The sequence below is a fragment of the Papilio polytes genome, unplaced genomic scaffold (genome assembly GCF_000836215.1).
Source record: "Papilio polytes unplaced genomic scaffold, Ppol_1.0 DF822622.1, whole genome shotgun sequence".
Lineage (NCBI taxonomy): Eukaryota > Metazoa > Arthropoda > Insecta > Lepidoptera > Papilionidae > Papilio > Papilio polytes.
Window position 1 is genome coordinate 328,951 of NW_013526582.1, and position 111,922 is coordinate 440,872.

The 111,922-nt window shown below is 33.3% G+C and overlaps 9 protein-coding genes and 1 long non-coding RNA gene across 23 annotated transcripts in view; 7 read left to right on the plus strand and 3 right to left on the minus strand.

Moving 5' to 3' along the window:
* Positions 1–9,574, plus strand: part of LOC106105967 (fibrillin-1-like) — an 11,689-nt gene extending 2,115 nt beyond the window's left edge. Inside the window, exons 3-14 of the mRNA XM_013286481.1 lie at positions 92–184; positions 773–976; positions 1,691–1,780; positions 2,005–2,211; positions 3,464–3,583; positions 4,138–4,305; positions 4,933–5,079; positions 5,727–5,846; positions 6,478–6,606; positions 7,693–7,833; positions 8,506–8,634; positions 9,301–9,574. Coding sequence (XP_013141935.1) covers positions 92–184; positions 773–976; positions 1,691–1,780; positions 2,005–2,211; positions 3,464–3,583; positions 4,138–4,305; positions 4,933–5,079; positions 5,727–5,846; positions 6,478–6,606; positions 7,693–7,833; positions 8,506–8,634; positions 9,301–9,374 — 1,622 coding nt within the window. The 3' untranslated portion in view covers positions 9,375–9,574. The remainder of the gene's footprint in view (positions 1–91; positions 185–772; positions 977–1,690; positions 1,781–2,004; positions 2,212–3,463; positions 3,584–4,137; positions 4,306–4,932; positions 5,080–5,726; positions 5,847–6,477; positions 6,607–7,692; positions 7,834–8,505; positions 8,635–9,300) is intronic.
* Positions 2,218–27,274, minus strand: LOC106105969. Of its 3 annotated transcripts, none has more exons than XR_001225768.1 (4): positions 26,849–27,274; positions 16,790–16,812; positions 2,487–2,689; positions 2,218–2,374 (listed from the first exon to the last, which is right to left on the minus strand). It is a non-coding gene; the product is annotated as an uncharacterized LOC106105969 (long non-coding RNA). The 3 variants fall into 3 exon arrangements; XR_001225767.1 differs by lacking the exon at positions 26,849–27,274 and adding an exon at positions 17,491–17,628; XR_001225769.1 differs by lacking the exon at positions 16,790–16,812.
* On the plus strand, positions 14,673–31,283 carry LOC106105968. Of its 2 annotated transcripts, XM_013286483.1 has the most exons (5): positions 14,673–14,747; positions 20,057–20,207; positions 28,762–28,902; positions 30,394–30,564; positions 30,903–31,283. In XM_013286483.1, exons 2-5 carry the CDS (start codon positions 20,063–20,065, stop codon positions 30,971–30,973), a joined length of 528 nt encoding a protein of 175 aa, XP_013141937.1. In that variant the 5' UTR covers positions 14,673–14,747; positions 20,057–20,062; the 3' UTR covers positions 30,974–31,283. The 2 variants fall into 2 exon arrangements, with proteins under 2 accessions (XP_013141937.1, XP_013141936.1); XM_013286482.1 differs by lacking the exon at positions 14,673–14,747 and having other exon boundaries at positions 17,641–20,207.
* Positions 31,284–32,669: 1,386 nt separating this feature from the next.
* On the plus strand, positions 32,670–33,975 carry LOC106105890 (protein HGH1 homolog). The gene has a single exon (XM_013286347.1). The coding sequence runs from the start codon at positions 32,724–32,726 to the stop codon at positions 33,798–33,800; it is 1,077 nt and encodes a 358-aa protein (XP_013141801.1). The 5' UTR covers positions 32,670–32,723; the 3' UTR covers positions 33,801–33,975.
* A 954-nt stretch (positions 33,976–34,929) lies between these two features.
* LOC106105934 (gametocyte-specific factor 1-like) lies at positions 34,930–47,680 on the minus strand. 4 transcript variants are annotated; one of them, XM_013286423.1, is made up of 4 exons: positions 47,505–47,680; positions 39,685–39,860; positions 38,587–38,718; positions 34,930–38,089 (listed from the first exon to the last, which is right to left on the minus strand). In XM_013286423.1, exons 2-4 carry the CDS (start codon positions 39,856–39,858, stop codon positions 37,952–37,954), a joined length of 444 nt encoding a protein of 147 aa, XP_013141877.1. In that variant the 5' UTR covers positions 39,859–39,860; positions 47,505–47,680; the 3' UTR covers positions 34,930–37,951. The 4 variants fall into 4 exon arrangements, with proteins under 4 accessions (XP_013141877.1, XP_013141876.1, XP_013141874.1 ...); XM_013286422.1 differs by lacking the exon at positions 47,505–47,680 and adding an exon at positions 41,353–41,647; XM_013286420.1 differs by lacking the exon at positions 47,505–47,680 and adding an exon at positions 40,948–41,647.
* Positions 42,688–47,026, plus strand: LOC106105932 (gastrula zinc finger protein XlCGF57.1-like). 4 transcript variants are annotated; one of them, XM_013286417.1, is made up of 3 exons: positions 42,688–42,975; positions 44,179–44,319; positions 45,046–47,026. In XM_013286417.1, the coding sequence occupies exons 2-3, from the start codon at positions 44,226–44,228 to the stop codon at positions 46,350–46,352; spliced, it is 1,401 nt and encodes a 466-aa protein (XP_013141871.1). In that variant the 5' UTR covers positions 42,688–42,975; positions 44,179–44,225; the 3' UTR covers positions 46,353–47,026. The 4 variants fall into 4 exon arrangements, with proteins under 4 accessions (XP_013141871.1, XP_013141870.1, XP_013141873.1 ...); XM_013286416.1 differs by lacking the exon at positions 42,688–42,975 and adding an exon at positions 42,982–43,177; XM_013286419.1 differs by lacking the exon at positions 42,688–42,975 and adding an exon at positions 42,982–43,177 and having other exon boundaries at positions 45,085–47,026.
* A 229-nt stretch (positions 47,681–47,909) lies between the features above and the next one.
* On the plus strand, positions 47,910–52,091 carry LOC106105931 (gastrula zinc finger protein XlCGF57.1-like). Of its 2 annotated transcripts, none has more exons than XM_013286414.1 (3): positions 47,910–48,218; positions 48,649–48,789; positions 49,901–52,091. In XM_013286414.1, the coding sequence occupies exons 2-3, from the start codon at positions 48,696–48,698 to the stop codon at positions 51,205–51,207; spliced, it is 1,401 nt and encodes a 466-aa protein (XP_013141868.1). In that variant the 5' UTR covers positions 47,910–48,218; positions 48,649–48,695; the 3' UTR covers positions 51,208–52,091. The 2 variants fall into 2 exon arrangements, with proteins under 2 accessions (XP_013141868.1, XP_013141869.1); XM_013286415.1 differs by having other exon boundaries at positions 49,940–52,091.
* Positions 52,092–52,999: 908 nt separating this feature from the next.
* Positions 53,000–70,002, plus strand: LOC106105946 (inactive peptidyl-prolyl cis-trans isomerase shutdown). Of its 4 annotated transcripts, none has more exons than XM_013286443.1 (7): positions 53,000–53,153; positions 53,334–53,453; positions 55,373–55,521; positions 59,546–59,661; positions 60,925–61,127; positions 61,621–62,399; positions 63,816–63,905. In XM_013286443.1, exons 1-6 carry the CDS (start codon positions 53,101–53,103, stop codon positions 62,363–62,365), a joined length of 1,386 nt encoding a protein of 461 aa, XP_013141897.1. In that variant the 5' UTR covers positions 53,000–53,100; the 3' UTR covers positions 62,366–62,399; positions 63,816–63,905. The 4 variants fall into 4 exon arrangements, with proteins under 4 accessions (XP_013141897.1, XP_013141900.1, XP_013141898.1 ...); XM_013286446.1 differs by lacking the exons at positions 53,000–53,153; positions 53,334–53,453; positions 55,373–55,521; positions 59,546–59,661; positions 60,925–61,127 and adding exons at positions 65,343–65,378; positions 66,121–66,262; positions 66,890–66,932; positions 67,615–67,763; positions 69,738–70,002 and having other exon boundaries at positions 62,325–62,399; positions 63,816–63,919; XM_013286444.1 differs by lacking the exons at positions 53,000–53,153; positions 53,334–53,453; positions 55,373–55,521; ... (1 more) ...; positions 60,925–61,127; positions 61,621–62,399 and adding exons at positions 63,357–63,509; positions 65,343–65,378; positions 66,121–66,262; ... (1 more) ...; positions 67,615–67,763; positions 69,738–70,002 and having other exon boundaries at positions 63,816–63,919.
* On the plus strand, positions 56,405–59,522 carry LOC106105945. Its single transcript, XM_013286442.1, has 2 exons — positions 56,405–58,382; positions 58,791–59,522. The coding sequence occupies exons 1-2, from the start codon at positions 56,978–56,980 to the stop codon at positions 59,243–59,245; spliced, it is 1,860 nt and encodes a 619-aa protein (XP_013141896.1). The 5' UTR covers positions 56,405–56,977; the 3' UTR covers positions 59,246–59,522.
* A 10,675-nt stretch (positions 70,003–80,677) lies between the features above and the next one.
* LOC106105902 (3-ketosteroid-9-alpha-monooxygenase oxygenase subunit) lies at positions 80,678–85,640 on the minus strand. Its single transcript, XM_013286359.1, has 8 exons — positions 85,305–85,640; positions 84,780–84,963; positions 84,123–84,308; positions 83,351–83,523; positions 82,898–83,003; positions 82,220–82,344; positions 81,584–81,754; positions 80,678–81,296 (listed from the first exon to the last, which is right to left on the minus strand). Exons 1-8 carry the CDS (start codon positions 85,566–85,568, stop codon positions 81,132–81,134), a joined length of 1,374 nt encoding a protein of 457 aa, XP_013141813.1. The 5' UTR covers positions 85,569–85,640; the 3' UTR covers positions 80,678–81,131.
* Between the last annotated feature and the right edge of the window lie 26,282 nt (positions 85,641–111,922).

Here is a 111,922-nt window from a genome sequence, read left to right on the forward strand (position 1 = left end):
TTTTAGAGAAAGTACCGGTGATATTTTTGTTCGTTGTCACCTGTATACATTTTAAAGTCTTTGATGTTAATATTGCATTTATTCTTAACAGTATCGCCATACTTTTTCTCAACCTGCGTAGAAGATCATCAGTGTTTCAGATTATTCAACAACTACGAATGTAGACGAAACGAAAATGCCACAGGTAATAAGATATACAAGATATTTCTCGCGACTTCATGCTTATGAAATTAAAAAACCTATGTTACTCACAGATAAATTACCTTTCTAACTGTGAACGAATTTTTAAAATTGGCCCAGTTTTTGAGTTATTTCAATACATACAAAAATACAAATCTATCCTCATCTACACTATTATAATAAAGCGTAAACACACTTCTTTGTTGCCTAAGATGTCAGCAATTACAACTTATTTTTTAATAATTCTTTTTTTAATAAAAAGCCCAAACTTACGTCACGCTTTAGGCTATATATTTTGACGCCATTAAACTTAGGGGGTAATTTTTTTGGATAAAATTCTAATGTGGGAAAGAGACTAAGTTGCTGCCAACATCAAGGAAGCAAAATTGAAAGGGTTTGTCGTGTCATGTCATTTTGACATTTGCTATTGATAATTTGACAAATGTAAATAATAAATAACATTTTCATAATTACATGCGGATGAAGCCGGAACAGCTGATTTTTAATAAAAATACAATAACTTATAATGTTTGAAATCCTACATCACAGTGTGTATATTAGTATAATTTTTTTTCCTTCTTTATATTTCTAGAAGGTGTATGCGACTGCAGAGAAGGTCATCATTATTTATACGGGAGATGTTGGAGGTCATCCGACTTCGGAGAACCTTGTACGAGGAACGAAGAATGTCTAAGCACGATAAGGAATCCTTTCAGTATGATTTGCAACACTACATGTGTTTGTGCTGAAGGTTATTATTTGAGACAGAGAGGAGAATGCAGGAAACGAGGACTTGGTAAGTTTGTTATCGACAGATGCAATTTTTCCCATATTACGGAATGAAATTGGTATTTGGCTATTGGTTTGGCAGTTTTGTTTCTAACTGGTGGAGATAGATGGCGCTGATACCAATCTTAATAAAACTCTTTTTAAAAATGATTTATTTTGTGTTATTATAGTGTGTCTAAATAATTTAGATTAGTTTGATTGTGTTTGAAATAATTCACTTCAAATTTTGTAGGGATGATTATGTAAAATCAGTCATGAATTTTATCGATTTTCGATTTTTATTCTTATAGAAGTTGGAATCGATAGATTTATAGTTATAACTTATGAATTAAAAAACCACTGTTTTCTGAAATTAATAATGACCATTACAAACAATGAGAGTAAATAACTAAATGTTTATTACTACTACAGCCGTACGTAATCGAATTGGATTTCGCTATTATTTCTGTCATCGCTAAATTCTCTACACTATAATCAATAATAAAATTGTCCTCTAAATTTGTTAATAAGAAAATAATAATTTTAGTTGAGTTCGATAATTATTTAAACCGAATATCGATAGTTCATAATTGTTCGCTGCGTGTTTGTTTTGTCATTACGATACCTGTCTATTAAGTACGGCATTTGCCTTGATACAAATTGAATTCGATACTTCATATGCGTCATTTATCAAAGTAATCTAATTTATTTAGACAAACTATAACATAGCTTTTTTTTTCAGCTGTTGGAGATGGTTGTGTTGTAAATGAAGATTGCCAGTTTTCTAACGGAGCCTGTGATGTGACCTCTTTTAGATGTTATGATGTCAATGGTAAGTGTATCAAATAGTTATTTTCTATCGACACTTCATTAAAAAACTAGCTTTAAAATAAAGAACAAAAATGAGTAGCCAATGTGCTCCAGACTACCCTCTACATCTACACCAAATTTCATGGAAATCTGTTGAGCAGTTTAGGCTATAAACTATAACAAACATCCATCTAAACTTTCGCATTTATAATATTAGAATGTAAGGTAAAAAATCATATGTTACAGATGTAAATGCTACCAATCCAGAAGCACTAGGATTAGAATTAGAAAATGACAATTCTAACAAGATGGCGGACGTAATAGAACAAGATGGCGGAATACTTACATGTGACGCTGTCAACAAATGTCCCCAACCTTACGAATGTTCGCCATTCGGAGTGTGTATCTGTCCTTTAGGATATTATGTTGAAGGGAATTCGACTTGTTTAGCTGGTAAGTAACTGTTCGCTAAACAGCGCTTTTTGCTGGGCTGCGAAACCGATCCGCGTTTCTCCCACTCAACGTACAAGACCGCCCCTAAAATCAGTCAGCGCAACGTCTTATGCGCCCTCGCATCGACCAGTGTGTGAAATCATGCAACAGCAACAGTAACAATCTACAAAAAAAAAAACCGTGAAATAGTATACGTGCGTTTATTTAAATTAAATTTATAAAATTATAACCTACAGTAACCATGAAATTCGATGTTAAGAGCGCCTTTGACTTACCTTTTTTTTGATTGTCGGGGAGGAAATCTTCAAAAGATACCTTGCCTTCTGGAAAGGCAGGGTTATGTAGGATTTAACCCACCAAAACTCCCTCGGTAGCCATCCTCTAGTGACATAGACGAAGGTTCCGGGACCTCCAAGCAACACACTGGAACTTTCCGCACTCACTCTCCCTGTGGTCCCACTATGTAGCTTTGACTAGCCTATAAATAAAATAAAAAAATAAAAACACTATTTATTGGCCAAGAAAGATACAAAAACAAAACAAAAAAACAACAAAACAAAATTTACAGAATTTGTTAATGAATTAGAAAAAAATTTTTAAAAAAACTGTTTTCAATAAAAAACAACAATCGATTATTTCGCAGCCTTCAACTGTTTACCACTAAAGTGGTAGTGCCCGCTTTAACATCTTAGCACGAATGGGTCGGCACGCCCGGTGTAATACCACGACCACACAGAAGACAGCCGTGAAATGGACGCAATTCCGTGTTTCGTCTGATGAGTGTGGTGCCGGAGGCCTAATTTAAGTCACTTTCTCTTTACCACCCTTTTCTTATAAGGAGAGGTTGGGTAGAGGAAGTGGATTTGACGGTGGAGGAGATGCATAGGAAGGGGAAATATCCTCTTTATGTGTGTCTCCTCCGTCGTATAAGGGTAGGCAACGCATCTGCAATTGCGGATGTCTATGGGCAGTCGCTTCACCATTTTGGCGGTTTTAGGTGGCCGCTTGCTCGTTTGCCACCTTATGTAATAAAAAAAAAGTTTAGTTGCACAACTAAATATCGAGTTATGCATGGGAATGCATAACTCGATATTTAGTTGTTAGTTTTAGTTTAGTTATATTTAGTTCATGCAATGGGAGACTGGACAGTTTTGCGCTAGTTAAGTCAAAGATGTTTTTTTGCAAGTCTTTACTTCTGTAGCTGTTCTAAGCTCCTTCCATATTTGTATAACATAACGTTTTGTCTGTTTAGAGCTCGCGTCGCCATCGACTGAAGAGCAATGCGCGGGTCTGCTAGCGGTAGTCGTGGACGGCGTCTGTACTTGCCCACCCAATTTCTTCTTTGATAGAAACATGAGAGATTGTGTAAGAGGTAAGTACGATAAATTTCTTGAATTATTTTGCAATTACGTAAATTTTCGTTGACTAAATACATTTATAACAAAACGAGCTGTTTCCGTGCGGCTTCTATATTTCCAATTGTGTCAAAATTCAAATGCATAGACAACGAAGACCTCTTACATTGGATAACAAATACCGTTACAAGCAAATTATTTACTCCCTAAGTTTAATAGCGTGAAAATGTATAGCCTAAAGCGTGTCGTAAGTTTAGGGCTTATTATTAAATAAAGAACCCTACGCCACGATGTACGTGTGTGTGTCTGTTTACGCTTTATTATATCACTAGCTTTCGCCCGCGACTCCGTCCGCGTGGGATTCCAAAAAACAAATATAAGTAGCCTATGTCTTCTTCCAGACTATCCTCTACATCTATGCCAAATTTAATCGAGATCCGTTCAGCAGTTTAGGCTACAAACTCTAACAAACATCTATCTAAACTTTCGCTTTTATAATATCAGTAAGATTCTTATTAATGAAGATTAAAAATTATTATTCTTTTAATCATGTATATCTTTGTACTTCCAGTAACACGTCGTTTCAACGAGTCATGTGTGACTGATGATAATTGCCATACTTTCGGTGCGGCGTCCCGTTGTGGACCTCCTCAAGCTCCCTGGGGATTCAGGACCTGTGAATGCATCCCGGAATACGCAGTTTGGGACGCAAGAAGAGATATGTGCAGGTTGTTCGCTGGTAAGTACTGGTCACTGAAGATAGGCATAGCTCCAATGACCCTTTTTTTCCAAAGGGGAATACGTTACGCATATTCCATGCCTCGGGGCAGGCTCGAGAGTTATGTGGGACTCTCCCCCCATAGTATGGGGCATACCTCACTAAACCCCTCCGTTCCCTCCTGGCCATTGTGTGGGGCGCGACGGGATCGCTATCACTTGCCACCGCGATGCCCCACTGAAGCTCCAAAGACCCTAACTTAACAATGGTACAGTACACTTTAACATCCTTGTATGAAAGGAGCTCGCATAGTGTCATATCACGAAGACACAGAAGACAGGCGTAAAGTGGAAGCGATTCCGCGTTTCGTCTGATGAGTGTGGTGCTGGAGGCCCAACTTTAGTCTCTTTTCCGCCTAGCCTTTTTCTTATAAGAAAACGATGGGAAGCGAACGTGGATTTAATGCTAGAGGAGTCGCCTAGGAAAGGAAAATGTCCTCTTTGTGTGCGTTTCCTTCTCCTTAGATTAAGGATAGGCAACAAATCGCTATTGCGAATGTCTATGGGCAGTCGCTTCGACAGTTTCAGGCCGCTTGCTTGTTTGCCACCATATGATATAAAAAAATAATTCCGTCTCTTTCATCCTCAGGTCTTGGAGAAACGTGCGAAGTGGACAGCGATTGTTTGGCTGGTGAATTAGAGATTCAGTGTGTACAGAATGAAGTTGGCCAGGGATACTGCACGTGTCCTGATGACTTACAAGAAGTCGATGGTTTATGTCTTACTACAGGACTGGGTAAAGTATTTGTGTACAATAGAATTCATACGGAGAGATACCAATCAAATATTATTTAATTTCAACGCCATCTAGCGAAATAGCAATGATAAATAAAAAAACTTTTACAACGCCATCTATTGACGTATTCTATAATTCAACTATTGCATAACAACTTCAGAGCAAGCTTTTAAGACATCTGAATCCGATTTCTGTACGTCGATATGTTCCATAAATTCCAAATTATCAGCACACGATTATAGACTTTATCCTTTCAGTGTTAAGCTTTAAAGTCTCACACGTGTGACTGAGTTAACGAATTCTAATTCATTAGCATTTTTCGTCTGAATTTTTAAAATGTTGTCCAATTAGGCTTAGTATGTTTTTAGGTTATATCTCTGATTTTCGCATAGATTGTCCTTAAATTCAAATCTTACTAATATTATAGATGGATAGATAGATGTTTGTTAAAGTTTGTAGCCTAAGCGGCTGAAGGGAATTCGATGTTTGGAATAGATGTAGAGTCTGGAAGAACACATAAGCTACTCGCTTTTGTTTTTTGTTAATTCTACTCAGACGGATTCTCGGGCGAAAGCTAGTAGCATGTTATTGTACAACATTATTTTAATTCAAAAAAAGTAATAAAGGCTTATTTTATTTAATTCCAGAGCTAGGAGATGCCTGTCAAGTAACAGCTGAATGTACGGGCGCAGAGCACGCGGTCTGCGAGAATGGCCGCTGTGTTTGCGGCGACGGATATCAAGAAGACGGAAACTTATGTGCTCCTGGTAAGTTTAACTGTCTTTCTCATTAAATTAATATGAATTGTTAGTTTACCCTGTCTAAATCTATATCTATACTAATATAATAAAGCGTAAACTTAATACTTTGTTGCCTAAGATGTCAGTAATTACAGCATATTTTTTAATAATTCTTTTGTTAATAAAAAGCCCAACACTTATGACACGCTTTAGGCTGTATATTTTCATACCATTAAACTTAGGGGGTAAATAATTTGGATAAAAACCCTAATGTGTAAAAGAGACCATAAGTTGCTGCCAACATCAAGGAAGCAATGTTGTCATCAAGTCATATCATTTTGACGTTTGCAATTGATAATTTGACACATGCGAATAATAAAATAAAATTTTTTGAATGGAAATGAATAATAAAACAAAAGCGGCCTGAATCCACCGAAATGGAAAGCGGCCGCTGCCCTAAACATCAGCAATTACAGATGCGTTGCCTACCCTTCATTGACGGAGGAGACGCACATAAAGAGCACATCTCCCCTTCCTACGCGTCTCCTCCACCGTCAAATCCACTTTCCTTCCCATCCTTTCCTCTTCAGAAAAGGGTGGAAAGGGATAGGGACTAAAGTTAGGCCTCCGGCATAAATTCTTGATTTTCTGTTTTCAGTGATTGGTGGTATTTGCTTATTGGATACTGACTGCGTGATTCCTGAAACCATCTGTCAAAACAACAACGGTACTCAAACATGTCAATGCCGCGATAGCTTCGTTGAATACGATGATCAATGCTGGCCAGGTGTTGTGTTATTATTTATTTAGTGTAAGATAACAAGCAATGTATGTTATATGTTTGTAGCTTTCGCTCGCGACACCGTCTTCGTGGCAGTTAAAAAAACAAAACTGAATAGTCTATGTGTTCTTCCAGACTATTTTCTACATCTGTACCAAATTTTATCGAAATCCGTTCAGCAGTTTAGGCTACAAACTCTAACAAACATCCATCTAAACTTTCGCATTTACAATCATCATCATCATCTTTCTCCTTATCCTACTCTCGTAGGTCGCAACAGGTTTTTGTCCTCCAAACTCTATCATACGTCATCTGTCATCACTCCTTGATCATGTCACCTTTCACGCAATACATCTCTTTCAGTCTACCTCTACCGATGTACCTCCACACTCATAACGTTCGCCTTGTATCATGCGATTCATCCCTCCTCATAACATGCCCTCATGCTAACCTTTTACTCCTTACCTTCTCTACCACTATTTATAGTATTAGTACGATTATTCTACTTCACGATTATAGAAATACAGTCCGTTGTGAATTTTTAAATTTTAACGTCACCACTATGTACTTTAGTTTTTTGTTTCCAACTACTAGCAATAGATGGCGTTGTAATCTATACATTACAATCATATAGCCAGTCTAATAGCCAGTTGTATTCATTGTTTACTAGTTGTTAGTTGTTGCCCGCGACTTCGTCCGCGTGGTAGAAAACATACGAACTGTATAAAAACAAAAAGTACCCCTCGGGAACCGGACATTTCTCGAAGATGAACCTTATCTCATGTGTACTCCAGACTTTGTTTTTTATCTGTGCCAAATTTCAATAAGATATGTTGAACCGTTGCAGAATGATCGAGTAAACATTAAAAAACTAAATAAATAAATCCCACAAGGATTGTAACTATTCCCGGGTTAAAAAGTAGCCTATGTGTTCTTCCGGACTAATGATCTAACCTTGTGCCAAATTTCATGGAGATTCGTTCAGCCGTTTAGGCTACAAACGCTAACAAACATTCATCCATCGTAACTTTCGCATTTATAATATTTATATTTATTTTAAGCCAATTATCATTTGTTTTGTTTGTTCTACAGAATCTCTAGGACATGGTACCGTTTGTAATGTGACAGCACAATGCACGTCAGTATTGGGAGAGTTCAGCTCATGTTTGGATGGACGTTGCGAATGTATGAATACATTCCATTACAAAGATGGCGGTTGCTGGCCTATGACAGGTGATTACATAAGAAATCTTATAATTTACGTGTAATACAAAAGACACATTTTATTTGACAGTTGTGGGATAGTTCATAGTTTCATAGTTTGTAGATATTACGAATTAGATGTACTCTTACAGCTTCATCTACATGAAATTATAAAAAAAACTTTACTTTCTTGTTTACATTTGTCAAATTCTCAATTGTTAATGTCAAAATTACCGTTACCATAATAACCTTGCTTCCTTGGTAGTTGGCAGTTTATGATCCCTTTCTCACGTGATGGTTTTTGATAGGAATTTGGTTTAGCCAGCACACAAAACGATTAAATAAATAAAGTTTGTTATTTATTCTCATATAAATTAATAGTAATACAACTGTGTATAAAAACAAGATATTATTTTTATACTATTCTAGAGATGTTCTTTTTCTCTACATTCTCGAAAAACTCAAATTAAATTAACATATGTCATTATTTAAATACAGCCACTCTTACACTGCAAAACATCAAATAGGTTTCATTTACAACAGTTTTTTCCAATTTATTTACCCCCTAAGGTTAATACTGTGAAAATATATAGCCTAAAGAGTGTAAGTGTAGGACTTTTTATTAAAGAAAGAATTATTCAAAATGATGCTGTGATGGACATCTGGATGGACATCAGGATAGATTCTTTTGATATTTTTCAGGTCTTTTCGAAGCTTGCAGTCGCAGCAGTGAATGTTACTTAGCGGATATAACAGACAGAGTGGTATGCAGGAATGGACTATGTCAATGTGGATTTGATTTCCCATACTCTGAACAACTGCATACCTGTAGTGAGTATTTTTACTCGTATAAGTTCAAAATTTATGTAACTAAAGCATAGTTGACACTTCACTTAAGACATTTTTCAAAAGAATTTCTAACGCCATCTCTTGATAGATCCTCAAAACTTGTCGGTATAATTTAAATTATTCGACAATAGATGTCGCTAAATTATGTTTATTTTTTTATTACTTTATAACAAAAAATGGAGCTTTAATTTTATAAATTGTTTTAAAGTATGTCAATACTACACGAGACGGCACTAGACTTGACAACTATCGTAGTACCTTTCAAAGAAGTTACCGGTGAAAAATATTGTTCACTGTTTATTCTATGTATTTCTTAAATGTCTTTGATTCTGTCTTCTAGTGATAATGTCGCTTTCTAAATGTGATAGAATTTTTGAAATCGCTTCAGTTTTTGAGTTAATTCGTTACTAAAATATTTCCGCTTTGTATTAGTATAGAACAGTAATAATGTATTAGCACATTATAGTGATCAGTGTTTTCTAAGACATTTTAAAATAAGAAAGTATTTTATAGAATAACAGTTTGGTTTAAAATTAAAACATTTGTTTTAAAATGCAAACAATAGATGGCGCTATTTCACTATTAAAGTATAATGTGGATTTTATTTAACAAAATGTAATTTTGATATATTTCATTGTTTATTTTCAGCCTCTTCTGGTACAAGATTTGCAGTCAGTTTCGCCACATTCGCTATTTCTTTAATTTACACTATTTGTAATTAAATTTAAGAATCTTTTTGTTATTGTATTTAAAAAAGGATAGAGTAAACATTTCTTTGGTAAATACATAATTTACGTAATAACAGTAATTAACTGATGACAGCTTCAAATTTCTAAACCCGGTAGCTGATTTTTCGGTTACTAAGTTTGTGTTCGCGATATCTTCTAAGCTATTAGTCCAATTTAAATACTGTAAAGGACAATTTTATTCTACATTAAATTCTCCTGATAACAAACGCATTTATTTAGGTAAGGATATAACAATTAAACAACGAAGAAAATAGCGTGCTGGTTATAATTCATTTTGTAAAAACGTAGTTTTTGTAAGAAAAAAAAGTAAAATAAATAAGCGGGAATTGACTTTGTTTCTACACAGCTGTTAAATTGTAAAATGTAAATAATAAAATTTTGTATATAGTTAATTTGTTTTTTATTTTATCGTTTATAGCATAATAAAGCTATAGTAGGACAGTGATAGACCCGGCTTTAACATCTTCGCAGTGTAGGGCCGGATCGTCCCAGCAATACCAAGACCCCATAGAAACAGGCGTGAAGTGAAAGCGGTTCCGCGTTTCGTCTGATGAGTGTGGTGCCGGAGCCCAAATTATATACCCTTGCCGTTTCCACCCTTTTCTTCATAGGAGGGATGGGAAGGAAAAGTAGATTTGACGGTGGAGACGCATAGGAAGGGAAAATGTCCTCTTTATGTGCGTCTCAGTCAATGAAGGGTAGGCAACGCTGCAATTGCGAATGTTTATGCAGCGGTCGCTTTCCATGTCGGTGGATCTTAAGTCACTGCGTTCTCTAACATATCTTCAGCAAAGCAATAGTTTTGTTCTAAACTTTGGTAGCTAATGTTAATTAAATGTATTTTTATTTCCTTTGTTCTGACATTTTTAATTATTAACAACACAAAATTATTGTGTTCTGTTGGGGCATTTTGTACATTTGACCTTTGGCATAACACGACATCCTCGCGTGAACTTTAAAAAAACTTGCAATTTATGTTTACACAATTGTCAACCTTATTCACTTAAAATAGAGCTTATAATCCGTTAATAGATTTTCTTATTAGAATTATTTGTTACGTCAGTTATTGCTTTTAAATGAATTTCAACGTTATGTCTTAATTTTAAGGTTGATTTTTCATTTATTTAGTTTTGTACTTGAGTAGTTTTGAAATGCCATTGATTAATATTTAAATTGCAGCAGTATTTATGTGTTTTTAAACTGTATTGGTTAGGAAATAGAGTTGAATTTCGTTTGCTATATTTAAAGTTCGATTATTTTTTTAATCGTTTCTCGTTCCATGCAAGCCGTGCGTGCCTGCCCTTTGTATGTTAATTTAGGAATTTTCGGTTATAATGCCGGTGGTTGTTGGACGAAAATTAAAAAAAAAAGTGTAATAAACGAGTTTTAATTTAACTATTTAATCTGTGTACAAATGAGCATTTATTTGACAGGCTGAATGTTTTTCTTGCGGTTTTTAATTGTTTTTTTTTTCGTTTTGTGGCATAATTTAAGGAATGTTCTAGAATTTATTGGACTTTTTGTAGAACAAAAACATGTCTATTTCATACGCGTTTTTCTTAGAAATCTCATACTTCTACCGAATTTAACAAAATAAAATTCCCAATACTAATACTAACATTATAAATGCGAAAGTTTACATGGATGGATGTTTGTTAAAGTTTGTAGTCTAAACGGCTGAACGACATGCGATGAAATTTGGCATATATGTCTGGAAGAACACAGGCTACTCACTTTTGTTTTTTTTTTAATTCCACGCGGACAGAGTCGCGGGGGAAAGCTAGTTTAACTATAATCACAACAGAAACGTTTTAAATAGATTCTTAATTTAGTTCAAAAAACAACTATAATTTCTTCGTAAATCTAACTTCAATTACGATAATGGCGCGCAATTTGACATTGACAGGTGACAAGTGATGGGCGCCATTTTGTTTAACGAATAAACATTTCACGAAGCTTGTAGGAATTAAGTCTTTTTCCACTAAATACTAATCGCACGATATTGAATATGTTGTTAATTTTATTCTATAACTAGCTATTCCCCTGCGACTTAAAAAATATGAAAAGTTTATTTTATTGTTTACATGTGTCAAAAAATAAATTGCAAATGTCAAAATACCAATTACCTTACTATGGCAATCTTACTTCCTTGATGTTGGCAGCAACTTATGGTCTCTTTCCCACATTAGGGTTTTTATCCAAAATATTAACCCCTAGGTTTAACGGCGTGAAAATATATAGCCTAAAGCGTGACGTCAGTGTAGGGCTTTTTATTACAAGTATAATCATTCAAAAATATGCTGTAATTGCTGACATCTTATGCAACAAAAAAGTGTGTGTTTACGCTTTATTATAATAGTATAATAGATTCGTAAATTCTGCTGTCGATGCGTTGCCGGCCTGCGTTTTTTAGGCATTCTTTTGTTTTTTTTCTTTATACTTGTAACATTTTTTACTTCGTAGTCTTGAAGGTTTTTGTATTAAATAAAAATCAAGGTATAGCGTATCAGGCTGTAAATGGGCTCACTTTAACAACTACTAGGGCTGTGAGTTCGAATTTGTTTATTTAAAATTATTTGATTTGTTATGTCATAGTAAGCATTAAATCTATAAATCCAATATTTTTCTGGTAAAACACTTTTTCTCATATTACTATTTAATATTAATAACTCTTATTTTACAACATAACCTCACTTTATTTTATACGAGCTGTTGCCCGCGACTTCGTCAGCGTGGTATTAGAAAACACACGAACTATATAAATTACAATAAGTTACGTATCCCTCGGGAACCGGACATTTCTCGGGGATGAAGCTTATTCCTTGTGTACTCCACACTTTGTTTTATATCTGTGCCAAATTTCAATAAGATATGTTGAACCGTTGCAGAATTATCGAGTAAACATTAAAAAACTTAATTAATGAATCTCACGGGAACCGTAACTATTCCCGGGATAAAAAGTAGCCTATGTGTTCTTCCAGACTATGCTCTAAACCTGTGCCAAATTTCAAAGAGATCCGTTCAGCCGTTTAGGCTACAAACGCTAACAAACATCCATCCATCCATCCATCTATCCATTTATCCATCTAAACTTTCGCATTTATAATATTAGTAAGATTTTTTGCAAAATAATCGAATAATTAAATATTTTCATATCCGCCATGTTTGACGTTTTTTGTTTCTATGGATGTGTGACGTCATTGGATATTGTTTTATTTTAATGTAGAACTTTTGTTATAAGTTGACACCCCTAGTTACGTACAACTAACAGCCTAACACGCATACTATACGACCAGTGTAAATTGAACTGCCATAAAAAAATCAACGTAATTTTATATCTACAGCAAATATCCATATGCATTCTAGAGTTAAGAAACATCCATCCATTCATTTCGCATTTAATAAGCAAGAATTTGAAAAAAAAAAATACTTTAAGTATAAACTTTGTACCCTCTGTGAATGAAATTGCTCATAACGATGATCGGAATTGAAGTATTTTCAAAAGATATTGTCTATGTTGTTGTATTTTTTATAACAAGAGATGGCGCTTATTCTAATTTTTATAAAAATGTATTATTGTAATAAAACGGCACTAAACTTGACTACTGATTGAGTACCTTTTAGAGAAAGTGCCAGTAAAAATATATTGGTCACTGTCTATATATTTTACGTCTTTTTTATATACTATAAGGTGGCAAACGAGCAAGCGGTCACCTAAATTCGCCAAAATGGTGAAGCGACCGCTGCCCATAGACATCCGCAATAGCGGATGCGTTGCGTTACCCTAAAACAACGGAGGAGGAGACACACATAAAAAGGATATATGTATACCCTTCCTATGCGTCTCCTGCACCGTCAAATTTATTTTCTCATCCAATCCTTTTCTTATGAGAAAAGAGTGGAAGGGAAAGGGACTAAAATTGGGCCTCCAGCACCACACTCATCAGACGAAACGCGGAATTACTTTCACTTCACGCCTGTCTTCTATTTGGTCGTGGTATTGCTGGGACGAGCCGACCCATTCGTGCGAGGATGTAAAAGCGGACTCTACCACTGTATAATCATGCCTTTGATTATGATAGTTGGACTTTTACATGTAGTTTTGTTACGTCAAAAATAATTATACACTAGCAAGTGAAATGGCAACTTTCTTTAACGCGTGTCGTCGTTGCTACGTCAGTGGGGGTTGGTGGTGTTCCCCCAATTTTATATTAATATACAGGATGTTGTCTCTTTATTATAATTTTCGATTATCATTTGACCTTTGTGGTGGCCATTAAAAATTATACTTGCACTTTAAATAAGCTTCAAATTAAATATATAGGTCAAAAATAAATTACTAGCTGTTCCCGTGCGGCTTCATCCTCATTGACAAAGCTTGGCAACCGTCCTTGATGTTGACAGCAACTTATGGTCCCTTTCCCACATTAGGGTTTTTATCCTAAATATTTACCCCTTAAAAACTTGGGCATTAAACAATGGCCTGAAAATATATAGCCTAAAGCGTGACGTAAGTGTGGGGCTTTTTATTAAAAAAATAATTTTTCAAAAATAAGCTGTAATTACTCACATCTTAGGCAACAAAGAAGTGTGTTTACGCTTTATAATAAAAGTATAGATAACATGGCTCAACTCACGTGACAACCTTGGTGTAGGCACCGACCAATTCTAGATCCGTCGAGGGTCCTTCTTCTGAAGGAGCTTATATGAATCCTTCTCAAGCTGAAGAAGGACCACCAACGGGTCTGAAACTGTTCGATGCCTACACCAAAGGTCATGTGAGTTGAGCCGTGCTATAATTTATATAGTTTGTCGAACGAAAGTTTTGTAAGTACCTATTGACTTGTTTATCTCTAACTAACCGCGATAACAGCAACTCTCCCATTACGTATGACCAAATAAGATTAAACTCTTTAATTTTTTTAAAAAAAACGCTTCGCTTTAGAGTAAATCAATTAACAGGTAGGATTACGTTAAATTCTATATCATGCTTTAAAGACTTTTCCCGAGATTTGTTCACGCAGAATAATAACAAGTTCTTCCAGAGTTTCGTCTACATCTGTATCTATTTCATAGAAATCCTTTCAGCCCTGCAGGCTACAAACTTCCATCCATCTATCTAAACTTTCGCATTTATAATATTTGTATGTACTGATGTTACTCAGTTGTAATTTAGTTTTTAAGGACAAAAAAAAACGGGTGTAGTAGTTTGTGAGTTTATACATAAAATTATTTCCTCTTTAAAACAACACCCTGTATTCGAAGAAGTAACCTTGCTTGAAGAAACACCACGTACTTTAGTCCCGCGGTTAACTTCGCAAGTGTAGCACGCAGCCCAGCCCAACTGTAACTACCTTTTGACTAACCAGTGTTAACTAACAAAAAAATTTAAACGAAAAAAAAATCTAAAAAAATGTCCAATGCAATAAAATAAACATATAAAAAACATATAAACGCGACTAATACGCTTCCGCACTAGCTTTGTCTGACACTTTAATTTAAGGGTTATTTGCACTACGATTTTTTTTGTTTTTTTTACGCCTCTTTTTTACATTTTTTGTTTATTTTATATGTAGAATATTAATTTGAATTATTTAAATTATAACACTATCATTGATGTTTGCGTAATAGTTATTTATCTGTGGTTTTTTTGTCTTTTTAATATTATCTGGACAGGACGTATGATAACAAATGCGTATTTTTGTAATACTTCGTATTTTAGTAGTATATTTATTCTAGAGTGTGTCTAAACGTTACAGTTTTTATTCATTGAATTTAAGTAATGTAAAATTTTAATTTTAATATTCTATTTGTCGTTAATTGAACAATAATTTGATATAACTCAAAGAAATTCGATGTAAAAAATATTATTTAGTTTATTTAAGATAAAAAAAATATATCTTTGTCGTGTAAAAACGACTCCTATATCCCTTGGTAACATTTTTGTTCATCAATGGAAGTATAAATTAGAAAAAAATAGGATGTCAAATTTGACACAGACATAGAACAAAGTGGATGGTTATTGGTAATTTTTTTCTTAATTCTGCTCGGACGAAGTCGCGGGCAAAAACTATGAATCCTTCTTAATTTAAAGGTATAGTTAGTTATTTAAATATTTTCACTTTCCCTTTATGTGTTGCATTTATAAAAAGGAAGTGCAAAGGTAAGAAAGTTTCTGATATCAAAATGTTTTTTTTTTAAGATTTTTTTCATGATAGTTACTGGCTAACAGGAATTGGATTACTACGTACTTGTAATTGTATATATTGTACAATAAAACAATATCCGTATTGTCATCGAAAAATATTTTTATTAGCGTTCAAAATTAATTTCCAACGGATCGTTTCTTTATAAGTTTACGAGCCGAAGCTCGCGATTTCGTGTGCAGAATTAAAAAAAATAAAAAAATACTCGGCCTATGTTACTCAGTGATAACCTAGATTTTTAATGGTGAGAGAATTTTTGAAAACCGGCCTAGATTTTTGAGATATTAAAAAATACATTCTTCTCCTCTTTATAATAATAGGATAGATAGGCCAAAATAATATTATAATGGCAAATCGTCAAAAAAGTTTAGGCAATTGTTTGTCCCCTTTCAATGTATTTTTTTATTATATTATATGGGGGGAGGAGAGCTTAAAAAGATATCCTGCTTTTAGAAAAGACAGGGTACGTCCGTGCTTACACAGTTTTGCCAATTGTAATTTTCGTCTTTTCTATTTGTTACTTTTAATTAAGTTTTTTTCTATTATTTGTATATTTATAAGCACAGCGTTTACTATCTACAAATGTTTTAATTTTAACTTTTAGACTCTGCAAGGTAAAAAAGAACAAGAGTATTTTGTCAACTTTGTAAAAACTAGGCAATTTAGCAAAATTTTTTATGCCTGAAAAAAACTTAAAAACATCTTTGATATTTTTACAGTTATTTCTACATAGGTAATCTATGGTAAATTGTATTATTTTTAAACTAGTTGTTTCCGTGCGTTTTCATCCGCATGAAATTATAAAAAATTTAATGTTTAAAATTGTTAAAATTCTCAATTGCAAATGTCAAAATACAAATTACCGTACCATGCCAATTTCGCTTCCTTGATGTTGGCAGATTGTACTGTATGGTCACTTTCCCACATTAAGGTTTTTATCCAAAATATTAACCCCTTAAGTTTAATAGTGTTAAAATAAGCGTGTCGTAAGTGTAGGGCTTTCTATTAAAGAAAGAATTATTAAAAAATATGGTGTAATTGCTGACATCTTAGGCAACAATGAAGTGTGTGTTTACGCTTTATTATAATAGTATAGAAGTATAGATAAACAGGATTCATGTTTCTGAAATAGCGATCGAAAAATTTAAATACAAATTTAATTACTTGGCTCTGTTCCATTACCTTTTGCTAGAGATTTCGTCCGCCTGGAATTAAAAAAAAACAATTGTTCAGTGAAAATACAACTTTTTAATGACAAAAGAATTTTTAGTCGTTTCAATTGTTTTTAAAATTAATCGTTAGATATAAAAATACAAATCTTTCCCATTTTATAAGACACTGTTGCTCGCGACTTCGCCCGCTTGAAATTAAAAAATGTAGCCTATGTTACTCACGGATAAATTACCTTCCTAATGGTGAAAGAATTTTTGAAATCGGTCCAGTAGTTTTTGAGTTATTTCAATACATACAACAATAAAAATCTTTCCCCTTTATAGTATAGATGTGATTTAGAATATGTAATTGTTATACGTAACTTCTCAGTTTAGTTTTTAAATATTTTGTTGCCTCATCTTTGACCAAGTTGTAAAAAAATCAATATAATTCATTTATGTCTTGCAAAGTCTATTCAGTAGATTTCAATAGAAATGAAAATTATATTTACCATTTATTGTCTATGGTTATATTCACAAGTTTGCTTTTAAATTGATTATACAAAATGTCCGTAAAAGTATGTTCACTTATAAAAATAAATTTCCAAAGGTTTCCTATTATTTTTTCATTTCTATCGATTCCGCAATTTAAAATATCGCTTAACAAAACTTTTTTTCATAATATTCGCTTTAGTGAAAAAGTCGTTGCAAATTCAAACAGAGGAAACGGACCTTAAAGCGCTCGAGATGTGGTGTAAATTGACGGTTATTTTGACGCTAACGTGTTTGAATTTCGAAAGTAACGGTTTGAGTACATTTGGTGTGTCGAATACAAAACCTCCTGCGCCAGCAACACCCAGACCGCCGCCTGGTAAAGATTTTTTTTAATCCATAATGGGACGCACTATTTCTTGTTACACAGAAAAAAATCACAATGTAAATCACATTTCTTAAACCACATATTTAAATTTAATCGCACAATTTCTTTATTAAAAACTGTCCCATTCGATAGAAAGAAATCTTTACCTATTTAAAAATTAAACATAAATACACTAGTAATTGTAATCTTGTAAAATTAAAATAACCTAAAAATAATAGCAAAGTTCCATGACTATTTGGCAGGTTAACTTTTTAAAAATGAGGCAAAGTTTAAATGTCATTCTGCCACTATTGATTGTTAGTTATAGTGATGGGTCGTATAGAATTATACCAAATCTTGGTTTATATGGACTAGAAACTTCGGTTCATTCTCCAACAAGAATTCCTTTGGGTAAGATTTTTTTCCGTAAATGGGGCATTGCACAAATTTGAATTATTCTAAATTGAATTTTCTTAAATTGGCTTGTAAATAATGCGGTCTATTTCGAAATTGGTTTTTTTATTTACCCGAATGACTCGGGAGGGTTCCGTTTGACATTTCAATTATATGTCAGTTTTGTATACAAAGAGTATGGAAATACAGAAAGCAAACACTATAATAAGCCAACAAAACCACAACCGATATGAACACGCACAGAAATGTAGACAATTAAAAATCAATCAAACACGACAACTTCTTTGAAATAAACACAAAACTCAACCTAAATAAAACGCGGTAAAATTCCAATTACGTTATAATCGATTTAGGTAAAAAAACTTGACAATTAATCTTTGTCATCTGTCAAACATATTTCAGCACACTTTAATAATTAAAAATACAAAATCCAAAAGTACCAACATACGAAAAGAAACAAAAAATACAACGTACACAAACAAGTGACAAAATGAATACTAAATTAACAGTAATGTTACTCGGCTGGCTCTTCGTACAGTCAGCCGAAAGCTTTGGCATCTCGTCATTCGGCAAAGCGAACACTGAAACACCGAAACCTGTGACGCCCACGCCATCACCCGGTAAGATATTACTATATAATGTCAAAATCACTTTGAATTTTCACTGTCAACACCTGTAAACATTGGTTATTAACACAAACTCGACTGACGGTAGTGTCGGAAATACGCGCTGTTCCACTTCAGGATTGCTTTGTTAATTGCAACGAACAAACTCCACCTCTTCCTACATATTAGATAGCAGACAACAATCGAAGGTATAATAAAAAGATATCCGTGTATCAGTAACCAACCTATTTTATACAGATACATTTACAAGCAGCGTATTGGTATTTGTTCCGCGTTCGTTTCAAAATGTTCAAACGATTGTAGCTTTTAAGTATGAAATGTAGATGAATACGAATCTAATACTACATTAGTAAAGCCCGTAATAACACCAATTGTTGGAATGGGATATTCGCTTTAAAACATCACTACCGCACAAAAGACAGGCGTCAAGTTGAAGAAACTCCAATGATATGAGTATGTGTGCCGTAATCCTGATTTTATTCCACTTTCCTTCCCTTTTCTTATAAGCAAATAAGGGCAAAGTGGATTTGACTGATAAGATGCGTGGAAAAGGGATATGTGTTCTTCTTATGCGTTTCCTAGTTTTGCAGATTAAAGGCAAGGCAGCAATTCTGTTTCATTTATGGACCCACCGCTTTGTTATTTCGGTGAATTGAAGTGGCCTTTAAATCTTTTGCCACCTTATAAATATCGAAAAACCTAAGTTGTCAATATCGGTTCAGTCCTTTAACCTACAAGTCGCAATGGAATTTGAGTACATACAAAAAATAGACACCAAAATGTCTTCCTGAGTCAGTCGGGTAAAATATGTTTTGTACAGGTGTTTAGACAGTAGAAACTCACGATTAATACGAAACATACAAACAAGCACACATCATGCATGTGCATCATTAAGTACAGCTTACAAGTTACACGATCATAAATACATTAAGTTATAAAGACTCTGTCATTTTGACAGTTGTCGCTTTTTAGTTGACACTTGAAAAACGATTCAAAACTTCAACCGATTCCCAACACTATCATTCACTTGACACGTGACATTACGACGCTAAAATATACTGAACACCACATCTTGATCCCGTTGTCCTAAGAAATACTTACAAAATTAAAAAAAAATACTTTACGCTTGAATTTGGAACGAAGCAAACGGATGTTTCAATTTATATCTTTGTCTAATCAATTATTGATCTTCTTTAGCTCAGTTTTTTGTATAAAAACAATTTCGTATAAAAACATCAAGATTATTCAATAAATAGAAGTATATTGAAATAAAATCAAATGCCATTCTCTCTCTCTAATCACTCGTAATAAAGTGTTCCAATCACATCCGAGTGAGAGAGACGAAAAATTTGACCATAAATTATAAATCTTGTCACACACAATGCGTGTATTGTGGAAGATCGAGATGTGGTGCAGAAAACAAGCAGCGGCCGCCATTCTGCCACTGCTGCTGGTCGGTTGGCTGACAGGGGAATCATCAGAGGCACTTACAACCTTCGGAAAGAGTAACACCCAGCCTCCAAAGGAAGTAGCACCTACAGCTCCGCCAGGTAACATGCAAAACTAACGTAACACTTGGTAAAGAACTTTAATTAAAAATAAAATAAAAAAGCCATATCACACTCAGTAGAAGAATACGAAACAAAAGATATCTATTCCTAAGCCAATTGGGTTTTTTGTTTCTGTTTTAACAAAGAGTAAAAAAGAGATGGAATAGACAAGTGTTACGAGAGTTGTCACTCAAATGCTTTCACACTTTCATTGTTATCAAATGCAAAATGTGCACTAATAGCGTGCACACTTTGACTAAACTATCGCAAAACCGTTTAGTCTCCCTAAACAGTTGCTGCTACAAAACAATCGACAATCGCATAACAGTTATAAGATAGTTTAGTCAAAGGTGTGAGCTGTAATAATATAGGTTACGAGTTAATTTGAGATCTCCCATCCCATTACCTTTCTGATTGGTGCTGCATCCTGCTCGACTTGCGCTCAGTTAAGATATACAGTAGAACCTCGATAACTCAAACCTTGATAACTTAAAAAAATAATATGATCCCTTCCCATCAGAGCACAAAACCTCTATAACATAGACCCTTGATAACTTAAAATATTCTGTGTTTCCCTTGGACTTTAACTTATCGAGGTTCTACTTTATTTATTTTAAAAGCACTAACACTAACTATTCTATATTCTTAAGAAAAATCACTCCGTAAATCTCAAGATAACTCGAACCGGTCTTAAATTTTTATTATATTAAAATTGATAATTTGAATTTATGTCTATTCTAACATGTATGTACATACTTCCTTGACCATTTCGTTAGTTCTAAATGTATTATAGTTAGTTATCTAAAACTAGCTTTGCCCGCGACTCCGTTCGCGTGAAATTTTAAAATAATGTTAAAGAAATGAGAAAATATAGCCTATGTTACTTTCTAACGATGAAAGAAATTTTGAAATCGGCTCAATAGTTTTAACTTCAATCGAATACATACAAAAATCCAAAAATACAAATCTTTCCTCTTTATAATATTAATATAGATATATATATTTAGATATAGATATACTAGCTAATTAACTAAATAGTTCAATTAATAATCGGTGTTTTTTTGGTACGAAATCGGTTTCTCACATTTATGGTTTCCGATCTGATTCACATCCCTAATGACCTTACAATGTCAGCTGTCAAAGTGAATAGTAAAGTATTCTATAAAATGTTTTATAGTTTGTGTAAATAAGATAGATTAGTTTGATGAATGACGCATATGAAGTATTGAATTCTATTTGTATGAAGTCTAACGTAAATAGACAGGTACCGTAGTGACGAAACACGCAGCGAACAATTTTGAATTATCCATATTCGGTTTAAATAATTATCGAACTGAACCAAAATTATTATTGTCTTATTAACTAATGTAGAGGACATTTCTAGTATTGATTATAGTGTAGAGAATTCAGCGATGGCAGAAATAATAGCGAAATCCAATTCGATTACGTACGGCTGTAGTAGTAATAAACATTTATTTACTCTCATTATGTTACGGTCATTATTAATTTGAGAAAACAATGTTTTTTTCATAAGTTATAACTATAAATCTATCGATTCCAACTTCTAAAAGAATAAAAATCGAATATCGATAAGATTCATGACTGATTACACAACCCATCCCTACTGAATTTGAAATGAATTGTCAAACTAATCTAAATTATTTAGACACACTACAGTTATACATAGTTATACTTCGTATAAAGTTAATTACTAACATTTAGTACGCGTTATTTTTAGTGTAATCAATCAACTTCGTAACGGTCCGACATTTTGAATAATGATCGAAATATGAAAAGTATTTGATGGTTAACGTAACCATTGGATACGTATAACAAACTTCAAATTAAACAAGCTTTCGTCCGCAACTCCGCGTAGCAAAAAAGTGAGTAGTCTATGTGTTCTTCTAGACTATTCTCTACGTCTATGCCAAATTTATCTGAGATCCGTTCAGCTGTTTAAACTACAAACTGTAACAAACATCTATCCGTTTTTTTTTTTGTGAATGGCCATTTGCCTTGAAGAGCCATTTACAGATTCACCGGGCTTGAGGTGGCCGAGCGCATGGCGCTTAGCCTAAACCTTGTTTATGAGTAACTAAGCTCGAGGGCTCTTTTAGGAGTCTCGGCACGAGCCGTTACTTCGTTATTATTACCGGATTGGGAGGCCACCGAGCTCTTAGATCGCTTCGGTGGACGCTCCATTGAGTGACTAGGCGCAAGGGGCCCCGAGAGGGGACCTCGGCTTGGGTTGCAATACGCGTTTAACATTCCGATTCAAGGGCGCCCGAGAGGGCCGAACCTCGACTTGATCGGTTGCTGCTATCTGATTACTGTCATCCATTCGTCTAAACATCTGTAGTTCCTCTGGTGTTGCGGATGTCCATGGGCGTCGTTGACCACCTAGGTGTACACGCCGCTCGTTTGCCCCATTTAATATAAAAAAAAAACATTCGCATTTGTACTATTATAATAAAGCGAAAAACACACACTTCTTTGTTGCCTAAAATGTCAGCAATTATAGCATATTTTTGAATAATTATTTCTTTTATAAAAATCCCTACACCTACGTCACGCTTTAGGCTATATATTTACACGCCATTAAACTTAAGGGGGTAAATATTTAGATAAGAACCCTAATGTGGGGTAGACCATAAGTTGCTGCCAACATCAAGAAAGAAAGATTGCTAAGGTTTGTCATGTCATGTCATTTTGACATTTGCAATTGATAATTCGACACATGTAAACAATAAAATAAAATTTTTATATATTTTATTATTATTTTATATTATTCCATGCGGCTGAAGCCGCACGGGAACAGCTAGTGATTGATAAAATCAACAACAATATTACGAACATTCCCGCCTTTTTCATTAGTCAGTACCATGCTGTACCAATGACAAGATGGCGGACAATAAAACGTTATGTTAAACGAATCCTTTTTATGTTCAAAACATCTACATAATGTATTACTTAATGAAATCGTGAATAATAAAATACAGATTAGATTTTTATCGTGAGTTTTGTTCATGAAATATATTGACAACTTCTAAATTAAGAGGCAAAAGGTTAGTGTGGTATGGACACGTTATGCGACGAAACGATGGGGACATAAACCAGAAAGTGTTAAGATTGAATGATGGCTACAAAGGTAGAGGAAGACCGACGAAGGTATGGATTGTGTGAAAGAGGATATGCTTTAGAAAGGAGTGGATTCAGATATGGCTGATGGAGATGTATGGAGCACATACTGTGCCGACCCTCCGTAAGGGATAAAGGCAAGTGGATGATGATTGACAACTTCTAAATGTATTTATAAATGTTTTTAAAGGAATTTATATCACAGAAAAATCCTATTATTTTTTTATGCTTTTTAAATTTTATTATTGGCAACAATTTGTTATAGTATTCGTTTTTTTATAATCTCAAATATGTCTAAAAAAGTAGCTATTAAAATTCAAATAACAAGATAAGACGCGAAAATCAGCAGAAACATGACTAAAATACAAAATACTTAATTTAAAATAATTCGGTTAATCTTACTTAAGATTATAAATGCGATAATTTAGATGGACGTTTGTTACAGTTTTCAGCCTAAACGGCTGAACGGATCTCGATGAAATTTAGCATAGATGTAGAGGATAGTCTGGAAGAAGACATAAGCTACTCACTTTTGTTTTTTTGTTCCACGCGGACGCAGTCTTAGAAAGCTATATAAACATTTTTGTTTTGATGTATGACGTCACAATATGGCGCGGATTTTACATTTTTATTCGAAACGTATATACAGAAAGAAAATAAAGGGCTAGAAGACTGCTTCCGAGGAAGGCAAACTGCGCACATGCATGCGAAATTAGCATACTTCCCTTGGAAATATTCAAATGGCCAGAGCAATAACTATGCGCTCTATACGCGTTTGACATGACGCAAAAAATGGCGCGAAAACGTATGACGTACACGCTAACTTTTTAAAAGGCAAAAGTTTTATCCGTGGAGCCACTTCACATTAAAGAATTTTGTTTTTTTTATTTTTGAATACATTGTTTCTTTGTACTGCCAGTCTTAAATGTTTTCTACTAACTGTTGCCCGCGACTTCATCCGCGTGGTAAAATCATACGAATTTTATAAATAACAAAAAGCTACGTATCCCTCGGGAACCGGACAATTCTCGGGGAGGAACCTTATCTCATGTGTACTCCAGACTTTATATCTGTGCCACATTTCTATAAGATATGTTGAACCGTTGCAGAATGATCGAGTAAACATAAAAAACTAAATTAATTAATCCCAAGGGAATCGTAACTATTCCCGGGATAAAGCTTATGTGTTCTTCCAGAGTATGCTCTAAACCTGTGCCAAATTTCATGGAGATATGTTCAGCTGTTTAGGCTACAAACGCTAACAAACATCCATCCATCGTAACTTTCGCATTTATAATATTAATACTAGCTTTCGTCCGCGTGGTATTAAAAAAAACAAAACGAAGGAGCCTATATGATTTTCCAGACTATTCTCTACGTGTATGCCAAATTTCATGAAGATCCGTTCAGCCGTTTAGGCTACAAACGCTAACAAACATCCATCCATCGTAACTTTCGCATTTATTATATTCCCTAGCTTTTGCCCGCGACTCTGTCCGCGTGGTATTTAAAAAACATAACCAAGTAGCCCATTTTCCAGACTATCCTCTACATGTATGCCAAAATTCATGAAGATCCGTTCAGCCGTTTAGGCTACAAACTCTAACAAACATCCATCCATTCATCTAAACTTTCGCATTTATAATGTTAGTTAGTTTCAAAAACTAAATAACTGTCACAATGAAATTGTTACACGTTATATCGAGAACTCGCGTTTTAAATATCTAACACGGTTTCATGCAATATAAAATAATTTCAGTAATTGAGCAATCTCTGCATTTATGTTACGATTTCAAGCAATTTAGTTGTTAGGCTAGTTTACACTTGTACGAATACAATATTTTATGGTTTTCTAGCTTATCAGTTAACTAGCTTTCGCCCGCGAATCCGTCCGCGTGGAATTAAAAAAAACAAAAGTAAGTAATAATAATAATAATAATACACATTTAATCAGTTCCAAAACACACTGCAACGCAATACAACATAATACACTTGAACAAAAAAAAAATACAAACGAGAACAACGAAAACCAATCATTAACAATCAAAACTAATGACAAGAAAATTGAAGTAGCCTATGTGTTCTTCCAGACAACGTTCTCCATCTATGTCAAATTTGATCCTAATCCGTTCAGCCGTTTAGGCTACAAACTGTAACAAACATCCATCCATCTAAACTTTCGCATTTATAATATTTATATGAATAATACGTGTGCGTTTTTGTTCACATATTCTGTAGCGCAAATTTTTTTATAATCTTTTTATGTCATGATGCATTTTTTATACAAAATGGCGAACCGACTGCCATAGACATTCGCAATAGTGGATGTTGGCTACCATTAATCGACGGAGGAGACACAAAGAGTATAGTTATATCTCCTTCTTATGCGTCACTTCTACTATCAAATCTACGTTCCCTTCCCATCCTATTCTTATGAGAAAAACAAAACCGACTTCCAAACAAAATACACGAAAAACAAAACAAAATGCACTAAAAACAAAACAAAATACACCAAAAACAAAATATTCTCAAAAAAAACAGTACACTAAAAAGTAACGAAATAATTCCTTGAAAATAGTAAACCTACCTTATTGTAAGTGTTATGTCTATATTGTACAATTATTTTTACTTTAATGTCGGTGTCAGCCAAGGTATGCAGTGATATTTCTACGTAAGGGTTTCCATATTTTTACCATAACAATTGACAATTGAAAGTATAGTAACAATTAAGTAATGAATCTACATTGAATTAAAATCTTTATTTTACTGGCTGAAAGCCAAATTAAAAATGTTTTAGTTTAGATGGCTAAACGTAATGCTTTTATTTTCACTTTTTTAAAAGTAAATTTCGTGTAAAATTTTATGACGAGTGTTGTTTAAACTTGATTTTAACGATAATTTTTTTTTCTGTAATTACGACGAGAAACTAAAATATTACTAGCTGTTCCCATGCGACTTCATTCGCGTAAAATTATTAAAATTTGATTTTATTGTTTGCATGTGTCAAATTATCAATTGCAAATGTCAAAATGATATGACGATGGCAACTTTGCTTTCTTGATGTTGGCAGCAATTTATGGTGTCTTTCTCAGGGTTTTTATCCAAAAAATTTACCCGCTAAGTTTAATGGCATGACAATATAAAGCCTAAAGCGTGACGTAAGTGTATCGCTTTTTATTAAAAAAAAGAATTATTGAAAAATATGCTGTAATTGCTGACATCTTAGGCAACAATGAAGTGTGTGTTTACGTTTTATTATAATAGTATAGATATAATCACACAAAATTATTGTTTTGTTTTGTAAATTAATATGAAGAGTATAAAAATTAAAAAAAATATCAATAAACTTTGCGTAAAATCACGGAAAATCATGATGGTTTTGGAGGGAAAAATATTTAGCCTTAAATTACAGTTAATACAAGATAAAGAAACGTATAAAAGATGTAATATTTATAAATAATTATTATGTTTTATCTGATTTTTAATCTACGTATTTTACTTACCACTAAACAATCTGTGGTCCGTTTCCAGTCGCCTTAACCCAGATCCATGCTAATAGATGGCGCTTTACGATATTTTCACTACGGAAGCGTGTTAGATTTATGCATCCAACTAACATAGACCTTTAGAACAGTTGTGTTAACTACAGTATAGAGGTCTTCGTTATTCGGATGGTTTTCTACCCTTTCGTGTTGGTAGCCACCGTTTTATCTGTAAAGGAATTTCAAATTAGCTACAATGTTGTTTTAATTTGCACTTAAAACCAATGTAGGAAAGTGTATTTTGGTTTATCAGTTGTTAAAACACTAATGCAACGATAGTGAGAATTAATTTTGGACTAAGTTTTTCTTTGGTGTTTCAGACTAGAAAATTACATTTAGGTTAATGATAAAAGAAATTTTAAAACGGTGTTATTACTTAAACATACCGATTTGATAAAATTTCAAAAACAAAATACGACGTCAAAATTAACAATGTTCGGATTTTAAATTTTCAAATTCGAATCTTTTTTCGTGGCATGCGCGGGAAATGACGTCATTTACATAGACTAAACACAGTTATAAAAATAAGTATATTTACGTTAGCTAGTGCCTATTTCTTTCCTCTATAAAAAAGGTAAAAAGCCCCATTTCAAGCTAACCTTTGTACGGGCTATCATTTATTATGCCTGCTGCTATATTTGCATATTCGGGCACGCGAGTTTGCTGGCATTTTGTGACGTTGAAATGATTTTTATTTTGTGGCCAGCAAGGGGCCAGTTTTAAAAAAAATTCTCATGCCAAAAAATAAAAATAAATAATTGCATTTGAAGTAACATGTTCACTGTGTAACAGTGTAACAGGCCGATATCGGCCTGACGCGGTACTAAAGCTGGTGTGGACGAAGAAAACTATCCCTCTCGCCAGTGTGAAACGATTATCTCAGGTGTATATATTACATAGAATGTATACATTATGTTTCCACTAAGTTGTACCACTATAATATATTCCAGTGTTGGTGGGTCTAGAAAGACCTGATACTGGCGGAAATATCATTGGGGGGCATTTTGGCACGCCGCCGCAGCAGATGATGCCGCAGTAAATTGCATTTTTAAGAACTATAAAACTAGACCAAGGGTCTGTCCCATAACTGGCTGATAGAGACTTTGATAACTTAACAATGACGTTACTGTCAGATAAGGGAACAAAATTCGATATTTACACGTTGCATTGACACTTTACAATTTGGTGGGACAGTTCCTAAATCTGAATTCCACGTACTTTTACTGCAAAATAAAACATTTTAGTGTAAAGGTAAAATTTGATGAAATCTTAGAAAGTTCAAATTTTGTATTGCGTTTAGAAACTTTGTTGTTATCATCTTGATTTCTTTTTAACGAGGAAAAGTTATACTTCGGAAAATTGCGGATAACTTTTCCGAATTTCGTTCTATTTTTAACATACTGACCTTTTAGAGCTGAAATGTATAAAGATAAGAAAAGTTGGAAAGCTAAAAGAAATAATAAAGATAATTGTTATGCAAATGATTTGCGAACAGTATCTTGGCAGAAAGTTCACGGCATCTGACATTTAAAAAAATGACAGTTAAAAAGCGCGGCAAATTTATGCGTCGTAATCTGTGTTGTAAATGTGATATTCGAAATTATTTTCAGGTCTTTTTTACCGCGATGACCTTTTCAGTTTTGTTAATATCGCGTAATTTTCTTTCCATAAAAAACATTTAGGTTATGTTGTCATGGTAACCGAAAGTCTAAATAACTTTTATCAAAACTTTTAAAAAACGAACTGACATATTGACAATTTGTTACATAGAGTAGTTGAGAATAGAGTGTATTTCATAGAGTAACAAAGAAATATTTATGTGTCAAAGTGTAGTTAGCCTAATAAATATGTAAGATAATTCTTTCATGTTCCAGCACGTCCGTGTTCCCGTCAAGCGGAATGCGCTGGTATCAGCAGCTCTTCGTGCGTTCGGACTCACTACGACTCTGTGACAAGATGCCTTTGCGGCGACAATTCTCCGCCATTGAACGGACAATGCGAAGCTCAATCTAAGCGTAAGTAACAATCATATAAGATATATTCTCATATCTTCTTTATAATGGCTTTGCTTAGTTAAAAAGAGCTCTATTTTTTCATTTTATCCATTTATAGTTCCACTTTGTTTTTTTATTATTATAAGGTGACAAATGAGCCACCATAATTTGTTGAAATACCGAAGGGATCTTTGCCCACAGACATTCGCAATTGCAGATGCGTTGCGTACCTTTAAAAGGCAGAGGAGGTGATGCACAAAAATTATTCCCCTATCTATGCGTCCCATCCTCCGCCAAATTGTCTTCCCCTTTCATGTGTGGTGGAAAGATTGAAAAATACTATCCTAAAAGATCATAAAATTAGTTTTGATTTTGTTTAAAACTATTAAAAATGTTGCAATTTTCTCAAGTTCTTTACAAGAAGTTGTAACAAAAATATTCACAATAACCAGTGACCTTTCCAACATGGCGTCAGGTTTATGACCAGTCTAGGTTATTAATTACAATAACTGCGCGCATTTACTTTAATTGTACTCCAACTCGCGATATTTTAAAATGAAAAATATGTTAAATCATACTAATGTTTGACTAAGTTTAATAAAATAGTTGATTTCTTTTGGCACAATTGTAAGGTTACTTTGCCTTTTTTCATTTCATTTTCTGCCTAAACTACTCCAAATGAAAGACACTATTACTTCCTGATCCTTCTCCCAAAACTTTCTATTCAATATTTCTGTAGTTCTTATGCGATTTGGTTTCCAAGTTTTTAAACTTGTCAGTGCTACACTTGAGTGTGAAAGCTAAGAAAAAAAAGCAACATTAACATGCATTTCCCCAATTTATGTATATAGTTTTTAGAGCAGATAAAAGCAAATTAAAACAAAAATTACATCCATATAAAACAATTAAGGGCATTCGTGACTTAGTTACATTTAAAACCAACCAATAGCATCAGACAGAGATTAAAAACACGTAAAACAGTAACATTTTTCTCTCCATTTATAAATTTAATAACAAACTAATTACGAACAAGGGCTAACTTTCATGTTTAGATGAAATAAACGATTACGATTTGACGTTTATAACTCAAATTGGCCGAAAGTCAAAGTCGTTTGCGCGGGAAAAAAACCATAGATCAAGATTGTGATCGAAGGATTTATTACAAGGTCATTGCGAGGAAATCGAGTTAAAATAAAAATGGTCGCAAAGCTACACAATGGATTTGTTCTGGTAGAAATATTAAATGAGTCAAATGACGTATTAGCGTGGACACGCAAATACAATGATTAGTAGTAAAACTAGTAATAGTATTTATTTTATTCTACTTCGATACTGAAACGGTTTTATTTAATTCAATTCATACAATCTTGTCTTTTATTCCATTGTCTTGTCTTCCATTTCAAACTGTTCAAACGAATGAAGCTTAAAGACACCGTCAATTTCACAAACTGTATTTCTAAATTCAAATACAGGTAATCGTATAATTAACAGATAAAATTTATTATCTTTCAGTTCTCTACCACGTTTGCGCTAACAGCGACGAATGTAATGACGGATTGGTGTGCGGTACGCCCAACATCACCGGCAACGCTCAGCCACATCTCCGAGTCCTGACACCACAGGACAAGATCTGTCTCTGTGATGCTGAGAGTGGTTACAGGGAACGTGAATATACTTGCAGTGGTGAGTTACAGTTGGAATATACCAGTGATAGACAGATTTCTTGTAACTGTTTAAACCGAGCTCTAGGTTTAATGTTCATAGAAGTCGAAGGAAACTTGTACTTGTGTTGTTGTGTTTGTACCGGTGTAGGCGCTACAGTGCTTAAACATTCGCCTGCTTTCCAAAAGATGTTTCTATAAATTATTAAGGTTATTTTTCGTAAAGTTTTTACATTGAATACTTCACAAACGCCTACCTTGTAATTAGAGGTTATATTTTATATCTCGTACTAGTCGATATCGTAACATTTTTTCTTCATTTGTAGAGTTAAAAATAAATGTTATGTGAAATGTTTTTAGATGCTGAAATACTGAAGACGTCCATCTTTGCCGTCATCTTCGTTGCTAGCTTAAGGAAAATTGTACTTTAAACTATTTGACTTTACTGTTTTTCTAATTTTTTTCTTGTTAATCCAAATAAGTGTATCGATTTTTAAAAACGACTTGTAATATCGTAGGTATTAAATGATGTGTCACTCACTTTCATACTTAATCTATGACAAACATCGTTAAATAATAATTGCTTTTTTAATAATGCACAGCAAAAGTCAAAAGCGATGTCTATTTCAAATATTTTTTTTATGTTTTAGATAAATACACAAGTAGATAGCAATTTGTTTTATAATTGTTAGCATTTCTATTAGAATAAGAAGTCATATTTAGTCTATGATAAACGTCATTGAACAGATAAAAATTAATGCTTTTTTTATTATCAAAACACAGCAATCCCTTAAATTAAATTATATCACTGCTTAGTTGCATAATTATTTCTTAGTTTTATGTACACTTTAAGTGAGTAGTATTAGACAACTTATTTAATTGATACTGTCGCTTTTAACTCAGAGCAATACTTCTCGTCCAGACTCAAGTTACGCGCCAATCTATCCATACTTCTAGTGACATTGACGGCTGTCAGCTAGGGACGTGACGTTTATGCCGATAATCTAGAGTTGCGCCAATTCTATAGCACAGTACTAATTTTATTCCTAACAGAAGATATCTGCAAATTCACGCGACAAGGGAAATCAACAAGCGTTGTTAACTGTGGCCTAGTTTTAGCTATGACTGGATTACATTATGCCAGTAAAATAGGCCAGTAGAGCTCAAAATCAGCGCTTGTAACTGACATAATATAACTGGCACGCCAGTAAATGTTACTTGATATCTTTTTAATCACAATAATGTTTTGTATAGTTAAAAAAAGTTTATAGAAAGTTAGAAATTAGAAACACTATGATTTGTTAAGTTTTAACATAATTATAAAATATGTTTTAAATTCTATTATATTAATAAAATTCCCTCTCTATTCGAATTCATTCTTATATCTAAGTGCCATATTACGATTTTAATATTATCCTTTCTAAATCTTGTCACATAAGGGTCAAAATTTTCAATTTGTTCATCTCTATTCTATACAAAGGTCTTTGTAGGCACTGTGTGTTAAATAAGCTGTGTTGTCTAAATTCATTATTCAAGCCATTTCACTAGATTTTATTAGTAATAGTACCGGTTTTAGCGATACTAGCGCCTGGGCAAGATTTCTACGGCTTTCCCTTTTTTACCAGCTTAAGGGGAGTTTATGTGAGATGGGTAATTTGTCGAGCTACAGCGCCCTTTTCTATCCAACACCGTTGATGTCGCCGTATCCTAAAACCATTGGTTAGTAAATAGTAAAATTTCAAATATGCACGTAAGATTTCAATTCAAACGTCTTAGATGTAAGCTTCCTATCCGTATTGATGTTTCAAATTAGATGTATGTTTACAATATTGTGGTTTGTTTTTGTGTTTTTAATAAATATGTTTCTCACTCCATGAATGTTTTATTTTACCCAATCCAAACATACGTTTTAACCACGTAAAATATGGCAACACATTTTTAATCTTTGTCAGAAAAAAGACAATTAAGTTTTGCAATTTAAATTAAATGGTAAATTATTAGAAAGAAGATAAAATAAATTAAAAACTCAGAAACCTAATTTATTTACATCAGGAGCCATGTATCCAGTGCATCGAAAAAGATGTTAAACTCAAAATGAATCTGTCAAATTGACATTGACATTAAATAGTAAACACAAACCACATGTTTACTTAAAAATATTCAGAAAAACGAAGCATTAATATGGAAAAAGATACTTTAAACGAATTACAACAATTCCTTAAACCAGAAGCGAGAATAGATCTAAAATTGATATCTCTAGATCATTTGATAGGAGTATCCGGTACAGAAGATGGTGTTAAAGTTTTATTGGGAAATGAAAATATATTGAAAAACATAATCGATTGCACCAATGATAAAATCGATAATGTTATCAAAAAGGCTTTACTCCTACTTATAAATATAACAGCGCATTCAGAAGGGTCTATAGAATTATTAAAACTAAAGCCGAATAACGCTAGTGTTTTAGACATTTTCGTTGGTTATATTTTAGATTCGCAAAAAACACACGCTGATGCTGTATGTATGGTGCTTTCTAATATTACTAGAGTGGAAGAAAACGTTGAACAATGCGTTGATATACTATTTAAACATTTAAACGATCTTTTGAACGTTTTCGTCAATACTGAATTCAACAAAAAAGGTTGTGATTTAGAATACCTCGCGCCCATGTTTAGTAATTTAAGTCGAAGTGGTCGCGTACGAGATTGGTTAGTAAAAGAAAATCCACACATACCATTGATAAAACTATTACCTTTTTGTCAATACGAAAAATCGATAATACGAAGAGGTGGAGCTATTGGAACGTTACGAAATCTAACATTTGATGTACAATATCACAAATTTCTTCTCAGCCCCGATTTAGACTTACTAACATATTTATTAGGTCCATTAATGGGTGGTGAGGATTATTGTGACGAAGAAATGGACAAATTACCCATAGCATTACAATATCTACCAAAAGAGAAACAAAGAGAACTAGATATAGATATACGCAAAATGATATTAGAGACATTAAATAAATTATGTTCTAAACATGAATTTAGAGAGATTTTACGAGGTAATGGTGTTTATTATGTATTAAGAGAGTTACACAAATGGGAGAAGGAACCAACCGTATGTTTAGCGTGCGAGAATGTCGTCGACATCTTAATACAGAAGGAAGAAGAAGTAGGAGCTGAAGATCTTTCAAAGATAGATGTTCCTGAAGATATGATTGATAAATTTGAGAAAATGGACGCTGAATATTTAAATAATTGATTTTATTTAAGATTGGCTGTTGCCCGCGACTTATGCCCATCTGTTAGCTACCCTTCAGTGAAAATTGGTCCAGCCGTTTTGGAGGTTATGCTGAATAAATATGGCTTGCAGACAGACAGACAGACAAATTTAAATGAGATTTTCGTTATCAGCTATGCAAATACATCTTCCCGAAATCTGGATTTTTTATTTTCATATTACAGACACTCCAATCTTACATGTATATATGAATAAATAATTATTTGTTAAGATATATGTGTTTTGTTTTTATTTATTTTGTGTTACATTCCATTAAAACCTGTTTATAGTTGAATTCGAAACAAATTCGAAATACACAAGTTTCTAATAATTAATTTCTCTGCCCATTTAGTTTCAGTGTTACACAAAGGCGGATCCAGCTTTGGTGCCAGGGGGGGGGTCATGTAGTCGTGGTCAAGTCAAGAGCTTGACAAAATACATAAATATATTTTGTCAAGCTCTCGACCAACCAGATCAGGGGGGGTCATAAACCCCGCTGGATCCGCCGTTGGTGTAACATATCTGTAACTAGCTGTTGCTCGTAAATTCGTTCGCGTGAAATTTCAAAATATAGCCTATGTTACTCACAGATAAATTACCTTTCTAACGGTGAAAGAATTTTTGAAATCGTCCCAATAGTTTTTGAGTTATGTCAATACATACAAAAATACAAATCTCTTCTTTTTACATTAGTATAGACAACTCTGTTTACTTAAGATAATCTTAAGATGTTTGTTTTAATTTTTAACTAATCTGTTTTTGTTTTTGTATTTCATAGGTAAATAGTATCTAAATATGAAATTACTAAGATTTAAAAAATAAAGCAATCATCATAAAGTAAGCAATTTAAAAAAATTAATAAGTTTTTTTTTTGCCTTTGGATCATTTTTTTCCGACTTCCCAAAAGGATGTACTAAATTCGTCTGTATGTTTTTTTTAAGTGTGCTATGCGATACCCCCGGCACTAGTAGACTGATTTTGAAAATTTTTACCCCAAAGATAGTGCGTGCAGGTGGGTGCCAATTTTTATTAACATATCTTGTATTTCCTTGATATTTCAGTGCATATATTTACAATAAGGGTAAATAAAGTTTTAAAAAAAACAACAAAATTAAATTTCTTATACATTTACTTTTCACAACATTTCAGACATCAATACATTAAATGGTTAACTAAACAAACATTCATCAATAATTAATTGCCCACTATTGTAATTTTTTATTATAAAAAAACTACATAGGGACAATAACAGTCATTTAACCATTACCCTAAAATAAGATATTGCAAAGGTTCTGTACAAGTAAATTATAAAAATACTGTCACTGGATAAGGGTTTTTCTCACCAAATTTTAAGTCTGGTAACAATCCATAGAAAAACATATGATGGCATTTTTTGTTACCTTATCTGACAGTGACAATTAGCTATCTGAGCTATCAACAAGTGGTGGGACAGGCCCTTATATGGCAAAAATTGTTGCTAAACGAAAAATTAAAAAAATGTTCCTCGAGCCTCAATGGTTTGGGGGTTTAAGCACTTGACATCCACAGATCTAGGGTTCGAAACCTGACGTTTAGGTGAAGGGAAACATCAATAGAATATAGGTAAAGAAATTCAAAGATATGTGTAAAGTGCAGTTACTAATTTCTGGTTACCTTAGTGTAGGCTCCGAGCCTGAGTGGGTGAGCTGGTGATGATTTTTTTCTTAGACTTCCTAATCATTATTTTTTTCTACAGAGTCGTATTGAGAAAACTTTAACCAATTATCTAAGAAGATAAAAAAATATATTTTTTTGGTTATACATGTCAGAAAAAATATTTTTTGTTAATGAATACAGACTTGTAAATACTTATTTTAATATTTTTTTAAATAATACAATTAAACGGGACCTTAATTCGTTTTTAACCTTGTTAAGTACATTAAACAATATAGAGTTTTTTAACATTTTTACATATTAAAAAATAATTTTTTACATATATTTTCGGAAAAAAAATCGTAAAATCTTAAGATTTTTTACATTTTCCCAAAGTTATAGATAGTTGAGCGGTTGCCATCACATGGCACATAACTTATTACAATCTTAAGACTAAAATAGGTAACTTAGAAAGTAACAAAATGAACTTAAACATTTATACAATAATGGCCGAATTTTTAAACGAAATTAAAATCTTCTTAACAAATATGACAAATCACAATTCTAATTAACTTTAGAATTCAAGTGTAGATTTTTTCAACCTTAATTCGACGAAAATTTTGTAACAAAAAAATTTTTCAAACACTAAAAACAAAATCTCGCGTTAGAGAACTTAAGTAGATTTTTTAAAAAATAATTCGTTTTTCAAGCGCTATATATAATTGTTTCAATATTCGGCTGTAACTTACTAACTTAGTGCGATAAAAGTATAGTTAAGTCTTTAATAAGCACCATAATGCAAGCGAACTTAGCAACTTTAAAAATCAAGTGTAGATTTTTTCAACCTTATATCGACAAAACTTTTATAGCAAAAAAAAAATTTTTTAACACTAAAATAAAAAATCTCTACTTCAGTAGATTTTTTAAAAATAATTCGTTCTTTAAGCGCTACATATATAATTATAAGTTATTTAATGAGATAGAAGTATAGCTAAGTCTTCAATAAGCACCGTAATGCAAGCGAACTTAGCAATTTGAAGGAATAATTTGACCGTATTTAACCCTTAAAAGCCTGATTTTTTCAAATTAAATTACAAAACATATAAATGTACCTTTTACTGTGTTTTTTACTTAAGGGGAAAAATAGTAAAAAAAATCAATACATTTTTTTTTATATTTTCGTAATATGCGCCTTTTTGTTTTTTAATTTGAACATCAGTCAAAGGTAACAAACAGGCTGATTTTAAAATAAAATCGATTGTAGCCAAATGCGATTTATAACTCTCCGCTATTTAAGGGTTGAATTTTAGCCCTTATTATTGAATAGTTATACCCCAGTTCAAGTCTGGATTCCATTGAGTATTTTTTTACGAAACTGAACCACATTTTAAGATGATCTCTTGTGTTTAAGCAATTTACAAACAAACATAAAACTTATATCCAAATAGAAAAATTAAAGTCGATTAAATACGTACAAAAAATTTTTCAAAAAATTAAAAACATTTTTTGTTTTTACGAAATTTTGTCAATTTAGGCATTTTTCTTGCTAGATCCGTTAATATTTGAACTTATATTTTCAAAGTTAAACATATAAATGGTTCCTACGTAAAAATACGTATCTCAAAAAATATGAAAGTTGAAGATTTTTTTCTTTAAAAAGAAATAAAGTTACGGAACATTTTTACGTGTTACCTCAAGATGACTGTTAAACGCTATTTCGCAACTGGCTAGCAATTTTTCCAGTAGGAGTCTTTACCTCATATAGCCCTGTCTTCTAAAAAACAGTATTATTCAAAGATTCCTGATACCAAAAAAAATCAACATTGTTTTTTGTTGTTTGGACATTTTTTTTAGTTTTTTTATAGAAAAATGGCCGAATATTAAATGATACATTGCTCATTACCACAATACAAAGAGAACTGTTCCGTTAAAGGTCTCTAAGGGAAAAAATTACAAATTAAATTGCTATTCGAGGAACCTTTGATTGCATTTTTTTTTTCAAATACAAATTGAAACAGGTAACAATTGAACATAGAATAATGGAAAAAAAAAGATTTTTTCAAAATTTTTTACACATATATAGATACATTCATTTAAGGCAGATTTTCAAAGTGGTCTATATCGGACCCTAGGGTCTAACAACCTGCAAGAAGTCTACATCAGCGAAAAAAATATTGGGGGCCATGAAATGAAAATAGGGGTCCACGATAGTAACTCTACAGATACACTGATAGTACCTATTTACTTACATCATACTATCTTATCAAAACATATACATTATTTTGAGTAGTTTTAATTGAAATTTATTTAATATATGTATAAATTAACATGTGTTTCTTTAAGTTTGTAACATTAACTTCACTCCAGTTAGAAATATACAGGAAATCAGTATCAGGTAAGTAGGGGGTCTACACAACACGGAAAAACATGGCAAGGGGTCTACGACAAGTTTGGGGAACTCTAATTTAGGGGTTAAATTTATATGATTTTTTTTTAAAGAATTAGGGTTGTGGTGGTTTATAATTCTTGACACCTTCCATACGTTTTTTCCTTCGCTCAGAAGGTGTTGCGCCTTTTAATTTTGTAATAACATGAGGCGGGTTCTTCTTTAGTTCTGGGTTGTAAGAAACACAACATGCCTAAAAGAGAACAAATCTTACTATAGTGTGTCTAAATAATTTAGATTAGTTTGATAAATGACGCATGAAGTAACGAATTCAATTTGTATGAAGGCAAATGCCATACTTAATAGACAGGTATCGTAGTGACGAAACACGCAGCGAACAATTATGAACTATCGATATTCGGTAACTCAACTAAAATTATTATTTTCTTATTAACTAATTTAGAGGAAAATTCTAGTATTGATTATAGTGTAGAGAATTTAGCGATGACAGAAATATTAGTGAAATCCAATTCGATTACGTACAGCTGTAGTAGTAATAAACATTTATTTACTCTCATTATTTGTTATGGTCATTGTTAATTTGAGAAAACAGTGTTCTTTTTATTTAAAATCGGCATGGAATTAAAAAACAAAAGTCAGTATCCTCTACATGTATGACAATCATCGAGATCCGTTCAGCTGTTTAGGCTACAAACACACAAAAACATTAGTATTTATGTTAGCACTTACTTCATCCCAGTTTTCTTCTGAAGGTACTGCGGGAGCTGGTGCAGCAAGACCGACTGTCGGTGTGTAGTCATCATCTGTTATATACAACTGGGTGTCCAGCATAGACCGCTTTGGACACACCGTAATGTGGAACTAAAACATAAGGGAACCATAGACACAAGTTTGCCTTATCTATACTAATAATAAAGCGTAAACACACTTCTTTGTTGCTTAAGATGTCAGCAATTACAACATATTTTTGAATATTTTTTTTAATAGAAAGCCCTACACTTACGTCACACTTTAGGGTATATATTTTCACGCTAAATTTAGGGGGTACACATTTTGGATAAAAACTCTAACTTGGAAAAGAGACCATAAGTTGCTGCTAACATCAAAAAGCAAGATTGCCAAGGTTTGTAATGTCATGACATTTTTACATTTGCTATTGATAATTTGACAAATGTAAACAATAAAATGAAATTTTCATAATTTCATGCGGATGAAGCCGCACGGGAACAGCTAGTACTTAATATAATAAAGCGTTGAATAATTATTAGAATAAAAGTTTTGAATAATTATTTCTTTAATAAAAAACCCTACAAGTGTAGGGTGGTAGTGGTAGGTACCCTAAAACGTGACGTAAGTATGTCACGTTTTAGGCTATGTATTTTCACGCCTTTTTGTAATATAAGGTGGCTACCGAGCAAGCGGCCTGAATCCACCGAAATGGAAAGCGACCGCTGCACATAAACATCCGCAATTGCAGCGCTGCCTACCCTTCATTGACGGAGATGCACATAAAGAGGACATTTCTCCTTTCTATGCGTCTCCACCGTCAAATCCACTTTTAAGAGGAAAGGATGGAAAGGAAAAGGGACTAAAATTAACCCTCCAGCACCACTCATCAGACAAAAGGGGAATCCTCTTTATGTGCGTCTCCGTCAATGAAGGGTAGGCAGCGCTGCAATTGCGGATGTTTTTGCAGCGGTCACTCCATTTCGGTGGATTCAGGCCACTTGCTCATTTGCTATCTTACATTGTAAAAAGTGTGTACTAGTGTTCATGCTTAGGGCAGAACCGAGTCTTAGGACATTTTGACATTTGTATTTCACTTACGTCTAGCTCTGGGTCATTCACCACATGTGTAGAATCAAACGGGCAAATTGCTTTTGTCCCTTTACTATATTGTTTCGCACACTTCCCTATGTGCACTTGTAGTCTATATTTCTCAACTTGATGCGTCGGATTGTAAGGGCATGTCATCATTGCGTGTGGGTTGGGATCCGCCATTACTGAAAATGAAAACGGTAATATGTAAACCCATCCACTATACATCCCTAGAGGGGCGGAGCCTACCCTAAGTTAGGGGCTATAGTGAATTTCTCCGAGCCCGCATTGTACGGTGCCGTCTTCCGAGGAGCGCCTTAGGGTGCAGCGTCTCAACTCGTTGGGACGCACCGAGTGCCCCTTCCCGGGGCGGTCAGTGGGGCGTCGCGGTGGCAAGCGGAAGCGATCCCGTGGCGCCCCACACAATGGCCAGGAGGGAGGGGTTTAGTGCGGTATGCCACTAGGGGGGGAGAGTCCCACATAACTCACGTGTCTGCCCCGAGGCATGGAGTATGCAGAAAGCATTCCCCTTCGGAAAAAAAAAAGGGGGCTATAGTGAACTATCTTTGAACTAGCTGTTCCCATGCGACTTCATCCACATAAAATTATAAAAAAATTATTTAATTGTTTACATGTGTCCATTTGGTCTGATGGGAAGGGAACATATTATTTTTTAAAGTTAGAGAGGTTTTTAAGTTACCAAAGTTTAAGTTATCAAGGTTCTACTGTATAAAGAAATAAAGAGTTCCACCGGCACCCAACATCCCTTTCCCAAACATATGTCAGGTGGAACGAGAGGTAGGCAAAACCCCACCCATAAAAAACCAAGACCGGTAGATTACAACTCAAGTGCTTAAACCACTGACCACCAACATTTATCTTTAACTGGTAGAGATGTACAAGGAGAATGTTAGTTATGAGTGTGGAAGGGTACATTGGTAGAGGCAGACATAGAAAGATGGATGGATTGTGTAAAGGGTGACATGATCAAAAAGGGAGTGATGACTAAGATGACGGATGACAGAGTTATAAGGACAATAAACCTGTTGCCCCGACCCTAAGAGAGTAGGATAAGGAGCAAGATGTTGAGGTAGTTGTAGGAGATGGATTGAGTGAAAGATGACATGACCAAGAAGGGAGTGACTGAGAGGACGTAACATAGAGTTATTTGGAGGACAAAAACCTGTTGCACTGCTATTTGAGTAGGAGAAGGAGGAAGATAGTAAGAAAAGTAACAAGAATATTGTTTGTTAAACTATATAATTGTATTACCTTAATCTTTATTATTTCGTATTACTGTAGAATCGCTTCTTAAAGATCAATTTGGTGTCAACTCTGACGATCGAGTGTATCACAAAATTTACTTCGTCAAAAACGTTATGACCTACATTTACAGCGCATCAGTTATGCGTTTTAATCGATAGTGATTGATTTTAAATCAACACATGCGCATCAATGTTTGGATACACAGATGCAACAAGTATAACTACGTAGTTAAAACTTCTAGAACCATCAGCAAAATAACATTTTAATAGCGATAACGACTATAAGACACTTAAACAAGTAATTGTAACCATACCCATTCGAGGTATAAAGTATTCAACACTTCATTGTTAATGAATACCGCGAGTTTGAAAATCATTTGTTCGAAACATGTTCCAATTATTTCATGCTTACCTTATGGGATACTTAATTATTCGATCAGAAGAAATGAATTCCTTATTCCGCTTATAATAATGTTTTACTTATAAGCTTTAAGTTGCTTACTTAGCTAAACGAATTGAAATTAATTGTAAGTGCATCGCACGCCTTTGAAAAATTTTACAACCGAAAAATAATTGTGTTGTGACAACTGACAATGACAATGGCAGAAAAAGGCAGAGTAAAATTAAATCTAAGTTATGTTCTGGTATGCTCAAATAAAATTATTTATGACAAAGTAATTCAAAATCATCTCAAAATTACCAAAACCACCTACCTAAATCTATCAATACTACGTTTTAGGAGAAGGATGTGCTATACAAATTGCGTAAACAGGAACAAAAAATTCTACCATGTGAAGTTGGAGTCACGTGTTTTAAAACTAGTGATTTTTGTAACTAGCTAATTCTATTCGCTACTGTGTATAAACACATACACCAAGTATAGTTGCACACGAAACGAAAAAAACAAACTTTACTGTTTTGTTTTTCTTATAATATTTCCCGGGGCCGCAAAAAATTATTTACCATTGGTCCCTCTAATTTGTTATCTAAATTTACAAAACAACGTATGAAAATTAAACGTATACTACGTATGCTACGTAGGCGGTCGAGGCGCGATACGAAAGAAATGAAACATTTATTGCAAATGCGCATTACCGAAAGACCGAGCTAGCCCGAATAACTATCTTACCTAAATCACTACTTTAAAATCGAGACGGAGCCAGCCATAGTAAAACATTTACAAAAATCACAACTTCGAAGCCGAACTCGCCCGAGTAACGCATTTACATTAATCACTACTTTTAATTAGACTCGTAACAAGTGAATTAGTTACATATCGCGCTACAGGTTATTTTAACTAGTGACGTGTATTAACGCTACGTCTAAACAAACAAACTAAAAAGTATAGGCATCGATATCGATGTTAGGTTGGTTTGATTTCAAATTAGTGATGGCTCGAGTGATTTTTTTCCCTCGAGTCACTCGGTACTGGTAACTTTCTTACTCGAATGCCACTCGAGTGGAGATTTTAAAACCAATAAAACAATGTTAACTTAACATAAATAAATCGTTTTCGCATTAACGTAAAAGTTAATTAAAAAAATCTGTATAAAATGTGTAAAAATAGAATTTTTCTTTGAACTAAACCCTATCAAGAAACCTCTTTTATCAACTATTAGTTGAAATTTAATATTGTACTACGTAGTACTACTACTAATACGTTCTAATCCATTTTAATTAATTCTAACAAGTAATTTTCATGAGATCCAAAAATGAACATTTTTATAATGTTCCTACACAATTTAAATAATTAACATGCTTTAAAATCAACTTAAATGAAGCTTAAATAAACCCAACAAAAGAACAGAAATAGTGTATTTTTAAAAAGATAACAAATTTAACTAAAATTGTTGTAAGAATTTCTTATTCCGCTTGGTATATACCAAAAAGTGGTTACGAGTCACTCGTAATTCGAGTCAACTCGAGTTGTCAAAAATTTCACTCGAGTCCGAGTAACATAAAAACGACTCGAGTCACTCGAGTAAAAAGCAACTCGTGTCCATCACTATTTCAAATTGTCAGCCTCAAGAAACGGGTGAATTTTTATGTTTTAATTCTTTTTACATTTCTATAAGCCATGATGTACGTTCCACCATTTTGATATTCGCAATTTTGGTGCTGATAGTTTGTTATCCATTATTTATTCAAATGCATAATAGCTGTTTTCCGCGACTTCGATCGCTAATTACTAAAAAACAAACGAACTACGAAGAAAACTCTCCCTGTCATTTCTCCTGGTATGTATTATATCACTTATATTACTACAGACTTTGTTTAATATATGTGCCATATTTCAATCAAATATCGTGAACGGTTACAGTATTATTGAGTTAACACGAACAATCGAATTACTGTATCCCACGGGAACCGTAACTATTACCAAAATCAAAAGTAACTGCTAAATTTCATGGAGATCTGTTCAGCAGTTTAGGCTAAAATATACATTCGTCCATCTAAACATTAAAATTTATAAAAAAAAGTAAACTAACTTAATCTTTGGAACGTCACGAGGGCGACTAAAAAAATTACGTAGTCTGTCGCAACGATCGTGAGTGACGAGGCGAGATGCGCCTGACTTTGTATTTTATATGAATTTTGCCTTACAATAAATTCATACCAGAGACTCGTAGAGAGATTGTTATTTCTACAGAATTGTTTTAAAAATGTAATTAAACCCAGTAGTAATTTAAAAAATGTGTTAAGTTAAGAGAAACTTAGTTTTGGACTAGTAAAGACAAAGTTACAGTACAAACAAAGTTGCAACAGGAAATAAATGTGCCCCAAAAAAATTTAAAACCATGTTGAGTTTATCTCCTTATTTTTTTAAAGATTTTCATGATTTGCTATTGTATTGTATTATCAAAAAAATAAATGATAATAAATTTGACAGGGGTCATGAATGTAAAATAAGAATTAATGGGAAGCTGGGGAAATACCAAAAAAAAGATAATGAATATTGTGGTGAATATTAAAAAAAATAGTCATCAAGAGTATAAAAATTTGTTAAATGTATATATACAAATGTAATGAATTATACCTTTAACCCCTAAATGCATGATTTTTTATTTAATTATAAAATCAATATTTCAGTATAGGCTTTGAGTCACAGATTAAGGTAAAAATAATAAAAAAAAGTCATGGTTCAATAAAAACTATAATTTTGTTTGTAGACTTTTGGCGACAATATGCATTTAAGAGTTAAAACCTCTTCAAATAACATGATCCAATTGTGTTTCAGAACCAACGTCTGTTACTTCAGATAAAGTAAAGAAATAGTCTACAACTATGGATAATCTAGATATTTGTATATCTAAATTAGCAATTAAAGTTGATGATATAACCAAAAGAATGTTATTGAGGAAACAAACTAAGTTTTCAGGTAATTAATGGCAATGAGTGATAATTAGAGTGTCGGTGGTTCAGTGGTTTAAGCACTTGACTTGTAATCTACAGGTGTTGGGTTCAAATCCCGCTGTTCCTGTGATTTTCGAAATTTCATATGTAGTTAATTTATTATTTGTGTATGAATGTGTGAATTTATTATTATATATTAGATATGTGTGAAGTAAACCAACCCGCACTTGGCCAGCGTGGTTGACTATGGCCTAGTCACCCTAACTTTAGGGTAGGCTCCGAGCCCCTCGGTGGGGACGTATGGTGAGTGGTGATGGTGATGAGTGATAATTGGAAAAATGTTTTAAAGTATGTAACAATAACAATGTCTGATGTAAATATTCATGCAAAGGATAATCAACTTACTTCATAGCAATGTGATGTTTCTAATGATTTTAATAGGTAATATAATTTAAGTACATATTTCCAAAACCAATTCCAAATACTATAGAAAATGCAAGAGTCTTTGAACTCTTATTTGTGTAAAAATAATGAAGATCATAATTATAAAACTGAAATACTTTTCAATATTTGATTCATGCAAAAACTACTTAGAATGTTAGTTAGCTTAATAAGTTAATCATTAATTACTAGCTGTTGCCCGTGACTTCGTCCACGTGACATTAAGAAATTATAAGAAACAACCTATGTTACTCATTTATAACTTAGAAAAAATTTCTAAGATCGGCTTACTAGTTTTGTTCGAATTCAGGTGGCCGCTTAAATAGACATCAAAAATATACATTTCCAGAATCAATGCCGAGTAGTGTAGAAAATGTAAAAGAGACCACCGACACTGATAACAGAAAAATGCGAAATGGAATTAAAAGAAAAATTAATGACGAACTGAAAATGCCCAATAACTTCACATGCGATCATTGTGGTAAATGTTTTCTAACGAAAAGTTTACTGAAGAAACATATAATAGAAGAAAATAAACTTGACCAGACAAAGAATACAGATATTCAAGAAAGACCTTTCTTTAACGATTTCTTTTACTGTGACGTTTGTGAATTTAAAACTAAAGTGAAGCTTTGTATCGAGACGCATTTAAAAGTACATGCAGCTAAGACAGTAAACACTCATGTCTATGGACACAAATGTACACTTAAAGAACACTTAAACAAAGATTACCTAACACATACAGATGAGAAACCATTCTCAGGTAATTTCTGTAAATATACATGTTCAGAAAAAGGTCGTTTAGAAATACATTTAATAACACACACAGGTGAGAAACCTTTATCATGTCACCTTTGTAAATATACATGTACCCATAATGCCACTTTAACAAATCATTTAAGAACACACACAGGTAAGAAACCATTCTCATGTCACTTATGTAAATATAAATGTGCACGAAAAGACCAATTAAATTTGCATTTAAGGACACACACAGGTGAGAAACCTTTCTCATGTCACTTATGTAAATATACATGTACTCAAAATAGCAGTTTAATAAAACATTTCCGAACACATACAGATGAGAAGCCATTCTCATGTAATTTCTGTAAATATACATGTGCAAATAAAGATCGTTTGAAAATACATTTAAGAACACACACGGGTGAGAAACCTTTTTCATGTCACTTATGTAATTATACATGTGCCCAAAATGGCAGTTTAATAAATTATTTAAGAACACACACGGGTGAGAAACCATTCTCATGTAATTTATGTAAATATAAATGTGCAAGAAAAGACAGTTTAACATTACATTTAAGAAAACATACAGGTAAGAACCCATTCTTATGTCACTTATGTAAATATACATGTGCACATAAAGGTCGTATAAAAACACATTTAAGAACACATACGGGTGAGAAACCATTCTCATGTCACTTATGTAAATATACATGTGCCCAACATGGCAGTTTAGTAAATCATTTAAGAACACACACAGGTGAGAAACCATTCTCATGTAATTTATGCAATTATAAATGTGTACGAAAAGACAGTTTAATAATACATCTAAAAAGAAAACACACAAGTGAGAAACCATTCTCATGTAATTTCTGAAAATATACAACTGCACAAAAAGGCCATCTAAATATACATTTAAAGACACACAGATGAGAAACCATTCTCATGTCACTTATGTAAATGTAAATGTGCACGAAAAGGCCATTTGAATTTGCATTTATGGACACACACAGGTAAAAAATAATTCTCATAAAAAGAGATTCAAGAATACACACAGGTAACTAGTCATTCGTGTTTTGTTTATAATAGGCCAATTCAAATCAAACTAATCTTTGTTTGGGTAAGAATACAAATATAGCCCCGCAAAAAACATATGATTGGTTTGTCAGCGGGTGCGGTGTTAAAATATGTGGCGTGTAGTAGTGTCGTTGTGGAGTGTATTTTAGTTGTATAATGACATTTTTTTTATGTGATATATTATATCAAATATGTACATAATATATTGTATAAATGAAATACTCTCTTCATGGGTTATTTTCAAAGAGATGGCTTTCCAAACTCTTAATAAATAATTTGAATTTTGAATTTAGATTTGCTATTTCAGGTATTGAGCATGTATGGTAAACGTTTTCCGTAATAATTATAATATTAATTCAGGGTACTATGTATTGTGTACGAGAGGGTGCACTAGTGCTGTGTTTTTTTTTATATAATATAAGGTGGCAAACGAGCAAACGGCATGAATCCACTGAAATGGAGTGATCGCTGCACATAAACATCCGGATTTGCAGATGCGTTGCCTACCTTTCATTGACGGAGGAGGAGACGCACATAAAGAGGACATTTCCCCATCCTATACGTCTCCTCCGCCGTCAAATCCACTTTTCCTTCCACTCCTTTCCTTTCGTGTTGGTGTTGTTATTGAGTAGTAGGTTAATTATTCAAGGGTTTGTGATTTACTGATAGGAAGATAAGTTTATGCTTTAGACTAGTCGGTATTATCTCTTCGGTTGGTAACTTTAGCTCATTGCCAATCTTTACTAATGCATAGGTTTCTTCATTCGGTAGTCGTTCAAAATCCGCAATTTCTATATTTTGTCTACGTGAATTTCTTTAAAATCCCGATTCTTATTAATATGACTGAATAAAGGAATAAAAAAAAGTGTTATTATTTTGATCCATTAGATGTAATTTAGAATCAATCGATTATAATGTCTACTAAACATCGATAATCGAAAAGATACATACCTGACTTTACTTAACATAACTCCTAAATTGTCAAACTATAGTTTGAATAAGATTGACATAGTTTAATAAATGATGTTGTGAAGTATTGAATTACTTTGTTGAAAAAGTAAAGTAAATGGTGTACTTGATAGACGGGTATCATAGTGACGAACAAACACGTATAACCAACAACTATGAAATATCGATACTCGGTTGAAATAAAATTTATTGAACTAAACTAAAACTGTTATTTATTTATTAACTTATCAAAGAGAGTATTCTAGTTTTTAAGATAGTGCAGAGAATATAGCGATGATAATAATCATAGCAAAGTCCAATTTGATTACATACAACTGTAATAGTAATATAACACTCATTCTTTATATTGGTTCTGTTGGTCATTATTGATTTGAAAAAACCAAAAAAAAACATCCTTTTCAATTTAAGCCATAAGTTATGTCTGGAATCTATCGATCCCGACTTCTATGAGGTTCAAAATCGATACTTGATAAGTCATACCTGATTTGACTCGCGTCCCTACTACATTGTCAAATGGTTTGTCAAACAAAATTGTCATTATTATTAAGACAAACTATGTACTCTCGAAGTAAATGTTATATATAATTACAACCAGGCAGTACACCGAAGAGTAAATGTTTTCTGTGAAAAACAGTGAAACGGATTACGGTTTAGGCATCGATGTAAGACTTCATAATTGTCAGCCTCAAGAAACGGGTGAGTTTATGTTTCACTTCTTTACATTTCTATAAGCCATGTATACGTTCTGCCTTTGTGATTTTCAGCATATTGATGCTATTAGTTTGTTATCCGTTATTTATCCATATGCATACTAGTGCTTCCCCGCGACTTCGATCGCTCATTACTAAAAAACAAACGAACTACGAAAATCTCTCCCTCGGGTATATGTAATTTTTCTGGTTACCGTATCCAATATATTACTACAGACTTTGTTTAATATCTGTGCTAAATTTCAATGAGATATGGTAACAGTGTTATTGAGTAAACATGAATAATAAAAATTACTGTATCCCACGGGAGCCATAACATAAAAAGAATATAAAAAATGTTTTAAATGTATATACACAAATGTAATGAATTATACCTTTAAAACCTCTTCAAATTACATGATCCAATTGTGTTTCAGAACCAACGTCTGTTACTTCAGATAAAGTAAAGAAATAGTCTACAACTATGGATAATCTAGATATTTGTATATCTAAATTAGCAATGAAAGTTGATGATATAACCAAAAGAATGTTATTGAGGAAACAAACTAAGTTTTCAGGTAATTATTGGCAATGAGTGATAATTAGAGTGTCGGTGGTTCAGTGGTTTAAGCACTTGACTTGTAATCTACAGGTGTTGGGTTCAAATCCCGCTGTTCCTGTGATTTTCGAAATTTCATATCTACATAATTTATTATTTGTGTATGAATGTGTGAATTTATTATTATATATTAAATTGTGTGAAGTAAACCAACCCGCACTTGGCCAGCGTGGTTGACTATGGCCTAGTCACCCTAACTTTAGGGTAGGCTCCGAGCCCCTCGGTGGGGACGTATGGTGAGTGGTGATGGTGATGAGTGATAATTGGAAAAATGTTTTAAAGTATGTAACAATAACAATGTCTGATGTAAATATTCATGCAAAGGATAATTAACTTACTTCAAAGCAATGTAATGTTTCTAATGATTTTAATGGGTAATTTAATTTAAGTACATATTTCCAAAACCAATTCCAAGTACTATAGAAAATGCAAGAGTCTTTGAACTCTTATTTATGTAAAAATAATGAAGATCATAATTATAAAACTGAAATACTTTTCAATATTTGATTCATGCAAAAACTACTTAGCCGACCAGACAAAATGAATTAAATTGTTGTCACTGGAACTTTTTTTATAATCTGTACTATACTAATATAAAGCGTAAACACACACTACTAAGTGTAGGATGTCGTCGCAGAATATTTTGGAATAATTCTCTCTTTAATAAAAAGCCCTACATTAAATTTATTATTACATTAAATAAAATGAAGTCTTTTATAATTTCACGCGGGCGAAGTCGCAAGCAACAGCTAGTAAATATATAATATACCTTACACACCCTAGCATTATAAATTAGCTGTCACCCGCGACTGTCTGCGCGGACTTCAATGATACAAAAGCTGTTTAGCCTATGTGTTCTCTTCACATGTGACAAATTTCATCGAGATCCAGCAGTTTGAACTTTCACGTTTAGAATGTTAGTTAGCTTAATAAGGTAATCATTAATTACTAGCTGTTGCCCGTGACTTCGTCCACGTGACATTAAGAAATTATAAAAAACAACCTATGTTACTCATTTATAACGTAGAATGAATTTCTAAGATCGGCTTACTAGTTTTGTTCGAATTCAGGTGGCCGCTTAAATAGACATCAAAAATATACATTTCCAGAATCAATGCCGAGTAGTGTAGAAAATGTAAAAGAGACCACCGACACTGATAATAGAAAAATGCGACATGGAATTAAAAGAAAAATTAATGACGAACTGAAAATGCCCAATAACTTCACATGCGATCATTGTGGTAAATGTTTTCTAACGAAAAGTTTACTGAAGAAACATATAATAGAAGAAAATAAACTTGACCAGACAAAGAATACAGATATTCAAGAAAGACCTTCCTTTAACGATTTCTTTTACTGTGACGTTTGTGAATTTAAAACTAAAGTGAAGCTTTGTATCGAGACGCATTTAAAAGTACATGCAGCTAAGACAGTAAACACTCATGTCTATGGACACAAATGTACACTTAAAGAACACTTAAACAAAGATTACCTAACACATACAGATGAGAAACCATTCTCAGGTAATTTCTGTAAATATACATGTTCAGAAAAAGGTCGTTTAGAAATACATTTAATAACACACACAGATGAGAAACCATTCTCATGTCACTTATGTAAATATAAATGTGCACGAAAAGACCAATTAAATTTGCATTTAAGGACACACACGGGTGAGAAACCTTTCTCATGTCACTTATGTAAATATACATGTGCACAACATGGCAGTTTAATAAAACATTTCCGAACACATACAGATGAGAAGCCATTCTCATGTAATTTATGTAAATATAAATGTGCAAGAAAAGACAGTTTAACATTACACTTTAGTAAACATACAGGTAAGAAACCATTCTCATGTCACTTATGTAAATATACATGTGCACAAAAAGGTCGTTTAAAAATACATTTAAGAAAACACACGGGTGAGAAACCTTTCTCATGTCATTTATGTAAATATACATGTGCCGAAAATGGCAGTTTAATAAATCATTTAAGAACACACACGGGTGAGAAACCATTCTCATGTAATTTATGTAAATATAAATGTGCAAGAAAAGACAGTTTAACATTACATTTAAAAAAACATACAGGTAAGAACCCATTCTCATGTCACTTATGTAAATATACATGTGCACGAAAATGTCGTTTAAAAACACATTTAAGAACACACACGGGTGAGAAACCTTTCTCATGTCACTTATGTAAATATACATGTGCCCAACATGGCAGTTTAGTAAATCATTTAAGAACACACACAGGTGAGAAACCATTCTCATGTAATTTATGCAAATATAAATGTGCACGAAAAGACAGTTTAACAATACATCTAAAAAGAAAACACGCAAGTGAGAAACCATTCTCATGTAATTTCTGAAAATATACAACTGCACAAAAAGGCCATATAAATATACATTTAAAGACACACAGATGAGAAACCATTCTCATGTCACTTATGTAAATATAAAAGTGCTCAAAAAGGCCATTTAAATATACATTTAAAAACACACACAGGTGAGAAATCATCGTAGTAAATGTTAGCGTCAAAACGATATTGGTCCATCGTCAAATTGGCGTCAAAATCATGGAATTGAATATCGCAATGATGTTATTACTTCTTAGCTAACAGATTTAAATTTTGAAAGCTAATGATTATCATATTGCGATGTTAAGATTCACTGAATATCTAGAAATAAATAAAGAAATAGTTAAAAAATAACCGACTACCAAACAAAACTAATTTAGGGTAGGCTCGGAGCCCCTCCGTGTGGGCATATAGTGAGCTGGTTATGATGAAAAAGTAATAAAATAATTCCTTGAATATTTAAACCTCCTTTATTGTACCTGTTATGTCTATTTTACAATTATTATTACATTGAAGTCGGTGTCGGTCAATGTAGATTCATTACATAAACGTTACTATATGTTAATTGTCAAATTTTATGGTAAAAATGTAGAAAGCCTTACGTAGAAATATTAATGTCTACCTCGGCTGACACCGACTTCGTATATTGTCTGGAAGTCGGTTTTGTTTTTTTGTTACTTTTGTTTTTCTTAATTCCATGCGGACTTATACGCAGATGAAATGCCTTTTTTAAGAAAACCACTTTTCGTAATGAATATCATGACGACTCGACATAGTGGACAAGCATAATGTAAAAAAGTCAGTCTATACCATTTGTATCGTATAACCAGGCATTAAATATGCAACTTCTTTTGAATGATTCTTATTAATATGACTGAATAAACGATTTAAAAAAGTTTTTTTTTTCATTTTGATCCCTTGCGTGAATCTTAAAATCAACCGATTTTAACCTCTATAGATAAAAAATCGATAATCAAAAAGTAATCATCCTTATTTAGACCGGTATACCGAAATTTCACTTCCGTAAAGTTAGCCCCCACACCTCATTTTTTTATGCAAATTGTTTGAGAGAAAGGAACTTTCGTTTGAGAGTTCCTGCTTTCACCGTAAAAGCAATCTTAATTTTTAGCGTGAAGTTGGCCCCCACACCTTATGTTTTAACTTTTTTATGCAAATCGCTAGAGAATCGTTTGAGAGGAAAAAAATGTCGTTTGAGAGTTCTTACTTTTTCAAAAAAAATTATTGTAAATCGATAATTTTCGAATAGATTTTCTTATCTCGGAATTAAAAATGAAAATGATATACCAAAACGGTTCAAATTCATCTCGTCGTTAGAGAATGATTTAGAGAAGAGAAACATCGTTTAAGAGTTTTTAATTTTTCTAGTTAAATTTAATTTTCTAAATTTTTTAGTCTTGTTCTAGGGAAAATGAAATTGAAACGAGTGAGAGGGCTACAAATGTTCGATATTTCCCTTTTCAACAGTGAGCTAGAGTTGCCAGATATCAATCCTTTCGTTATTTGTCGAAAAATAGGCAGTTGATATAATGAAATGATCCTAGAAATCCTGAGAATGATTGAGAGAATCATTAATCAAATTTTTATGGATTTCAAATACTTTACAGAAAAAGTAAGAACTCTCACCCGATAGTTCCTTTCTCTCAACCGCTCTCAAACGATTCTCAAACGATTTGCATAAAAAAAGTAAGTGAGGGGGCTAACTTCACGGAGCTGTTTAACATGTGTTGTGAGGCGACAGTGATAACTACTCTATGTTTCTCTTTTGAAGTTTATTACTGTTTTGACTTGACATTTATCGATTTTGAATTTTCGTAATAAAGTTTGTAAATAAGGTTTTCTTCTTGTTATATTGATTATTTATTAATTAAAGAGTATTTCTCCAAAATGGAAGACGTTTTAAAAGAGCCGATACAACTATCTAAAGGAATAAATTTAAAGTAAGCAAATTCAGTTAACAAAGAATATATTTTTTTTTTCATTCTCTTCACTATATCGACATTATTTATACATAAATATTCCATCGAAACTTATTTATTGTAGACACTTTTGTAGTTCATATTAGACGCTATAAAGATATTTTTACCTCCTTAATCCTAAATTATTTAATATTTTTGCAGAGAACTTTTTACGTCACAAACTGAGTTCCACATAGACATAGACTTTAAAAAGAAGAGACCTGATTCTTATTTAAATATGAACAATGATCTATTATTGGATACTGATGAAGAAGATGAGAGGTAGGAGATACCAGTATCACCTAATTACTTAAAGCTTTATGATTTAACCTTGTTAAGGTAAGAGATGTGGGAAGGGGAAATATCCTCTTTGTAGCTACGTCGCACAAGCCTTTTAACATTTTTTAAGAATCTATATATACTGTTACTATTAAATAAATGTAAATTAAAAACCCCTATAACTTCAAAAAATAATATGTTACCTTCTCATCAGAGCCCAAAACCTCTACAACATAGACCCTTGATAACTTAATACCTCTATAACTTAAAGTATTTTGTGTTTCCCTTAGGCTTTAACTTATCGAGGTTCTACTGTATACACAAATTATTTCAAAAGCTCACATTTTACGTTCTTATTTTCTTCAAATAACATCTTTCACTTGTTTTACACAACAAAATCGTACTTTGCTTTTTATTACATTTTTAATTTGTCTTTCTCGGTGGCCAGTGTGACAATATAATCCAAAGAGTAAATATAGACTGACCAACTGTATCATCTTCATCTAAGGCATTAAAGCCGCATATGGTTATTTTTAATGTAGAATAAGTTTTAATCTTCATAAAGAAATAATTATACACCTGCTCTCCAGGTCCTTGACTAAAAAATGTGTAGGGGGACAGGGAATGCTGCTATTAAAAAAAAAGAAGCCCTTGACACTGATATTCTTAACTATTACTGTTGCTTTTTGATATATTCTGTATTCTTAAAAATTGTTATTCTGTGCTATTACTTACTTACTGCGTTGGCGCAGCAACCCAACGTGGGTGTTAGCCTCCGACACGAGAGAACGGAGGCTAAGTCTCTGTACTATTAATCAATATTTATTTTCATTTAAAACATCAATTGTTAGGAGAAATATTATAGGAAATGGACGGAATAGGTTTATAAAAGACTTGGCAAGTAGCACTGGAATGTAGTCGCTAACAAGCAAAGTATTTTTCTAATTACCACGGGATGTTCGATATCTTTACGTCGCCTTGGAGTTCAGTTTGTTTTAAAGTAATTTACAAGTATTGTTAATATTGCCGTCTGTCTGTTTTAAAAAAAAATACCCAACACTTTTTACTATTCTATTATTTACTATGATATTATAAAGAGGAAAAATTTTGGATGTATTTGATTCACGTAAAAACTACTGGGCAGATTTTAAAAACTCTTTTACTTAGAATAGTAATTTATCTGCGAGTAACATAGGCTATATTTTTTTCAATTCCTTGTGGCCAATTCCTTGTGGTGGTGGTTTTAAGCCAGTGTTTGAAATTAATAAATATGTCTCTAACAATGATTAATTGGCTGAACTATACCTATGACTTGTACAACCTAAGCTTGATAGTTTTTTTAAATGCATAATTTTTTTTTAATACTTTCTTATCTATATAACAATTAAGGCAGGCTACAAACTCACCAAAAGGGAGGAAACACACAATAAGAGGATATTTCCCCTAACTATGTATTCTACAAACTTCCTATTGTCTTTCTGTCCATATAAGAAAGTGGTAGTGCCCGCTTTAACATCTTAGCTCTGCAGGGCCAGCACGCCCCCAGTAATACCACGACCACATAGACAGGCGTGAAATGGAAGCAATTCCGTGTTTTGTCTGATGAGTGTGGTGCCAGAGGCCTAATTTAAGTCCCTTTCTCTATCACCCTTTTCTTATAAGGAGAGGATGGGAAGGGGAAGTGGATTTGACGGTGGAGATGCATAGGAAGGGGGAATATCCTCTTTATGTGCGTCTCCTCCTCCGTCGGATAAGGGTAGGCAACGCATCTGCAATTGCGGATGTCTATGGGCAGTCGCTTTGCCATTTTGGTAGATTCAGGTGGCCGCTTGCTCGTTTGCCAAAAAAAATATTCTAGAACATAATTAGTGATTCTCAAGTATTAGTTTTACTGTAGTAGTTATATTGGTTGTTTCTTGTAGTGACACAGATGATATTTTAAAGAACATAGAAAGTTCAACGGAGCAAATGATGTTGTCTTCTCCGGAATATCATTCCTTCAAAGATTTAGCTGCCAAAATGATTGATTGTGTTCCCACTGGTGATGTTAAAATGCTTATCATAGAAGAAGGTTAGTTTTTATTGAGAATTCTATCAAAGTAGTTCTGTAACGCATCTGTAGTTCCCTTTGTGTTGAGGATGTCCATTGACCACCTTGGTGTTCACGCCGCTCGTTTGTCCCCCTTTTATTATATAAAAAAAAGAATAGAGAGTGATGGATTCTCACAGTATGCAGTATAGACTTTTACTATCTCACACTTTGTCTACCTGAAATTAAACAATTTAACTAGTATTATAAATGCGAAAGTTTAGATAGATGTTTGTTAGAGTCTGTAGCCTAAACTGCTAAACGGATCTCAATGAAATTTGGCATAGTTGAAGAGGATAGTCTGGCGTAAGCTAGTTGGAGCTAACAGTGGAAGTGCCCGCTTTAACATCTTAGCACTGCAGGGCCGACACGCCCCCAGTAATACCACGACCACACAGAAGACAGGCGTGAAATGGAAACAATTCCGTGTTTCGTCTGATGAGTGTGGTGCCGGAGGCTTAATTTAAGTCCCTTTCTCTTTACCACCCTTTTCTTGTAAAGAGAGGTTGGCAAGAGGAAGTGGATTTGACAGTGGAGGAGATGCATAGGAAGGGGAAATACCCTCTTTATGTGCGTCTCCTCTTCCGTCGGATAAGGGTAGGCAACGCATCCGCAATTGCGGATGTCTATGGGCAGCGGTCGCTTCGCCATTTTGGCGATTTCAGGTGGCCGCTTGCTCGTTTGCCACCTTATGTTATATAAAAAAAAAGTTATAAATAAATATAGCCTATGTTACTTAATGTAGTTATTTAATGGTGAAAGAATATTTGTAATCGCCTCAGTAGTTTTAGAGTTGTCACAATACATCCTCTATATCTTTTATACATATAATAAAATTGGAGTGTCTCTAAGATCAAAAAAAAATTCTACATTTCATGAAGATTGCAATCAAAAATCGCATTTTAATTTTTTTTTGTCTGTCTGTCTGCAAGCTGCAGTTGTTTCAAGTAATCTCCGGAAAAGCTGTGCTAATTTCGATCGGATTTTCACTGAAGGGTGACTGTGAATTTTCGCTGACATAGACAGGCATTTTCTATCTTAATATTGCATGGACGAAGTCGCCGTCAACAACTAGTTATATTAATATAGTTTACTAGTTATGTTACTCAGCTACATCATACCTTTATGATAGTGAAAGAATTCTTTAAATCAGTTCAGTAGTATTTGAGTTCAATACATACATAAATACAATGCTTCCTCTCCTCTCTCCTCTTCATAATATCCTTGTTAAGAAATGAGGTTGTAACTTACAACCTCGTTTACAACTTAAGACATCGAACGCTCTTTATATTTCTAATTGTGACTTGTTCTTTTTTTAATATATGACAATTTATAAATATGTAAAAACAAATATATTTTTTCACTTCGCAATCGATCGTTTTCCATTCACCCCGCCTCCAATCTTTAACATGTGGCGACCCTGCCAGGATACATAAAGATGGAAAAAATAAGCAGGGTGAGAACTATAACGAGAAGATATTTTACGAAGTCCGCAAATGCGCTTGATTCCCTAATATGTGCTGTAAAAGACAATACAAGCAAAATTAATCAAGTGCATGCAGAGTACAGTACGATAAAAGATGTTTTCGAACAGCTGAAGAAATATGACGACCAAATAAAAGAAATTATCATGGCGTCCGAGCCGTTCGAAGATGAAAATTTCGAGAAGGAGTTAAATGAAGGACATGAATACCTATCACGATGGAACCTTCTTGAATCTACGTACAAGGCTCTCTGTAAATGCGAAAACCTAGAGCAGAGAAGTAAGATTAAATTGCCAACCCTAGAGATGAAAAAATTCGACGGTAACATTAAAAACTGGTTAACGTTTTGGGGGCAATTTAAAAAAATCGATAGCGATCCAGCTATAGAAGACTGCGAAAAACTACAATTTTTGTGCCAGAACATGCAACCAGACTCTGATGTTAGAAGGTTCGTAGAAAACTTTCCCATTATAAATAAAAGTTACAAGATATGTCTGGAAGAATTAAAGGCGCGATATGCAAGAAAAGATTTGCTTATTCAATTTTATATCCGTGAATTATTGGAATTAATATTAAACAAAAAGGATTATGATTCCACTTCGTTATATGATAATATGTCAAGCCATTTACGTTCACTCGAAGTGCTAAATGTAACCAGTGGTGAGTATTCACCTTTTCTTTTACCGTTGGTTGAGTCAGCTCTTCCGGATGAGATACTTAAAATTTGGCAAAGAAATAAACCGGATATAATCACGGACGAACTTGCGAGTTTACTGGATTTTCTAAGAAAAGAAGTTGAAGCCGACCAACGTGTTTCGCTAGCTAATGATTTTAGCGTCCGCTCTCACTGTTCAAAGCCAACAGTAGCCTGCCTAACGGTTAATACCGACACGAAGAAGCACAAGGAGGTAAGATGCATTTGGTGTGGAAAAGATCACGCAAGTACGCAGTGTTTCAGGATTTCCAGAATGACCATCGGAGAACGCAGAGAATACCTGAAAAAGAAGAAAGCTTGTACCGTGTGTCTAAAAATAGGACATTACTCAAAAATCTGTCGAAGCTATATAAAATGTTTTGTATGCGGTCGGAAACATTCACCAGTACTATGCACTGGTACTGGCCACAAACAAGCGGATAAGCCTACAATGTCAATTCAGAATTATGCGACTCAAACAGCTATAGGAACTACAACATTACTTCAGACAGTTGCTGTCAATGTACGTCATGGCGATAAATATGTGAATGTCAGAGCATTATTTGACAATGGCTCGCAACGCTCTTATATTAAAAAGGAAGTGGTAAATAAACTAAATTTGAATCCAACTCATAGTGAAGGAATTACACATTCGCTTTTTGGAGGTAATACAATGTCTTTTAAAAAGTATAATAGTTATAATTTAGACATAGAAAGTGTTGACAAATTGTTTAAAATTAATATGACAGCTTTAGGACAGGCGACTATTTGTACAAATGTACCTAACATTAATGTAAATAATAAGCATATTCTTAATGTATTAAAACAGAACCAAATCGAATTGACAGACGTAGATATGAATGCAGACATAGGTCTCTTGATAGGTGCTGATTATTCGGGTTTATTGCTCACTAACAATTTGGTACAGCTTGGAAATGGTTTAACAGCGTTTAAGACGAATCTCGGTTGGACATTACAAGGTAAAGTGCAAGATAATACAATAAACGCCAATGTCGTCACAACTTCATTTTGTTCACAGAGTATGTCAGATTTTTGTAATCTTGAGATTTTAGGCATTAATGACCCTGTGCACGTACAGTCCAAACAGGAAAAAGAAGAGGAGGTCTTGAAGAGTTTCAAGGAGACTGTCCCTGTTAGTGAGGCTGTCCCTTCACAAAATTGTAAGAAGGATGATGTACATTACTTACCTCACATAACAGTATCCAAGGAGACTAGTTTAACAACTAAACTGCGACCGGTGTTTGATGCTTCGGCAAAAGATAAAAATGGTAGATCATTGAATGATTGTCTACAAGTGGGAGAGTTATTAAGATACCTTGTAGATACGGTGTTTAATATTTTGCTTATGTGTTTTATGTTTTTTTTCTTAGATCGCAGGGTTGCAGTTGTTAAGTTTGTTCTCTTCAACTCTTTTGGATTTTATATGCCATGTGTCCGAGAGACAAACTATATTAATGTTTTTATTTTTGACAGTTTAATGTTTTCTTATTACTTACGTAACAGATAAAATAAGTGTATATGTACTCGTAGTGTAAGCGTTCGATACCTTTTATATTTGGTGTTGGAGGATGTTAAGAAATGAGGTTGTAACTTACAACCTCGTTTACAACTTAAGACATCGAACGCTCTTTATATTTCTAATTGTGACTTGTTCTTTTTTTAATATATGACAATTTATAAATATGTAAAAACAAATATATTTTTTCACTTCGCAATCGATCGTTTTCCATTCACCCCGCCTCCAATCTTTAACAATCCTCTTTATAATATTAGTATAGATGAATACAGTTTACTCTTAATTTTTCAGGCGATGGTCCTCTAATACCAGGAGATGCTGAAGTTACTTTACATTATGCTGCATATTGGGAGAAAGCAAAAATACCGTTTGATTCAACACTTACAATGAATTTCGGCATGCCATTGGTATGTAAATCTTTTTAATATTATAAATGCGAGAGTTTAGATGTATGTTTGTATCCTAAACTGCTGAATGAATCTCGATCATTGTTATAGAGGATACTCTGGAAAACATAGGCTACTTACTATTGGTTCTTTTAATTCTACATGGATGGAGTCGCGGCCGCAAGCTAGTGTTTTATTATTACAGTTTTACCACAATTTGTTATATTTACTCATGTCATGTTATGAAATGATGGGGACATAAACCAGAAAGTGTTAAGATTGAATGTGGATGGCTACAAAGGAAGAGGAAGACCGAAGAAAGTATGGATTGTGTGAAAGAGGATATGCTTAAGAAAGGAGTGTATTCAGATATGGCTGATAGAGATGTATGGATACTGACTGTGCCAACCTTCCGTGAGGGATAAGGGCAAGTGGATGATGATGATGCTATAAAAGATTTACGATTTGGTCCTTTGAGTCGGATTTCTTTATAACAATTTATCATACTTCATACTAATATAATAAATGTGAAAGTTTAGATGGATGTTTGTTAGAGTTTGTAGCCTAAACGGCTGAAGGGATTTCGATGAAATTGGCATAGTTGTAGAGGATAGTCTGGAAGAGCATTAAGAACCCTATGTGGGGTACTCACTTTTGTTTTTTTAATTCACCCGGACGGGGTCGCGGGTGAAAGCTATTATTTTATATTATTTAGTTTGCATGTCTTATTGTTGTATTTAATTTGATTATAATATTAAGATACCACTTAATTACTGTGGATTACAAAAATGGAAATGAGAAATCTATACTTCTATACTAATATTATAAAGAGAATAGATTTGTATTTTTGTATGTATTGAATTAACTCAAAAACTACTGGTTTTATTTCAAAAATTCTTTCATCATTTAAAAGCTATATTATCAGCGAGTAATATAGGCTATATGTTTTATCTATACTGATATTATAAAGAGGAAAACTTTGTATTTTTGTATGTATTAAAATAACTCAAAAACCACTGGACCGATTTTAAAAATTCTTTCACCATCAGAAAGGTAATTTATCTGTGAGTAATATAGGCTATTATTTATATATTTCCCGCGGGCGTAGACGTGAGCAACAGCTAGTATTAAGTTACAGTGTTGTGTTGTCTGTAATAAGTCTGTTTACTTATATTAAAACATTGTTAAAATATGTTTGTTTCAATTTTCTAATTTCAATTGAATTCAATTATAAATATTCAGTTAATGTTGTAAAGAAATAACAACTCTTGTCTTCTTTTTCAGAAAATTCGTCTAGGAACAGGCAGTGTCCTATTAGGTCTAGAAATAGGTCTTACAGCGGTTAAAGGACCTAAGGCTAGGTTCCATTTGTTACTGCAGCCTAAAGTAGCGTGGGGGGAGAAAGGAGCCCCTCCCCGAGTTAGACCTGAACCTGCCTTGTTTGTGATTGTATTGTATGATGTTAGAGACACACAGGCTGGAAATAGGTATGTTTTATTTAATCTGTGAAAGTCTACAAAGAGTAGACATGTTAATTTTTTTAGTCTTTGAAGGTATGGACAAAGAGTAGATATGTGTAACTTTGTTTTTAATTTGTGATAAAGTTCATGTAAGAAGTAAACTTATTAATTTAATATGTGAATTTAGTTCATGAAAAAAGTAGTCATGTTAAGCATTACTTTATTTATATTTATGCATGAAATTATGAAAATTTTATTTCATTGTTTAAATTTGTCAAATTATCAATTACAAATGTCAAAATGACATGGCATTATGATAGCCTTGCTTCCTTGATGTTGGTAGCAACTTGTGGTCTCTTTCCCACATTAGGGTTTTTATCCAAAATGTTTACCCCCCTAAGTAAATTCAAAATTATGCTGTAATTGCTGACATTAGCAACAAAGAAGTGTGTGGTTATGCTTTGTTATAATAGTATAGATAGAGGAATTGTGATGATTTTCATTACATCTTTTCTTTTAGGTTCAATGACCTACCAATGGAAGAACAGAAGAAATTCGAAGTAACAATGAGAACAGTAAAATCCTTACACGCACAAGCTAAAGATTTCTTTAATAAGAGAAAATATAAAAAAGCCATACAAAACTATCAACAATCGCTTTCAGTGTTACGAATATCGCAACCAAAGGATGAGACCGAAGAAAATGAAGTAAAAAAACTAAAAATTGTTGTTTTTGTCAATCTAGCTGTCTGTTATTATAAAATAGAGAAACCTAAATATGTAATAAATATGTGTGAAAATTTAGACGAAATTATTGATATAAACACTCATTGTAAAGCATTATTTTATTATGGTAGAGCTCACGAAATGTTAGGAAAAAGGGAAGAGGCACTCAAATATTATAATAAAGCATTAAAATTAGAACCAAAGAATAAAGATATCGGCAAAGCTTTGGTCGATTTTGAACGTTACGTTCAAGAGTCATCTAAAAAGGAAAAGGAAATGTGGCAGAATGCCTTCAAGGCGACGCCACAGAAAAAAACAAATGTAGTCTATGACGTTGATGACGAGTTCCAAAATGGCGTCCGAGAGATGTGTCAAAGTTTGGTTGAGACCGAAGGATGCGCTCAATTTGAATTGCCTACTGGTTTAACAAGGAACGAATTAGATTTTTTGAAAACGTTGGTTACTGAATTTGACGGACTTATTGTTGATGAAGAGGGTGAAGGTAAAAGAAAACGAGTGACTGTGGTAAAACAACCTTAGGACGAAATAAAATTGGACATTTTATAAGTTTATTGTAAGCGTAAAAATATTTACTATTTATTCATTTTCTAAAATTTCTTTCATTTTCCCCATTTTAATATTTCATTTATGAAGATATTTGAGGGCTATAAAATACGCTTCAGCATAAATTTTGCTTTGCTTCAACACATTATCACCAGTCCAGTATCATTATAGTGTGTCTAAATAATTTACATTAGTTTGTTCAAATTTAGTAGGGATGGGTTGTGTAAAATCAGTCGTGAATCTTATCGTTTTTCGATTTTTATTCTTATAGAAGTTGGAGTCGATAGATTTATAGTTATAATTTATGAAATAAAAAAAACACTTTTCTCTTATTAATAATGACAATAACAAATAATTAGAGTAAATAAATATTTATTACTACTACAGCTGTACGTAATCGAATTGGATTTCGCTGTTGTTTCTGTCGTCGCTAAATTCTCTACACTATAATCAATACTAGAATTGTTCTATAAATTAGTTAATAAGAACATAATAATTTTGGTTGAGTTCGATAATTATTTAAACCGAATATCGATAGTTCATAATTGTTTGCTGCGTGTTTGTTTCGTCACTACGATACCTGTTTATTAAGTATGACGTTTGTTTTTATACAAATTGAATTCGATACTTCATAGGCGTCACTTATCAAACTAATCTAATTTATTTAGACAAACTATAGTCACTATTTGGAGTAGGCTCCGAGCCCCTTAGTGGGGAGGTATAGTAAGCGGGTGATAATAATGATGAATTCTTTATCTGTGAAAAATACGACAAAAGTTAAACAATAACTAAAGTCAACTTTCCTTTTTGGTAAAGCTAGAATATGTTGTTTGGTAACTTTCAGTGGGTTTTATTAATTTTTGAAATAATTTGATTTTATACGAATAGCATCAAGCCACCATCAAACTGAATTATAAAAAAAAATTCGAAAGTAAATTTCTTGTTAAACGGAACGCGTCGTAGTTTGACAATCAATGTCAAAGCCGAAAAACATTGACGCGTTGGCTTAAAAGTTGGTTTCACAATCCTGTTTTCGAAAAACTCACGTAGAAACATTTATGTTATCAATTAGTTCAATCGATAAGACGCCTATCGACTATTCGTCCACGTAGTAAACCAGGTAACTTGATTCTCCATACTTCAGTTACGGTAATAACTTACGTGTAATGTTACTAATTTTACTTGTTCAAACCGAATTATAAACTAAACTATAATTAAAATAGTAAGTAAACATTAAATAATATCACCAATTTTAAGTTGTCCCTATTTATTATTTCACTAACAAACTAAAGCGCATTCGTAAGTTACCAAAAAAAAACGGTTATACGAAAACAAATGAAAGTAGAAGGTTTTTATCATTTGAAGTCAAATAGTTGTAATTAAAGAAGGTTTTATGCTATTCTACTTATAAAATTTAACTTTTCAGCCAGGATGTTGAGGTTAATACTTGTTGCTGCATTCGTCCAATGCACAATATCCCAGCAATATCAACAGAAAGTAGCACCAGGAGTGCCGCCACAGAATTACCAGGTAATTTTAATAAAACACTAATTGCTTATGCTAAATTATCTATTCATAATGTTAGTTATGAATGTGGAGGTACACTGGTAGTGGTAGACGTCGAGACATAGATGTATTACGTGAAAGGTAACATGATCAAGAAGGGAGTGATGACTGAGATGACGTATGATAGAATGCTTTGGAGGACGAAAATCCGGTGCGCCGAACGTGAGTAGGATAAGGCAGGGGAAATGATGATTAACTAATTGGTTAAAAACTTTCTAAAAGTGATGAAAATTGTTGATTTGTCACAAGTCACTATAATACTTTTTTTACAGTATGATTCTATCAGTTATACATCCCTACTGAGGGCTCAGAGCCTACCCTAAGTTAGTGATAATGTCATAGTCTAGACCTCTGAGGTTTCACTTTAAATCTCTGATTTTATAACAGATATCTATATTACGATAATAAAATTGAGTGTCTGTAATATCAAAAGAAAATTTCCATATTTGCATTGCTGATAATGAAAATTACATTAAAATTTATTTGTCTGTCTGTCTGTCCTCATGCCGATTTTGACCAGACTTTCACTGAAGGGCAATTGATTTAGACATATTATATGGTACTTTTTTATCCTTATATGGCATGGACAAAGTCGTCGGCGACAGCTAGTGACATGAAATGAAAATTTTTAACTTCATACATCTACTATGTAAATCTAGTATCTAAACTGTCAATGTGAAATTTAATGCAATTAAAATGCTATTACTAAATAATTAATTAATTATTAGTAACTAGCTGTAACTCGCGACTTCGCCCTCGCAAAAAAAATAGCCTACATTACACACTGATAACATAGCTTTGTAATTTTCGACAGTGGTAGAGCCCGCTTTAACATCTTCGCACGAATGGGCCGGCTCGCCCCCAGTACCACGACCACACAGAAAACAGGCGTGAAGTGGAAGCAATTTCGCTTTTCGTCTGATGAGTGTAGTGCCGGAGGCCTAATTTTAGTCCCTTTCGACCTTTTTCTTAAAAAGAAAAGATGGAAAGGTTAAGTGGATTTGACGGTGGAGGAGACGCATAGGAAGGGGGAATGTCCTCTTAATGTGCGTCTCCTCCTCCGTCAATTAAGGGTAGGCAACGCATCTGTAATTGCGGATGTCTATGGGCAGCGATCGCTTTCCATTTCGGTGGATTCAGGTGGCTGCTTGCTCGTTTGCCATCTCATATTATAAAAAAAAAAAGTAATGGTGTTAGAAATTTTAACATCCGCCCAGTAGTTTGAGTTATTTCAATACATACAAAAATACAAATCCTTCCTCTTTATAATATTAGTATAGATTTCTTTAATGTCTAGGAGAATGAATTATATGTTAATTTTAAAATATAGAAAAAATCATGTGCTTTATTGTACTAAATAATGTATTTATCTTCTTTTTCCTTCTAGAACTACCAGCCTCCTCCTCCACCTCCACCACAGCAAGTAAGTTGTTAAATTTTCTACTCTTTGCCTATAGACAAATAATTACTTTGTTTTTAATAAATAATCATGTTTCTTGTATTTCCCAAAGGATTTATTTTTTTATAATGAAAGATGCATTTGCTTGCGACTTTGTGTTGAATTCAAAAATAAAGTTTCTATTCCTATGAATATTATAAATGCAAAAGTTTGGATGGATGGATGTTTGTTAGATTTTGTAGCCTAAACTGCTGAATGTATCTCAATTAAATTTGTCATAGATGTAGAGAGCCTGGAAGAACACATAGTCTACTTTTGTTTTTTTTTTGTAATACACACAAAAACAAACTACACAGACAAAGTCGCGGGTGTAAGCTAGTAATATATCATGTCATGATAATATACCTATCTAATGGTGAAAGAATTATTGTAATAACTTCAGTAGTTTTTGAGTAATTTCAATAACAAAAATATAAATGTCAAAATGACATGACAACCTTGCTTCCTTGATTTTGGCAGCAGCTTGTGGTCTCTTTCCCACATTAGGGTTTTTATCCAAAATATTTACCCCCTAAGTTTAATGGTGTTAAAATGTAAAGCCTAAAGTGTGACTTAAGTGTGGGGCTTTTTATTAAAAAAAGGATTATTCAAAAATATGCTGTAATTGCTGACATCTTAGGCAACAAAGTGTGTGTTTACGCTTTATTATAATAGTAAATATAAAGTACAATGATCAAACATTCAACTTATAAACTGTTTCTTCCAGCAATATCAACAACAACAACAACAACAGCAACAACAATTCCAACAACCGCCACAAATGCAACAACAACATTATCAACAACAAGTACCTGTGCAACAGATACCTGTGCAAGTTTCACCACAACAAGGACATGCTCACCACGGTGGTAAGTACAGTAGAACTTCGATAACTCAAACCTCGGTAACTTAAAAACCTCTATAACTTCAAAAAATAATATGTTCCCTTCCCATCAGAGACCAAAACCTCTACAACATAGACCCTTGATAACTTAATACCTCTATAACTTAAAATATTCTGTGTTTCCCTTGGACTTTAACTTTTAGAGGTTCTAATGTATCTATATTTCTATACTATACTTGTCTATCTTACTTCTTACTAATATTATAAATGCGAAAGTTTAGATGGATGGATGTTTGTTAGAGTTTGTAGCCTAAACAGCTGAACAGATCTCCATGAAATTTGGCACAGGTTTAGAACATAGTCTTGGAAGAACACATAGGCTACTTTTTATCCCGGGAATAGTTACGGTTCCCGTGAGATTCATTAATAAAGTTTTTTAATGTTCACCCGATCATGCAACGGTTCAACATATCTTATTGAAATTTGTCACAGATATAAAACAAAGTGTGGAGTACACATGGGATAAGCTTCATCCCCGAGCATTAAAAAACCTTTTTTTTGTCACTGTTACCATGGCAACCTATCTGAACTCACAGTCTAGTTCAACATCTGTGCCAACACATTCTCTGTCTTTAGTTAGATTTTTTTTCAGATCCTCAACTTCTAAATCCGGCTAACATAGCTCAGGAAAGAGAGTGAGTATTGTCTTATTCTTACTATTATAAATGTGAAAGTTGGATTTATCCTAACCGTCACCCACTGTCCCCACGTGAGGACAGATAATAGTAAAAAGTTTCATCAGTCACACCTAAGGTGTTTGATGGAACCGTTATAAAATAAGTTCCAACAGTTCCCTCGTCGCAAAAGGTGGGGCAGATGAAACTTTATTCTCACCTGTCCCCATGTGAGTGCAGATGAGAATAAAAAGTTTCATCAGTCCCACCTTTTAGTCCCACTATCACTAATAAGGTGTCTGATGGAACCGTTATAAAATAAGTTCCAACCGTCCCCTCATCGCAAAAAGTGGGACGAATGAAACTATTTATTCTGATCTATCTCAAAATATCGGATTTTATTCCCTTATGTGACAGTGACGTCATTTTTAAGCTATTTGAGTTATCAGCCAGTGGTGGGACAGGCATGTTGCTCAAGTTGCGGTAAACCAAAAAATAATATTAAAAAGTTATTTTAACGCCTTATTAATGTGGCTTTATTAATATACCAAATTTTAGCGTAACCTTAAATTGTCATTTCTAGAATATAAAAGTCCATATCCAACATTTTACTATTCTTGAATTCTGTCGTAAATTCAGCGACAAAGTCACAGACAACAGCTAGTTTGAGATATTTTTCTAATTTATCCTAACCTTTTTACAGCCATATCCAAGAGCATATGGATGTTCCAATTGACACATCAAAGATGTCGGAACAAGAACTGCAGTTCCATTATTTTAAAATGCATGACGCTGATAATAATGATAAACTTGATGGATGTGAGCTGATTAAATCATTAATACATTGGCACGGTGAGTGTTTTTTTATCTTTACACACTATTACATGATATTACACACTTTCACATGGATATTAAAAAAATTAATGCTTTACAACACAATTAAAAATAACCAATAAGATAGGTAATTAAATACAGAATAATATAACGTAATTAAATAGGAAATATTTATTACACACATGTATTACACATTTTTAAATGTAATTTATATGAAAGATTTGTTTTACACACATTTTTATCTTGATGTGTATTAATGTTAACTTTTGACGTTCACGTGATTACACACTTTTAAATTAAGGTTTACACCTTTTTAAATTTAATTTTTCAGTCTGAGATGTATCAAGTTAATTTTTACACATTTTAAAATTGAAATACACACTTCTAAATGTAAAATTTTAAATACATTTTGAATATTTACACGTTTTTACACTAATGTTTATTAAATTTAATTTTAAATGTTCTCTTTGACACACATTTTTACTCTACACATTAATTTTTATTGATTTATTTGAAATATAAATTATTTTGAAAACAGATTATAAATAAATTGTTGTAAATAGTCACAGAAGTGATTTTTAAATGTTGTTTTCGTATGTTTGTTGTTTGTGGGGTTTTTGTGTAAATATTTTGTCTGAAATTTTGTTGATTTGCTTTTTGGGGGTTGATTATTTTTTGAGGGGCAAATTCATATTGGGTTAGTATGAAAGTGCTTTGAATTGTTTTTTTTTTTTAATTACTGTCAAATTTCTGAATGATTTTAAAGTACTTTTATACATATTCATATTTTATTGGTGTTTTTTGCATAGATAATAATTTGTTTAAAAATGCTTTTGACAAGTCTGTTTACTAATATTTTATTATCTATGCAATCGCGAATTTATATCTAAAAATCCACTGGTAAGGTTAGGAGCTTATAGATTTAACTAAATGCAGATTTTTAAGTTTCGAGTTACCAATCGATGGCTCCTATGTAAACTGTTGTAAGTTCGAAATGAGTTTTTTTAATTATATATTGGTAAACAAGTAATTAGCCACCTGATTTCGTCGAAATAGCAAAACACAGCGCATAGGCAGTAAAATATGAAATCTATTTTTAATCGACTGATATTCTTAGACATATATTTCCCCTTCCTTTATCTCCTCAAATTTACTTTACCTTCCCATTTGCAATACTTTTATTATTCATACAAACAAAGATAAAGATAGCTTTATTTCCCTTGATTACATTTTTTTTTGTTTACATATTAACACTTATACTAAAAAAAAAAACTACCAAAATATACTAAAAATATTTAAAATGATTATCTGACAAGAAAAACGTAGAAACAAAAATGTATATATTTGTTAGTACGGTTAGTGTTCTTAAACAATTTCATACAATCAAATACAATTAAATCTACAGTTTTTCTATTGTTATAACAATCAAATAAATCCGTCTTAATGAAGAAAAATAATAAATATCAATTTGTTAGTTATTGGTACAAAATAAAACTATAATATGTGATATTTTCCATAGAATCAAAATCAAATTAATCAAAAAGGTGTAAATACAAAAATTGTGACTTACAACAGTTTACATAAGAGCCGTTGTAATTAAGTTTACCACAAAGTAAAGTTAATTATAAAAAATCACAGGTTAATTTCTTAATTGTGACTTACAATAGTTTACATAAGAGCCGTTGTAACAAAATTTACCACAAAAAAAGTTAATTAAAAAAGATCATAGGTGAATTTCAAATTTGTTACTTACAACAATTTACATAAGAGCTGTTGTAATTAAATTTACCACAAAATAAATTCAATTCAAAAAAATCACAGGTAAATTTCAAAATTGTGACTTACAACAGTTTACATAGGAGCCGTAATGTTTACCACTTTTGACTTACAACAGTTTACATAGGAGCCTTCAAACACCATTTACCTTACCACTGGATACAAGTTCGCGAAATTCATTTACAATGTTTGTTTTATGTGTTACCATCGGGATAGAACAAGGTCATAAACAACAACCGCAACCCGGATCTCCCCCTGTCGGTGAGAAAATATTCAACGACGACGAATTAATCAATTTAATCGATCCTATACTAAATATGGACGATCACAACAGAGATGGATATATAGATTATCCTGAATTTGTTAGAGCACAACAGAAAAGTCAAAATAAAGACTAACATCGCTTATAGTTTGTCTAAATAATTTATATTGGTTTGACAATTTCTTTAGTAGGGATGGGTTGAATCAGTCATGAATCTTATCGATATTCGATTTTTAGAAGTTGGAATCGATAGATTTATAGTTATAACTGAAATAAAAAAAAGTTTTCTCGAATTAGTAATGACCATAACAAATAATGAGAGTAAATAAATGTTTATTACTACAGCCGTACGTAATCGAATTGGATTTGTTAAGGTAAATGCCGTATTTGATAGGTGTCGTAGTGACGAAAGAAACACGAACGAACTATCGATATTCAGTTTAAATAAAATTAAACAAACTTAATTACAATTATTATTTTCTTATTAACTAATTTAGAGGACAATTCTAGTATTTATTATAGTGTAGAGAATTTAGCGATGACAGAAATAATAGAGAAATCCAATTCGATTACGTACGGCTGTAGTAATAAACATTTATTTACTCTCATTATTTGTTATGGTCATTATTAATTTGAGAAAGCAGTGTTTTCTTATTTTAAACCATAAATTATAACTTCTATGAGAGAAATCGAAACTAATCATTCTTATTTAGACAAACTAAATATACGCCCTGTTCTGACACTTAACGATATACAAACAAGTAACAAAGACATTTAAATTATATAGAGTAGGCATAGTGAATAAAATTTTTACCGGTACTTTCTCTGAAAGGTAATATGTCAAGGTTAGTGCCACCCGTGATGTATACATGAAAAAAAAAACATTTTACTGAATTATAAAAAGCGCCATCTTTTATAAAACAAACTAAACAGTGTTGCAAATGTTATTTAGTGACATCTATTGGCATTATATTGACATGTTTTGAGGATTTATCAGTAGATAGCGTGAATGAAAAAAAAAAAACATCGATGAATTGAATACCTCCTTCTTTTGGGAAGTCGGTCAAAGATGTCTCGAGTGTTAACTATGCCTACTCTATGTTTTTTTGAATCTCTGTGTTTTTCGGCTGTCATTGTATGAAATCTGTTTCGTTCAGTTTATATACATTTGTAATTTAACTTAGTAAGATTATGAACCGACGGAATATATAACATTCCTCGAACAATGAGATTCTCTTATTTTTTTAAACTCGAATTGTAGATTTTATATATATAACAAAGTCAATTGTATTGAAAAATCTATTTTATTAAGACATTAAAAAAATATATAGACAAGAGTGAACATTTTTTCACTGGTACTTTCTCTGAAAGGTATTAAATTAGTTGCTGTCTCGTTTTGTAACAAATTTTACTAAATTACAATAAGCGCCATCTTTTGTTGTAAAAATAAACTATACAATGTTACAAAAATACTATTTAACGACATCTATTGGCGATTAATTTAAATACAATTAGTGAGATGTGAAAACTTTCTCAATTGAATTGGTCTATATATTTTTTGAATGTCTCTGGTTTTATTACAAAGTGTTTATTCTCAAATTACTTAAAGCATTTAAAGACAATTGTGTATATTTTATGGTTGTAAATTTCCTTTTATTAGACTTATGTGCTTCCAATTATACTAGTTTTTAGAGTGAGGAATATTCGACAAATTATATTTATGTCACCATCAGGTGGTGATATCACTATACGTCCCCACCGAGGGGCTCGGAGCCTACCCTAAAGTTAGGGTGACTAGGCCATAGTCAACCACGCTGGCCAAGTGCGGGTTGGTTGACTTCACACATATCTTTGAATTTCTTCGCCGATATGTGCAGGTTGCAGTATGTTTTCCTTCACCGTAAGAACGTCGGGTAAATTATGTACATGACAATTCGAAAATTTACATTGGTACATAGCGAGATAAACTTGCAAATATTTTCACTCTAAAAATCTGTGTTTTACTCGAATATTCTATAAGTTATTTTAAATATATATATTTTTTTTCTCGTCCAATCCTTGTTTAGAGTTTGTACATTTCATCAAATGTTTAAGATTTTTGCCCAAATATATAATTTTGGTATAAAAATTAAATTGGTTGATAGAAGTAAAAAATCGCGTTTGTCTAATCATTGCCCCTTAGTATGGTAAAAATAAATAAACCGATTTTTGCTTCTATATCTTTTCTCAATAACACGTATTTATTTACATATATTTGAATTTGTTTGTAATAGTTTAATTATAGATATAAAATCTATAGTTATTCCGGGGCATAAAAATGGGGCAAAAAGTCTTTGGAAGGTTTTTTGGGGCAAATTTTCGAAACTTTAACTATAACTTATCTATCTAAAGGTATATTTAAGTATAAATATTAAAAGTTAGGTATATTTTATTATAACTATCGTTTTTTTTAAATATCTTGATATCTAGGATTGGATTGTCTAATTTAACTCTCTCCACTGTTCTTGTGATATTTATTTTTTTCTTAAAAAAGCTTTTTTTTCTTCTAAACTCATTTGATGAGTGATTGTTTTGTATAAAGTGAATAAAAGGTGAATTGTTTTTGATTGAATATTTAATTTTTATTAATTCCCTGAGTTTATTTGGTTTTTTCAGTTCTGACAGTTGACGTTTATACGCGTTTTAACAGTTGCTATGTTACGAAGTGAACTTGTTATGTAGTTTTTATAACCGCTAATAAAACGGTTAATAAAAAGCTATTTAACTTACCGTTATTTTATAGTTGCTACCGTTGGATATGACAAAATATTGAATTATCTATAAATGGGGATGTTTCCTAATGTTACAAATCCAAATAAAGTTATGTTTAATATTTTAAAGACAGCATTTTATAACCTATAATAACATTTAGAGACCTTGAATGTTTGTCTCAAATAAAATATAAATTAAAAACGCTGCAATATTTTTTACCCTCCATTACTCGATCTCAAACACCAATGACGTCACTTTCTTGCATATAACATGGCAGTGTGACCAACTTCAATGAATGTCAGTGCATTTTGTAGTTATATTTTTTTCTAAATGATTGTAATAATTGAGTTTGCGTGTTTTGTATTATGAGGACTCCATTATTGAGTGTTTTTATAATTACGACATAAGTTATGAGCAAAACATTTGATGAATATTACAAAAGAAAAATATATCAAAATTCATAAGAGTAGCTTATAGTACAATTTAATTTATACCTGGTCACACTGGTGTAGGACGCAGTCACTGTTTACACACAAACATAATCTTCCACGAGAAGCAACAAGTGTAATTAATACGTTAAAAGTATCACCTTCTGTTCATTTTGGTTTTTTCATTTTTATCTCTATTACTAAAAACAACTTTAGACAACAAAGATTTACGAGTATTATCAATCAATGGTTCTTTCAAATTGACAGTGACAGGCCGTGACGCGAGGTTCGTATGCAAAGAAGTGACGTCATGGGACGTTTTGGGGGGAAATGAAAGAGTGGTTTTTATTTACGTGTTTTTTTATTGCAATAATGAGTATTATATTTTATACTATTTTTTTTCGTGTTCATACATGGTTTATCTACAAAATAAAGGCTATTCCAAAAATTAGGAAACATCCCCATTGTCAATATCAGCAAAACATTAAAAAAAACTGAATTACAGTAATTGATATTTTTAAGCCGAACGATATTTATAATATTGAAATTTTAAAATTAAATAAAAAAACTTTATAGGAATTTTTGTTTTTTTTTTTTACTAAAAATCTAACTTATGGTATTTATTTTTTTTTATAAATTGCAACTTGTTCACCAAATTTTTACCGAAATTATTAACCGGAAATAACTACCAAATAGAGTTTAAATGAAGAGTTTCTGAGTGATTTTTCTTAAATGGAAGATTTTAACGTGTTTAGAAATATAACAGGGTACGGGCTGCAAAATGAGGTGTGTTAGAATCTATCAAGCAATAACAAAAATCAGTTTTCCGATTGGAATTTTTACATTATTAACAATTATTATTTAAAGGAAATTGGTATAAAAAATAAACAATATTACTATGACGTATTATTTTGTATTTTGAACTCTAGACAAACGAAACATGAGTGATTTTAAAGCGTCTGTTCAAGAGCGGTGAAAATAGCGCTAGCCTAACCCCCGGTTCACAATTGGTCAGGAAAATGGGAGAGTTGCAACAACTATTTATAGATTTTATGGACTCACTGGCGCCAGTTAGCGATCATACTGTGCCAGTGGATTGATATGTAATAAACTTTACTGGCGTAGAGTGAACGCGTATTACGTTAAAGTGCCCATTTGAATGAGGACTTACTTACGAAGCAAAGATTCTTTATAGAATTTGCTTGAATTAGGTTTTTTAATTAATGTTATTGCAGAGGACAGCGGTATAAGTATACATAGGAGTTTAGATTTGGACGAAGCTATACCAGTCGTGGATAAATTGTTGTACCAAATGGACGTCGATAATGACGGTTACGTTGATTGGCCGGAGTTGAAAGTTTACCATGCGAGGTTATGATGATGAGATGTATAACTGAAAAAAAAAAACAAAAAAAAAGAAAAAGCATCGTTTTTTAAATAAAATTTTTGCTTTAATTTTTAATGTTTTAATGTACCTTTTTTCAAATAATAGTAGATATGAAAAAAACTTCATTCTTATACTTCTTAAGCGTTAAGTTGAATTTTGTAAATTAACGATATGCCTAATGTTTTTTGTGATTATCAAATTTGTTTAGTTATAATTTTTAATAATTTTATATTCTGAAATATTGGGATATTTTTCATGAAAGTCATGCTCTGTGTTGATTTTTGCATATTTGAATATCCGATCATAGTCATAACTAAAGCTTTTCGCTTATTTTTAACCTGTTTGAATACGGTTAACAAAACGTATACTTTATTAAGTTATTTGTCAAATAATATCGTTTATCTAACGTTAATAACTGGTTGTTTCTCATTAAATAGCGGTTGATTTAAAAAAAAATAGTTTTCAGTAAATAGTTTTCAATTAATAGTAAATAGCTGTTAACGGTTAATAAAACTAGTTTTCCGTTATTATTACCCGTTACTAAATAAATAGCGGTTAACGTTTAAAACTAGTTTTCCGTTAATACCCGTTTCAGACGAACACGTTAGGATTGATCCAAATGTACAAACAATACCGGATGCAAGATTAGCCTCAATAATTGATACAGTTTTCGATCAAATGGATACAGACTACGATGGATTTATTACATGGGTTGAATCCAAAGCTAAAAATGGCGTCGCTACATTACCTGAATAAAAAATTAACTGTTTATTTTTTGAAGTTTCTTTTTATACACTGGAGATACAAAAAATATATTTTTTTCGTCAACGAGTTGTTCCTCACGACTTCGTCCACGTGAAATTAAATAGAGCCTATGTTACTGATAACGCAGTTTTTTTTAATCGTGAAAGAATTTTTAAAATAGCCCCAGTAGTTTTTGAGCTATTTCAATGCATACAAAAATCCAAAAATACAAATCTTTCTTCTTTATAATATTAGTATAGATGTAAAGGTAATTTTATGTTGTTACTAGCTATTATTAAGGTATAGATTTATAACCTAGAAGTATCTAGGAACTAGGATATTAATCACCTCTCTCACGCCTCACTTTTATACCCCGGAATAATTATATTATAATAATAAATATATTCCGGGGTATAAAAGTGAGGCGGAAAGCTCGAGTCCTTTTCTTGGACCAGATTACCTCATTGTTATTTATACTGTTTATATTTTGTTACTAATGTAATAAAGCGTAAACACACTACTTTGTGTCGTAGGATGTCAGCAATCACAGCGTATTCTTTCAAATTTTAATTATTCATCTATAAATATAATAAATCGCAGTGTCTGTTTGTATTATCTAAAGATAAATTCCAGATTTTGGGAAGATGATGTATTTGTGGTGCTGATAACGAAAATCGAATTTAAAAATTTGTTGTCCGTCTGTCTGTCCGCAAGCCGCGTTTGTTCCGGGTAATCTTCGAAACGCTTTGATTTCGACGGAACTTTCACTGAAGGCTTTTTGGTTCGTTAAATTAATGAAATGCGTTTCCGAATTAGTAACTTGAGTTTAACTCCTTTGAAACTAAAGTCAAAACACTAATGAATTTTAATGACAAAATAAGTGTCAACTTCAGAAACCCAGCATAAATTACTTGTAAGCATGCTGCAAGCTTTTATATGTGGTGTTGGAATAATTTTTATATGTCGAAATAATTACATATCAAAATTAAAATGCTTGTTTTTTTAATGTTGCGTCTATGTTTGAAATCTCTTTAAATACAGAGTAAAAACGTCATCTGTCAAGTTTTTTATTGCGGACAACCTAAGTGATGTTAGGATTGGTGTGCTGTTTAACTCCTCACTTAAGTCTGGGGTAAGTTTTGTGTTTTTTTTTAAGTATTTGATATATTTGAGAATAGATTTTATTCTTTTCGTTTTAATTGTAATGTATAATTTTTATAGACTAGCTTTCGCCTGCGACTCCGTCCGCGTGGAATTAAAAAACAAAAGTAAGTAGCCTGTGTTCTTCCAGACTATCCTCTACATCTATACCAAATTTCATCGAAATCCGTTCAGCTGTTTAGGCTACAAACTCTAACAAACATCCATCTAAACTTTCACATTTATAATAAGTAATAATTTCGTACTTTAAATCTCACTGACGGATACTTTTATTTATTGTTGACTAGCTTTCGCCCGTGACTCTGTCCGTGTGGAATTGAAAACAACAACGAACAACGATCTATCTAAACTTTTGCATTTATAATATTAGTAACAGTGGAAGAGCCCGCTTTTACATCTTCGCACGCGCATGGGTCGGCTCGCCCGGTGAAATGCCACGACCGCACAGAAAACTGGCGTGAAGTGGAAGCAATTCCACGTACAGTCTGAGGTGCCGGAGGCCTAGTTTCCCTTTCCACCCTGTTCTTATGACGAAAGGATGGGAAGTGGATTTGACGGTGGAGGAGACGCATAGTTAGGGGAAATATGCTCTTTATGCGTCTCCTCCGTCAATGAAGGGTAGGCAGCGCTGCAATTGCGGATGTCTATGTGCAGCGGTCGCTTTCCATTTCGGTGGATTCAGGCCGCTTGCTCGTTTGCCATCTTATATTGGAAAAAAAATAGTAAGATGCGAAAGATGTCTGTTTGTTTTGTATTCTAAATTGAACGGATTTCGATGATTGTCTAATGTGGAAGATAATCTGGAATACATAGGATACTGACTTATAATTTCTACGCTGTCGGAGTCGTGAGCGAAAGCTTTATAAGTAATATAGATTTTGCAATGATGAAGTTACTTGTTTGTGATAAGTCTATTTATAAGTTGAGGTTCGTAATTCGATTACGATTTTGTTTATATACAGCCAGTATATAAGGTTAGGATATATAAGGTTTTGTGTATTAATCGTTTTATGTAGTTTTTTTGTGGCAATAAAAATTCTATTTATTTATTTATTTACATATTTATTTTAGGTCAAGTTGATAAGAATCACGAAGTTTACACAGATGAGCAGTTGGAGCAACTTTTGGAACATGTTTTGAGACATACAGATCTAAATAATGATGGTTATATAAATTACTTGGAGTACAGAGTTAGTAACTATAAGGGACAAGTAGGGAGAAGTAAATAACCAATATTATATCTTATCTATACTATCTATACTCTATGCTATTATAATAAAGCGTAAACACACACTTCTTTGTTGCCTAATGTCAGCAATTACAGCATATTTTTGAATAATTCTTTCTTTAATAAAAAGCCCTATACTTACCTCACGCTTTAGGCTATATATTTTCACGCCATTAAACTTAGGTGGTAAATATTTTGAATGTACCCTAATGTGGGAAAGAGACCATAAGTTGCTGCCAAACCTGCCATCAAGGAAGCAAGATTGTCATAATGTCATTTCATTTTGACATTTGCAATTGATAATTTAACAAATGTAAATAATAAAATAAAGTTTTCATAATTTCATGCGGATCAAGCCGCAACAGAACAGCTAGTAACCAGTAATTTGAGTGTCTGACGAACAACTACATTAAAAAAAATCTACTGAAGTTTAGAGTTTGATTTTTGTGTTGGTAACATTTAATATTTATTACGACATAAAAAACTCGTTCTACAAATAAAATGTTAGTAAAATACGGTAGAGCCTGTCCCAACAAATTGTAAATTGATAAGCCAACCTGTAAAATATGTGATGTAAATATCGGATTTTGTTACCTTATCTGACAGTGACATTTTTAAGCTATTTGAACTATCAGCCAGTGGTGGGACAACCCTTTAGCCCGTGAATGGCACATGCTCAAACACTATTGGTAAGACACTTAACTTACGAATACTTTAAACAAATATATATTGAAATTTAACTTCTAGAAAGTTCGAAACTTGGCGCGGAATTAAGATACAAATTTTAATAGTAATCGAGTTTTTTTTATTGAAACTATCAGACGATAAACGCAATAAATGGGAATATTTTCTTTTTTTTTATAGATTTAATTTTTGTATAGACTAGAAAATTGACAGATGATTTTTTTAATGTTTCGGCACATACAGTTTGTTTCTACATTGGTTTCCGGGAATCGAAAAATGTCTTGCATTTAATCAATGCATTTCTTACGTAAATTAAACAATAACATAACCTAAAAGAAATAAAGATTTTGTTATTTTTAGAACGTTTTTTATTTACCTTCCATTTGCAGGATAATTTGAATGACAGGTGAGTTTTTTATTTTAATAATGCTTTTGGTATAATTAAATAGTGAAGTATATAAAAATTATAAAGTTTTAAGCTAAACGTTTTTGGGGCAAATGTGAGCTGTGTTTAGAGAAAAGGTAATTTTCACATAAATTTTAATAATTCTAATAGACTCAAGATGTCACTACATAGTTTTATTTTTGTTTTGCTTTAGTTATTCTACTTAACGCTAGATGTCACTAGTTTCTATGGGGGTTCGCTTTTTGTTTTAATTATCCTACGTGACACTAGATGTCATTAGTGTGCCGTTCGGTGGTGGAATTTGTTTTTCTCTGTTGAGCAATAGATGTCACTATTACAAAAACTTAATTTTTTATATTTTTATGCTGGATTCTTAAAATTTTGTATTTTCACAGACGATCACGGAAAATTGGTTGAATCTGAAGTTAAATATGGAGATAAAGATCTGGAGGAAATTGTTAATGGAGCTTTGAAGCAGGCGGATCGTAACAATGACGGTTATATCGATTATTTTGAGTACAAATCTGTGTAAGACAAAATAATATTAAAATGACAGCTGTCGGCGCCATTTTCTACCATGAGGGATAATCTATGAACATATTTTTATGGCTTAAACTTTAGTTTGTGTTTTTATTGTAAAAACTTATGATGCTTTTATTTTATGTGCAATAGACTATAAATACTCTCTGAAATACGTAATACTTGTGTTAAATAGTTGGATTAAGGCTAGTCAAAGGTTTTTTAAAATTAAATTATATGAGTTTCTCTGAATTACGTGTTTTTATATAAATAAAAGACTCAAATAAAACACACACTTTTATTTTCAAAACTACATATTATTCTTAAAATTTAAACAGTAATAAACATATCTTAAACAACAATAGATATTAATTCATTCAAGATTTCACAATTTTTCAGCATTTTTTTTTAATTGCAAAACATCCAAAAGACATTTGTTGAACGCAAATAAAATCAAAATCATTCTTAATAACTAACCTCACATTAAAAAAAATAGTTTTACCACTTTATTTGAAAGTATATTCTAAAAATTCTTACATTCTTTAAATTATTCTAAAAACTATTACAACTGGGTTTATTTAATAATTCTAAAAATGCACACACTTAAATACAATCAAAAAGCTACGAAGCAAAAAACGCTTACAAGTAAAATTTTATTTCTAATTAAAATGTCACAGCACCAATAAGTAAAACTAAATGTATATTTTAAATAGTTAATTCTATCTATACTAATATAAAGAGAAAAGATTTGTATTTTTGTATGTATTGAAATAACTCAAAAGTTACCGGACATATTTCAAAAATTGTTTCACCAACAAATACCTACGTTATTAGTGAGTAACGGTGAAATAATTTTTGAAATCGGACCAGTACTTTTCGAGTTATTTCAATACATACAAAAATACAAATCTTTCCTCTTTATAATATTAGTATAGATATAGTATCAATTACTGGTTTGGACCATAAATAAAATCGATAAAAACGACAAAAAAATCGATTCTAAAACAATCTTTTTCATATACTCTATACCCTTGTTACCTCAAAGCAAGACATTTAATAAAATAATACAACAAAGTAAAATTATTTATTTTAAACGAAGTCATTCACAAGTATGTGATAAATTCCAAGATACGGTTGTATATTGAAAGCTATATTTAAATAGCGTTCTCCAAATTCCCTTAAAATTTTGACGTTTAAACGACTCTTACGAAAGAATTTTAAAAGCCTTCAGTAATCCGTTTTAATTAAAATTAATTTTATGCTTCTGAACACTAGATGTCGCTGTAAGTTGACATTGATGAACGACAAAGGCGCGGAATTTTTATTTAACATAAATAGTATTTACTTACATTGGAATTAGATTTTTAAGATATAATTGTATATTTCCCCTTTACTTAACTTAAAATAATATTAAAATATATATAAGCCACACAATACACATATTATTACGTGAAAATCACATTGTTTCATATTTTTCTTTGAAAATACTGTAATTTTGAAGAAATTGAAAAATAACAAATATGGAGAAATAAATTTACTACTTAGGTTTTTATTTTAAAATTTGTGGCGTGAAACATCTATCCAAAATTACTATTTATCCAATATTTTGTTTATTTTACAGTTCGATTAGTAATAGCGCCATCTATATATTACCAACTATTTCTCGATTAGTTAGCACGACTCTTCATCGTTCCTCACATTTGCTAAAAGTTTTAAAGACTGATTGCAGATAATAAAATAAAAAAAAAATTAACACGACATCTTTTGAAGTACATATAAACTAGTGCTGTACTGTAGAGGAAAAGCGCATACACTTCTGACTAAACTATCGCACAACTGTCTCGCTTATATGGAGGTACACTACTCGATTTAGTTGTACAACTAAACAGTTTAATTGGATGAATGACAATTGCAGAACAGTTGTGAGATTGTTTACTCAAAGGTAAATTTTTATTTTCAGATTTAGTTTCAGCGCCATCTATCGCTTAGTGCTAGCACTTACAGTTTTTACACCATTAGTTTTAACGCCATCTATCGGTGCTACCAGTCAAGTGGGTTTTGCATCGCTTGTTTCAAAGAGACGCTACTCTCGCTATAGAACTGCATGAACCAGGAGCGGAAAGCGCGTATTGTTTTGTCTGAGCGGACATACGCGGGCGCGCTCACATACCGCTTGCTGTTCCATATCGCCACGTCGCGTTTAAACTGGTACAAGCAGTATAATAGTTATTAAAATAAACAAACATACTGAAAAATTCATCTGACTTTTGCATATAAGTAAAATTAAATTACCCTTCAGTAAAAGGACCATCGTTAGACAGGACATTGGTCCTATTATAAATGCGAAAGTTTGGATGAATGTTAGAGTTTGTAGCCTAAACGGCAAAACGGAAAAGGCTATGAGAGGAGTTAAAAAATTAGTATGTTAAGTGTGACCTACAATTAAAACTCTTAGTAATAAATGTTTACTAATAAGAAAATGGTCCACCAACCTGCATGGCTTCAGCAACGACCATGAAAGCGCCGAAGAGCGCGTTGTGCGGCGGCGAGAAGACGCGCGTGGTGACGCGCTGCAGCAGCGCGCCGAGCGGCGTCACCGACTGCGCGATGAGCAGCGCGCCCAGCGGACACGCGAAGTGCAGCCGCACGTGGCTCGGACCTATCTGTAGGGCAATCTCTAATGTAGCAAAAGCGTAATAATATCGCAATTTCTTTGTAACATAAGGTAGCAAACGAGCAGTCTGAATCCACCGAAATGTAAAGCGACCGCTGCACATCCGCAATTGCAGCGCTGCCTACCCTTCATTGACGGAGGAGACGAACAAAATCCACTTTTACTTCCCATTCTTCCCTTTTAAGAAAAGGGTGGAAAGGAAAAGGGACTAAAATTAGGCCTCCGGCACCACATTCATCAGAGGAAATGCGGAATTGCTTCCACTTCACGTCTGATTTCGTGTTTATTATTTAATTACTATGTGTTTTTTTATTGTGTTGTAGTGTTGATAAGATTAAACGGTGTTTTATTTTTTTTTCATTTAATTTTTGAAAGCAATTATTGTTATCCAATGAAATTTTCCTTATTGTACCAATCGTCAACTGGAAACACTAAGTAAGATGCTATAATTTACCTGCGTAACAGTTACTTTCATAGGAAACACGTCGCATTTGAAGACGATGTATTTCTGATTAATCATCATCTGTGCCTCATGCGGCTGCTCTCCGCGACACCACTCTGCTGACCACACGTGCTGACCTGACCAAGATATTGAAACTTTTTCAAAGGTAATTCATGGGCGTTGCCAAATGATTTACGGGGCAAGCTTTGCTATTCCACAGAAATTGTTACATTTACCCTATTGTTAAAATTCCCTTATCCTACTCCCGTAAGGTTTCCACCGGGTTTTTGTCCTTCAAATAACTCTATCATCCGTCATCTCAGTCACTCCCTTCTTGATCATGTCACCTTTCACACAATCCATCTCTTTCTATGTCCTTCTTACATATGATTTATTCCTCCTCATGACAGGACCATGCTAAATTGTTTAACATATGGGGCAAATTTATTTATACAAAAAAACTGACGTCTCTCGTCTCGTCTTAAGTTATTGTGATTCTCTAGGGATTATAAACATCTAAGTATTTTTGGAATAATATTGTTTTTACATTTTTTAACTATAGAGGCTCTCGACGACGCCTGGCGATGCCCTTAGACACAAATGTTTATTAAAATTAAGATTTTAGCATAGTGAGTTTGGTTAATAAATGTCAATACAAAATCAACGGGTAGAACAATCTAAATGTCTTACCAATGATGTTATGTAAGAATGGGAATCTATTCCCGATATCTGTGAGCATGGAGGTCGAATGCAGTGCGTTTAGATGAGCCACATCCGCGCCATTCTCTGGTATCTCCTGAAACGAAATGTAAAGTAAATGTTATAAAGATCGTAATGGGTTATTTTTTAATTAAAACTAAAGACATCATTGACACTTTCCCATAGAGAATCGTTAAATTTGAAGTAAAAACTAGTTAGGAGAAGATTGACAAAATAATAGCTAATTCTAGACCTAACCAGCGACTAACGACGCCAATGGCTGAGAACAGAACAGAATTAAGAATTTCCCTACAACAGATGGTCCAAAATGTACTGAAAATGCTAAAGTGGTCAAGCGATAATTCATACAATAAAAATAATATCGGCTCAAGGAGTACCACTTTAAAGAAAATCTAGACTCAGGAATAGAGTTAAGAATCTAACCTGTATATGAGCGTTGATCATGAACTCATTCCTTCCTCTGAAGGACATGTTCTTCATCTCCGGGGCTTCCGGCACCGTCCACAGAGGGTCACGACCTTCGGCGTCGTGCCACACCCACACCGCGCCGTCTACCTCCATAGTGTGGTATGTCTTGATAGTGATGCCTTTTGGTACTGCCACATTAAAAATATAGACAGTGAACAAAAATTCATACATACTATATAAGTTAAGTTTAGTGCCATCTCGTGTTTGGGACATGTAATATAACGTTTTACTACATTATAATAAGCTCCATCTATTGGTGTGAATTAAACAATGTTAAAAAATACAAACTAAATTAAAATAAAAGGGGAAACAAGACCGTCGGAAGATCTGTCGTGATGTATGGAACAGAATGTTGGGCATTAAAATGGACGTATGCAAGGAGACTACATGTGGCAGAAATGCGAATGTTAAGATGGATGTGTGGTAACACAAATCAACAAGATACGAAATGAGTATATTAAAGGAAGTTTGAGAATAAATAACAATGAGAAGTAATAAAAAGTTAGCACGGTACAAGAATCGCATGTAACAACCAAAAGGGCGTTAGTTAATGGTACACCGGTAGAGGTACATACATAGAAAGAGTCGTATTGTGTGAAAGGTGACATGATCAGAAAGGGAGTGATGACTGATATGACGGATGATAAAGTTATTTGGAGGACGTAAACCCGGTGCCGACCCTACGGGGGTAGGATAAGGTAGGGGGAGGTGATGACATTGGAATTACCAGTTTCAACTTCAGGTATGCTAACACAGTGCCCCTCAGCGTTGAACCTCCACTGATGGAAGGGGCATGTGATACAGCTTCCGCTGACTGTGCCGCCAATAGCCAGATTCGCCCCCAAGTGTGGGCAATATGCCTCCACACAGCGAGCCACACCATCCTCGCCACGGTATACGGCTAAGTTCAAACCTAAGTGACACACTTATTGTTATAAAAAACGACTTTGATCTGTCCACCGCTAGATGCCACTGTCATTAAATTAAATCACGCTAATGAAGGACATATTGGATATTTTTACCATTTATTTTATCACTAGCTGTTGCTCGCGATGTCGCCTGCGTGGAATTAAAAGATAATAAAACATAGCCTGTGTTACTCACTGATAACGTTACTTTTTAATGGTGAAAAAATATTTGAAATCAGTCCAGTAGTTTTTGAGTTATTTCAATACATACAAAAGTACAAATCTTTCCTTTTTATACTAATATTATATATAGATTAACCAGTAATTCATTGATGTTAGGTTGACGTAAGTTTCAACGGAGTAAAGCTCTAGTTACGTAGTTCGGAAACGCATTGTAAATTATCAAAGCAATAATAAAATGGTAAAATGTAGCTGGGAAACCACCCATAAGTCTTATAAAATGCAATGTTACTCACCTAACGCGTCAACGGACACCATCTTGCCAATTTTAAGGTCTCTGCTTTCGACAATCGCGAACCAACCGTTAGGGTACGGCGGTGGAAGCTTATTTCCTAATTGTTTAGCGCTTTGCACTCGGTTAATATTCATAGCCCTGTCTCTCTTTCCTGGTATATGTTCGAAACCAATATCAGTCAGTTCCTGAAATATTAGTTTCATCATATTTTTATCTTTTTTTAATTAAGGATGTTTAGGTTAGCTGTTAGGTTATGTGAGGTTAGAATTAACTACGACGTTGTCCAACTAAACGGGTATTTTGTTACAAATTATATTATTAAGTTATTATTCCTTAAAATGAAATTTAACCTTAATAAGATGACTTATTAATGTAGATTATTTTTAAAATCCATCAACATGAGATAAATTTTAGAGTAAACTACATTTTTACAATAACAGACTTGCGATTGTGTGTCAATGGATGTGCGATTGAAGTAAAATTGCTTATAAAATATTACATTTTATAAATAAAATAATAAACTAACCTTCACATAAATCGGTGGACTCAAATAACTTTTGTACAGAATGTATAAAAGCAATATCAATGTTGCAATCAACAATAAATATCCGATATTTTCAAAAAACAATATGATTCCCGAACGAGCGGCAGCCATTGCCAAATTCGTCGAAAAAACTAAAACATCCTTGTGTTCCATATTCGAATGACATTGCGCGGGAACTGACATTTTATCCGCCATCTTGTAATCTCGATATAATTCGGCGACAATATTTTCGGTTGTATTCGTCATGACGATATCTGCAACGAAAAAAACAATTTTTATTTACCCTTCAATAAAAATGTAATTTAAATGTATTACTTCGGAGTCTTTTGAATTAAGATTAAGAAAAATAATATTGTTGAGCCGCTATTCGACGCTAGATGTCGTTGTAATGAAACAATTTACGTGTAGAGAAAACTTTCTACTCCTTTTTTAAAGGAATTGCCAGAACTAATTAACATGAAAGACACGATTAAAATTTATGTAATGAACATAAAAATACTTACAACTAAAAAAAAATAAAAAAAATCGTTAATTATTAATTTCGTATCTAAAACAACGGGCGACTATTCCGAATGAAATCTTTATGTCGAATGAATATATTTTCACATAATACGTATTGTCAAAATCTTACTTATGTTACAAATGCGAAAGTTTAGATGTACATTTGTTAGAGTTTGTAGACAAGACTGTTGAACGGATTTCGATGAAATTTGTCACAAATGTAGAACATAGTTCAAACCAGAGTATATCCCTCCCTTTAAAAATCAATGGTTTTTTAGCGCCCCCCATTTTTATACAATTTTAGTGAAATAAATCTATACTATTGTAATAAAGCGTAAACACACACTTCTTTGTTGCCTAAGATGTCAGCAATAACTGCATGTTTTTGAATAATTCCTTTAATAAAAAGCCCTACACTTATGTCATGCTTTACGCTATATATTTTCACGCCATTAAACTTAGGAGGTTAATATTTTGGATAAAAACCCTAATGTGGGAAAGATACCATAAGTTGCTGCCAACATCAAGAAAGCAAAATTTGCCATAGTAAGGTAATTGGAATTTTGACATTTGCAATTGATTATTTGACACATGTAAACAATAAAGTAACATTTTCATAAGTTTATGCGGATGAAGTCGGATGGGAACAGCTAGTACTATAAAAAATAAATGAAATTACAAATTATACATCGCCCCCCCTAACCCACATCAACTCCCCCAATTTTTCTAGGGCTCTATAACGCTCCCTTCTAGTTTTCAAACGCCCCCAAGAGGGCGTTATCACCCACTTTGAGTCACACTGGTCTAAACTAACACATAGGTTAACTAAGTAACTATTTTTTTAATTCCACGCGTACGAAGTCGCGGCCGAAAGCTAGTCATTTATATATTTAATTTGTATTTGACAACGACCAATTTCTTTTGTTTTTATTTACTTAGTAATTGTTAACGTTATTCATGAAGGAACATTTCATTAAATCAAAAGCATTTTTCAATTTAATATATACTCGTATTTTAAGTTACTGCACTTATTTAGTGAAATTAATTAAAACATCCACTTAACAGACATAATGACATTTTACTAATGATATTTTTTACTGTGAATTTAAGTATCCCATGTATAAACTAGGGTTGTAACGGACCTACGCTTCCGCACCCGCAAGTGCGGAACTTCCGCAAGAAATATTAACTTCGCATCCGCTTCCGTTAAAATAACCTCCGTTGCAACCCTAGTATAAACTACGAGCTGTTGCCCGCGACTTCGTCCACGTGGTATTAGAAAACATACGAACTATATAAATTACAAAAAACTACGTATCCCTTGGGAACCGGACATGTCTCGAGGATGAAGCTTATCCCATGTGTACTTCAGACTTTGTTTTATTTCTGTGCCAAATTTCATTAAGATATGTTGAACAGTTGCAGAATGATCATGTAAACATTAAAAAACGAAATTAATTAATCCTACGGGAACCGTAATGTTTGTATGTTTGGCATAGATGTAGAGGGTAGTCTGAAAGAACACATAGGCTACTAGGTTTTGTTTGTTTTTTTTAACTTCACGCAGACGGAGTCGCGGGCGAAAACTAATTTTATATCAGAAGATGGAGTTTATTATATTGTGCAATGTTTTATTACATGTCAATACACGAGACGGCACTCAACGTGACAACATAGTACCTTTCAAAGAAGTTACCGGTGAAAAAAATGTCCACTGTCTATTCTATACTCTATAATGTCTTTGAACGTCAATATTAAACAGAGGTCATTAGTTGGAAAGGATCCGTTGAAAGTAAAATGTTAATAATTTAGAAATCTAGTTTTATAAAGCCGTTAAAAATCCTGTCCGAAGTATCTTTATATCGTGAAAGTTGACCGTAATATTTGAAAAGGTTTGAAATTGTTTATTTTACATATTTATACACTAATGGAATAAAATTTAAACGCGCACTTCTTTATGTAGGATTTCAATCACTGCTTGTTTTCAAATATTTATCTGACTAATATAAATGCGAAAGTTCAGATGGATGTTTGTTAGAGTTTGTAGCCTAAACTGCTGAACGGATTTCGATGAAATTCGGTACAGATGTAGAGGATAGTCTGGAACATATAGGCTACTCACTTTTGCTTTTTTTAATTCCACGCGGTCAGATTCGCAGGCGGAAGCTAGTATTTAATAAAAAGCCTATAATACTATCACACTAATATTATAAACTAGTGTTATCCCGCCACTCCGTCCGCGTGGAATAAAAAAAAAGTGAGTTGCCCATGTGGTCTTCCAGACTATTCTACATATATAGCAAATTTAATTGAAATCCGTTCAGCAGTTTAGGCTACAAACTCTAACAAACATCCATCTAAACTTTCGCATTTATAATATTAGTATAGTGTGAAAGTTTAGCTGAGTTTGTAGTCTAAACTGCTGAACGGATTTCGATGAAATTTGGCATAGTTGTAGAGGATAGTCTGGAAGAACACATAGGCAACTTTAATTCCACACAGATAGATTCTACTATTCAATTTAGTGTGAACTAATATGAAAAAAATCACGCGGAAGCACTACAAGCCAATAGCAAAGCAAGATTGCTTGTAATAAGAATTGCAATACCTTTGTCGTTATTTGTGTAATTATTTAATTAAATCTATACAATTATAATAAAGCATAAACACACTTCTTTGTTGCCTAAGATGTCAGCAATCACAGCATATTTTTGAATAATGCTCTTTTTAATAAAAAGCCCCACACTTACGTCACGCTTTAGACTATATATTTTCACGCCATTAAACTTAGGGAGTAAATATTTTGGATAAAACCCCTAATGTGGGAAAGAGACCATAAGTTGCTGCCAACATCAAGGAAGCAAGGTTTATGTAATGTCATTTCGACATTTGTAATTGATAATTTGATAAATGTAAGCAATGAAATAAAGTTTTAATAATTTAATGCGTGTGAAGCCGCACGGGAACAGCTAGTTTTAAATAAATTACCAATTAAATATAACATTATACGCGTAAAAAATTGTTACATTGTACTTCTGAAGATAACCTTATTTTTCAATCTATAATTTATTCAACAAATTATATTATTTTAACATAATTACGTATTAAAGTATGCCGCAGGCCAAATTCCAGTTATCTCCTCGTTCTTATTCATCTACCTGTCTATACTATTATAATAAAGCGTAAACACACGTACTTTGTCACCTAAGATGTCAACAATTACAGCATATTTATGAATAATTCTTTTCTTAATAAAAAGCACTACACTTACGGCACGTTTTACGCTGTATATTTTCACGCTATTAAACTTAGGGGGTAAATAAATTGGAAAGAACCTTCACTTGGGAAAGGGACCATAGACTACAAGCTGTCAACACTAAGAAAGCAAGGTTATTGGTAACGGTAATTTTGATATTTGCAAATGACAATTTGACACATGTAAACAATAAAATAAAGTTGGATCGGTAGTTTTTGTGTTATTTCAATACGTACAAGAATACAAAATCCAAAAATATAAATCTTCCCTCAAGCTATACCTAGCTGTTGTTCGCGACTTCGCCCTCGTGAAATTTTTGATATTGCCTCAGTAGTTTTTTAAGTTATTTCAAGACGTACAAAAATATAAAAATACAATTCCTCTTTATAATATTAGTATAACTAGCTGTTGTTCACGACTTCTTCCGCGAATTAAAAAAAATGCAAGTAGAATTACATCGAGATCCGTACAGCAGTTTAGGATACAAACTCTCATTTTTTGTATAATAAAAGGGGGCAAACGAGCGGCGTGAACACCAAGGTGGTCAACAACGCCCATGGACATTCGCAACACCGGAGGAACTACAGATGCGTTGCCGGCATTTGAGGAAATTGTAGGCTCGCTTCTTGAAGGACCCTAACTCGTATTCAGACTTTCGCATTTATAATATTAGTATGATTTGGTATTTACAAGTTTAGCTTTTTTTTTATAATATAAGGTGGCAAACGAGCAAGCGGCCACCTAAATCCGCCATAATGGCGAAGCGACTGCCCATAGACATCCGCAATTGCAGATGCGTTGCCTACCCTTATACGACGGAGGAGGAGACGCATATAAAGAGGATTTTCCCCTTCCTATGCATCTCCTCCACCGTCAAATCTACTTCCCCTTCCCATCCTCTCCTTATGAGAAAAGGGTGGTAAAGGAAAAGGGACTAAAATTAGGCCTCCGGCACCACACTCATCAGACGAAACGCGGAACTGATTCCACTTCACGCCTGTTTTCTGTGTGGTCGTGGTATTACACCGGGCGAGCCGGCCCATTCGTGCGAAGATGTTAAAGCGGGCTCTACCACTGTTAGCTATGTGTTTTATTACATATTTGACCGACTTTCCAAAGGGACGCACTCAATTCGTCTGTATGTTTTCTGTGTTACGGCATAACTCCGCTAGTGGACCGATTTTTCAATTTTGATTTTCTCCTTGATACGAATAGGAATAGTTTTTTTGCTAAGTAACAACCGAAACATTTATTACAATGAGTTTATTTAAATTGTGGATAAAAATAATTAAGGTCAGTAAGCAATTTGTAAAATATATTAATTAAATTAATTGCAACAAAAACTACACGTGTAAGGCCTTTCGTATACGTTAGTCCGGACGCACACCTTACACTGTCGCACTGTTCTGCGATTGTCGATTGTTTCTCTCATATGTTTAGTTGGAAAACTAATGAAAAAATAAAACCGACGTCTAAACAAAACACACTCAAAGTATTCTCAAAAAAACAGTACACTAAAAAGTGACGAAACGATTCCTTGAAATTAGTAAACCTCTCTTATTGTAGTTATGTCTATATTGTACAATTATTACTTTGAAGTCGGTGTCAGTCAATGTAGATTCATTACTTAAACGTTACTATACTTTCAATTAGAAAGTCTTACGTAGAAATATCACTGCATACCTTGGCTGACACCGACATCAAAGTAATAATTGTACAATATAGACATAACAGCTACAATAAGGGAGGTTTACTATTTTCAAGGAGTTATTTCGTTACTTTTTAGTGTACTTTTTTATTTGTGAATATTTTGTTTTTGTATTGTTATAACTTCAAAACTACTAGGCCGATTTCAATAATTATTAGGTCTGTCCCACCACTGGCTGATAGAGGCTCAGATAGCTTAAAATGACGTCACTGATAAGGGAACAAAATCCGATATCCGTTCCATTGTTATAAGACAATTTACAATTTGGTGGGACAGGCCCTTACATTGTTAAACAGCTTTTTTATATTACAAGGTGGCACACGAGCAAGCGGCCACCTGTATCCGCTAAAATGGCGAAGCGACCGCTGCCAGAGATACGCAGTTGCAGATGCGTTGCCCTTAATCGACAAAAGAGGAGACGCACATAAAGAGGATATTTCCCCTTCCCATGCAACTCCTCCTCCATTAAATCCACTTTTCCTTTCCATTTTTTCCGCTTCAGAAAAGGGTAAAAAATAAAAGGGACAAATATCAGGCCTCCGGCACCACACTCATCAGATGAAACGCGGAATTACTTTCACTTCACGCCTGTTTTCTGTGTGGTCGTGGTATTGCTGGGAGCCCTATAGTGCGAAGATGTTTAAGCGGGCTCTACCACCGCTATATCAGGGAGTAATATAAGGTGATTTTTTTACTATTTTTAATTCCTCACAGAAGAAGTCGCGTGCAACTACAGACACTCCATTTTTTTAACACGTAGATAGTTACATGTTTTTGCTGTCTCATTCAATTGTCATGTGTTACTACTCAAATTACAAATATAATAGTTTCCTTTATAGAATTTCCTTATATATATTTATATAACGAGTTGTTGCCCGAGACTTCGTCCGCGTAGTATTAGAAAACATACGAACTATATAAATATCAAATAGCTTATCCCATGTGTACTCCAGACTTTGTTTTATATCTGTGCCAAATTTCAATAAGATATGTTGAACCGTTGCAGAATGATCGAGTAAACATTAAAAAACCACGGGAACCGTAACTATTCCCGGGATAAAAAGTAGCATACGTGTTCTTCCAGGCTATGCTCTATACCTGTGCCAAATTTCATTGAGATCCGTTCAGCCGTTTAGGCTACAAACGCTAACAAACATCCATCTATAGTAACTTTCGCATTTAAAATATTAGTAAGAAGTAAGATAAGATTAGTAAGATAATTAATTGGACTTTACGTCAACAAAGCGAATAGATATTTTTGGATTATTCTCAACCGTCACCCTTCTCTGTCACCACGTGGAAACAGATGAGAATATAAAGTTTTATCCGTCCAACCTTTTACAGCGAGACGGTTTGAACTTATTTTATTTCATAAGGGTTCCATCGTCACCTTATTGGTGATGGTGGGACTAAAAGGTGGGATAAAACTTTTTATTCTCACTTCAGACGATCTCATGAAAGTTAATCTTTGCTTCGGATACGGTTTTCAACTGTTTAATAATTTATACGATTTTAAAATAGGCTGTTTTTTGTTCCGGAACAAATAAAAAATTATAATATGAATATAAAATGGGGATTTACAAAGGTAAGGGAAGACAGAAGTATGTTTGTTGCAGAGGATATGCTAGAAGGCAGTGAATACAGATATTCAGATAGAGATGTAAGAGTACATACTGTACACTACGTAGGGGCAAGTATGTATTGTGTTTTTTTTTTTTCTTATTTGTACCCCCGAGGAGGGGGCCCTTAGGGTACCTGCTGCTGTCGCTAATGCAGCAACCTTAAGACTTTACTTAAGACCTTACTTCATAGTATGTATTGTGTTGCAGAAATGTGGTAGAGCCCGCTTTAACATCTTCGCACGAATGTGCCGGGCAAGCTTGGCCGGTGTAATACCACGACCACACGGAAAATAGTCGTGAAGTAGAAGCAATTCCGCGTTTCGTCTAATGATTGTGGTGCCGGAGGCCTAATTTTAGTCTCTTTTCACCCTTTTCTTGAAAGGAAAGGAAAAGGAAAAAATGGGTAAAGTGGATTTGGTGAAGTAGACGCATAGGAAGGGGAAATGTCCTCTTTATGTGCGTCTCCGTCAATAAAGCAGCGCTGCAATTGCGGATGTTTATGTGCAGCGGTCGCTTTCCATTTCGGTGGATTCAGGCCGCTTGCTCGTTTGCCACCTTATATTATAAAAAAAAACGCTAGAGAAGGAAGTGAATTCAGATATTCAGCTGATAGAGATAAGACTACATGGTTTACAAAACTTATAGTCCCCTATTAAGACACTTAATCAAACGATAAAATTAAACCTAGCGATGAATTGCGTATTTCGAATATCTAAGAACGTGCGTACACGTTTGACTAAACTATGGTGCGATTGTCCATTGTTTCGCAGCCAACTGTTTAGTTGCACAACTAAAAATCTAGTAGTGCATCTCCATATGATATACTAGCTTTCGCCCGCGACTCCGTCCACGTGGGATTAAAAAACAAAACTAAGTATCCTATGTGTTCTTCCAGACTATCCTCTAGGTCTATACCAAACTTCATCGAGATCCGTTCAGCCGTTTAGGCTACAAACTCTAACAAAAATTTATCTAAACTTTCGCATTTATAATATTAGTATGAAGTATGATATAAGCTCAAATAACGAGAACAAACAGTTGTGCGATAGTTTAGTCAAAGGTGTGCTCTAGAAACGAGAAATTAGTTCTTTAAGTAAACAATTTGATGAGATAATGCGAGGATTATTGCAAATGACATGCGGATGTTTTCTCGTAACGAAACGTGCGTAAAACCCTCCGTGTAAATTGTCGTTTATATGCCATGAATATTAGGGAAATAGTAATTTAAACATTTTAAAATTATAATTTAAAAATCTTACAGAAATATATCTATACTATTATAATAAAGCGTAAACACACACTTCTTTGTTGCCTAAGATCTCAGCAATTACACCATATTTTTGAATAATGCTTTTTTTAATAAATGGCCTTACACTTACGTCACGCCTTAGGCTATATATTTTCACGCCATTAAACATTGGGGGTAAATATTTTGAATAAAAACCCTAATGTGGAAAAGAGACCATAAGTTGTTGCCAATATCAAGGAAGCAAGGTTGTCATGGTTTGACATCATGTCATGTTAATTTGACATTTGCAATTGATTTGACAAATGTGAACAATAAAATGAAATATTTATAATTTTATGCGGATAAAGTCGCATAGAACAGCTAGTTGATACTAGATTTCGACTGCGACATCGCGATCAAAATCTATCTTACTAATATTATACGAATATATACAAAAGTTTAGATGTATGTTTGTATCCAAAGGCACTGAACGGATCTCGATGATTGTCATACATGTATAAGAGTTTGGAATACATAGGATACTTATTTTTTCAATTCCACGCGGGTGGAGTCGCGAACAAAAGCTAGTAATAAAATAAATAACTTTTTCTTATTAATTTAATTGAATTATTATGAAAATTAAATCATTAGCAAATTAACTAAAATCATAGTAAATATAGAAAACTAACTTTCGCCTGAGACTCCGTCCGCGTTGATTAAAAAACAAAACCTACTTACAAATAAAATATTCTAAAAAAACGGTACACTAAAAAGTAACGAAATAATTCTTTGAAAATATTAAACCCCCTCTTATTGTAGCTGTTATATATTGTACAATTATTATTACTTTGATGCCGTAACATAAAAAAAAACATACAGACGAATTGAGTACCTCCTTTTGGGAAGTCGGTCAAAAAGAAACAAGTAGGCTGTATTCTTCTAGACTATTCTCTACAAACTAAAATACATCTAAACATTAACATTTATAATATTAGTTAGACAACTATAGTGTGTCTAAATAAGTTAGGTTAGTTTGACAATTCACTTCACATTTAGTAAGGGATGGGTTGTGTAAAATCAGTCATGAATCTTATTTCGATTTTTATTCTTATAGAAGTTGGAATCGGTAGATTCAAAGTTATAACTTATAAATTGAAAAAATACTGTTTTCTCAAATTAATAATGACCATAACAAATGATAGTAAATAAATGTTTATTACTACTATAGTCGTACGTAATCGAATTGGATTTCGCTATTATTTCTGTCATCGCTAAATTCTCTACACTATAACCAATAATAGAATTGTCCTATAAATTAGTTAATAAGAAAATAATAATTTTAGTTGAGTTCGATATTTAAACCGAATATCGATAGTTCATAATTGTTCGCTGCGTGTTTGTTCACTACGATACATCTATTAAGTACATTAGCCTTCATACAAATTTCGATACTTCATTTATTTAGACAAACTATAATAAAAACTTACCTATAGTGAGAACAGATGACCGGAATTGAAATCGAAAACGCACGACCTTACACCCTGAACGCCTAAATTGAACTGAACAAAACAAAACCATTCTCGATTCCTTTATAAATAAAACGACTGATTAAAAAAACGATCGCATAATTTTGAAAAAAAAAAAACAGGTAAACATTTCAATGTATATATTATAGAAAGGACTAAGGGTATCCAAGATCATTGGAAATGATGATTATAGAAAGAAAATAAAGTTAATCTATACTATTATAATAAAGCGTAAACACACACTTCTTTGTTGCCTAAGATGTCAGCAATTATAGCATATTTGTGAATAATTCTTTCTTTAATAAAAAGCCCTACACTTACGTCACGCTTTAGGCTATATATTTTCAAATCATTAAACTTAGGGGCAAATATTTTGGTTAAAAACCCTAATTTGGGTATGACACCATAAGTTGCTGCTAACATCAAGGAAGCATGATTGCCAAGGTTTATCATGTCATGTCATTTTGACATTTGCTATTGATAATTTGACAAATGTAAACAATGAAATAAAATTTTCATAATTCCATGCGGATGAAGCCGCACGGGAACAGCTAGTTCATAGATATAATAAAATTGGAGTGTCTGTTATATCAAAATAAAAATTCCAGATTTTGGAAAGATGTATTTGCGTTGCTGATAACGAAAATCGCATTTAAAAGTTTTTTGTCTGTCTGTCCGCAAGCCGCGTTTGTTACTGGTAATCTCCGAAACTGCTGGGCCGATTTCGACCGTACATTCACTAAAGGATTACTGATATAAGCGGGTTATCTATAGTATGCTTTTCTATCTTAATATTGCGTTAACGAAGTCGCGGGCAACAGCTATTTCTAAATATTAAACTATTATCTATGGACATTTAGAAACTTCTTTTATGTAAGGCTTTATATTACACGTAAACACACACTACTTTGTGACGTAGAATGACAATCACAACATATTTTTGAATAACTCCTTTTCTAATAGAAAACCCCTACTATTACGTCACGCTTTAGACTTTATATTTTCACGCTATTAAACTTAGGGGATAAATAATTTGGAAAAAAACCTTAATGTGCAAAAGGGCCCATAATAACCCTGCCTTATCCTACTCCCATAGCGTCGTCACCGGGTTTTCGTCCTCCAAAGCACTCTATCATCCGTCATCTCAGTCATCAGTCCCTTCTTCATCATGTCACCTTTCACGCATAACAGGCCCATAAACTATAAGCTGCCAACATCAAGGAAGCAAAGTTGCCATGGTTTGACATCATGTCATTTTGACATTTGCAATTCATAACTTGACAAATGTAACACATTTCTCATAATTTCATGCGGATGAAGTCGCACGGCAACAGCTAGTTTTTGTATATTTGAATCGCGTAAAAACTATTGGGTCGATTTAAAAAAATATTTCACTATTAGAAAGGTAGTTTATCTGCCTATAGGCTACATTTATTATTAACTAGCTGTTGCCCACGACTTCGTTCGCGTGGTATTAGAAAACAGACGAACTATGTAAATAACGTGTCCCTTGGGAACTGTATATTTTTTGGAGATGAACCTTATCCCATGTGTACTCCAGACTTTGTTTTATATCTGTGCCAAATTTCAATAAGATATGTTGAACCGTTGCAGAATTATCGAGTAAACATTAAAATACGAAATTGATGCATCCCACGGGAACCGTAACTATTTTCGGGATAAAAAGTAGGCTATGTATTCTTCCAGACTATCCTCTATATCTGTACGAAATTTCATCAAAATCTGTTCAGCCGTTAAGCTACAAACTCTAACAAACATCCATCTAAACTTTCGCATTTATAATATTAGTATGAAGTATGATTTCACGCGGACGAAGTCGCGAGCAGCAAGTCACATAATATGTTGCTAAAATGTTTCAAATTTATAACAATGTACATAAAGACGAGGTCAATATTTTATATACATTATAAATTCTTATAAAAAGTATATACGAGTATATATTTTCATGTTAATGAGGTCAAGGATCTTAGTGATATTATAAATGCGAATATTTATATCTATATTTTAAACAAGCCGTTGTTCACGACTTTGCCTGCGTGATATTGAAAATGCTGACTATGTTATTGACAGATAAATTACCTTTCTAACGGTGAAAGAATTTTCAAAATCGGTATAGTAGTTTTTGAGTTATTTAAGTCCCTTTCTCTTTTACCCTTTTCTTATAAGAAGGGGATGGGAAGGGAAAGTGGATTTAACGGTGGAGGAGATGCATAGGAAGGGGAAATATCCTCTTTATGTGTGTCTCCTCCGTCGGATAAGGGTAGGCAACGTATCTGCAATTGCGGAAGTCTATGGGCAGCCGTCGATTCGCTATTGGCGGATTCAGGTGGCCCCTTGCTCGTTTCCCACCTTATGTTATAAAAAAATATAGCAACATATAAATATTTCCTTTTTGTAATATTCGTAGATACCTAACGATTTTTAATTCGCGTTTTCACATTTAATTACAGTAGTATAGATTTTGTTATAACAAGAAAATGTTGTGATTTGTACCTCCAACGGTCTTCTTTATATAGACAAATTCCGGTGGCCACATGCTGCCTACACCTTATGCAAAAAAAGGTAAACGACATACGTTTATGTATATAAAAGTATTTTTTTCTTAAAACATTTAGAAATCTCCGAGCTTTAAACACTATTTTCAATGTCTAAATTTTAATATGAAACGAAGTATAAATAAAAATTCAAACCTTCAAACGATACTCAAATTAAATTGAAGTTGACAGCGCCATCTGTCGTTGAATTGATCAAACTTTTATTTCCAAATTCTATCACTAGATGGCAGCAGGCGAACTAAAAACTTACAATAAATTTATTTTAAATCAAATTTATAGTAATTAAAATTGCATTCTATTATTTTTATTTAAAGCAATATAAATAATATAGACTGATATAAGATAGAATAAATAAAACTACATTAATTTATGAATTCTCACTAGTGCCCTCTGTGGAAGTAAAATATCACAAGCTTGTATTTTAGAAATATACTCTATAGTATGTCTAGATAATTTAGATTAGTTTGACAATTCATTTCAAATTTAGTAGGGATGGGTTTTGTAAAATCAGTCATGAATCTTATCGATTTTCGATTTTTATTCTTATAGAAGTTGGAATCGATAGATTTATAGTTTGTAATTAAAAAAAAAACACTGTTTTCTCAAATTAATAATGACCATAACAATTAATGAGAGTAAATAAATGTTTATTACTACCACAGCCGTACGTAATCGAATTGAATTTCGCTATTATTTCTACCATCGCTAAATTCTCTGTACTATAAGAAAATAATAATTTTAGTTGAGTCCAATAATTATTTAAACCGAATATCGATAATCCAAAATTGTTCGCTGCTTCGTCACTACGATACCTGTCTATTAAGTACGTCAGCCTTCATACATTGAATTCGATACTCCATGCGTCATTTATCAAACTAATCTATCCTATTTAGACAAACTAACTTCAAGTAAATATTAAAATCAACTTACGTATATAATTTCTAAGCTTACATCAAAGATGTTTCTCCGTACTCGAATATGTACATAAAATGTTCAAATTTTCATTCCTAACTGTAGAACGAACGTCACTTCGGAATAAATGCATTTGGTATAGTTCGACGAACTTTTCTGTTCCGGTGGGCATAAATGAAAATAAACAATACACAACTAAGAACCCTTACTTCCGTTTCCTAATATTTTCTTAACAATTTTAGCACAGACTAACAAATAAATTTTAAGAATACAGATTATATCAAAAACAAGCTGTTCCCGTGCGGTTTAATCCGCATGAAATTATGAAAATTTTATTTAAGTTTACGTGTTTCAAATTATCAATAGCAAATGTCAAACTGACATGACATAACAAACCTTGGCAATCTTGTTTCCTTAATGTTGGCAGCAACTTATGGTCTTTTATTCAAAATATTTACCCCCTAAGTTTAATGGCATGAAAATATATAGCCTAAAGCGTGACGTAAGTGCAGGGCTTTTTATTTAAAAAAAGAATTATTCAAAAATATGCTGTAATTGCTGACATCTTAGGCAACAAAGATGTGTGTGTTTACGCTTTATTATAATAGTATAGATAGATAATTAAAAAGCTAACACCTAATGTAACAATTTTTTTATTATTTTCTATATAATTTTCTATGCTCGGATATGGTTTTTTTTATATATTTTATGACAGAACTAACGGCGATACCAGCGTTACTCCCCGGGTCGAATAATATTGACGGACTGTATTGTTCTAAATGCCATTTTTGACACTATTCCGTTGACCGTTGGTGTCGGGATGGCGCCATTTCGGTACGTTCGGATAATTTACCCGGATTTTTTTTCAATACAAGTTTTACCCGCGACTACGCTTGTGCATTTAATAACTGATTTATGTGGAAATCAATTCTATTAAGCATAAATACAAATGAATTTCTTGATTATGGCTAAGTAACAAAAGTAAAAATTATAATTAGCCTTAAGTTACTTTCAAATTCACTGTGAAATAAAAATTGATCAACTTAACTAAAAAAACACAAATAAGGTTAGTCAATATTTAACATGACTAAGATAATCTACATAGGAGGCATCGGTTTACGAGTAATTATTGTGTGGTAGAGCCCGCTTTAACATCTTCACACGAATGGGTCGACTCGACTGGTGCAAATCCACGACCACACAGAAGACAGGAGTGAAGTGGGAGCAATTCCGTGTACAGTCTGATGAGTGTGATGCCGGAGGCAACATTCTAGTACCTTTTCCTTTTCATCCTTTTCTTATAAGGAAAGATTTGGAAGAGAAAGTGGATTTAACGGTGGAGGATACGCGTAGAAAGGGGAAATATGTTTTATGTGCGTTCCCTCGTCGTCGATAAAGGTGGGTCGCATGCAATTGCGGATGTCTATGGGTAGCTGTTGGCCATTTTGGCGGATTCAAGTAGCTTATTGCTCGTTTGCCATCTTAGGATATAAAATTAGATGCGTCAAGAAATACTCTTAAAGGCCCCTAATTCGTAAATATCGCATCAGCGGTGTAAGAGGTGTTGCGAATAACTTTGTTTTGCATCTTGTTAATTCAAAAATAAATAATAAAAAAAAACATTACGTGCGTCGTATCCGAACGCGGGCGCACAGAGTCTTAATATTAATTCGATCTGGATACAATATGTATGCTCCATTTACGTCAGACGGCGCGCTCCGGCCTGCATTTGAATAATGTTTGTGTCAGATTTGAATTTCGAATCGGGATTCGAACGCGGCCGCTCGTTGCAAAACCGGTGACCGTGAATTGTTTTTTTTTATCCGGTGATTATTGCTGCCAGTAATATAATTAAAAAAAACTGTTAATGTCGATTGAAAGAGGGTTATGTTTTGTGGTCAAAGCAGATATAGTGTGGTTAACTTTTCTAGTCTAGTTAAATCTGTCAAAAAAAACGTCAAATCTACACTTCTATATAATAAAACGTAAACACACACTTCTTTGTTGCCTAAGATGTCAGCAATTACAGCATATTTTTGAATATTTTTTTTAATAAAAAGCCCTACACTTACGTCACGCTTTAGGCTATATTTTCACGCTATTAAACTTTGAAGGTATATATTTTGGTTAAAAACCCTAATGTGGGATAGAGACCATAAGTTGCTACCAACATCAAGGAAGCAAGATTGCCAAGGTTTGTCATGTCATGTCATTTTGACAGTTGCAATTGATAATTTGACACATTTAAACAATATAAGAAAATTTTCATTATTTTACGCGGATGAAGTCGCACGGGAACAGCTAGTCTTTGAAGGGTACTACAGACGAACAAGAATCTTGTAATCAGGATGTTATACTATTGTAATTTAGTTTTCTTTTCACCTATCAAAGTACATAATTATACTGGTATATCCATTGTAAACTTCAACTAAAAGACTAAACCGATTTAAAATTATCAACTGTCTAACATTCGACCGCGACTCCGTTCGCGTGGAATTAAAAAATCAATAGTAAGTAGCCTTTTTGTTCTTCCAAACTATCCTCTACAACTATGGCAAATTTCATCGAGATCCGTTCAGACGTTTAGGCTACAAACTCTAACAAACATCCATCTAATTTCGCGTTTATAATATGCTGTCGCCCGCAAATTTCGCTAACGCATATTTGGACCCCATGTTACGTCATTTTGACAGCGCGCAATTAAAAATAAACCTATAATATGCCAGACAGCATCAACGCAAATACATATTCCTGAAATATGGATTTTCTATTGATGTTACAGACACTCGCAATTTTATTATACATATATATAAACGAAAACAAAATTCCCTTACCAACCTATAAATAATGACAGTTGTTTTTTTAAACAAGGCAAAGGTGCGTGCGTGCAGCCATAACAAATATTACGTATCACTTTCTCCATTACTCTGGTAAATAAAATAATAATGCAAATGTTGTTTATTAGCTAATGTTTCGAGTTTAGTGTTGCACGAAGATTTGTGTGAAAGATGTGACGCGTTAGGGTTGTCAATACATTAATTTCTGATTTTTATTTCCAAGGAATAATATTATACAATTTTTCAAGAAGGGGATGACAGATGACGGATGATAGTTATTTGGAGGAAAACCCGGCGCGCCGACCCTATGAGAGTAGGATAATTCAGGGGAGATGATGAACATTATGCACACTAGCTGTTCCCGTGCGGCTTCATCAGCATACAATTATAAAAACTTTATTTCATTGTTTACATTTGTCAAATACTTAATTGCAAATGTCAAAATTAACGTTACTTTATGAGCCTTTTCCCACATGTTATTTTTTTCCAATTTATTCAGCAGTCTACAAACTAACAAACATCCATCCATATAAACTTTCGCATTTATAGTAAGAAGTAAGATAAGATTTGGATAAAAATGTAGAACATAGTCTGGACATATAAGCTCCTTACAAGTTTAATTCAACGCGCACAAAGTCAGGGGCAAAAGCTAGTATTGTAATAAATAAATCTTTAGTGACAACCCTGAACTTTGCAAACAAATAAATATCTAATAAGTGATTTAAATAATTCGCGACCGTTTCTTGATTTACTTCGCGGAGGGATCGCGTGTTCGGCGTTTGAAGAGCTATTAATGTTATAGAGGCGGCGTTTATTATGTAATACTATATTTGTCGGGACAACCGCCATTAATTATTCGCATTCTTTGAGCATAGATACTCTAAATGTTGGCATTAGTAAGGAATATAGACTTTTTTTAATTTTGAAAATGAAAGTGGTAAATAAATTTTGGTATTTGATTCCCGCGTAAGTATTTTCAATAGTAAAATGTATCAAAACAAGTATCCAAACAAATAATAACTGTGTAATAAAATAAGAATTTCATAAAATAAAAAACCCCAAAATAATTTATACCGATACTAACTATCGCCCGCGACTCCGTCCGTTCGAAATTAAAATAAAAATTAATTAATAGTCTATGTGTTCTTCCAGACTATCCTCTACATCAATGACAAATTTCATCGAGATCCGTTTAGTTTAGGAAACAAACTATAACAAATATCCATCCATCTACACCATTCTAACAATTCTTTCATCATTAAAAAGCTACGTTATTAGTGATTTACATAGGCTATATTTTTAATTTCGCGCAAACGAAGTCGCGTGCAACAGCTAGCTCACATTCAGATTAAGTCGAAAAATCAAACACGCAAATGTACGGAAGTATCATGAGGCGATTACCGCATTTACAATGTCCTGTCTATAATATTACATTGTTTATAATACCCGCGAGCCCGTGAAATAATTCAAGTACTCGTACAATGGGAACAAAATTGAAAACGAACGAAAAACGAAATTGAAATTCGACGAAGTATTTAACATTTGTTAATTAAATTAGGTTGATCAATGAAGAGCATCGGTGGCTCAGTGGTTTAAACACTTGACTTGTAATCTACAGGTCTTGGGTTCGAATCCCGCCGCCATGTACCAATGTGATTTTCGAATTTACATATGTACATAATTTACCCGACGTTCTTACGGTGATGGAAAACATCGTGATGCCTGCACATCGGCGTAGAAATTCAAAGATATGTGTGAAGTCAACCTACCCGCAATGCAGCGTTGACTATGGCCTAGTCACTATTAGGGTAGGCTCCGAGCCCCTCGATGAGGACGTAGTGAGCTGGTGATGATGATGATGATGAATTAGGTTACAATTTATTTTGGAATATCTACAAATAGTATGTAAATTTAATTTCATTAGTTTAACTAGCTAATGGCCGCGACTTTGTCCCCGCAAAGTAAGATATAAAAAGGAGCCTATAATAGCCCGTCTATGTCAACCCCTTAGTGAAAATCCGGTCGAGATCGGTCAAGCCGTTTCAGAGATTAACCCGGGACAAACGCGGCTTGCGGACAAACAGACAGACAAAAAATTTAAATGCGACTTTTGTTATCGGCAACGCATATACATCATCCTCCCGAAATCTAGAATTTCTCTTTTGATATAAACAAACGACACTTCAATTTTATTATAAAATATAGATAGACTAGCTATCGCCCGCGATCCCGTCTTATGTGTTCTTCAAGACTAAACTCTACATCTGTACCAAAATCCGTTCCGCAGTTTACGCTACAAACTCTAACAAACATCCGTCCATCTAAACTTTTGCATTTATTTATTTAAATCATGTAAGATTAGTTATTAATAATATTAGTAGGATATAGATTTTATAACAGTGGTAGTGCCCGATTTAACATCTTAGCACTGCAGGGCACGCCCGGTGTAATACGACCACACAGAAGACAGCCGTGATGTGGAAGCAATTCCGTGTTTCGTCTGATGAGTGTGGTGCCGGAGGACTAATTTAAGTCACTTTCTCTTTCCCTTTTCTTATGAGAGGATGGGAAGGGGAAGTGGATTTGACGGTGGAGGAGATGCATCGGAAGGGGAAATGTCCTTTTCATGTGCGTCACCTCCTCCGTGGGATAAGGGTAGGCAACGCATCTGCAATTGCGGATGTCTATGGGCAGCGGTCGCTTCGCCATTTTGGTGAATTCCGGTGGCCGCTTGCTCGTTTGCAACCTTATGTTATATAAAAAGATAAGATATTTGAGTACATAAATACAGCAAAACGTTTCGTATATAATAAAAGCTAAAAAGCACAATCTGTACAATACATTATAAATAAAAAACAATCCTAAATAATTCAACATATCTTAAAATCACACCTGAAAATGGCTATTAGCATATTCGCCGATGTTTTTTGACGTCTACCAAAGGAAGGTCGTAGCTTTGGATGATTCTTATTCGCGAAACGTTTCCGTGGTAACCAGGGCTGTCAGTTTATAGCAAACTTGTCTACACTAATGTAATAAAGCGTAAACACACTTTGTGACGTAAGATGTCACAGCATATCTATCTTACTAATATTATAAATGTGAAATTTTAGATGGATGTTTGTTAGAGTTTGTAGCCTAAACGGCTGAATAGATTTCGATGAAATTTGGCATAGATGTAGAGCATAGTCTGGGGTATTTTGATCCCGGATAATCTGGAAGAACACATAGGCTACTCACGTTTGTTTTTTTCAATCCCACGCGAACGGAGTCGCGGGTAAAAGCTAGTACTATTATAATAAAGCGTAAACACGCACTTCTTTGTTGCCTAAGATGTCAGCAATTACAGCATATTTTTGAAATATCTTTTCTTAATAAAAAGCCCTACACTTGCGTCACGCTTTAGGCTATATATTTTCACACTATTAAACTTAGGGAGTAAATAATTTGGAAGCAACTGTCATGTGGGAAAGGGATAAAAACCACAAGCTGGCAATATAAAAATGACCCTAAATTTCGTCGTGCGATTTTGAGCTAAACTATTTAACTACGTCGTAGTCTTTGACTCCAAAAATCAAACAAAATGGGACCCACCTGCAAGCATTACCTTTCGAATAAAAAAACAATTATAAAAATCGGTCCACTAGCGGCGGAGTTATGCCGTAACACACAAATAAAAAAACATACAGACGAATTGAGTACCTCCTTCTTTTGGGAAGTCGGTCAAAAAAAGCACAACAATCTATACTTTGTAACAGCATTTTCTAGTGACAGCCCTACAGAGGCCATGTTTTTTCTATCGCCGCCTCAAAATTTGACAACATCCCGAATAAATTGGGTCAAATCGGGTCACATTGTCGAAAAAAAAACAAAATTTATACGTGCCATGTCTTCCGGTATAGAAGAAATATGTGAAGACGGAGTATTTTGTCTGTGGACTATAAAATGAAGGAAGATATTCGGGATTAGGATTTTCCCGCCGAATGTTTTTGGAAGGGAAATGAAATCTTTGTTTTTTTCTTCAACTAGCTGTTGCCCTCGACTTCGTCCACGCAATATTAAGATAAAAGGAAAAAGAGAAATCGATATCGGCCCGGCTGTAATTACCCGGAATAAACGCGGCTTGCGGACAGACAGACAGACAAAAAATGTTTAAACGCGATTTTCGTTATCAGCAACGCAAACACATCATCTTTCCGAAATCTGGATTTCTTTTTAATGTTACAAACAGACACTCCAATTTTATTATTTGTATAGATAGGTAAATAGATAGATATTTATATAGAAGACATAGGTAGATAGCTATAGACTATCCGTCACCCGCGACTTCGTCCACATAATATGAAAATAAGGGATAAGGCTGATTTCGACCAGACTTTCGCTAAAGGGTAGCTGACATATACGGGCACATTATAGGCTACATTTTTATCTTAATACTAGCTGTTCCCGTGCGACTTCATCCGCACGAATTTATGAAAAAAATATTTTATTGTTTACATTTGTCAAATTATCAATTACAAATGTCAAAATGACATAACTCTGGTCTCTTTCTCACATTATAGTTTAATGTTTAAGTTTAATGGCGTGAAAATATATAGCCTAAAGCGTGACGTAAGTGTAGAGATTTTTATTAAAAAAAGAATTGTTCAAAAATAAGCTGTAATTGCTGACATCTTAGGCAACAAAGGAGTGTGTGTTTACGCTTTATTATAATAGTATAGCTAGTTTATAATATTAGTAAGATCCCGTTACTTCATAATTCGTAACTAAGTGCTTGACGTATAAAGTTACCCAACTTGGCCTTAACTTTGCTTCGTCATGTATAAATCATAAAAATAACTTAAGTTTGTGGAGGACTGATTTTTATTCAATGATTTCGTTACGTCAACGGTACTTGAAAATGTTAATATTTATGTTACCAAGCTGAAAAACAGTAATTATTTAGAATTATAGTAAAGCGTAAACACACACTTCTTTGTTGCCTAAGATGTCAGCAATTACAGCATATTTTTTTAATAAATAGCCCCACATTTACGTCACGCTTTAGGCTATATATTTTCACGCCATCAAACTTAGGGGGCAAATATTTTGTATAAAAACATTGTGGAAAAGAGACCATAAGTTGCTGCCAACATAAAGGAAGCAAAATTGAAATAGTAATAAGGTATTTGATATTTTGACATTATATTATTATCCATACTCTTTTGTTTCTAGATCTTTCTTCTAGAACGTTCTCGATTATACAATATTGTAGTAAACATTTCCTAGAATCTACGTGCCATGGCGTTCCCCGTGACCCCAATAAACTGACCCATTTAAAAGGCCGTAGAATTCATTACAAACACAAAGAACAGTGAAAAACAATGTAATATCTCAACCTATTTTAGATAGTTTATTATTTGACAAACGAGCGGACGATTTCGTTGAAATAGCGAAGTTTACAAATGTTACTTTTGGAAGGGTAATTTTCTTTTCCTATCTTTATTAAATAAAATAAACTTTTTAATTCAAAAGTCCGACTTCCAAACAAAATACACTGAAAACAAAATATTCTCAAAAAAATGGGACCCACCTACAAGCATTACCTTTCGGATAAAAAAAGAATTATCAAAATCGGTCTACTAGCGGCGGAGTTAAGCCGTAACGCACATAAAAACATACGGACGAATTGAGTACCTTATTTTGGGAAGTCGGTCAAAAATTAGCTGTATGTCAGCCCTACAAAGACGAGACGTTTTGGGCTATATTTCAAGGTATTAAGCTTAGGGAATAAATATTACTAATCTTACTAATCTTACTAATATTATAAATGCGAAAGTTTAGATGGATGTTTGTTAGAGTTTGTAGCCTAAACGGCTGAACGGATTTCGATGAAATTTGGTATATATGTGGAAGATAGTCTGGAAGAACACTTAGGCTTCTCACTTTTGTTTTTTTTAACTCCACGCGGAAGGTATCGCGGGTGAAAGCTAGTAATTTGGATAAAACTCATGCAAGATTGCTTAAAACGATAATTGTTAGCCAATGTCATTTTTTTTGACTGAGTTGTCACTGTTTGCCATGAAGAGGCATTTACAGATTCACCGGGCTTGAGGTGGCCGAGCGCATGGCGCTTAGCCTAAACCTCGTTTATGAGTAACTAGGCTCAAGGGCTCCCTCAGGAGCCTCGGGCCGTTACTTCGTTATTATTACCGGATTGGATAGCCAATGTCAAGTCAAGTTATTTGTGTATTTGCATTTGAAAGTTTGACAAATGTGAACATTAAAATAAAGTTTTTATAATTTCAGATACAGGAGCTAAGTAAAAGCGCGCGCACATTTGATTAAACTATCGCAAAACTTTTTAGTCTCGCTTTGATTCCTATGAGATTTTACTAATCGGTCTTTATGCAACTAAACAGTCGAGACGGCGAAACAATTGACAAACGCACAATAGTTAAGCGTTTAGTAAAAGTGTGCGATCGCTCTAACTATAGTTTGTGTAAATAAGATAGATTAGTTTGATAAATGACGCATATGAAGTATCGAATTCAATTTGTATGAAGGTAAACGCCATACTTAATACACAGGTATCGTAGTGACGAAACACGCAGCGAACAATTTTGAACTATCGAATCGATATTAAATAATTAGCGAAATAATTAGCGAACTCAACTAAAATATAATTCTCTTATCAACTAATTTAGAGGACAATTCTAGTATTGATTATAGTGTAGAGAATTTAGCAATGACAGAAATAATAGCGAAATCCAATTCGATTACGTACGACTATAGTAGTAATAAACATTTATTTACTATAATTTGTTATGGTCATTATTAATTTGAGAAAACAGTGTTTTTTTTAAATTAATGAATTATAACTATAAATGTACCGATTCCAACTTCTATAAGAATAAAAATCGAAAATCGATAAGATTCATGACTGATTTTACACAACCCATCCCTACTAAATTTGAAGTGAATTGTCAAAGTAATCTAAATTATTTAGACACACTATAAGTACGTTTCTACGAGTATATACTTTTTTCTTACACTACAAAATAGAACATCCTATATTTGTGATATTAGATAGCCGTATCCAAGAATCGATGTCAAAATGGGGACAAAACTTAGACAAACAACAAAACAAGTCTATGCCTAGATACATTTTCAATGGAATCACGCCACTATGAGAATTTCACCTGTTTAGTTCCTAGAAAAAACGATAGGGTTGCCAACTTGCAATTACTAATATTATAAACGCGAAATTTTAGATGGATGTTTGTTAGTTTTATAACCGAGACTAGCTTTTCCCGTTCGACTTCATCCGCATAAAATTATGGGCATTTTATTTAATTTTTTACGTCTGTCAAATTATCAATTGCAAATGTCAAAATGACATGATATTATGACAAAGCATGGTAACCTTGCTTCCTTGATGTTGGCAGCAACTTATGGCCTCTTTCCCACATAAGGGTTTTTATCCAAAATATTTAACCCTAAGTTTAATGGCGTGAAAATGTATAGCCTAAAGCGTGACGTAAGTGTAGGGCTTTTTATTAAAGAAGTAATTATTAAAAAATATGCTGTGATTGTCATCCTACGCCACAAAGTAGTGTGTGTTTACGCTTTATTATTTTAGTATACAAGTAAAGATGACGGATGATAGTTATTTGGAGGACGAAAACCCTTCGCGCTAACCCTACGGTAGTAGGATAAGGTAGGGGAGATGATGATTTTTATTTACACTTTGTAGCCTAAACTGCTGAACGTATCTGCATGGTCGTCATAAATGTAGAGAATAGTCTGGTTGAACACATAGTCCACCTTCTTTTGTTGTTTAATTAGATTAAATTATTTAATTAACAGTTGTAGAGCCCGCTTTAACATCTTAGCAGTGCAGGGCCGGCACGCGCCCACTAATACCACGACCACACACAAGACAGCCGTCAAATGGAAGCAATTCCGTGTACAGTCTGATGAGTGTGGTGCTGGAGGCCTAATTTATGTCCCTTTCCCTTTACCACCCTTTTCTTATAAGGAGAGGATGGGAAGGGAAAGGGGATTTCTCGGAGGAGGAGATACATAGGAAGGGGAAATATCCTCTTTATGTGCATCTCCTCCTCTGTCGGATAAGGGTAGGTAACGCATTTGCAATTGCGGATGTCTATGGGCAGCGGTCGCTTTGCCAGTTTGGCGGTTTCAGGTGGCCGCTTGCTCGTTTGCCACCTTTTGATATAAAAAAAAAAACTAGGAGAAAGTTGCCCGCGAAAGCTAATATTAAAATGATTCGTATTTTTGTATGTATTGAAATAACTCAAAAATATAGCATATGCTAAGCGATAACGTAGCTTTTATTATTGAAAGAATTATTGAAATCTGTCCAGTAATTTTTAAGTTATTTCAATACCAGAAAATTTAAAAATACAAATAACTATTTACTCTTTATAATATTAATATAGACTAGCTCTTGCTCGCAACTTCGCCCGATAAAATTAAAAAATATATATATAGCCTATGTTACTCACAGATAAATCACCTTTCTGACAATTTTTTAAATCTTTCCTCTTTATAATAATAGTATAGATAAAGATGAAAATAGCACAACCCTAGTAAGAAGTTATTGAGAAATGTGACTCAATGATTTCGTAAGCGTCTGTAGCGGCCGCTCAAGGGCCACACGTGATACTTGTTTACTCCCGGATAAAATGGACCTTGGATAATATTATCAATACGAAATGTAAACAGGAAAAAAAATATTTCCAGCGGCGTTAAGGGCGTGGTTGGTCGCCCAGGGCTCTTGACTCTGTCACACGTATCCTATCTTATCCATACTAATATTATAAAGTGGAAAGATTTGTATTTTTGTATGTATTGAAATAACTCAAAAACTATTGGGCCGATTTCAAAAAATCTTAAACCGTTAAAAAGCTACGCTATCAGAAACATAGGCTATATTTTTTTTTGGCACGAAGACGAAGTCGCGGGCAATATTATAATGCGAAAGTTTGTTAGTTTGTATCCTAAACTGCTTTTTTTATTATTTGTTAAGCTAGCGCTTGACCATGATCCCACCTGAAGGTGACGATGCAGTCGAAAGATGGTACGCGCTAGCTTAACAGATTGCTGTCCACTCTCCTTTTGAAGGCCCCCACGTCATACTTAAGTATTGTCAAGCAATTAAGTAATGTCGTCGAGATCCGTTCAGCAATTAATTGTTGACATTCGTACGTAGAGGATAGTATGGAATATATGCTACTCACTTTTTTCTACGCGGTCAAAGTCGCGGGCGAAAACTAGTATTCTAATTATCCTAACGCCCCAGCCATGGTTAAAAGGACGCTGAAATATCGCTTAGGGTGTAATTTGATCTGAAATCTGCACTCGTTATTTCTTTGTTTTTCATGTCAAGGGCAAAAATAAGCTTTGATTTTTTTACAGCAAGGTAAGGGATAGAGGAGACTGGAGGTATCTACGGCCTGACATTTCTTTTTTATTAACAACCAGTTGTATTTGTATAAGAAACAAAGCCACGAGCAGTAGCTAGTATCCGTTTATACTAGGTTGACTGCAAGCTGATGAAGCCGTAGGAAGAAAACTGAAAAACTCCAAAATTATGGTTTCGGGAAAAACGCGATTTACTGTTCATAGAATGTTTTATAGCTATTTTATAGAACTACCTGTGGTCCGAATGGAATAAAAATAATAATTATGTAGTATTATGTAGTACTACATGAAATGTGGCATATATGTAAGCAAAGTCTGGACGAACACATATCTTATTCTACTAATATTATAAATGTGAAAGTTAAGATGGATGTTTGTTAGAGTTTGTAGCCTAAACGGTTGAATGGATCTCGATGAAATTTGGCATAGACGTAGAGAATAGTGTGACATAGACTACTCGATTTTGGTTCATTTATTTCCACGCGGTCGGAGTCGCGGGCGAAAGCTAGTATTAGAATATTTCTAGAACGGTAAGATCGTAGATATATAAAGATATCGCTTAAGAGTATGTTTTGTTGATAAAAAAAATAAAAAATGTGTTTATTATTCATTTTTTAATTACTTTGTTATGTTTTTTTCTAATTCCTAATTGTATAGTGGTGATAATTAAGTGTTGTTTTATTTTATTTTTTATATTTTAAAAACCATTTTCGCAAAATCTGCAGTTGTTTAGTTTCCCACGTACATGAACGATATTTGGTATTACATTTTCAACCTGAATACATATATCGTTATAACTGTAAAGATCAGCATAGACCGTTAGTGATTTATATCACGACTGAAACATTTAGAGCGGGCGAACACCTCTGACTAAACTGTCGCACGACTGTGACATTATCGCAGGCAAATCTGCTTAGTTGCACAACTAAAAAAACAAAACCGACTTCCAAACAAAATACACGAAAAACAAAACAAAATGCACTAAAAACAAAACAAAATACACCAAAA

Coding starts and splice junctions, on each gene's coding strand:
- LOC106105945 (XM_013286442.1), top strand. CDS start 56,978: ATGGAAAAAATAAGCAGGGTGAGAACTATAACGAGAAGATATTTTACG. Junction 58,383..58,790: donor TACACATTCGCTTTTTGGAG/GTAATACAATGT, acceptor TTGAGATTTTAG/GCATTAATGACCCTGTGCAC.
- LOC106105934 (XM_013286423.1), bottom strand. CDS start 39,858: ATGGCGGATCCCAACCCACACGCAATGATGACATGCCCTTACAATCCG. Junction 38,719..39,684: donor TGAATGACCCAGAGCTAGAC/GTAAGTGAAATA, acceptor CTTATGTTTTAG/TTCCACATTACGGTGTGTCC. Junction 38,090..38,586: donor CAGAAGAAAACTGGGATGAA/GTAAGTGCTAAC, acceptor GTTCTCTTTTAG/GCATGTTGTGTTTCTTACAA.
- LOC106105902 (XM_013286359.1), bottom strand. CDS start 85,568: ATGACGAATACAACCGAAAATATTGTCGCCGAATTATATCGAGATTAC. Junction 82,345..82,897: donor ATTCTTACATAACATCATTG/GTAAGACATTTA, acceptor TATCTTGGTCAG/GTCAGCACGTGTGGTCAGCA. Junction 81,755..82,219: donor TGAAAGTAACTGTTACGCAG/GTAAATTATAGC, acceptor ATTGCCCTACAG/ATAGGTCCGAGCCACGTGCG.
- LOC106105932 (XM_013286417.1), top strand. CDS start 44,226: ATGGATAATCTAGATATTTGTATATCTAAATTAGCAATTAAAGTTGAT. Junction 44,320..45,045: donor GAAACAAACTAAGTTTTCAG/GTAATTAATGGC, acceptor GTTCGAATTCAG/GTGGCCGCTTAAATAGACAT.
- LOC106105968 (XM_013286482.1), top strand. CDS start 20,039: ATGCGTGTATTGTGGAAGATCGAGATGTGGTGCAGAAAACAAGCAGCG. Junction 20,208..28,761: donor AGCACCTACAGCTCCGCCAG/GTAACATGCAAA, acceptor TTCATGTTCCAG/CACGTCCGTGTTCCCGTCAA. Junction 28,903..30,393: donor ATGCGAAGCTCAATCTAAGC/GTAAGTAACAAT, acceptor ATTATCTTTCAG/TTCTCTACCACGTTTGCGCT.
- LOC106105946 (XM_013286443.1), top strand. CDS start 53,101: ATGGAAGACGTTTTAAAAGAGCCGATACAACTATCTAAAGGAATAAAT. Junction 59,662..60,924: donor TGAATTTCGGCATGCCATTG/GTATGTAAATCT, acceptor CTTCTTTTTCAG/AAAATTCGTCTAGGAACAGG. Junction 61,128..61,620: donor GACACACAGGCTGGAAATAG/GTATGTTTTATT, acceptor CTTTTCTTTTAG/GTTCAATGACCTACCAATGG.
- LOC106105931 (XM_013286414.1), top strand. CDS start 48,696: ATGGATAATCTAGATATTTGTATATCTAAATTAGCAATGAAAGTTGAT. Junction 48,790..49,900: donor GAAACAAACTAAGTTTTCAG/GTAATTATTGGC, acceptor GTTCGAATTCAG/GTGGCCGCTTAAATAGACAT.
- LOC106105890 (XM_013286347.1), top strand. CDS start 32,724: ATGGAAAAAGATACTTTAAACGAATTACAACAATTCCTTAAACCAGAA.